Source organism: Diadema antillarum, unplaced genomic scaffold, assembly GCF_040938485.1.
Source record: "Diadema antillarum isolate AM-2024a unplaced genomic scaffold, OU_Dant_1.0 seq00001773_RagTag, whole genome shotgun sequence".
Lineage (NCBI taxonomy): Eukaryota > Metazoa > Echinodermata > Echinoidea > Diadematoida > Diadematidae > Diadema > Diadema antillarum.
The window spans coordinates 123,520-241,570 of record NW_027272454.1 but is presented as its reverse complement, the minus strand read 5'-3'; the positions used below and the strand labels follow the sequence as shown (position 1 = coordinate 241,570).

The following is a 118,051-nucleotide window of genomic DNA, read 5'->3' as shown; positions in this document are numbered from 1 at the left end:
TTTTTACACTACTTTAATGATAATAATGATAATAATAATAATAATAATGTCTTATTTACCCAGGGTGGCCTCTTCAGTGTCCCACTGCTCTACCAGAGGGCCCTGCCATCATTATTACACCTGGATCGAGAGGGACATGGTGGGTAAAAATATCTTGTCCAAGGACGTAAGCACTTGGCGGGATTCGAACTCTGGTCCTCTGATCGGGAGTCGGGAGTCTTATCCACTATGTCACAGCGCCCCCACTTTCGATGCCCAATGTGAGAAAGAATAACACACTAGCGTGAATATTGACACGCATTCACGAAAATAAGAGACGATGACACAAAACTGCGATGACGAAATCGTGCTTCAACTATTGTATCTCAATTATTTGGTTTTAACCTTTGTTACGACTCCCGTAGATAAATTATTCGTGAAAGGATAAGGTTTTACTACATAGGGTCTACGGTGGCTTTTGGTACGAAACATGAGATGCGACACCACGATACACTTTCAAAATTTAACCCGTTGTTGTTACTCATTCATTCAGAATTACACAAACTTGAAAAAATTGCAGCTTGTACATCTCTTATCGTTGAAAGGAAATTCTTTAAACCGAGTAATGAAGAATGATTATTCATATTGTAATCGAAATTCCTCTTGTATTGAATTCGACAGGCATGTTGCAGGGTCGGAAAATTAAATGGTCAAACTTAGATTATTCGTGAACACTACACAGCGGCAGGATGCAAGTTGAGAAATATGTGCACCATAATTTGCCGTTGTACAAGCCTCAAGGATTATGTTTTATAGAGACAGCCCAAAGATTATTTTTGCAAAAAGCCTCACACCTAGTTAAAATTCTCCCTTCCATCAAAATTGCATGTCTTGATTATCACAGCCAAGCTATGATATTTCACGCCTTTGAACACTCAGACTGAATGCTAAAAGGCATTTTAAATACCCTCAATTATTATTATCATTATATTATTATTATTATTACTACTACTACTATTGTTACTGAAATCATTATTATTGTTATTGTTACTGTATCATTATCATCATCTGACGCACTCATGTCGTCTGACAGGCTTGATTAACCTTCTATCAAGTCTTGACAACATGAAAAGACTTAGACCTTCCAGGAAGAAATACTGCGATAAGCCACGATATTGGCAAACAAAAAACGTTATGCAAGTAATCAGCAGATTCCCTATCAGCGCTAGATTCCACATGAGAACTGAAAATCAATATTTCCCACTCTCATGCCCCCACAAAAGTACTATCATTCAAGTATAGGACTTACTAGACTAGGATCTAATAGGATCTCGCTCTTGTTGACAGGTCTATTTCGCGGGCCCTGCATAACTATGACTATGCGAACCACGTTACTTTTGTCTCCAGGACCGTATTAATGGAAGCACAATTCCCTGTCAGTTACAAGTAGTACCAGGACTACCGGTGACTAGAACGAAACAGGTCTATATCTTATACCCTGTCGTTTTGGCGCTTGGAAATTTTTGACAGCCTAGTAAGCTGTGGCGTCAGTTCTGGACTTTGGAGATATGTTTTAGTGCTGCCACTATTTAAAGTGACAAATATTTATGCATGCAATACTATTATACGAAAAAAAATAAAGGCAAAGTACTTCAGTTCTTAGTTCTGGAGTTCATCTTAATATCATATCCAAATGAATGTCTTGCAAAATGTAAAAGTCGCGGTATTAAGGGTCTGCAATACGAATATAATAGGAGGAAAAATTAGTGGCAATAATATACAGCCTGCCCCTATAAGTGCATTCATTGGTAATCATACAGAAGTTTAAGCATTATGACACCGTCTATACTTACGTTATTCTTAGCAACACGTTAATATTCTTTGTTATACCTATTAATCATCTTGCCTTTGCAATAATTAATGATTAAACCTGTTATACTGCTTTCATGTGTATAATAGGCTATGGATCGAAGTTACGATAAACGTTCAAAGCGTATATTGCCTCGTGGAAAGGCTGCTGGCTTGCATTATATCCAGCATATATATCATGCGTTGAGGTATTGTGATGTCATAGTATAAAATATGTTCATTATATAGACGTATTCATAATCTTATGAAAGCGAAGTCCTCTGCGTTACTAAGCAGACTTTGAATCGGTGATAATCGATTTGAACGGCAGTCGACACTGGGGTATGTGATTTGTGTGGTTGCTAACGTTACCTGCTTTGTATGTACGTGGAGTGGCAATCACTCAAAGATGTATTTTTATATAAGTGAAGCAGATATTATATCGTTAAAATGATATATGATTTAATAGATAACCACTACTGTTTTATAAAAGCAGGATTTAAGTAACGCAATCATACTTTGTGTATTATCAATCTTACGTCTACTGAGACTATATTTGTATCAAATGTAAATGAAAACTATTCACGTATATATTTTGCATTCTGCAATTGGTTTTGGGCATTCGTGTCTTCAAGAATGTCATTTCTAGATGATGTACAGAGATTGGGAATGTTTATTCTCTCACGGTAAGTGCGCGATTGTATATTATGTTGCACATTCCGATTTCGGAGTGTAGTCGGCTACAGCAAAATTTATAAAGAAGTATTAAACTGCACAATAAATGTAATTTTTGCATTGTATTGTATTGTATTGTATTGTATTGTATTGTATTGTATTGTACTGTATTGTACTGTATTGTATCGCATTGTATTGTATTGTATTTATTTTCCGTCATTAAAAAGATATACAAAGATATATTACATAAAATAGACCTTCAACGGAGGGATGACCCTACTCAGCACTGTTATCGCAACAGCGCTGTTTTACAAAGGGGCCCCGTACATGAAAAATATAAACAAACAGTATAGTTACATAAAAATAAAACACAAACATCCGGAGAAATATTTCAGTTGAGAATTATATACAATTATAAACTTCGATGATTGAAAATATACACACAAAAAACAGACATCTACGTATATTCAACAGAGGTAGAAACTGAATGAGGAATATACATCTACACGTTACATAAACAATAGTGACATGAAATCAGAAATACAATTTTCTAATCCCTTTAAGAATATATCTGGACTTGAGGTCAATTTCAAGGTATAAGGCAGTGTATTGTATTGCATCGATCCCCTATAATGTGTTGTTCTTTTACAATAATCAGTACGAGGCTTTGGGAGAAGAATGTTACCTGCGTTACGAAGAGAATATGAATAACAGGAAGGCTGGAATATATCATTCATGGATGAGGATAACCTGATTTAAATACAAACATGTTCAAATGCTTCCTACGTCTAGATTCAAGAGAAGACCAATTTAAAACAGAATGAATTTGTAAATTAGACACATGTTCATAAGGATTTGTTTTCATGATGATCCGCCCAGTGCGATTTTGAAGAATTTGCAATTGCTTGATATACTTTTTATGACTTGAATCAAATATAATATCAGCGTAATCAAAAAGTGGCAAGATAATGGACTGATAAATCAACTTCAGATTAGATTCATTGATAAAAATGACGATGTCTGCCTAAATTCTTCACTAATTTCCCTGTTTTTTAACATAAATTCTCGATATGAACATCCCATTTCAATTTGTCATCAACAATAAAACCGAGGTATTTAACATGATCCACTTGTTGTATTGGTATGCCTTTCATAAAAACATCTAATCTATTACATCTATTCAACATATGCCTTTATCCAATGAGTAAAGATAAAGTCTTTTCAAAATTGATAGTCAGTTTATTTGCACACATCCATCTAACACAAACCAAATCATTATTAAGATTCATATGTACGCTATCAATATTACTATCAGAAAAATACAATACAGTATCATCGGCATATAATTGGATTTTTAGCAGTTAGGTATATCTGCACAAATCATTAATAACTAGAAATGTCGCTATGGCGACTGATGCCTCCGCCATAATGCATGATTCTCCCAATAGGTGTATAGTACAATGTCTACACAATGTGTGATGACAGTTTCACATAACTGGCAAAATATTGATATGACAGGTTTGTCAGAAATGTCTTGAATGTTCACTTTCCTCAAACTGGGTCTGCTATAATTGTCTAAGAGTGCACGTACATATATTTGAAGAATTGAGGATTTTTACTTGACTTCTGACCGACCCTCATAAGTTTATGCATTGAGTGATTTTCAAGGTATGAAGAAAGAGTGTAATTACAGTACAAAATAGATTTTTTTTTCATTTAAACCTGACCTTTCATCCTTAACCTTTGACTTTTGACCTTTAACCTTCTGGCTGGAAATTTCCCAGAGAATCTCCATTAGGTAATACATGTATATATTAAGTTTTAAAACTAATAAAGCAAGCATTGCATATACTAGTATATGAGGGAAACAGTAAAATTTTGAGGAGTTGACCTTGACCTTTGACCCCTGACTATTGATCCATGACCCCTAAATTCCCTAGATAATCCCTGCCAGTCAGTACATGCATATGTACCAAGTTCCATGAAGATATATTGAACCATTTGCGAGAAAAGTGAAATTGCAACATTTTCACCTAACCTTTGACCTTATGACATGAAACTCTCTCTGGAGAATCTTCGCACAGTAGTACATGCCTACACTAAGTTTCAATAAAATACCTTCGGGCATTGCATAGATATGGGGGAAATAGCAACATTTTTAGCATTTGACCTTGACCCTTTGACCTTTGACCTCTTGCCAATGTCACTAAAATCTCAACTAATTGCCTCATCATACATCATCCTTGGACCAAGTTTGGTGAAAGCTGCTTTATCCAGTTTTGCGTTATCACATAAACAGATAAATTTTAGGATTTGACCTTGATCTTTGACCTTTGACCTCTGCCCGATTTCACTAAAAAACTAATCATGTAATTGTCCCATCATACATCATCCTCGGACAATGTCTGGTGAAATTTGCTCAATCCAGTCTTGAGTTATTGCGTAAACGGATACAATTTCATGATTTGACCTCGACCTTTGACCTTTGACCTTTGGCCGATTTCACCCAAAATCTAGTCAAGTAATAGCCACATCATACTTTATACTTGGACCAAGTTTGGTAAAATTCCAGTCAATATTTCTCAAGTTATCGCGTAAACGAACGCGGACGGACGTACGGACGGACGGACGGACGGACAACCCGAAAACATAATGCCTCCGGCACCACTTCGTGGCGGAGGCATAAAAACGATAAATATAAAGGGGCCAAGAATCGATCCCTGTGGGACTCCATAACATATGGGTAATGGAGTTGAAAGATGTGAATGGAGTGACGTACAAAATAAATGGATCGCCCCTTCAGGTAATCAATGAACCATGGCAGACACTCATCTGATACCCTAATATTGCGTAATTTGGTTAAAAGCAAATTCGCTTCTGCATAAGGAGGAAGAGACAGCAAACATCTCTACGCTTTGGTATAAATATTGTTCCCTGTGATTTTTTTTCAATGTCCATGACTCAAGATTCAAGAATGTTCATCGTCTCTTTAAAAACACAAATTCGTCTTCCACCAGTAAATAGATAGATAGATAGATAGATAGATAGATAGATACAATGTAGATAGATAGATGGAGTGATAGATAGATTGATTGATTGATTGATTCATTGATTGATTCATTGATCGATCGATTGATTGATTGATTCATTCATTCATTCATTCATTCATTCATTCATTCATTGATTGATTGATTGATTCATTCATTCATTCATTCATTCATTCATTGATTGATTGATTGATTGATAGACAGATAGACTGACAGACAGACAGATAAGGATACAGAGAATATATAGTCAACACCTACTACCCATGCACACCGTACGAGAGCCGGGTCTACTTATTATATCAATTAGGAACCACAAAGGGTTAAGACGAAACCATTATTGCTCTAATTAGGAAAGGTTAAAAAATCGAGTCATCCACATTCAATAAATGTATAGAGTCTACGCGCGAGTCTACGAGCGTGTAGTCCACTGTATGCACACGTGTTTATTCCTCAAAAATGAATCGGCAACAAGATTATTTAAGTACAATTGTACATGCACAACAATGTAGATTTGTGTAGGATATGAGTGTGTTTGTGTGTGTGTGTGCGTCTGTGTATGCGCGCTTGTTCTTCGCTATGTTTTGATGATTTGCAGAAGTTTTTGAAGGAGATCAACATTTCTTGGAAAATAAACTGACCAACGGTCGTTACATCGGATACACGTTACACAGCAAAGATGACACGGTAAAAGGTAAGAAGATGAACTTTGTTTAAAATCATTGCTTTATTGATAATTGTAAATCATTCGAGTTGCAGCAAAGAAATACCAAATAGAATGTCTCTTCAGGCAGAGTCAATGGAAATTCACTTCCAGTAGATCATTTCATCTATCCCAAAGTTAATCCCTCACATGACTATACATAATGACGTAACTCTGTACGACAAAAGAAAAAAAAGTACACAATTCCTCAATTTTCACGGGCAACTAGAAACGACCCTTCCGCTTTCCTTAATCTGACCGACGTAGTACTGAAATAGGATCCGTTGTGACCAAATGACAGCTAACCCCGCACAATTCAAAACGTTGGACAAGCCGCAGAAAAAAATAATAATAACAATTATACCCAAATTATGTATAAGCAAGTTTTAATTCTAATGGATAATCCGAAAGATTTTCCCCCAGCCCTTTTGGACTTGACCTAGACGAGGCTGGCTGCACCATCAAAATTCCAGTCGAAATGCTTGCTCCACACTTTTCGTAGAGGAGTGGACAGGAGATACGACCTTATTCTTCCCACCTGCCCATCTTGACGCAACTCTTATCAATATCCCTAAAAACGCCTGAGGAAAGACTAAACTTCTGCAGCGCTTGAAAGTGTTCAAACAGCATGGCACAATGAAACTCCTTGCAAAAATGTTACATTTAAAGTGTGTTATACAGTGAAAACTCAGTACAACGAGATCATTGGGACCAAGACAATTTGTTCTTTATATCAGATATTTTGTTATATCAGTAGTCAATAAACAATACAAAACAAAGGAAATAAATTCATTGAGACTGGAAAAATTAGTTTGTTATATCAGGTTATTTGATTTATCAGATATCTTTGTACTGATTTTCCACTGCATTAGGGTTTGCAAAAACACCGACGTATACAGAAATGTCAAACTTCAGGACCTATATAATTCTACTTCATTGTAACAAGACTTTGCTCAGTCACTGTAGTTAGCATGGAGAGTCTATGGTAGTTTTCAAAGGGTTGGTGTGCAAATATACCAAGATCGACTACTAACAATGTCACTGATCCTGGAAGATAAATATCTATTTAATAAGCATGCGACAGATACAACAAAATTACACCTTTTGGGTCTTAAACAATATTACACACAACCTTTGCAGATTTGACATAATCATTCAATTGAAATCAATTCATGCTTAGCTTTGTTGTCATATATGAATATGATATTTGAAATCAGGAAGGACACAAAAAAATGAGTGCAGCTCTTTCTGAGAGTGTTTTGTTATATCAGGAATGAAAAATTAATACACAGCGTTTGATCGCAGAATGGGTAAAGCGCTATTTAATTTAAGTCGATCTGATAGAGCAAAATCAGATATTTCAACTGATACCTCACTTGTTGCACAACAAGGAATATTCTTGAAGCTATGATAGAATTATCTCATATTTTCTCATTATTTTCTGTTTTTGGCAGGTTTAATCACAAATCTCAAACTGACATGAATGGAGTTAATTCCTTTTGCGATGAAACTCTTAATATACATGGAATGGGACCTCCAAAATTACCATTATATCAGGTAAAAAGATGTACAGTGCACTCCCATTATAACAAACATTGTTATAACGAAATTCCAGTTTGCTTATATAACAAAGTAAAAAGTCAGATTATCCGCTCTATGTTTTTTATTATCTATATGTTTGGTTACGAAATTTTCATATAACTAAATAAAACTGTCGTTCCTGAGGACTTCATTATAACGGGAGTCCACTGTACTTGTATCTTGTTGCATCTGACCTCGGCTCGTTTTAACATGGTTCCACTGAAATGTTTGAAACAGGTTACTTCAATATAGCAGGAGGTAGGTCTGTATAACTTTTCAAGTAAACTTCCCCAAAGAGGCATAAATACCTGTACGATTGTAACACTCACAATGTAAATGTAACATTCCTTGTATCATGCGGAAGAATTCATGTTAATACATGCATCACATGAAAACATGCAAATAAATATTTGTAGGATTTCAAATATTTGTATCTGAACATGACATTGGATACGTCCCTGCCTGCTGAAAAAAAAAAAGGAAAGTACCTTAAAATATGAATATTAATCACTGAAGCTTGGATCTACTTTTGGTGACACGAATTCAGATGGCAATAAGAAATTTGTAAAAACTGCTTTAACCGTTCGATTACACCTCATATTCTGGATGGGAAACCCTGTTTTCAGTTACAGAACTCTGCAGAAGATTAAACACTGGTCAAGGTCACTAGTGCATGTATAGATTAAATATATGCTTGACAGAAAGTACAAGTCCAACTGGCTTTTGGAGGGGATTCCTTTTACGGTGATAGCAAATGGCATTTTCCAGTATAACTCAAGTGGCTTCAGATCCAAGAGATTGCTGACTAGTTGCCTTTTGTTTGAGCAAAGCTTAAAGTTCACCACCACACACAAGGTTTTTCAATGTGCCCAAGTGTGTTGTAGAAATGATTTAATTCCTTCATGGTGTAAATGTGCAGTACTGGATAATATGGGTGATTCTAAAACTGTGTTCAAACTTGTTCTTTCTTTTACCATTTGCATTCTTCATCACCAGAAGAGCAAGATTGGCCCGACTATGAGACAAGAATTTGGGAGAAACAGGTCAAAGGCTATTCTGTTTGAATATCCACTACATCCGTCTTCTTTTTTTGACAAAACACCCAGGCACAGATGTCTGTTCTTTTACCTCACACAGCATCCAAAGCAGAACCAAAGACTTAAAAAAAAAAAAAAAAAAAAAAAAAAAATTGGCATGATAACTGTCTATCATTTCGGGGCATCTCAAGCTTTGACAACCATGAAGTGGGGCAAGGTTCCGTATTGTACTGAATTGCCTATAATCTCAACTACACAAAAGAAAGAAAACTGAAGGTTATCTTGAATTGCACAGTGCGGACGCTTTGTAAAATTTTCAAACATTCCACAGAACTATGGATCTTTGTATGCCAATGACTGAGCTATGATGCGACTAGCTTGTTCATTTAGCATGTGACTGTTCTCTTACAAATATGACCTCTTTGTATTAAGTAGCTTAACAGCAATCTCCACGAGCAGCTCTCTCACTCACAATAATCATCAAGATAAAAGAAGAATTAGTAGAATTTGAATCACTTCCACTCATCCAAAGCTCTTTTCAGGATTCCTGCGAAAACTGGTGGACAAGGACGCCAGAGGAGAGGGTAAAAGACCAATGACACATTGGAACGGATTAGGACTGAAGCTCGCATGCGACATTTTCATTTGGCAAATGATTTTTGTGAGGTTGTACAAGCTGCACACATGATGTTACAGGAAGTGGCAAGGGGGGGGGGGGGGGGAGGAACTACTGATAAAGTGCACCAAATGTCACCTGCTGTGGGAAGTGACCAGTTTCAATCTTGAGATACCACCTGTTTGAACATACCCGTTTTTTCTTCAAGCAGTAATGACCTTGTGCCGCTGCCACCAAACAAGACATGAAGTGATCTTCAACTCCCAAAGTACAACTCCCTTTCAAGTAAGGCCATCTTCATCAAAAACATCTCAAGTCCACATAGATTTCTTTTGAGGTAAATTTTGTTTCCAGAGTGTAACAGATTTCAATTCATCTGGTATATTACACAAAGGATTCTTGCGATCCATCCCCATGAAGATCTGATACATCCGTTGAACATCAAATTTGTGACTGGAACAACTTTTAAATGCTCATACTTCTACACTTTCCAGTGACAAATGATTTGTCTCACCTTTGTGGTACTTTTAAACAAGTTATCACAAAATATGGTAGCATATTTGGCAACAATTTAAACACAGGTTTGACCACATTGGTTATGAAGTTTGATGCAGTTGCAGTTTGTCAGAGAAAAGGCAAACTAACACAATAGGTCTGTTCAACACACCTACGTAAAATGCTTCATGAAAAACAAAAAAGGAAGGTTTTGAAATTCAGAACGTTCACAGACTTTTTGAGGTTTTGACAGGAGGTAGTTATGAGATGAATCTTGCAATTTTTCAGGAAATATCAACATTTGCTTCAAGCACATTCACTATTTTGTGCAAGTCTTTAACTTCTGAGGCCTGCGGTTCTATCAAAAAAAAAATGTAAGCTTGTTTTCTGTTTTTCGTTAATGATTATCTTCACAAAGCCCCATGATTTAAATACAATTTTCTCATAATATGAAAATCATAGCACATGATCTTTAGTCAATCAATGAGTAGTAGCTACTTTTCTGAGTTACTATCATATCAGAAGCTAATTGCACACACCATATACTTTGTGAGCATAATATATCGGGGGACAATTTCGTAGGTGGTTAAACTTGCTATCAAGAGCCATACTGATGGACTGTAAAACAGATGTTATTATTTCTTTACGGCAATTATGCAACCATGCAAAGTTTGCGATATTCCACCTCTGAGTCAATATACATGTATATTGCATTTGTGCGGCAGGGGGCAATATTTGGATATGTTGTCGCTTTTGCGAATACCAGTCGACTTGAAAATATGAAGCCGTCGTAAAGTACTTGGCCTATACGGCATGAAGGAACCATTTCCCTCTCTTTCTCCCCCCAATGGTGTCTGGTCACACCTAGGATCAAAGTGTGACAAAGAGCTGAGAAGATGCTAAACATTAGGCCAAAAGAGAAAAAAAAAAATGCATTAGCGTAACGTGACCATCCCTAAAAATGTCCCAAACTCTAGAGATTTCAAAAAACAAATCTTCATTATCGGCATCAATGATAGCACAATATTTCGATATCGATAGTGCAATTGTTATTGCTTTGGCGCAGACGCCATCTTTTTCCGGATTTCACTGGTTCTCCTATAAGTTTCACAACTTCCATCTTTTTCTTTTTTTTACGATTTATCCTCTTGTTTTTATTTAATCCACATGTGTAGTAGCATGATTTTTTTTTTAAACAAGTTGGTTGTTTTCACAAGCTTTTTTATTTTTGTTTTGTACTTCAGTATATGGAGTTGTCCAGTGTTTGCTTCATTGCAAAGAGTGGCGGTAAAATATTGCGCTATGTCATTCACCTAAAAAAATTAATCTACGTACCCTATTTTCATATGGCCCATTACGCCAAAACATTTTTTTTTTTTGCCTTACTTCCGCTTCCAGATGTACTCTCTAATTCTAATTGCATTTTTCATGATAACACTCTATGATAGATCTCTTGCATTTCTGTTGTGGTTTTCTATTCTTATCTTTTTTCTTGGAACTTAAAGTACGGGGGATGATGTCATCCAAGTATATCGATCTCTTCTTCGTCCGATGCCTCTTCCTTTATACTCTGTGATAGTGAGAGAACCTGGAAAATGGGAGCGAATGAATAAGGTAATTAGTTGAGTTCAGAGAGCATCCTGACATAAACTGTAAGACAGGTAATTTGTGACGCTTACACGAGATACTGGCCGTGTATAAAACCAGAAATGTTTGTATGTATTTTAATTATGCAAATTTTGCAAGAGCCAAGATTCACAAAATTCAAATGGACGTAAAAGTTCTAGTCTACACTATGATGCATTAGATGCCGGTGGCATTTCGCAAAAATTTCACGCCATGAAAAGGCCGCGGGCTCCGGTTTGCAAGAATTTGTGCAGTGAATATTTCTTGCTTTACACCATGCGGAAGTCAATTCTGGTCACTGCTAAGTACACAAAGTCAAAAATAAAATGGCATACAAATGATAGCAGCCAAAAGAAAATTTGAGTACTAAACCATACACTTTCATGTGTATAAAACTTTTGCAAACTTCCTCCGGAGCCAAGATTTGCAAATGTCAGATGCACATGAAACACAAAAGCTTTTGTCAACACAATGCACTGAATGCCAGAAATAACGTATGCGATCATGGTTGGCAATCCAGTAAGCTTCATGCCACAGAATAAGTTGTCTGCTCCAATTTGAAAAAAGTTTCACACAGCAAATGTCTATTGTCTCCCATGGCAATATCTACAGGCACAGGTAAAAAGTGAACAACAAAGACCTGTAATCTTTTCAAGACAATTCAAACAAGGAAAAGTAGAAATTACGCGGTGCGTAATATACGTCCCCGCCGGAAGTAGCATTTTGTAGCAAAATGCGCAATATAGGTAAAAAATCAAGGTCAAAGAAGTCAAAGGTCAAAATTCTGTGTAAAAGTTTTGAAGCCCTCACCTAGTGCCATCACATAAAGCAAACGGAATCGAAATCGGGTTAGAAATGGCGAAGGAGTAGCATTTTATAGCCTATGTACAATACAGGTCAAAAATCAAGGTCAAAGGTCAAAGAAGGCAAAGGTCAAAATTCTGTGTAAAGTTTTGAAGCCCTCACCTAGTGCCATCACATAAAGCAAACGGAATCGAAATCGGGTTAGAAATGGCGAAGGAGTAGCATTTTGTAGCCAATGTACAATACAGGTCAAAAATCAAGGTCAAAGGTCAAAGAAGGCAAAGGTCAAAATTCTGTGTAGAAGTTTTGAAGCCCTCACCTAGTGCCATCACATAAAGCAAACGGAATCGAAATCGGGTTAGAAATGGCGAAGGAGTAGCATTTTGTAGCAAAATGTACAATATAGGTCAAAAATCAAGGTCAAATGTCAAAGAAGTCAAAGGTCAAAATTCTGTGTAGAAGTTTTGAAGCCCTCACCTAGTGCCATCACATAAAGCAAACGGAATCGAAATCAGGTTAGAAATGGCGAAGGAGTAGCATTTTGTAGCAAAATGTACAATATAGGTCAAAAATCAAGGTCAAAGGTCAAAGAAGGCAAAGGTCAAAATTCTGTGTAGAAGTTTTGAAGCCCTCACCTAGTGCCATCACATAAAGCAAACGGAATCGAAATCGGGTTCGAAATGGCGAAGGAGTAGCATTTTGTAGCAAAATGTACAATATAGGTCAAAAATCAAGGTCAAAGGTCAAAGAAGTCAAAGGTCAAAATTCTGTGTACAAGTTTTGAAGCCCTCACCTAGTGCCATCATATAAAGCAAACGGAATCGAAATCGGGTTAGAAATGGCGAAGGAGTAGCATTTTGTAGCAAAATGTACAATATAGGTCAAAGGTCAAGGTCAAAGGTCACGACTGAAATTCTGTGTAGAAGTTTCAAAGCTCCCATGTAGTGCTATCATATAAAGCAAACAGAATCAAAATTGGCTCATAAATGACAGAGAAGTAGCAAATTGAAGATTTTGATCACACACGGACGCACACACGGACACACGGACGGACGCACGACCTTACGGTGATATACTTGTGTGTCTACCCCTTTGTTCTCCCTTTTGTTAAAATAGACACACAAGCAAAAATTTTAGCCACACAAGCCTGACGGAATAAAGGCCATCTATTGTGCACTATTGTTCTCCTAGCCACACAAGCATACTCTCGTTAGCACGGACACACGGACGGACGGACACACGTACGGACGGACGGACACACGGACACACACACGTACGGAGCCCGTTTCATAGTCCCCTGCTCGAACTCGTTCGGCGGGGACAAAAATACTGACCTCTCTTGTTTCCCCAACTGACAATTCTACAGCAATTATCGGTCATGAAGACTCACGCACTTACAGAAAGAAATTACACATTTGGCAACTTATGAAGAATAAAGGTAAATATCTAACATAAATGGGAAAGAGAATGAAAATTGTGAGGATTTTTAGTCTACCTCTTCCTTGTGAAATAATCCACTCCTTCTCTCCTTCGACGCTTGGCGGTAGTCTTTTCTGGATCTCCTGCGCCACGCCCTTAGTGATTTTTGTCGCTTTGATTTCTGAAAAGGACAAGAAAATTGCAGACATAGTAAGTAGAGATGGATCACTGTCAAAGCAGAGAAGGAGACACAAATCGGACTACAACAGTCCATGACTTCACTGCAGGACGGTAAAAAGAAAATAGAAAAACTAGAGAAGCACTCAGACAGCGCAGACCTCCGCCAAGCAGTTCATTTCCAAAACTGATCTTGTTCTTCCATAGAGATCAGTGATTTCCATCCATGCGAATGCGTGCTGAAGTTGCCTGATTTCCCAATAAAGAAGCTTTTGTTGCGTCATCAACTTCAAGCTGTGCGATGCGCCTCGCCTTAGCAGAAACTAGAGCATGCACTGAAATGCATATAAAAATGTGCAGCTTGAACTCATAAGTTCATTGACCCTACCTGCCAAAGGTGTAGGTATCATACCCCTGTATTTCTCTCCCAACAAGTCAAAGGTGCACAAATTTCACACGTGTTCCGTATTCTCCATCCTTAAGGTCACACAAATTTTCCCTGAATAGAAGTAATAAACTCAGGGCACGGCCTAAACGCCAGCACAACCAAATTACGGCATGTTCAACCTAGCAAATAAGCTGCTGAACCAATGCACGCGTAATCATGCAAGGGACTATGCAATGTGCCAATGAGTAACTCGATGTGATACAATGAATCAGTCAATCTTAAATGAACAAAGCTTTTTTCTGCAATTAATGAATTACAACTTGTTTTCTTTTTTGTTATCATCTACCAACCGCTGTTGCTTCCGCGCCTTTGTTTGGGAGCGTACGCGCAGCGCCAACAAGTTGCTTTGCCGAGCCGTCCAGACCACTGCACAACATGTCCTGGATTGTACAGCAAACTGTGTGAATGAAAACACAAACGTGCACACACTTTCTCATAAATACAAGTTTCATTCCGTTGTTTAACACATGAACATCCCGAACATGCACTCAATATTCCTTCACATCGAGGGACATGGAGTTTGCGTCATTCAGTGTTAGAGGGACTGTACAGTACTGGTTGAGGTGAGGATTCAGCTTGTAACATTTTGCGAGATACTTAGAAACCACTCTATGAAATGTTAAAGACCATACAATTCTAAGAGGAATCGAAAGTTTATTTGATGACAATCGGTTTTGAAATGACTGAGATATCTAAAAATGAGGAAAAACAAAGAGATCCAAAGAAAAGTCGGGGCTTGTCAATTTTATTAGGATCGCTTTTTTGGATATCTCAGCAATTTGAAGGTCAATTTTCATCAAATAAACATTGAATCCTTCTTGAAATTACACTCTCTTTCATATTTCATGAGAGGTTTCTCTTTATCTCACCAAAAAAAGTTATAAACCTGAATCCTCACCTCAAACAGTACTGTACAGTCACTCTAACACACACACACATGCACACACACAAAAGAACTCGCAAGCATGCAAAATCAGGCAGAAATGCAAACAGAATTTGTTGTCAAAACTTACAAAAAGAAGGGTGAAAGTTTCGAAAGGAAAAAACTTTTTTTTTCTTCTTTATGTCGCCAAAGTCGGGATGCGGCTTATGCGGAGGTGCGGCCTTTTCGCCTGAGAATACAGTCCCTAAGAACAGGAAATTACTGTGGCATGCAGAGAATTAAAAACGAAGACAAGACTCACAATCTTTTCCAACTTTATCATCGTAGGGACTTTCACGTGCTGCAAACTCACCATTTTGCCGCCTATCGATGACGACGAGGAGCCCTCGTCATAGCTCCCTCTGTGTTGAGGGGAGGCGGGAAGGCTGGCGCACTTTCTCCGCCGCCCGTTGCTGCCGCATCCCCGCTTCCTCTCCGGTCGGGCCAGGACGAGCTCCGAATCACTTGCCTCCCCCTTCGCCTCGTTCTCCTCTAGGAAAGTCTCGAGCCGTGCCAGCATCGACTCACTCAGCATGTGGGCCTCTGTGTGCAATAATGAGCAAGTGTTTCAGTATACAGTGGAATCATATCTTAAAGAGGTTAAATACAGGCAACTCACATTACAACAAAGTCCTATGGACCAGTGTGCAGTAGTTTTCTTTGGTCATGTCAAAATTTTGTCTTAGCTAAACAGTCAAGTACATAGAAATATATACGTCACAATTGTAGGACCTGAATTTTTACTTTGTTGGAACAAGACTTTCCTTACAGTGAAAGTATTTGTTATAACTATAGAGCACTGTAAAGCCCTCTCAACATGATTTTGCAGGCTTATCTCTGTATTTTTCTTCGGTTTTCATGCCCTGATATAGTGAAAAAACCGATTAACATATTGTAATGGTTTTTAAGTCGTCATTATCATGAGGTTCGCCTGTATTGCACTGTATGATGCTGTATGGAATACTTTACACCCTTTAGATTTCAAGAGTCTCAATATACTACATACTGAGACTAACAACAATTTTGCCATTCATGATCAAGTACTGTACTAGCATGACAGAAAGACACCTAAGTACCAGTAGATAAATATTCCATGCCTTGAATATGGCCACTATATACACAGATGAGTCCATGTATTGTATTGGAGCACTTCTATTCTTTTTTTTTAATTTGTCTTTCAGGAAGACTTGACACAATAAATGTGCTGTTTAACATGTTGGTAGCTCATCTTTAAAATCATCTAAATTCACTGATTTAGCTGTATATCACTGGACAAATATAGGAAGAAAACTCAAGCTCACAGACGTTTTTGCTAGGATATCTATGAACACATATCACCATGCTTGAAGGCTTTTTTGACATGATTTATTGTAACACAACAGCTCATGACAAAAACTGAATACTGTTAATCAAGCTCAACACATTTTCATTGATTTGAAGAATTTAACAATTGTTTAAATTGTCCTTCTTCACAGCTTCATTTTTACGCAATATCAGGACAGTTGTATCTTGCATGACCTAACAGCTGAGATTTATCAATAACAGTTCTACAGAGCAGGACGTACCGATGACGAAATCGTTGTCGCTGAGTTTCGACCGTTTCTCTGGAGACATCATCGACATCACCTCCATCCGCTCACGAGGACCGAGCAGCGCGCGGAGGACGGCAGACAGGTGCTCGGCCACATCTTCCTGCTCCTCCACAGTCATCTCATTCCTGTTTATTGAGATGAGAAGTGATACCAGTCAACTATCTTCACCCTTTGAGTCCCAAGGCACTCATGAGCTACATGTGTAGGTATAAAGCAGCTCTTGATTTGGTTTGACGCGAAAAGTCACCAATTTTCATTTGTCTCTCAAGAAAATGTTTCTTCACACCTAAGGCCCGTTTCATAAACTTGTCATCAGTGACAACTGCCACATTTCTATGACAAATTTGCTCTCAGCCAATCAGATGCAAGGATTTCAGTAGCTTGTCAAATCTATGACAACTTGTCACTGATGACAAGTTTTATGAAACAGGCCCCTGATTACGATAAGACCAATACATTTTTGCACATCCTCCTCCGCGGATAAGTTCTGTCTGTTTCTAGATATTTCAGAAAAATTGAAAATTTGTGAAATCTTGAATACAAAACAAATGGAAAGTTGTTCAACACCTACATCACACAGAGTCGCCACTCTATCTTTAATACTCGCTAAACTCTGATAGATATAACTTTTGTGGGTAGGTCTGACTTTTTCTAAAAATTTCACTGATCTAACTCACTGATTTTTCTATTCTACTTTTTTTTGACATGAAGCTGTGTAATGTCTGGTAACATGGCAGCAGCCAACAAAATCAGGAACAACAAGCAAAGTTCATCTAGCTTGACTCTGATGTAGAGTAGCAATGTGCCTCAGACCACAGGAAGGTCATAGTTACACAATGAGGATTAGGGGGATTAGGTAATCTCTGTTCATTGGCATTGACAAGTTTCTAAACATCTCTTCTAATCAGCGAACACTGCACTCCATCGTGTGTGACAACTGGCGACAAAGCACTGTACGGGTTAAACATGAGGCAAGCAGTCCTCACCATCTCTTATCCTCTGTCCTCTTCTTCTTCTGTCTTCTCCTCTGCTGGGAAGTCGACCTTTGACCTGTGGCCTTTGACCTACTAATGTCAGATTCAGTCACCTCGATGCTGCTGCCCTCATTGACGCACAGGTCTAAGTCAGCGTCTGGTGAGTCAAGAAGGTCAAGGGTCACGGTATCTGGATGTGAGATGGGGAAAGATGGATGATAGCTCCATATGACTTGATTACAGTGCTTATTGGGTAAAGGGTGATTTTATTTTTTTTAAAAAGTCTGAAAAGAGACTGGTCTATAATGAAAGCACATGGCAAATGTAGACAAATCTTTCACAAGTCACAAAACAAAGAATAAAGTGCATGGTGACCTCAGTATGAATGTTACAATGGGCACAATCAGACACACATCTGATAACTGAGAACAAACAAGCAGTTAATTTTACAGCATATTATAAAACCAGAAATATTCACATGCATTTTAATTTGGCAACTTTCGTGACAGCCAAGTTTTGCAAACTTTAAATGCATGGAAAGTTCTTGTTTACACTAGTATATGTGACCCTGCATCACAAAACCAACAAAAAGTCGCCAGACATAGATTTTTAGCTGAGAGCAGATTCTGAAAGAGCAGACTCTAAGCTTTAAAATGATGTATAACTCAATTCAAATGGACTCTCCTAACATATCTAAATATTGGAGAGAAAGGACACACTCTGGAAAGTGTGAACTGAGAAAACAGGCTCTGAAGTACAGGGTGTATTCAAGCGCTTAATCTTTACCAAGCCATGCTAGCTTAGGGATGAATGGAACAAAAAACAAGATGTAGATCACCGAAGCAACAACAATAAAGGGATTATCAGATTAAGCTGAAATAAAACACGCTTTATTAACACATTCTGTAGATGATTATTGCCAACTTTCCATGCAGTAGCATTATTCTCTTTAAAGTTATTGGAGTTGAAAATGGAGAGTAAGGACAGGGTTTTTAAGAAATGAGAAGAGGGTTCTATGAGAAACACCTAATCACATTATTCCACCAAAAAGTGTTCGAGAAAAACTGCTGAAAACACAAGTTCCTGTTTGTTTTATGATCCCAAAATTTTATTTAATATAGAAAAAGAGTTGCTCTTTCAGAAAATATGAAAAACTCAAGATTGGTTAGGTTGGCCCATTGCACATATTTTCAGTCCACACACAAAACCACCATGTGCGACTTTTTGTTCGTTTTGTGATGCACGGTCACATATATTGAAGGTGGTAATTCGCAAAACTTCATGCCACCAAAAAATGCCACCGGTTCCAATTTGCAAAAATTTCATGCCATAAAAATGTCTTGCATTACAGTAAAACTTTCGCAATTGTAAAAGACTGCAAAAAGTTTTTCATTTGTCTCAAGACTGGCATATTGTTACATTCATGAGATCTTTAAGATTTACCCATTGGTAATACAATAAAGCTCACAGTCAGGATAGAGAAAAATCATTTCTATTTCTACTTTCCTCTGGGAAATACATTTATACTCATCTGGGAAATACATTATACTCATCATACATTCACAAGTATAATTTGTGGATGGAAACTTGACAAGACAATTTCACGAGAGTTTGTGGAACAGCAGTGATGGAATACAAAAGAAGTATCATCACTTCCCCCTCCCCCCCCCCCCCCCCAAAAAAAAAGAAGATCAGCAATTTCCGACTTGTACATAAACCCCGCATTTCAGTTATGGGAGGCAATATTTTAGCAAATTAATGAATATCACTTGACTCAGGAATTCACAATTTACTACAAATGAAACAAAACATACTGAATACAAAGTATTAGCAAAGTAAAGAATTACAATAATAACACACAGAGAGAAGAGGGTAGAACACACTCTTACACCACAAGAAAAAATAATATTATGTATTAATTATACTACTCATCATGAATGGCGTTCATCTTTACAATAAAGTATTCATTCAACTCTGGTCCTCACATCTGGTACCCCAGACATAAGGCAAAAAACAAACAAACAAACAAACTAAGACACAAATTAAAAAATTATTCACACAATCCTCTACCTGCAAAACTGGCATCTTGGAGAGAACTTAGATAACCGCTATTCAAGTAAGCTCCACTGATACTAGCAAAGAATCCCTCCGAATCCGCCTCGTCGTCCACCCCTCCTCCAGAAATGGGGCAGTCCTGCGTGCCGGCATGGCATGTCTTGATATCATCAGGTGTTGCCCTCTGGTCGTCGTCGAAGTCGATTGGTTCCGAGTACTGGATGCTGGCTGAGATGGAACTCACGTCATCGTCATCCAAGAGATGGGGAAGTTCGTTGAGTAACCTGGAAACAATAGATAATTTTTTCAGAGCTAAGGAATTGCTTTCATACATATCTATGATGATAATCATCATCATCATAGAGGTGTGAATGTCCTTTACCACTCAGTCTGAGAGCTCAAAAGGCATGAAAAATCTCTCACACAGCATAAAAGAGAGAAAGAAATGGAGGAAAGAAAGAAAATATTCAGAAATTGCATCATTGACCAATCATATGCTAAAAGAAATGTTTAGCGAGTCTTTTTCATGAATCAAGACTTCGAGACAATTTTGCAAGTGGTTGGAGACCACCCGGCGTACAGTAAAGTCAAAGTGGGAAGTGTGAAGAGTAAACCTACTTACTACAAAGCAAAGGAAGCAATGTTGATTCACTGTGATGTAATTCGCTACTTCTTTTTATTTGTAAAAAAAAAAATAGGCATGCAATTGTCCTCTTTTCTCTGCAGCACGAGACTTCAAACACAACTTAGATATAAATTCAAACATTCCACAAGAATCTGTAGAATATCAGCAAATTCATTTTCTTGGAATGTCTGTAGATTATGGCAACTACATTACTTGTCTGTTTTTGTGATTGAAATGCCACATGATTTGTTTACATGCCTCACTCTTTCAAAATGTTGTTTTTCATACAAGATCAAGGTTTTTGTTCACAAAAGATGGAATAAAAATGCAATGTCCCTCAGTGACAAAATTCATTGTAAAATTTGTAATTACTGTCAGTTGCAAAAATTGGACTTCACTAAACTGTAGGAACCAAAAAGCAATCAATCACTTCTGAGTATTTACATCATGTTTCATGGTACCAAGTAAATGATACATTTTGTAATGAATTGATTGTGAATTTCTTCATGAATAAAACTTAACACTAAGATGCCTCTGAGATGATGCAAGATAATTCATCAAAACCTATTGACTTCTAACTTTGTTTCCCTGCTTTGCATTCTAAATCTGGATGTCAAGTATCAAGGTATGTATTGCCTACAAAAAAAAAAGAATAGACTGTAAAGCAATCTCTTTCTACAGGAGTCTTTGGTTATGTTCATACACAACAAAAACTGTTAAAAAAATAAGAAAAGATTTATCATAAACACAATGTTTCACAGACCCCAAAAACAATTTTAGAAATAGGATTTAGATTGTGACTTCTGAAAAACAACTGGCCATGTAGGCTCAGTCATGTACAAAATAGCTCATTAGCCCCCCCCCCCCCCCCCCCCATTTTCAAAGAGAAGTTAATTAACTCTTTATGTGCCTTGTTCACACGCCCAACTCGGTCGATGGCATGCCAACTTTGCATATTCTGCTCAAACGTACAAAGCTGCTTAAACTAAACTGATAAATTGCCAAATATCACAAAACAATGAAAGCGTTTCTCAATCTTGTGATTCCATTCCTGTTACATGTAGCTTGCATTTTATGTGGTCATTGGCTACATATGAAGCTCAGTGTTTCCTACTGGATTTCCCAACAGTAAATTCTGAGTCCCTGGAACTATTTTGTGTGCAAAATTCATGCCTCTACAATAATGTAGCTACTGGTCAATTGAAAGAAGAAAAAAAAAAATGATCATAGATTTGTGATACAGTTTTGCTCATTACATGTCAAGGGTAACAAAAATCTATTTAACTTACATATTTTTGAAAAACAGAATGATTCCTCAAAGAATGATGATGTTGCTTTCTCAGAATAATGTGGCACACAGGAGGTTTAAACCATGGCACATAAAGAGTTAATACAAATGTAAGTGTAGCGATACCCCTGCCACATTATTTTGCTCAAACCTAGATTCATTCAAAAGTTATGCAATCTTATCAAAGGGGGGGGGGGGGGGGGTTAGTTTGTGTGTGTGCGTGTGTGTGTGTGTGTGTATGTTAATGTGTGCGTGTGTGGTACAGACTTTAGTGTACATTGTTGTACAGTGTAGGTCTACACCTTATGGTGCCCACCTTGTGTTCTCAACCAATGGGAGCTCGGCGTCCTCTTCGTAGTGCCCCGGAATCAGCAGGTCATCATCAAAGTGCCGGTGGAAGAGGGGGCTTTGTTGGGAAAGAATAACAAATCAATGACAAATACACTCAGACTGCAGGATATCTTCTTCTTCTTCCGTATGAGTGACCGCAATCAACTTGCTGATTATTCTGTCACTTTCGGGGAGGTCTAAGCTATGCAAGTCTTCAAAGAGTTCATCAAGAGATATTGTAGTGTCTCTACCACAGTTTTACATAAAGCATGAATCATGCCTCTTTTGATGTGTGAAACAACATTTCCTCTGATATAAATTTATCGGGCTATCCCATTTAGGTCACCACAAAATGAAACACTTAAATATAAGTAGTTGGCATGGCTTTGAATTAAACTTGTGGCACGAGCCACCTGTAATGCACCACGGAAATAAGGTTAGTCTTGCCTCCTCATTTCTTTCACAATTCTTTGTGGGGTTTTTTAAGTCGAGCAGTTTCTGTTGCCCATTGAATGTACACAAAGGAGCACATACATTTGTAGGCTGAATAAATTTTGTACAGCTGCAGGTGAAGTGCAGACACTCTGTCTGTCTGGAAAGAAATATATTCATAACAATCATCTCGAACTCTGAAGTTCAAATCCAAAAGTTGGAGTAAAACAAAAAAGACAACATGTATGGTAAAGAACAGGTTTTTAATTTCATAATCATATCAGGTCCCACCCATAATTTCAACAAATTTCAATATCTGGTCCCACCCAGCAAAACTCTCCATCACATCAGTGAATTACCAAAATTCCTTCCTACCAATTATGTAGAACCATTGCATTCATTGGGCATTGATCATTGTCCATGTCCATTGAGATCAGTCCGGGAAACCCGCTCATGAGGACCGCTCCCGCGTACGAGGACTGCCCCGCCTCATGAGGCTCGAGGGGAACGCCTCATGAGGCCCCCCTATTCATTTCTATTCATCTCACATCTGACGTATAAATTGTCGCAACTTTGCATGGTGATTTTTTATTACACACACATGTCCACTGTCCATGATGAAAAGAAGAAAAAATCCTGTTTTAATCAACCGATGCAGAGCGCCCATTAAAACACGTAACAGATAGGATTTTTTCTTCTTTTCATCATGGACAGTGGACATGTGTGTGTAACAAAAAATCACCATGCAAAGTTGCGACAATTTATACGTCAGATGTGAGATGAATAGAATGAATAGGGGGGCCTCATGAGGCGTTCCCAGGCCTCATGAGGCATGGGGGCGGTCCTCATGAGGCGGGGCAGTCCTCGTACGCGGGAGCGGTCCTCATGAGCGGGTTTCCCGGACTGAGATTACAAAGCACAACAGTGAACACTGATTTGCCCGTTGTCAAGGCAAATCAATAGGATTTACAGATAAATTTACAGTACAGTAGAAAGAAGCAATCGTTCACATGGTTCATATCATACAATTCATATTGGCATATACGGGAGAGATTACTCTGTTACTCAGTCACATGCGTGACTCATTAATTGATGGTGTCTCACGTCTAGGCTAACGTCTGTGGACAGACAGGTGGACACGGTTGCAACGGACCCAATGCAATGCATGGTATCAATGGTATCTGTGTGTCTTGTACACAGCCCTGTCGGTGTACACAACGGCGTCTGGTCGGGCTACTTAGAAAAATATCACCATCGACCGACCATGCACCATCCATCACCGTAAACGCACATGACTTTAGAATCATGAAATCTTCACACGAAGTTCAACGTGTGGGACCGATTGCTCAATCGGATGATATTTCCCAGCTTGTTGGACAGATTAGTGGCATAAATATGACAAACGTACCTCTGCACCGGTGAGAAATTGTAGTCTACAGCGACTGGGTAGTCAGCCAACATTTCGTCAACCGAATGTGGTCCGAACAACGACAGAAACCTCCTATTACACTGCTGTATAATGTATTTCAACACGGAACCATTTCGGAGAACGGATGCATAATGAATAACAATGGTATGCATGCAACACGTCATGTGAAGATGTGGCAACTGCGTAGCTTCTATACGGACTGTATTCATTGGATATATCTCTGGCCCGCCTACCTTACTAACCAATCAAAGTAAAGCTTTCATAAAGGCGGCGCGCTTAATATCTCTTTATGCACGTGGGAAAGATTGGGTTTTAAACTCTGTAGCGCGGGAAAGTACAGGTTGTACTATGTAGGACCAGGGCCTAGGAGGTGTTGCAGAGATGGAGTGGCAAGTACTACTAAGTAGCAGTATGTTTGGGTTCAAGGCGTTACAATGGGATGCATTCCACTACGCTTTGAAGTCATGCTCGGCACCGCACTAGTTGCAAGACGAAGTTCGGAGACGAAGAGCGCATTTCACCTTTCGTTGAATTACAAGCTTTATTTCACTGTAAAATTTTATATGAAATACTCGAATTGATTTAGTATAGTTTAAGAAAGAATTCAATATCATAAACATGTATTTAGTTTCTTCGTAATGCACAAATCGAAATGAAATGAAAATTAGGCCCTGTTAAAAACGTGACATTTTTCTGTAATGCCCACATTTCCGCATGTTAGTTTTCTATCTTTTAATCTGGTATATTTTGATCTTTCAAATAAAGTACTCCACTAAAGCGTGTTCCAGCGTGCTTTTAAACTATTTGCTGTTCAAATTGTCAGTTTTACACTGCATTTTGATTCGCTGTTCCAGTTCAAGGTACACAAATTCATTGTTGCCATCACATTGAAAGAGAGAGCGAATTGCAGTAGGGGGCATTTAAGTATTTCTAGATGTGAGAGCGCTAGTCGCGATTATTGATGCTCTCTTTTGTCAAAGCACATGGGTAACACCTGTAGTTGAACGCATAACTTCTCGGCGGTACCGCGCATGACTTCAAACGAGAGCAGGTTGTCTCTCCTTCTCTAGCACCTCCCCGGTAGGACCAAGGAGGTTTAAGAGTTGGAGTTCCAACTGGCTGTGATTATTCAAACAGCTGTCAGATTTCTATTGATGTACAAAACAATTTCACAGGTGCATTTGTGCCTTTGATGATCGATGTTCGAAGCCGCCGTCTTGCTGAGCAATAGATTCATTTTGAACGTTAACTTTATATTGGCCATATTTTGCTTATTTATTTATTAAATGAAATAAAATGATAAAGCGTGTAAAACAAAAGTCAAGCAGAAATTTATGGAAAAGTGTAAATCAGAGGTGTATCATGTAAAAATGTTTAAAACTGTCCCAACCTGGAAAGCCGTTTTTATCACTTTTCCACTTAATTCCGACAAAGAAAACTAACATGGAATAATCTTCAAGTATGATTCTTTATTGATAGAGAATTATATATCAGATTAGTGCCCGGGTATGACCAGTAGAGTAATTTTCATCTTTATTTCAGCATTTATTTATTTATTTTTTTTTTTTGCGCAATTACTATTCGCACGTCCTCGTGTCTGTACCACCAACCTGAAGAAGGGATAGCGAAAAGTAATTACCATCACAAAGACATATCTTCCTTAGAAAGTGGCTGGTGGTTATGCAATGAGACATGATAGAGTCAATTGTCTCAGGGACTATCTGCGTGGCAGATCTTGTTTGGCACATGCTACAAATATTTTGAGCGGCGGCATCGAACATCTAGGAAGGGAAATAAGACGGTTGTGACTCCATTCTCTTGAACTTCCTTGCCCTATACCTCACAAGGTCCTGATTAATACTGTCGTTGTGATCGTAGCTACAAAGAGGATAGCCTTGTCATATCACCTTCTTGCCGGTGATATAATAATGATGATTAAATAGGATTAACAGGTATACATTGCTCTCATATTGGAGCAAGCGGACTGCAGCCTGGCGCCGATCCTCCGGCGATCCTCCAGTTCCTTCTCATCTCCCACTGGAAAAATAGACTCTTTCCCAGGGGTTAATTCTGTCCTTCCTTCTTTTTTCCATCCTTCCTTCCATCATTTCCGGCCTCCTCCTTTAGACATTTTCTTTCCTTGCTTCCCTTCTGTCTATCTATCTATATTGATTTATTGCAATTTTTTTTTATTTTTCTTCCACGCACACATGTACATGTATACAGGACTATACTTTATATACAACTTGTGCACTTTTTAAAGGATGGTATAGTCAGTGATATTTTCCATTGACAGCTGAACTCATCTAATTGATTGAATTCTCAAAACGCCACTCAGCTAAAAACTATATATATATATATATATATATAAACAAAAAAAAACTTGATAATACTGAGGGATAATTCCTTTACTTTCGAAGCTTAGTACCATCGCTTTTATTCTACTTAATATACGGAATTGTTGGAAGGGTCTTTTTCTTTCTCATGATTTTAAATATTGCTTTATACGACAGTTCTGTAAAGTTTTGGAGCATTTAAAGGGATGGTATGGTGAAGATGAATATTGAACTTTGAACCTTTTGCGAAAATACCAAGAAACCACTTATAAAATGTTGTACAGTGTTATGTCCCAAAAAGAATTACAATCAGATTTTCGCATTGATAACACCCAATATGATTAGATTGTCTAAATGTTACTTCAGGGTCTGAAATTATAACATCTTAGCTCTATTTTCCAGAAAACCCCATTCAGCGGTCACAGAGAAATGTGGATTGTTGTATAGCATGTCATGAGTTTGATTCTTCCAAGTTTAGCACTTGGATGCTCTTGTGTGTGAACGAAATAGACAGAACTTGGAGGGAAGAGATTCCTGACATGCTCTACAAAATTCCTCATTTTTCTTTGACGACTGAAGCAAATCGAACGAGATTTTCTGTATTAAGACGTGGGCAATGAAATAGTTTCGTACCCTGAAAAAGTTGGATTGATTCACGGTTTTTAAAGTTATCATTGCGGAAGGTCCCATTGTATTTTTTCGGGGGGTGGGGACATACCGTAAAGTATACTATTTTATGAAGAATTCAAAGTTTATTAAACAAGTTATGATGAAAATCGGTTTTGGTATGGCCGAGATATCAAAAAAACAAAGTAAAACAAAGCGATCCTAAGAAAATGATAATAATAAAAGGTGGGTCCATGCATGCACCTTTTATTAGAATGGCTCTGTTTTGGAAATCTCAGCCATTTCAGAACCAATTTTCATCAAGTAGGCCCTAAACGTTGAAAAACTCTCCTGGAATTACATGCTCAATGTTTCATAAAATGTTAGAAACCTGAAGTTAGACGTCTCAACCAAAACTATGCGGCGATCCCTTTGTACCTTCAAGCTGGATCACCATGTTGTTGTTTTTAATACTGTAGGCCTATAGCCTATGAGGCCCTATGTATTGTGATATTGGGGCCTGTCTATCCATACTTGAAAAGTATTTAAAACATTAATGGAGAAAGAGAAAGAATACAAAGACAGAAAAAAATATATTCTTCAGACTGAATTTCGATAGGCCCAACACTTTCTTTTTAGTGAGACCCTACAGGCCCTACACAGTAGGCCTACGTGCCTACCGGTATGTTAATCTTCTTCTTCTTCTTCTTCTTCTTCTCCTCCTCCTCCTCCTCCTCCTCCTCCTCCTCCTCCTCCTTCTTCCTCTTCTTCTTCGTCTTCGATCTCCTACTTCTTCTGGCTCCTCCTCCTTATCTACAAGCTTATCATATTCCTTGTCATTTTTGCTTTTCTTTTCTTTCTTTTTTTGTACGTGAGTTACCCACGAGTAGAATATCTTCCATCAATTCGTCAAGTGCCACTACATGTATTTGGCATAATTCCCTTTCTTTGTCTGTTGCACTGTATGATCTTCCCCAAAGAGAAGAAGAGTTCTGTAACTCGGGATCACGCGTACTATCTGCAGAATTGGTTTAGCGGTTCCACCGTGTATAGGGCCTACAGGTAAAATCATACGACGTCAATCATAAGGGCAGAGGTTACCGAAATGTCCCCGTCGCCGCACCGCGGCGGCGTGATCAGATCCAGAGCCTTTTTTTGCGACCGCGAACTGCTTCCATTTAATCACGGGCCACCGCTCGCTACAACGTCCGAAAATAATTTCTGGCAATTTGGAAGCCCAGAATCGCATAGTTTGTTATCAGTTCTCTCGTAAAGACTTGATACTTTCTCATAAACATGGCTGTTGCAGCGAATAAATCTGTCCTGTTTGTGTGTTTAGGTGAGTAAATGCAGAAAGTTGCAGAAACGTGAAATGCTGGAACTAGTCCCATACCTGGATTTTTATGTTGGTCGTAAAACGTAATTTGGCAGCCCGTATTTTTTGTAGGATAGGGCCTACACAATTCTCAAAACAGATGTGCAGAGTTTCTAAAGCATGTTAGGGCCTGCTTCATGTCCTGTGTAGTAAACTTATACCGGTACTGTAGAGCTGTCTAGATGTCTTTCGGTCATCTTATTCTTAATCTTAATGCTGCACAAAATCGTTAGATTTTTAAATTTGGAAATTATTTTTCAATTTAGAAGACTTTGTCTTTGTTCTCTATAATCTAGACTTTGTAGGAGAGTCTAACGTTAGATTCTATGGATCTGATTGGAGCTTGCATTCAGAATCATCCATATGATCAGATGATGATAAAGGTATCCATGGCTTTATGCCATTACTACTAGAGTCTAGTTCAGTTCGGGAAACCCACTCACAAGGGGGGGGGGGGGGGGGGGGCCTCATAAGTAACCCGTCCCCCTTATAAGTAACCCCGTCCCCCTTATAAGTAACCCCCAGGGCACCCCTTATAAGGAGTCTCCACGCTTTTTTGCAATGCAACGCGAAAATGAAAGGACTGCGGCAATTCGCTTGATTATGTCCATAAAGCTTCATAAGTTTCCTAGTTACTCACCAAATTTGAGCAAAATCGGTTCGAGGCATCATATCTAAAATCATGGCTAAACCACCTGAATGAACGAAAGTCTCCGTACTCAGTCGCCACGTCTGCACTCAAGCATTGCTGCGCCGCCGCGCCTGGCGACACTCGCGCCAGTAATCGCTCGCATTTCAGCATTCGCATGGGTCGTTTGACATCGCATTTAAATCCATGATTTTAGATATGATGCCTCAAACCGATTTTGCTCAAATTTCGTGAGTAACTAGGAAACTTGTGAAGCTTTATGGACATAATCAAGTGAATTGCCGCAGTCCTTTCATTTTCGCGTTGCATTGCAAAAAAGCGTGGAGACTCCTTATAAGGGGTGCCCCGGGGGTTAATAAAGGGGGACGGGGTTACTTATAAGGGGGACGGGTTACTTATAAGGAGGGGCCCCCCTTGTGAGTGGGTTTCCCGAACTGAGTTAGGTAGGTAGGTAATGACAATGCCTTGCCCAGTTTGCAACCCAGGTTGAGGATGTGGCTAAAATTGGAATGGGCGTGGTTGTTTTGGCCTCTAATTATACCCCTTTTCCAAGTTTTATGCTAAGCAAAAGGGGGTCCTGAGCTGAGAAGCTTCCTATAGCAGCCTCAAACAGCCTTTCCGCGCAGTATACACAGACAGAATTCTGAAAGGGAGATCCAGCTAACATTGCCAGCTAACATTGAATAAACCAGCCAGCTTTCATGACTAATCGCCGCTGATAAACGCAATGCCACACAACGTGCACACTTTCGCACTCGATCACATTTGTGGCTATGTAAGACATAAAAAAAAAAAAAAAAAAAAAAAAAAAAAAAAAAAACCTGCACCATGTATCAGAGGGAAACTTGCATGGTATATACGATTATTGTGGGAATTGATTCAGGCCTGCTAGACTCTAGAGTGAAACCAGCCAGCGCGGTATAGACAAGAGACCACAACTGTTTTTACAAGTGGGCTGTTGAAACTAATCAGTGGGGGTCTGAAACCTGCAGGCAGTATTTTAAACAGGGTGAAAGTTTTACTATATTCTGTGAAACACAGGGAGGTAGAATTCTTTTCCAGTACCGGTAGGCTATCTGCAAGGCCTGCTGCCTAGTCTTTGTGACTTTTCCACCGTCAACAACTTGAATCCCAATCAAATTATTTCTTTGAATTAAATAGAATTTTAACAAAAGAACCGATTTGAATTTTTTTTTTTTTTTTTTTGCATTGCAATACATGTAGCACACAGATTTCTCCCTGAAAGCTCTTTAGGATCCTTCTGTCTCTGATTTGAGTGTATCTATGTCAATGTATCTATGCCCTGTATCTATTGATTGTTCTAGTATACTACCCAACTATTGAATACTGTTTTATTTCTCTCTTAGAGGCAGGAAATGCTACAATTAAATAATTAAAAATTTAAGATAATTGAAATTTGCAGCCAACTAGCCATATATGTGATATTATGAACAGTTTCCAAATGATTTCAATGCCCATGTGTTCCATTCTAAAGAGATAACAGTCATCTGCTAAGCCCTGATGGTTGCTTGCATTTGTTAGCCTGTGGAATTCCCAGGGTGGCAGTACTAAATTAACATGGAATAAACTGTTAGTTTGGGGTGGTTTTTTTTTTCCTCATTCAATGTACCATACTTACATTGAATCACAAGTTCCTTGGATTCATCAATCACAGTCTGAATGGTTAGTCCTCGTTTTGTTCTTTCTACAGGGAATATATGCAGATCAGTTACGGCAGAGGCACTGTTCCAGGAGATGGCGGAAGAGAAGGGCTTTGCCTCGGACTGGAGGATCGACAGTGCTGCCACCTCAACGTACGAGATCGGCAGCTTGCCGGACAGTCGCACCAACGATACGCTGGAGAAGAATCAGCGGAAACGAAGCAAGCACATCGCCCGACAGGTAAAGATCATTGTTCTGCCTGATGATCACTCATAATTTATGGGAATCTTTAAATTAACTCTGCAGCATGGGGAAAAATAAGTTGTATGGCCCTGAAACGATTTGAGTTTGTTGTTTTCCCTCTCTCTTCCTTGAAATACAATATCTTTGAGACACTTTAAAAGCTGTTATTTTGATGGACAGACATTTTCGAAAAAAAGTTAGGAAAGACAATCTAGTTCTGTGCATTGCATTTTTGTTCTTTCTTTCTTTTGTGTTTGAAAAGCTCTTATGAAAATATGAATTGATGTGCATTTCAATGTAGCAAGTATGATAGTAATTGCACCACAAATTCTTTCAACAGAAGACTTGAATTTTACATTTATAGTTGATTTCCTGATTACTTGTCCTTTATTAAGATTTTTTTTATTGCTATGTTGTACTCTTCCCCCCCCCCCCCCCCACTGAGAAAAAAAATGAAAATAAAGAATAAAAGTGTGTACAATTCTTGTCACTGTATCCCTAAAAATGTGTGTATTCAAAGTACTGTGTCATGCACTGAGAGTCAGACAGTTACAGGTAAACATTTAAACTTGCATACCAGCCTGCCCGATTGATCACTTGTGTAATGTGTTCATGACTTCTTGCAAAACTGTGATTTCATACACATGATTTTTGTATCATATGTTTGTTATCAGACAAACAAAATTATTTGTTTTAAGAATTCTGGAGCCCAGTGTGGTTTGCATTTCACCAATGTATACTTCTCCCATGTATAGCATTTCACCAATGTATACTTCTCCCATGTATACTTCACCCTTTACCATTCTCTTTTCAGATCACCAAGAAGGATTTTACTGATTTTCACTACATCTTTGGCTTCGACAGTAGTAACATCAGGTAAGGGTCAAAGTTGTTCAAAGGTCCTTTCACTTGGCTATGTGTTTACATACCACAAACTGACTGGGGCCCTCTTGCAGAAGACAGACATGGATCATCGTATGACTTTTATTCCCAACCAAGCTTGACATAGGGCCATAGATTGAAGGCAATGCATCATTGTATTCTCCTAATTCTTGCAAATACTGGTTTTGTTAAATATATACGGGGGTATTCATATCTAGCCTCTTTCTTTCATTTTCTACATGATTCTTCTCTCTCTGACTAATGGCACGAGTGCAGCATGCACCATGTGCAGGATTACTAGAACAGGATAAAAAACAGATACGGGAGGTTAAATGTATTGGTTGTAGACCTATGCAGGAATGTAGAATTGGAAAGGCCAGTGGAATCATAACAGAACTAATTTTTTCTCGTTTATAATAATTTACGGTGGTTTCAGTTTAAAGTACTTAATAGAATTTTATATACAAATAAAATGTTGAATAGAATTGGACTGATTGATAGAAAAGAATGTTTGTTTTGTAATACGTATAATGTTGAAACTTTAATACATTTTTTTTTTTTGAGTGAGTGTCAATATGTTGATAGATTGTGGGTTGAAGTAACAGAATGGATTTATGTTAATCCTGGGTTAGAAATATCATTTACATTGGAAGATAAATCATTTGGTTTGAGGTATTAACAATTCAGCATTGAATTGTATCACTGTGCTTGTGAGATATGAAATGTATGTTTGTAAAATAAAAGTACTAAGTAATTCCTCCTTTAGGGAATATTATGAAAAGGAAAAATTTGTTGCAAGAAATAATCGTAAGCTACAAGGCTTGGTGTTGCAGAAAAAATGGTGTCTGTTTTGAGAGACACGTGTTCTCTTGATATTTATGATATGATGGTTTGAATCATGACAATATGTGACCCACTACAACAAAATGGTCCTAAAGTCGTGCACGGTCGAAGCCGTGAAAATCGAGTTTGAAGTTAGAGCATCAAAATTGGTCAAAACTTACGATTTTCTGAATTTGACATATTATTAGAGTCTGACATGTCTTCTATCATCTGTCGAAATTTTGAAGAAAAATGATGAAAGGAAAGACCACAAAATAGCGTTTTTCTGGGCCATGTTTTTTTGGCGTTTCAACGAAGCAGAAACTGGTTCGAACATTTGGATTGAGCGCCACACATAGGCTCCGCCCCTAACAACAACCAGAGTGATCTCATTGGTCAGTTTGCTGCTTGCCGCTAACCGAAGCGTGAAGCTCGCACACTGCCCAGTCGACTGGTGCGTGCGGGCGGGTTGCGCTATGCCTAGCCGCTTCTCCTGACATCCTGGTCACTGATTGGTCGGTGAGGAGACCGCCGACGCTGTGTTTGAATGAGCATTTCGGGGGTTGCTAGGGCTTAACTTCTATTGTCCGGAGGTGAATACTGACTTGCGTGTCTCTTGATTGTGATTGCGTCGCAAGGAGAACTTTTAGGGCGCTTTTCTCGAAACAGTGATTTCCCAGATGTCTTGACATGCTCTCTTTTAAACATCGATATCTCCGCAGCGGATTATTTTTATAAGACGTGTTATATATCAATTGAAAGCAGAAAGATTAGGGAATTGTGTCATGCAATTTTCAAATAATCGACCTCGCCCGACTTGAGGATCATTTTGTTGTAGCGGGTCACATATTTCATTGCCTGTTTTATGTATTACTTTGTTTGAAATATTATGATGTATTATGTGTTTTGATGACTGCATGTTTGATGTAGAATACTGTATACGCTAAATATTTCGCGAGGTTTTTACTTTGGCGAATTTTGCGAGTCAGGTGCTATTCGCAAAATTGAAGAGGCGCGAAAATATGGACTCTGATCCCGATGTGAATGTAACGTATACATACATCTACACTTCTCTGTTCAGTACAGGACTCCATGATCGCGAATTTAACCACTCGCGATGTCGTCGGGAATTCCGAATTCGCGAAAGTTTAGACTCGCGAAATATATGGCGTATACAGTAATAAATAACCCAGTGGGGAAAAAAATTATTCCTCTTTTCCTTCCTTCTAATTCTGTTTACTCACCTCTTTAGCAATATCAACCGAGTGAAGCCAAGCTCCAGTAAGTCTGAGGTGCTGCTCATGGGGAAGTACGGCAAGAATGGAAATGAGATCGTGCAAGACCCGTATTATGTAAGTTATCAGCCTTTAGGGGAAAACATTTAGTCTTGTCTCCAGTGTTTTGTCTCTTAGATTTTGATATTCTTTTCTTTTACTTATTTTCATTTTCATGTGTAGTATTCTTTCCAGTCTTTTGCAGATTCCACCAGCAATATGTGACTTTTTTTTTCGCATAGATTTAGGCAGCCATGATTATCTTGTGTGTGTGTGTGTGTGTGTGTGTGTGTGTGTGTGTGTGTGTGTGTGTGTGTGTGTATTGGATCTCTTTCATAAACATTTGGTGTATGTGTGCAGTGCACATGTCTATTGTTTTTGTTGCTTTTGTGTTTGTTGGTTGGGGGAGTGGGGTCGGTGGTAGAGACTTGTAAATTGTGGGGAGTTGAGACTAGTGCATTCTGATTCTTCCTTTGTCATCTACAGTCTATCTCTCTCTCTCTCTCTCTCTCTGTCTCTTTCTTCTTACCCTTGTCTTTCTTCCTCCTGTAATAGTTCACTTTGTGTCCCCCCCCCCAAAAAAAAAAAAAAAAAATCACATCTCACTTGATCTCCCCACCTTCCCTTGTACATCTCTTATATTGAGCTTGTATGTGCTGCAGTTCATAGTGATGCAAGAAAAGCTTTAATTGTAACACTTTGGGGGCTTTCTGGTATATATAGTGAGATATATTAATCAAAACTGCATAAATCAGGGGGAGGGGGAATAGTCGCCAATTTGAAGGATTAACAATGAATTTGGAGGTTGTGAGTAACCCAAATAGTAATAGTGCAACCCAGATGAACAATGGAATAAGCAAAGATGAGGCTTAAATCAAAGAAGTTTTCAATTCTCTCTCATAGAATACTGTAAAATTACGATAAAACAGATACAGCATCAAATCCAAAGATGAGTGATTTCTGTTGATTTGACTGGTCAATGGCTAAGCGTTCATCTCTGAGGAAGTAGACAAAATAAGAATGAATCTGAATGAAGAATTTTTTTCTCTGTTTTCATTCACATTTGGCAGTACGATCAAGCGGCCTTCGACACAATGTACGAGCAGTGTGAGAGGATGGTGAAGGCTTTCATCGCTGAAGTCGAGCCAGGAAAGTAAATCCCTGCAAAAGACTATCAAACGTGATATTGCCAAATTGGCAACATTGGTAGAGTTTGTGCATGCGGAAATGCTACCAGCTGCCTGTTGATGGTAGCATGGACTTGACTGATTGTAATCCTCTTGGAGAGTAGTGTAAGATTGTGCTAGACTCGAGTTTACCTGCCTGATAATGCTAAAAATCTTGAGTCATCCAATTATAAATCACCCTGCATCGTCTTCTGTGGAACCATTCATAACCTCAGCAACCAAGATATGCCAGGCAGATGGTCCTAAATCTATCCAGAATCAACCGAAATGCCACTGGACCACCTCCTGCAGAGCCATCCTAACCAACACCAATTAACCCATTGACGACGGACTGATTTTGCTACAACACGCATTTCCCATAGACACTTGCCCGAGTATACTCAGGACTCGTCTTCAACGGGTTAATGCAAAGCAGTTACATTTTCCAGAATCAAAGCCGGAATTAGTGATGAGATGAGAACTCTACCTACCCATCATCAATCAACCAGTTACTGTACCAGCCTATAGACAGGAGAAATCACCCAGAGTGTGGAATTACCAACCAGTGTAACTAAGCTTGCCAATACAATACAGCCAGGTGTATTGTGAGCTAACAAGTTGCAGAGAATATTGTCATCAGCCTTAGTATTATGTGTATGTATATTGAGGTACCGGTTCGACTGTGGAATATCTAGAAGTATTATCTACAGTAGGCGTTTTCACATCAGCCCTATGTTTCGAAATAGCGCACTATTTTACTGACTATTTTCTGCGAAAATATCTCGAGCTTGGATTTTTATCGGGCTGATGTGAAAACGCCTAGTGTGTATCAAACTGGAAGCTAAAGTTACTGGCTAATTTGATCTGATCTCCAGTATTTTGATCATGGTTTCAATATAGACCTGTATGTGTGCCAGAATTGTAATGGTTAGCAAGTTATTTTATGACGATCATTTGCACATCTGCGATGTTATATACTGTAGACCCGAGTTTCTCAACATTTTTTAACCTGATGTCAACTTTAGCTCCTTCAAAGTTTTTTTGAAGCTCAGTTACATGTGTATGGACAAAATACAAAAATCTTTTTGTCATTTTCACTTTAGGAAGACATAGCAGCCTACTGGTTGAGAAGCACTGCCGTAGACCGTGGTGGTGCGGTCGTTTACAGGTGAATCTATTGTGAGCTTGATTTAATTCCCATGTGGAGCAATTATTTCAGAGCAAGTTTTTTTCATTCATGCTGTTCCTAATACAATGTATAATTTCAATTTTCAATTCTATTTTCCGTAAATTCTGTTATTAAAAAGATAAAAACTAGAGAAGCACTCTGAGAGCGCAGACCTCCACCAAGCATGCAGCTCATTTCCATCACTGATCTTGTTCTTCCATAGAGACATTGGTGATTTCCCCCCATACACACTTATAGCGTGCTGAAAGTGTTTTTAATGTGCTGAAAGTCGCCCGATTTCCCAATATAGAAGCCTTTGTTACGTCATAAACCCTCAGCTGCAAGGCGTGCCTCGCCCTAGCAGAAACTAGAGCACACATGCAAACCTCAAATATGCGCAGCCTGAACTCCCAAGTTTATTGACCCTATCTGCCAAATATCATAAATCCTTCATAAATTCCCCCAAAATTCTCGGATCACTACAAAAGTTAATCGTTTGTTACTTGTTTCATTCTCAACCTTTCCTGCAAGTTTCATCCCAATCCGCTAACTACTTTTTGAGTTATTTTGCACACGGACAAACTAACTAACGAACAAACAAACAAACCACTGGTAACAAAAACATAACCTCCTCCCTTGGCGGAGAAAATAAAATGAATATTCATACCAGAAAATGCTGGGGTAAAGATGATAGTAGAAGCATCTGTTGAAGTAGTGTTTACACTGGAGAGGCTACCCTTGTTTAAGTAAAACTCTCTTCGTTATGTTGTTTGCAGACTTAAGGCAGTATTTAATTTCAGATAGATTTCCCTGCCAGATATCAATGACTAGTAACTAAAAAAATGTGTTTGTTTGTCACTTGATTCAAAATCAAAATCTATGTTTAAATGTATTTTATAACATACTCAATCCACAGTCAGATAAGCAAACTGTTTTTTCTTTCGTTTCTTTTTCTCTTGAAGGGATCTTTTATTATTGCATTGTTGTTTTATTCTTCTATTTGTATGAATTAAACAAGTGTGTTCTTGGTTTATGCATGCAATTGAACTAAGTGTATGAAAAAGATGTGTGTTTTGGGCAGAAAAGTATCAGTACACCAAATGGAGACTGATTTTTTTTTTCTTTTTTGCTACAGTGGAGGAAAAGTAACAGATCAATGATAATTTGAACAAAATTGATAATGTAGCAACCATTTAAATGTCAGTTAATCATTGGACATGCTCAGTCAGCATTTAAATAATAAACAACAACAACCTGAAGTTGCTTGGCCTATCTTGGTAGGCCTACAGGTCCTGGCCTGGTCTTTAGCCTCTTTTCATTAGAGTGTGAAAGAAACATATCATTGTGTGCAGTATTTTTAGCTTATTTTTTGTTGAAGGTTACAATATATATTGAAATCACTATTTTCACATGAGATTGTGTGAATTGTCTATTAGTGAGCACAATGCCTCAAACAAAAATTTTAAAAATGTATGACATGAAGCTTGAATTGTGTGAATAAACTGGAAGTAGATAATGGCACAAATGGCTGATAAAGGGTCTATATAAATGATCACACAGACAATAAACATTTTATTATGGTCAAAGAGAAAAATACACTGACTGATTATGTTTTTTGAGTGTTTCCAATTATGGGTTTATTTGTTTGTGTTTGTTTTGGGTTCTTGTTTTTTTAATGTTGGTATACACAGTCAACCTTGACCTCGCATATTAGGCTAAAGTCGAATAGTTGCATAAGGCATAGGTCTTTTCAATTCAATTCAATTAAAATTCAAAATGATTTTATTTCCATATATAGTAATACAATATAATATACATAAGTCCCTTTTCTTTGTATTCTTTTGATTTTAACCCCTCAGAAGCCAAATTTTCTCTAAGTTGAAGCTATTTCTTCAGGCCAAATAGATTCGACTGAGGCAAGGTTGACTGTTCTTCTAAAAAATGTACAAGATGTACTTTCAAATAATTCAATATTTCATCAGGAAATGAATGAGTGAAAGCAGTTGAAACTTCAAAATTACATGTAGATGAAAGAATGTTCTTTCCTCCCAAAATATACATGCAGACTTTCGTTGTCTGGAATGCATCGAGCAAAATCAGACCATGCTAAAACACCAACACACAGTCACTGTGACAGAGAAAGCACCAAGTATGATCAATAGTCTGTCAAACCATCAGTAGTCTTAAGTTTTTATTATTACACAAGTCTCTCAATTCCAAGATAATCATGATTGCAAAAAGAAACAACAAAATGATCCCTCCAAACCCAACATTAATCATTTCCAGTATGGCAAAATAGAAATTACAAAATGAAAAGAAGAGAGAGATACACACACACACACACACACACACACAAAGACCAGATTCGAATTGCCGTATGGCTGTTGCCAACATAATGGACAAGGATTATTGTACACTCTGTTCGTAATTAACCAGTCAAACATTTCCAGAGACATTTTTAGCGGAAGATTTCCCGCATAACATTTGAGCTCTAATTTCTCCTGCTCTACCTGTGTTTCTCCCACTTAAAGGGATGGATAATTTTGATTTAGATGGAGATTCAGGTTTCCAACCTTACTGTGAGATAATGAGAAACCTCTTGTGAAATATGAAAGAGCACGTAATTCTAAGAAGTATTTGAAGTCTATTTGATGAGAATCAGTACCAGTATTGAAATGGCTGAAATAGCACAAGAGCAAAATAAAATACACTTCAAAGTCCTCATAAAATTCTATGTTTTTTGATATTTCATAAGTGCTTCTTTATTATCTCACAAAAAAGTTGGAAACGTGAAGCCCCCTCTCAACCAAATGTATACCATCCCTTTAAGATGTAAATGTTTCTTTTGCTTAGAATGTAGCTTTCTCCTTGTTTCTCCTTTCTGGATGGGAGAATCTCCCGTTTCGGAATATGCTCTGAGTTGGAGTCTCTGCAGTTTGATCACTGGATCAGACATACCAGCCTTTAAAGATGCATAGTGACACCAGGATAATCAAAAGTACTGTATTAAAGCTGTTATTTTCATGAGGGTTTAATTTCCACAAATTTCACAAATCACTATCAGACCCCGAATTCAGCAACGCGCAAAAATGTCACCTTAATGTTGGGTATTAGCACATGTGCGAGTACACAAGCCTCGGTGTCTAATTGCGAAAACAACATCTCGTAAAAATGTCTGTGACCTCATTTGCGAAAATATACGCACACGAAAATAACAGCTTATACAGCAATAGTGCAGAATTAACTTTCAGTGAGCTTTCACTACCCATTATGTATGTGGGCCTACAGAGCTATCTTACAATCGATGACAATTTTTTTTTGCTGTGTAATGCAACAACATCACAATAAGGCAAAATCTCCAAAGCTGCAATGGCTTATGCTCACAAAAGTGGGCCACGGTCGCCTTGAAGACATAAACGAAAACTGCAAATTTCATTCACAGGTTTTTCTACGGATACATGAATACATCTTCATTAAATGACGAAGAGTTCAAATATTTTCACACACACAATCTCTTTCTCTCTCTTTTCCTCTTTCTCTCTCTCTGTTAATCTCTTTCAATCTTTTACCTCTAATCCACCCAAATTCAAATTTTCCCACTATCACCTTAAAAAATATCCATCAAATGTCTTCTGGAGTGTTTCTACACAAACATGGTTAAAATTACACTTCCATGTTTCGACCCCAATACTGTCAGACATCATTTTACAGAATACACAATAATATATAACCCCAAGAAAGGGAGTGCACTGAGCATTACCACACTAGAACTTTAGCTCATGCATAGAGCAGATATGTCAGATTATGTCTTCCTAAAATCAAATACAAGTCTTATTAAATCAAGTGAACATTTACTTTTACATACTTAGAATGTTCATTGTTTCACACCAGAAGTTACAACACAATCAAGTTTCAAATTTTAAACTTATGTCGACCAACATTTCTTTCACGCACAGGAAGCCAGCACATCAATGCATGAAATTTTTGCATGACTTCACACATATTATAAGAACCATTCTTCCACAATAAGGATGCCAGAAGAAGCTGATTGTTCATTGGTGAAACTTTGCACAACATAAAGTTTCTAGTCGAGTTTCTGATCTATAAGAATTGGGAGGTTACAATTCAACTGGATGAATAGTAATCTACATCAGTTTTTTTTTTTCAAACAAAGTTTAAAATGAAAAATAGAAACATAACCTTATAATATTTCCAATACCCTGTGGAGAGCAGTAAGGGGTCAAAGGTGATAAGAACTAGTACACTTAGCACAAAATTCCCACTTAGCACAAAATTCCCTTTTGGAAATAAATATTCTCACTAGAAGGGGGGTTATGAAGTTTCAACCTCTGGGTCTGAAGAAGAAATAAAATAGCTTACTAAGGTGGCTATCAAACAACAATATTACAGATGTTTGTGCTGTGTGTGCAGATACTATGTATACAATGAATACAGTGTCACCTGACAATGCTTCTGTTCTGGGTTTAATATTACATCTGAAATACCATTACTACACAAGAAAACGTGTGACACACAATGTGTCAATCTAAGCCTCTGAAATGAAAGAAAAACAACTTGGATTTTCTGGAGATTTTGCATTCAGCAGTAGACTATTCTCACCATGGACCTTCTTGGTACTTGTAGGTCCATGCTTTAGTGAAGAAATTCTATTAAACAAGTAATAGCACATTACTCAGTAGCTAGGCTTCAGTAAAATTGTACACCAGACACAGCTTTGAAATGGCCCAAAATACTTTCAGCTTTGTGTTGTGTGTTTCTGGGAGTTCCAAAGTTACTATCAGGTGGAAAATTCTACTAATGCCCCTTGTAATGTGCATTTACTTGTGTAGCATTGACTTCTTGAAAGACAATAAAAGAAAAATGCATTTAACTTTTGACTTTTTCTGTGACCAAGCTTCTCAATCAAAGCCATTGACTTTGGGTTACAAGATGCCTTTGTGTTTAAGGCATTTACTTAAGAGGCAAAGGGTTAAATACTTATTTTGGTCAAATAAACCATGTCATTATTTTTTTTTCTTTTTTTGGCTTTATTTTATTCCAGTTGTCTTTTTTAGGGCTACTTATATAGTCTTCCATCCAAGTATGAAAGTGTGAAAAGTGGTATACCTGTAGACAGGAGGGAAGTAGCAGATATAAATAAATCTCAGCCATACCTTAAGCAATAGCCTCTTACCCTGCACGAAATCACTGACCACATGTTGCAATAATGGTACATGAGAAATAAATAGGTGAAAATGTTTCATCTTACAACTTGGGGTGTATACAATTTACACATCAGAAACACACTATCATGATACCCAACACTCTTAGTGAATTAAGTTTACACAACTTCAGACTGAACTTCAGACTTCCAGATTTTTTCCGTCTCTGAGGGATTTTTACAGATAGTCATCCTTTGCCAACCTCCAACAATCGATGCTTAAGCTGGGTGTGATGGCAATGAGTATCATTCTTTGCCCCAATAAGTGTGAATGACCAGGGGCCCGTTTCATAGAACTTGTCATCAGTGACAACTGTCACATTTCTATGACAAATTTGCTCTCAGCCAATCAGATGCAAGGATTTCAGTAGCTTGTCACATCTATGACAACTTGTCACTGATGACAAGTATTATGAAACGGGCCCCAGGTTGCTGGATGAACAGAGTGAGAGAGGATAGAATGGAAGAGAGTGCTTGCTTGGTTTCAAATGGTGGGAAGGAGGGGGGGGGGGGATTAAAAAAAGAAAAGTGAAGAGGACAAGATGGATAAGCTCTTCATAGGAAGAAGGGTGTATATTTAGGATCGTTGGACAAACCACGCCCTCAACACCATAGAAGGAAGAATGATATGTGGTGCTGGATGGACAAAAGATGTGTGTTTTGGTTTATTTGTTTGTTTGTTTGTTGGTTGGTTGGTTGGTTGGTTTTTGGAGGGTAGAGTGAGAGGAGATAGAATGGAAGGGAGTGTCAGCTTGGTTTCAAATGGTGGAAAGTAGGAGGGGTGTTCAAAAAAGAGAAGTGAAGGGGTCAAGGAGGATGAGCTCTTCATATGACTCCAAGCTGCTTGCCGACATCAATGAAGGCCTCGGCGCACTGGTCAATCTCTTCCTCAGTGTGGGCAGCTGAAATCTGCACCCTGATTCTGGCAAGACCTGATGGACAAATGAACAAGAAAAATTAAAATAAATGAATAAATCCAGGAGCAGATATCAACCATATACAAGCTCAACAGCTATGTTTATGACATTTTGATGCAAAAATTCATACAAAAGATCAAAAATTCATACAAAAGATAAAAAATTGCAATGTTACTATCGCCAGTTCATGCATTCTGAAGAAAGATTACAGAAAAAAAAAATGCAACTCAGCTTCAAGAGATGCCTCAGTTTTCAAACAGACATAATCATATCACCTTCAACTTTGACAAAATATCAAAAAATGGAGAAAAAAATCACCATAAAGTAGCCACATCAGTTCTCATCTTCCCCCCCCCCCCCCCACCCCCCTTATGGAGGAGGGGGAGGAAAGGGGTGAATAAACACTGGACTGTCTTCTCAATTGGCACAGGATAGAGTAACAGGCAACAAAGACTTGAAGAAGAACCAGAAAGATCCCGATTCAAGATGAACTTAGTCCCACAGTTGTCAACCCAAGGGCATGTCGAGATCCAGTGCTGCTGATCTAGTCATATGTCAGCAGTTTCATTTTGTTTGATCACCTGTCTATACTTATACAGTGATTAGCAAAGGGGATCTGTTACAATGGTTATGGATGATGAAAAATAAAAGAATCCCCAAGGTGAAGAGCAGAGTGGCATACCTTTTGGGACGACGGGGTAGCTGAAGCCGATGACGTAGATCCCCCTGGCCAGCATCTCCTCAGCAAACTTCCCAGCCAGACTGGCCTCCCCCAGCATGATGGGACAAATGGGATGGGTCTTGCCCTGGTGGTATTATTAGAAAGTTTAGAGAAATTAGAAAGTCTGTTTGGTTCACACCCCTAACTGTATGATGCAGACACTATATTTGATGACATGAGATCAACCGTGAACAACTGTCTTGCATTACGCACAGAATTGTTGTTTTCCCTGATAGGTATGTCCTCGGATTTACATGAAATGAATCAAAGCTAACTATTGTATCAAGCAGTGGTGCCAACTTCTACAGACCAAAAAATATACAGGCTCAGAGCACAAAAATAAAAATTTTAACGGAAAAAGTTTGGATAAAATGGAAATAAAAATAACAGCGAGGGATGCTCAGACGAAATATGTTTAATCTCATATATTACAAAATAATGAAAATAAATTAAAAAGCATTCTGCATTTCAAATAACAGGAATCTTCTTTTTTTCTTCTTTTTTTTTTGAAGAAGGGAAATTATATTAAGTTTGATAAATAAACATACTTGTTTCTGCTTAAAACAAGCTGTGGCTTATGACAATGCACACTGCTCCCACATTGATAAAAGATAACTGACACATAACTATACATTATAACCATTGACTGGTCACTGAGTAGGCCCATTCTATAGAACAACTTTATTTGAATTCTTCTTTTTTTAATCTTGTTACTATGGCAACCCTTTACTATCCATACATTGCAACATTAACAAAATACATCTTGGAATGCACAATCTATATCATTGCAGACACATATAAGGTAAGTCAATTGCCAAAAATTTGAAAAAGTACTTTGATACACAAAATTTGCAACAGACCCAACTAAATGACTGCCTTAACACACTGATTTCTATACCTCTTTCAGACTTCAATTGGTGAGGGTATACAAATCATAAAAGAGGGGGGAATAAAGTGAATAGTGAAGAGTCCAATGGTTGGCTTTTAACCAAACACAACCCGCATCGGACTGGTACAATTCCATACAAAAAGAAAAAAAAATAGATAAGTAAAAATAGATTAAAAATCAATCTCACTATAGAGCACAGAACTGGTTGAAAAACTGTTATAAATCATGGAAATCTATTGTCACTGTCGATGTGGTGACTGCACATACAGTGCACTCATCAATAATACACTTTTTTTTTCCGTTTTCAAAAGTTACCCCTCCTCACCCACCAAATAAAAAACACACACATTCACAATTGTGTTTACAGACTGCTTCACAGACAAAACCTTTCTTGTAAATGTGATCGCTATCCAAAAAGGTTATTTCAATGCTGCCTATAGAGGGCGAGCTAAATAATATTATCACAAAGACTAGATTTCGCTGCTCCTTCGATCCATTGCTGCTCATATGCTCCCAATGAGCCATGTCTGCAATGAGGAGTGAGCTTAAACGTTCGCTATCGTTTGCATGTGATTTTCTTTGTCCACGAATTTTCCTGTTTGGATCTGCATCATATCTCTAGGTCTCTTTCTTGCATATTGTCAGTGGTAAATCGTGCGTGCAACGAACCTTTAGCACAATTCTTCTATGATCAGAAGCGAATCAATCCGGCCTCAAATACCTGACATCAGGGACCTGTTTTGAACTGCACATGAGCATTTCGAATTAGCCACTTTGTCTATACAGCACTTTGTGTCCATGGTATTCAGTACAATGGCATACAGACTGAATACATGTATTTTGGTTGTAGTCTGCTTCCTGGGGGCATGTACCAGTACTGCAAGTACTAAAAAGCAAGGAATACAACTCATAAAACTTGCAACAGACAAGAAAGACCACAAAATATGTGATGTGGCAAATCTGAGAGCCAACTTGAGTCTTCCTGGCAATGAGAGCTTGAGCATCCACTTATTTCGCTGGTCTGTACTCTGCGAAGGATCAGAAATCAGACTGGTAAAAAATACGTACTGTGATGTTCACGTGGATAAATGCGGCATGTGCAAACACCTAAGCGTCACAATGACAGAAACCCCGTCATGGGGCGAAATCATGATATCCCAGAGGGAGTTGCAAAAAAATCACCAAACAACCTGGAAACTGGAAGTCTTGTCAGAGGACGGTCAGATCACCATAGAGGACACCATCGACATCAGTGTGGTAAGTAAGATCAAGACAACATTGAAGTCGAGATGTGTCATATAAGCAAGTGCACCGCATGTACGCAGAATTATACAGTGTGAACTGCAGGTCGGATATATATACAGCCAACCTTGCATGTCAACATCGCATAATTTGACAACTCCCCTCAATCAATACAGCAGAAAAGTACTGATTTTCATCTTTGTTACTAAAATCTCTTCTTGGTTGATATTCATTAGTCAACATTTAAATGATTCTTTCAGAAAAATCAGACAATCCACTCAAAATTAATACTTAAAAGTTTAGGTGATGAGAGAGCTGGATCAGAAGACTACCATAAATCATGACATCATATGTGACTGTGCACCTCAAAACGAACATAAAGTCACACACACTGATTTTGCGTGAGGACTGAAAATAAGTGAAATGGGTCAACCTAGTCGAAATTTACTTTTTTATATTTTCTGAAAGAGCGGGTCTTATTTTACATTATGCTAAAATTTGGTATCATAAAACGGGCAGGAAAGTGTGTTTTTTTAGCAGTTTATCTCGAACATTTTTGGTAGAATAGCGTGATTAGGTGTGTCTTTAAAATCCGTTTTTCATTTCTGAAAAACCTTGTCCACACTCTTCACTTTCAACTCTAATAACTTTTGAAAGGATAGTGCTACTGCTTTGAAGGTAGACATTAATTATGGACAGAATGTGTTAATGAGGCATGCTTAATTTCAATTTAATCTGATAATCCCTTCATTGTTGTTACTCTGGTGGTTTACTTCCTGTTTTTTTGTCCCATTCATTGCACAGCCAGCACGGTTTGGTAAAGATTAAGCGTTTGAATAGACACTGTACTTTTGAGCCTCTTTTCTCAGTTCACACTTTTCCTGAGTTTGTGCTTTCTTTCCATTATTTAGATAGGTTAGGAGAGTCCATTTGATTTGAGTTATACATTATTTTAAAGCTTAAAATCTGCTCTTTCAGACTATGGTCTTAACTAAAAATTCATGTCTGGTGACTTTTTGTTTGTTTTGAGGTGCAGGGTCACATATGCACTTCAATATAAAGAAAATTCCACAAAATATCAATCATTTCAAATATGAAAAGTACACAGTCATTCCCTAGACTTATCACTGACATGTCTGTCAAGGATAGTATCATCCCCCAATCCTGCTTCATGAAAAACTAGAAATGTCGCTATGGCGACTGATGCCTCCGCCATAATGCATGATTCTCCCAATAGGCGTATAGTACAATGTCTTCACAATGTGTGACCCATGACAGTTTCACGTAACTGGCAAAGTATTGAAATGACAGGTTTGTCAGAAATGTCTTGAACTGGGTTTGCTTTAATTTTCTAAGAGTGCAGGTACACATATTTGGGGAATTGAGAATTTTTACTTGAATTCTGACAGACCTTTTTATAAGTTTATGCATTGAGTAATTTCCAAGGTATGAAGAAAGAGTGTAATGACGGTACAAAATTGATTTTTGGTTTTTTTTGTTTTTTTTGGGGGGGGGACATTGAAACCTGGCCTTTGACCCTTAACCTTTGACCTTTGACCTTCTGGTTGGAAATTTCCAAGAGAATCTCCATTAGGTAATGCATGTAATAAGTTTTGAAACTAATAATGCAAGCATTGCATATACTAGTATATGAGGGAAATAGTAAAATTTTGAGGAGTTGACCTTGACCTTTGACCCCTGACTATTAACCCATGACCCCTAAATTCCCTAGATAATCCCTGCCAGTCAGTACATGCGTATGTACCAAGTTCCACGAAGATACATTAAAACCATTTGCAAGAAAAGTGATATTGCAACATTTTCACCTAATCTTTGACCTTTTGACCTTTGACCTTATGATATGAAACTCTCTCTGGAGAATCTTTACGCAGTAGTACATGTCCACACCAAGTTTCAAGAAAATACCTTTGGGCATTGCATAGATATGGGGGGAATTGCAACATTTGTAGCATTTGATCTTGACCTTTTGACCTTTGACCTCTTGCCAATGTCACTAAAATCATATCAACTAATTGTCCCATCATACATCATCCTTGGACCAAGTTTGGTGAAAGCTGATTCATCCAGTTTTGAGTTATCACGTAAACAGATAAATTTTAGGATTTGACCTTGATCTTTGACCTTTGACCTCTGTCCGATTTCACTGAAAAACTAATCAAGTAATTGTCCCATCATACATCATCCTCCAACAAAGTTTGGTGAAATTTACTCCATCCAGTCTCGAGTTATCGCGTAAACGGATACAATTTCATGATTTGACCTTGACCTTTGACCTTTGACCTTTTGCCGATTTCACCCAAAATCTAATCAAATAATTGCCTCATCATACTTCATACTTGGACCAAGTTTGGTAAAATTCCAGTGAATATTACTCAAGTTATCGCGTAAACGAAAGCGGACGGACGGACGTACGGACGTACAGACGTACAGACGTACGGACGTACGTACGGACGTACGGACGGACGGACAACCCGAAAACATAATGCCTCCGGCACCACTTCGTGGCAAAGGCATAAAAAGGTTAGTCTAGTGTTTTTTCACTATGCTAGGAAAGTGATGATATGTTGAAGTTTCTTTATATTTTCTTTTTATACAACACCTAAAAAGAATGTTCAGTTTTAATATAGCTATCCAATTGGTCCCTTGCCCATCACATGGCATTCAGTATCAAAGTATAATGCCTACAGAGATCATTGTCATTTGATTGGTTGTTTGACATTGATCATTTTGCCCATTTTACTATGACGTCATCATCCGTGCAACTGTGGCTCCATTTACCGTGGAATTTTGGAACCCATATGATTTGCTCTATTGCACGCACACTGACAACCCTGCACACTACACATGTAAAACAATTGCGTTTGCAGTGTGTAAGGTTATGCGATAGCGCGATAGCGTAAAGCACTCAGTGAGTGAGCACTCTCTCTATCTCAAATTCTCTCTTGTTTCTACAGTAATAAGGCATCAAATGACAAGGATCTATTCTAGGTGTTATATAAAACAAATTATAAATGTTTTTCATTCATGCAATGGACAGAATATTTAATTCGGTGAACATTTGCTCCATCCTGAGGAATGATTTCGACGAGGCTGCTTGTATAGTATTTGATGATGATTTTATCATTTTATCATAAAAATGTAATTTTAATTGGCTTTTTGTTTTCTGTGACTATTTGCATTCACAGTCAGACAGTACAACAGTGGATGGGAGTAAGACTACATCAGATTTGGTGGACTGTACTGGAAAGGAAGAAAAAGAAGAGGCTAAAGAAAAGGTGAAAAGGGTGAAAAAATGATGTTAACAAGGCAACGCATTGTTCAACAATGATGAAAGTTTGCACATCTACAGTGTATGTACTATAGCAGTCACATACATGTGCCAAATTTCAAAGCCAAATATAATGCTCAAACTGAATCCACAGTATTTTTGTATGATTTTCTTTCAAAATATACTGTTACCATGGCAAAGCATTGTTCAACAATGATGAAAGATTAAGTTTGTTCTATATATCTACAAAATATAGCGGTCACATGTGCAAAATTTCAAAAGAATCAGACAGTCTGTTCGAAAGTTAAGAATTTTTTAAATTTCGGTGCAGCCATTGCTGGATTTGTAAAACGATAGCAGCACTGGACTTCAAAAATTAATAATTTTGAACAGATTGTCCGATTTTCCTCAAACTTTCACTGATATGTTCTACTAATACTGTTGCATTCACTCAATCTACATTTACATGCAACAAATATTTATGCCTCTTCTCATTCACTCAGTTGGTAATCATGATTATTCGTTATTCACAAACATACAAATTCAGTATATACCTCAAAGTTTTTCATTTTTTCACACTAATGAACATTAGGAATAACAAAATCAATATCATTTTTTTGGATAAATGAACCTTTCTAGGAGTGACACTCATCTTATTTTTGCATCAACAATCCTTCATAATAATGAACTACTGCACAACCGTCTTTACAACTTTTTCAACATTTTGTGAAGCTAATAGCGATTTGGCAGTTCATTATACCTATGGCAATAGCATGTTACAATGTCTTCTCCTAGCAATTTTATCAATGGTTTTTCCTTTGCTATCAACTCTGAGATTAAAAATGACAAAGTTACACAGTGTACCTGCTGTCACCTCAAGTGAATTTTCAGTAAGACCTGCAAAATGTTGTTATTAATGAGTGCCACAGGCACAATTGTTTTGATTTCCTTTTTGAGGCTGTACAACCTGTAGTACATGCTGAAGAGTGCACTGCACCTAAAATGACACTCAGATAATCCCATTCCCTTGGACAAATTCATTTTGTAGAGAGGTAAAGTTGTATTGCGTTATATCAGGGATAACGGAATTATAAATATGTCCAATATTACAATGTTAAAAGAAGGATTGTTCATCAAAGACCAGCTGCTCAGTCCTGTTATGAAAATAATAAAAATAAAAATAGATAGATTACATTTCCTTTAGAATGACCCAATAGTGCTGTTCTTACACTCTCCCTGAAGTCAACTGAATAGGAGAAGCATAATTAGTCAAATCCTTCAGAGTAGGTGCAAAGAAAACTATTGACAACAAAAGTGCACATTTATAGGTTACCCATATGTCAAAAGGAGATTTTCCCATTCAAAATGCATGTAACATCCCATACATAGGGCATTTGTCCCACACATAAGCAAATTAAGTTTCAATTAATTAAGTTTCAACATCTAGTTTTGCTAATCAGGAGTTAAAACAAATAAATTAGAACTTCCTAAAGTATCTGGTCAATGTTAGAAATCTTCAGAAACACACTTAAAAACATACTCAAGTCCTTATGTCAGAGCTACCAAGTCTCACGCATTCTGAGTGAGACTCAAGCATTTAGGGGTCGTCTCACGATCTCACGCATGGCATCCATTTTTCTCACGCATCGGGCAAAGTCTACAATTTGGGCCCATGATAAGGAGCACAGCTCAAAGGATTAAAGTGATAGTTACAATTGAAGGTATATTTTCCTTTTGATTGTCTTTCAAAATAAGTAAAAAATACTCACTTTAGTATGCACCTGATCGCACCATTAAGAGCTAAAAATTTGACAAAAAAAGCTCCCTACCATGGGGGGGGGGCTCCCACACCCTTGCTTGCGCGCACATTCGCTCGCTGAGATGCCGAGTCATGAAAATCTCACTCATAAAAAAATTTTGAACTTGGCATCCCTGTTATGTATGGGACACTTCATTCTGGGAAAATGCATAATTTGCATAATTAATTTGCTGACCTTGTCTTACCAATTGAAAATTACACTACCTCATACAGGGGTCATGTCCATAAAGGAACTAATAGGTCAAGAACAAATTCAACTGATTTTAGATGAATATCTTTATTTGCCCCATGCATAGGGTTTGAATAAAGGCAGTCTTTCTTATATAAATTTGTATAATTCAATATTTTCTCTGCCAGAAATATACAATTTAATTCTTTGGCTACAACGTGATAGCAATAATCCTTTAATTATTAAAATCAAGATGAATTTGAGCATCTGAGGGACATTATCTTGGACTTGACCTATAACAAATAGGGCCTACGAATATGTCTGCAAAACACACAGTGCTTAAATCAAATATTAGTGTGCTACTCCCTGTACAAGACTGATGTTCAATCAATTATGTACAATCCACTTTACTCCACAGTTTATTATTTCATGTTAACCTCCACATCCAAATATTCTATCCATGTATTTCTTGATCATGCCATGTCTGTGCACAGACAATAATGCTTTTTAATAATAAGGAGACCAAAATTCATGTCAAAACTAACAAGTGACAACAAAATCCAGCTGGCATCCTACAACATCCCTTTAAACTTCATTTGTCATTAATACAAAGTATACAGTACATTCCACAAAACAAATGTATTTTGTCCAATGTCACATGAAGTATCAAACATTGCTAGCCAAATGTACAGTTGAGATGTCTTATAACTATTTCATTTTAGATTGGAGAAAGTTTACATGGTATTGGCGAAATACGTTACATCTGCACAAAATATATTATTCAGAAAGATATCCCCTCCCCCCACCGAAGAAAAAAACAATAAATAAATAAATCCAAAAAAAAAAAAACACTTGAGGGAGAGGAGCAAAGAAAAGTTCACTCTTCTAAATATGTGATTCAAATTTATACGTTAGAAATTCGGGATTAAGAGGATTTGAGAATACTGTAACTTAAACAGCAATTCTTATGAACTCAAAATTCTAATCTACATTGGGCACTCTTGTCCATCAGAATTGTAATGAAGTATTATTAGAAACATAACAGATGCCTTTATTCTTAATGTTATCGAAATTCTGCACTGTCTTTCTCATTTCATTGACTGGTGTGATCACATGTAGCACTAAAGGGATCCTATAGTTTTGGTTGAGACCTATCTTCAAGCTTCTAACATTTTTTTGGTGAGATAATGAGAGGCCTTTTATGAAATATGAAAGAACAATCCATCCTAATAAAAGGCAGGACCCACCTTTTATTACGATCGCTTTGTTTCACTTTGTTTTTGGATGTCTCAGTCATTCTACAACCAATTTTCATCAAATAAATGTTGAATTCCTTTTGGAATACATGTTGTATGGTCTGTACTATTTCATAAGTGGTTTCTTTAAATCTTGCAAAGAGTTTAAAGCCCAATTCTCAACTCCACCAATACTATACAATCCCTTTAAGCAAAGCCTTTACACATGGATTCCTTTTGTTTTATTTTCTACAATTTTTTTTATTTGGTGCCTTAGATACCGGTTACCTCGCCGCGGACAACAACAAAGGAGATGCCTTCTAAAGAGCCAGAGAACCCACACAGTACTCCACCACACATACGTATACCACCTGCATTGTTAATATCAAGTCTAATAGGGTGTGTGATATTCGGTGCAGCCAGTACAGTCGTAATCCAGATTGCTGTCAAAAGGTGTGCAAAGAAGGATGGTCGCCAAACACATGCAAAAGATACGGAAAGAGACGAGGCTGACAATAGCGAAAATCTACCAATGTTCACTATTGCATACGGTACCCCTGGTAAAGTAACTTTTGATAATGATGGGCACATCTAAGTAGCACAAGACAAACACCCTTAACATGAAATCAAGTCGGTGTTGGGAGGTTAACCTAAAAATTATGACATATTTCCAGTTGCTGGTGCTGGGCTTGGTGTAGAATGTTGTCTGCTGAACCAAGCTCCACTGTTTGTGTTGGAAATTTGTGTGATTTTTTCCCCAATGACCAATACTAGCCCACGGGGACTATCATTTTCTTCATTTCAAGTTCAGTGCTGGTGTTAGTGTTCTGTGCGAGACCTACATTCACGTAATGAAATGGTCGCCCACACAATGTACACTAACGCTCTAAACATGGCTACGCACATGAATCTGAGCCTGGAAGCAAAATTAAGATCATTGTATTGGTGAATGGATGAAATATCTGGCATTTCAATCTGTCTTCCTCATTATGAGTCTAAAACTAAATGTAAGCAGTCATGGCTACGTCGTCTAATATTTGAATGTAATCAAGCGCCATCAGTTTTTCTTTGGCACAATTCCCGTGGACTTTGCGGTGGTTTGATGTGAACACCAATTAAGTGTTGGGATCTATATTTGTGATTGGTATCCTCGCGTAATCTGACTGTCGGCGTTGGAGCTCAATTTAGGGGAGTTGTTTGGGAGATAGCACTCAATCATTGTATCTATGATGGCATTTTTACACCAGAAGTAATTGCACGTTATGCAATCAATTTGAGGTGCTTGAGAAACAAGCCTGTGCTATCTGTGTCATAGGGCACAATGTATTTTTAATGTCCCAATGTCCATCTTGCAGTCTCTTATGACTTGTCCAGGACCTTGAATGTTACATTTTGTATTACATGTAATTCTGATTATGTACAATGTAGCTCATGTGTGCAGTTTATCTTCATTTAACTTTTTATCTTCATTTAACTCTTTATGTGCCATGGTGAAAAACCCCTGCGTTGCCACTATTATTCTAAAATACCAACACAGTCATACTTCGAGAAAACACTGTTTTTGTAATACAAAATTGTGAACAGTTCAATGCATGTGAATTGCCAAAAAAGTTTGAAAAATTGGTTTTTGGAAGAAATAGGATTAAATTCTCTCATCCCTGATATGAAAAGTGCACTTAACCCCGCTGTATGTGAACAGCGCCACCCGGTGCTACATTGTGGTCAGTATTATGGAAGAAACAGTTGCACATAACATATCATATTGTATCTCTACCATCGAGCAAGAGATATGTATTTTTAATCGAATGAGACAAATTAATAAGCATTTTGATACCAAAGCCAGTTGCGGAAGGTGATGATATCAATGTTAATTGACATTTCAAATTACTATTTGTAAAGCACACACACACATGTAATGTTTCATATCATGTATTACCATCAATCTCATAATGTAATAAGTAGGGTAGGTAATGTACAATGTAGATGAGTAGTGTGATCTGTTCCATTCCTGGGGAAATTCTTAGAAATTTATAATGAGCTCCAACAACCATTCGAGCGACCTTCTTGTTCGTGATGTATGATATACTCCCTTAAATGTAATGTTTCATATCATGTATTACCGTTAATCTCATAATGTAATAAGTAGGGTAGGTAATGTACAATGTAAGTGAGTAGTGTAATCTGTTCCATTCCTGAGGGAATTCTTAGAAATTTATAATGAGCTCCAACAACTATTCGAGCGACCTTCTTGTTTGTAATGTATGGTATACTCCCCTTATAAAAAACAGCTATAAAATAATGAAAATCATTACAACAAAATAAAATTCAGGTACCAAAATTATCATCAGCATGTCATCTTTATAAATACATACAGTAGATCCTTTTTCAACTTTCACAAAATGTCCTATAAACAAGAGAAAACTGCTGGTCCCCAGGACTTTGTCATAATGGGAGTTCGCTGTACTGAAAAAAAAAAACATGCCAGAAAAGAGATGGCTTTCTGGTTCTGCCCACTCACACTTTATTGTCTATCGCCTTATTAGACAAGTGGCCTTTTTATATCGGCTGTGCTTCCAGTCATGTACGCGGTATATATGTACATGGATATCACCAAATAAATTTGAATTGTAATGGCACCATCAGCATGGAAATGTGTGTTCTTTGTGAGTGTACAATTGCATAAAGTTGCCTGAATGTGTTGATTAAACCATTAAAGTCCCAGAAGCTATCCTGGACATGTACTATGCAACTTTCAAGTTTTCAAATCTTGACAGTATGTTTCATAAAATTTTGCAGTGGAGTTTAGACCAATCAACTGACTGACCACATCCACTATGCTGATTTCTATGTTCCACTTTCAAACTTTGCTTGACAGGGTCACAACAAAACCAAGAAAAAAAAAAGCGGGGCATTTGGGTGCACACGGTGACCTCTCCACAGTCACAGGATGGGTTTTACGAAGCAATAAAGGTGCCAGCATCAGGCTGGTATACCCCCCCCCCCCCCAAACGTAATATGTATATGTGCGTATGAGGGTGTGTGTATGTGTGTGTGTGTGTGTGTATATATATATATACATGTGTATATATATAATATATGTATATAGAGAGATATACAGACAGATATAGATAGATTAGATAGATATATATGCCTCCCTGACGAAGGGGGAGGCAAAGAAAATGTGGATTTTTTGTAAATTTCATTTAGCTTTAAATGCCTTCCTCTATCGTGAAATTCCTTCTATATAACTAGTGTAAAAGCATCTATAGGGGGAATATACATCTGAAAACAAGGTACCTTGGTATCTAAAGGGGAATCATATCCAACAAAGGGGAAATTTTTGATTCCCCATAAGTTTTTGACAATGTTATATCATTGATCTGGGACCTCAGGACTACACCACAGTAGGGCACAGATGGCATAGTGTGTATAGATTGAGGAACAATTTATCTTCAGGCATTGCATAGATATGGTGGAAATAGTGAAATGTTATGTATTTGACCTTGACCTTTTGACCTTTGACCTTGAGTATGTGCACCCATAAGTTGATAGGCACAACTTCACCCCCTAATACACATACATGCCAAGTTTCATTAGGATACTTCAAAAGGTTTAAGGTATGCTGTCCACAAAATTCATTTTTTCAAAAAAAAAAAACATTTTTGCATTTTTTATGAATATTATTATGCTTCAGGGAATAATTTTCCGGGTATCACATAGCGATTAGCTAAGTAAAGCATTTTGGTGTGACTGCTATACAAAATGTTGTTTGTGTAGCAATTTTATAACATAGACATGTACACCTAGTTTTTTCAAAATCTACACCCATCGACTAAAATTGCTATTCAATTTTGAGAAGGTAAATTCCTCCCTGTGCTTTCCATCAAAATTCCCCCTAACTTTCCCCTTATCAAACAGCTGGAAATAGTGTTATACACACACACACACACACACACACACACACACACACACACACACACACATAGTCCGACGGTCAAAGACCGGTAAAAGTCACTGTCGGACCGGTAACTTTTCAGGAAATCCACAAGTTACCGGTCCGACATGACCAGTAAAAAAACAGCATTGGCGGGGTCGGTAGAAAGAAAAAAAGCAGCCCCGATCAGGGAGAAACAGAATGCAAGATATCGCACTGTTCAACAAGTTTTACGGAAGTTTTCGTTTATGTCTACCGGTGCTATTTGTACAGTAAACATCTAGTTTTGAGCACGAGCAGTCGACCAGTTATTCACGCTCGCTTACGCATTGGCGCTGCTCACGCACTACCATGCAATGCAATACAGGCAAAGCATGTACAGTGTACCGGGTACATGCTTTCGATTGCTTGTGATCGGCAGTCGTGCCAGACAAGAAGCATTTATTTGATAGAAGCGCACGCATTTCTGCATCATTTTACTCATGATTTTTTTAACACAAGGTTGATCTGATCCCAGCTTCGCAGCAGCATGGCAGTTGACATGTTAGAACTAATTTACTTGTGTCAATTTTAAAAAAAGTAAAAACATATTTGATATTCAGCGATACAGTAAATGGATCTGATTGCGTTTATTCTAATTTTACACACTCATTTCACAAATGAATATTTTCATTCGTTCAGAATGGTCTCATAATGAAGATAGGCTCAAAAAAGATCATGAAATCGGCCCTTCCGTGTACTTTTTAAGAACGCATGCACAAAATGTGAAGAGATAATACTAGGGAGAACAAAAAATCATGAAATCATCGCAGTCCGCTTACATATTTGAGGTAGAAATCGTCACTAAAAGGATCATGAATTCGGCCGGCCGCGTCATACACCTTTCAAAAGCTGTACAAAATGCGAAGAGATTATAGAGGAGAGAAAAAAAATAAAGGACACATTTGGTGAGTGCATCATAAAAGATTACAGCCGAACAACAATTCATGAAATCAACGAAATGCCGTTGAAATTTGTGGAAATAATGTTAATAGGCGCAAAAAGGATCTTGAATTCAGTCCTGCATGCCGTGTTGGTTATCAAAAATGCATGCACAAATGTGACAAGATTATCGGGAGAAAAACAAAAAACACATTTTTCCCCTTCTAAAGCGTGCATTACAAAAGATTACAAGTAATTCGTGAAATCGCCACAATCCCGCTGATATTTGAGGTAGAAATAGGTGCACAAAAGATTGTGAATTTGGCCGTGTCGTATACCTTTTAAGAACGCATGTACAAAATGGGAAGAGATTAGCGGGAGAAAAATAAAGGACACATTTTCACCCCTTTTGGCCCTTGCATCATATAGATTACAGCCGAATAGTAATTCATGAAAATTTCGAAATCCCATTGAAATTTCAGCTAACAAAAACAGGCGCAAAAAGAATCTCGAATTCAGCCCTGCATACAGTGTATGATTTTGAAAACGCATGCACAAATGTGAAGAGATTATCTGATATCAGGAGAAAAATAATTTAATGCATTTTCAACCCTTCTGGTGCATGTATCACAAAAGATTACAGCCGAAATAATTAATGACATATCGCAATCCCGCTGATATTTGATGTAGAAATAGGTGCTTAAAGGATCGTGAATTCAGCCATGTCGTATACGCATGTACGAAATGCGAAGAGATTATTGGGTTAAAAATACAGGACGCATTTTCAACCATTCTAGCTGGTGCGTGCATTACAAAAGATTACATCCGAAGTAATTCATGAAATCGCCACAATTTGGCTGATATTTGAGGTAGAAATAGGCGCTAAAAGGATCGTGAATTCGGCCGTGTCATATACGCATATGTACGAAATGCGAAGAGATTATTGGGACAAAAATACAGGACACATTTTCAACCCCTTTTGGCCTGTGCATCATAAAGATTACAGCTGAATAATAAAATTTTCATAAAATCATCGCAATCCTGTTGAAGTTTGAGGAAACAATAGGCGTGAAAAGAATCATGATAACTGATTACAGCCGAAGTAATTCATGACATTGTCACAATCCCGCTGATATTTGAGGTAGATATAGGCGCAAAAAGTATCATGAATTCGGCCGTGTGGTACATCTTTTAAGAACGCACTTGCAAAATTCGAAGAGTATATCAGGAAAAAATAAAGGACACACTTTCAACCCCTTTTGGTGCATGCATCATAAAATATTACAGCCAAAGTAATTTATGAAATCATCACAATCCCGCTAATATTTGAGGTGGAAATGGGCGCAAAAAGGATTGCGATTTCGGCCCTGCATGTCGTGTACCTTTCAAGAACGCATGCACAAAGCGGAAGAGATTATCGGGAGAAAAATATAGAACGCCTGGTAGCGCATGCATCAGAAAATATATATTCATTAAATTGTCGCAATCTTACAGACCACCAAAAGCAGGTTACGCAGCAAGTTCGTGCGCCGATGTTTAGATAAAGTCACAAATGCATTTGATACAATCTGGATTTCGTTTATTATCATTTTACACTGTAATTCACAAACAAACATTCTATTTTTCTTTCCTATCTCTTTTTTTTCTTGTGCAATAAATAATGCAAGTTTTTCTTTTTAGGTGATCCGAGTGTCCTCTCGGATCACCTTCTGTATCTGTACGGATTCTTTGTTGGTTCTTCTTATTTCTGGACAAAAGTTGTGTATCTACTTACTCAAAAAGTTCTCAGAGTATCAATTTTAAACTCATACCATATATGTATCATGTCCCAAAGACGACAAATCTAATGTATCATTGTGATCAGTCGACCGTGACGTCACTATGACGTCATTATATGAAAACACATTTTCATTCATATCTCATTAATAGAATGGAATTTTTCAATGAAATTTACGTCACATACACTTCAATTTATGCGCATTCTATTCATATTCTCAAAATTCATATTTTCTCTTAAAACGTGCGCGTACGCGCGCGTTGAAATATTTGTATGCTCAAATCGAGCTCAATTTTTTTTTGCACACGTTTCAGACCATTTGGAGCATTTTTTGAAAAATTGAAAAAATTGGACGGACGCGTACGCGCGCGCGCATACACGCACGCACAGCCCATATGCAATAGAAATTTCCCGTTTTTTCACATTTATCGGCTGCCTAAAATGTCAAGGAATATTTCTACCAAGTTTTAAGTCAATCCCACTCAATATGACGTCATACGGGCCCGTCAAAGTTGAAATTCCGCGCGCGCGTCAATGACGATATACAGTGCAACAATGCCAAAAAACCGCCAATTTTAAATCTCATTTTACTCGTCAGGATGGACGGTGACCCCCAATTTTCTTTACATATTCTGAAAGCTGATGAGTTGTACATGTCATTTCATGGGTTGGCAATGCTGGAAAAATGATTAAAATATATCAAATTTCTTAATAAAGTTAAAAAAGTAAATTTTCAAAATGACGTCATCAAATTTCAAGTTCATTCAAGCATATCTCACTTATTCTTTAGTTGATTTTCGTCCAAATTTCAATATGTTGTAGCTTATTAAATGGTCTTTCAGATATATAATAACAACAATTTGATTAGATGACGGCATCACCTCGTAAAAAGGGATTTAAAGTAACATTGTTAAATTTGACCAGTTTACGTGTTATCTCTATGGGAGTGCAGTTTTTCTGGAAATGAAAACTGACATGACTATCTTTATCGAGTACTAGCTCACTTATGCTTCGGTGAATTTCTCCCATATTTTAGTATGTTGTAGCTGAGACTTTGGGCTATCGTAAGTGTGCCCTTCGTTTTTTCATACGGAGTCGGCATCATGCCCAAAAACTTGGTTGAAATTAAAGCTTATCTTCCATGTATTTTCATATTCCTTTCTTTCTGCAACTTTCTTTGCAATAACTCAAGAAAAACAAGCTCTATCAGCCCAATATTTTGCACATGTTTAGTTTATGTCACGTACATTATTTCATAAAATAACAACTACTTGATCGGGCACCTTCTTGGGTATGTAAATTAGGGTCAAAGGTCAAAAATGTTTCATCCTGTATCTTGGTGAATACATGTCTTATCTTTCCCATATTTTGCATACGTAAAGACCATGTTACAAGAATCATTTCACAAAATAACCACTTTTTGCTCAGACGCCATCTTGTCTGTGCAAAGTAGGGTCAAAGGTCATATGTACTTCTTTCTTTATCTTCATTATGACGTGTTATCTCTATGGGAGGGAATTTTTCTAGATGTGAAAATTGACATGATTGTCTTTATCGACGACTAGCTCAATTACCCTTCGGTGAATTTCTTCCAGATTTTAGTATGTTGTAGCCAATGTAATACTCTTTAAGTTTTGTGAATCAAAGTTTTAATCGGATGATGTCTTCACCACTTGAAAATGGATATAATGTAACCTTGTCAAATTTAACCAGTTTACGTGTTATCTCTATGGGAGGGTATTTTTCTGGAAATGAAAATTGACATGACGGTCTTTATCGAGCACTACCTCACTTACTCTTCTGTAAATTTCTCCCAGATTTTAATATGTTGTAGCTGAGACTTTGGGCTATCATCAGTGATTCTCCATTTTTTCATACGACGCCGAGATCACGTCAAAAAAACTTGGTTGACATCAAACTTATCTTCGATGTATTGAGATATTTCTTTCTCTCTGCAACTTTCTTTGCAATAACTCAAGAAAAACAGCCCCTATCATCATCATATTTTGCACATGTTTAGTTCATGTCACGTACATTATTTCATAAAATAACAACTACTTGATCAGACACCATCTTGGGTATGTAAATTAGGGTCAAAGGTCATAAATGTTTTAACCTGTATCTTGGTGAATACATGTCCTATCTTTCCCATATTTTGCACACGCAAAGGCCATGTTACAAGAATCATTTCACAAAATAACCACTTTTTGCTCAGATGCCATCTTGGCTGTGCAAAGTTGGGTCAATGGTCAAATATACTTCATTCTGTATCTTCGTTATAGTGTATACCGAATTTGGTAACAAAGATAGCAGACCTGACTCTCTTTTCTAAATGAGAATCCAAATATCACACGTCCAATGTCTCTAAACACAGATGAAACCTATATGGTCATGCCTATTGCGATCAGGACTCGAATAATTGATTTAAAAAAAATCGGATCACCTAATTTGTCAGTCTTGACAAATTCCAAGTCTAGTTAAATATTAACCTGTAAAATGTATATTGGAGGGGGGGTACGTCTATAAAAAACAAGAGACTAAGTTTGCAAGTCATTTAATGTTTTTTTAGGTTGTCGTTGCTGTCCAGTAAATTTTCTGTTCGGACCAGTAAAAAATGGTAAAATGGGTAAAAAGGTCCGACATAGACAGGTCGGACTGGCAGAAAAAATGGGTTAGTGTGCAGCCCTGATATATATACCATATATATATATATATATATATATATATATATATATATATATATATATATATATATATATATATATATATATAATATATATATATATATATATATATATATATAAATTATATATATACTCTTTTTCATAATATATTACATAATGAGTATGCTAATTTTCTCCAGATTTTCCAGAACACTGAGTATACCCCTACCTCAGGTGAGCTCTCATTTCATCCCAGTATGTCATGACAGACACCCTCATCTCAGCTGTAATTGTATGTTGTCACTACAATACCTCAGGAGAGATTTTTGTATCATTTTATAAGGAATAAAAATTCCTTTCTTCAAATGAATTCTCTGGGCGATTAAGTCACATATTGAGATCCTATTTTCATCAATTATTGCACCAGATTTCATTGACCAAAAGTATCCCTTTTCTTGAAATTCAGGAAATACGTATATCGTCGCTGGGGTGACAAGACCTCATAACTACAAAATGTAAATTGTTCAGGAGAGCAAAAAAAAACCATAGCTGCCAAAGCACTCATATGGGAGAAATTTCCTTTGGTATGCCGTGGTGGCTTCATTTTTTTTTTTTTTTTTTTTTTTTTTGGGGGGGGAGGGGGTAAGACAGCTAGGATTTGGACAGGACACAACTTTAAAACTGACTATCTGACTATTAATCAATAAAAATCATTTTCACCAAAAATTGAGATACAAGGTCTTGTCACCCGATCAACGATATGGTACCTCCAACCCTGGAGTGGGGAGGGGGTGATGAGGGTGGGGGTAGGATACAAGGTACAATTATAAAGGAGCTCACTAGAGCAGAGAAGGGGGAACAATTCATCAAACACTTCGACAGATTTTTTTTTTGACAGATCTCACAAATTTGCTCTCATTATATTGATCAAATTGCAAGGATTTTAGCAGCTCACAAAAATTTGTTGGAAAAAAAAATATCTGACAAAATGCTTGAAGAAATGCCCTCCAGGTTGCTTTGAAGACTCATATGCTACACGGTTTATTGTCATTTTTATGGTGCTCTCATGCAACAATTACCTCAAAGAACGACAAACTGCCAATTCATCTCTGGTTCTCACTCCCAAACTTGAATTGAAGGCAATAAACTGAATAACTATTCTGCCATCCAAAATTGAACAATTTCTTTCATTTATAGTCTGCCTCCAGAGTATCACACAATGAAGAGTTATCGTATGTGATATACTTTTTTATCCTTTTCTTTTTATGTTGAATGCGGAAAAAACCCACTCCTGTACGCAGCATGCCATAGACATAGTGGCACATAATGCACAGATGGCTCCCCATACCCTCTATGAAACACACATGACAACACGCCACATGCACCTTGTGAACACTTTGTGTAGTGATTCTTGCGGCCGTATTTTCATTTCTATGAATGATAAATTGTGTTCTTTGACAGAATTTAACTGAGACCTATCGTCTACATCAAATTGATCATCTAAGTCCGGTAAGAAGAGACGCCATTTAGCATCCAGTGTGCAGGAAAAACCGGACGTTCAAGCCAAAGCACACGTGTCGAAACAGAGCGGACAAAAGCGCTCACGAATTCAGTGTGGAGAACAAAGGTGACGTGCAGGCAAAAGCACGTGTGTTTAAAACAAAGCGGAAAACAGTTCGCACGACTTCGGGACTTGATCACAATGGAGACAGGCTTTCTGATTTTCTCTCATATTTTCTTCACAGTGACATGTCTTACATGCATGGCTGGTTCAGCTGAAATCCAGCCAGATATCACGCTGATAAACGTCACAAAGGATCAAACCACCTACACAGTAGGTGAAACTTCAGTCGTCGACATCCGCTTCTCCATCCCTGATGGACAAACAATGCAGGACTACATATTCACGTTGGAGGTCCTCTGTGAGGGCCAGAGCAGAGTCGTCATAAATGATGACAATTGTGACTTGGTGGCCTGTAGCCTCATAAACTGCACAAAAATTCACATCCACATTACCCGAGGACTAATCCGGATCACCCAAAGAGACTTGCAACAGGGAGACCAAAGAGAGTGGACACTGAAAGTTATAAAAGGGGATGACACGGTCATCACTCGTACCTTCACCTTACTAGTGGTAAGCATATTACTGAAAAATCTAGTCACATACCAGGGGCGGATCCAGGAATTCCGTAAAGAGGGGTCGCGTTTACAAAATTAAATGGGGGGCGCACACACCCCTCCCCCATTTTTTTCTTTTTATTTCTTTTGTTTCAACAAAAAATAAAGGGGGGAGCGTGCGCCGGTTGCCGTCCTCCCTGGATCCGCCCCTGCATACAGTACACAAAGACAAGAATACTAAAGTTGATACCGTAATAGCCCAGGTAAACTGGACAAATACTGAAAAAAAAATATCGCTGTTTGAGTAGGACTTGATTTAGTTTTAATGATTCCTGCATACACTTGTAGCATATATATGCTATGACCTAGATAAACAAATTATACAAAAATTTCAGTATGTTTATACCTTAAAGGACAAGTTCACCTTCATAAACATAAGGATTGAGAGAATGTAGCAATATTAGTAGAACACATCAGTGAAAGTTTGAGGAAAATCAGACAATCCGTTCAAAAGTTATGAATTTTTAAAGTTTTTGTGCAGTAACCGCTGGATGAGAAGACTACTGCAGTGTATGTATAACTTAGATGTCACATGCGTACAACAATATAAGGAAAATATACAGAGAATTTCACAAAATTCCATCTTTTGAAAAAAGTACACATTCCCCTGACTCGTTACCAACATATGTTATGGGTAATATTATTCCCCCCGCCTTTACAAAGAGGCAAGTCAAGTGCTCTTTTATTATGCGAAAAAAGTGAAAATATGTTGAATTTCTTTTACATTTTCTTTATACTGTTGTACGCATATGACTCACAAGCTGTAGTAGTCTCCTCATCCAGCGGTTCCAACACAAAAATTTTAAAAATTCATAACTTTTGCATCAATTGTCCAATTTTCCTCAAACTTTCACTGATGTGTTCTACTATTATTGCTGCATTCTCTCAATCCTTATGTTTATGAAGGTGAACTTGTCCTTTAAAATGAGAAATTCTGTGCATGGCCAGAATTCCCAAATTCTGTATGAAGATTCTAAACTCATGCTCTGGACTTTGTGCCATGCGCATGAAGAGTCCTAGCCCTCTTAATAAGCCCGCCACACACTATACGATCAGACCGGTCGTATGACCCTAAAACCGGAAGTATGACGTCACCAGCCTTGCCAGTTTCCAGTCGTACGACTGGGTCTTAGCACTAGTAGTCAAGATTTGACATGTGGAATTTCCATCAATGGTCGTGGGCTTTCAGCCAATCATGATACAGTATTACGCAGAGTATAGTAGTGCACACAATGCCTGCTGCATGCACTTCCATAAACTCAATGGTAAAATGTATGTGTCATGCTAACTGTGATCTTATAGGCAGTATCATCCAACAGCGCCCTCACACCCGCCGGGTCTATGCGCCTTTAATGACAACTTAACAATGCATTTTCCTTATATTTTTTAATTGACTTTTGTTTTGTACATTAGATGCCAGTCACTACGACGCATGGGGTGCTGGACGGAGTTCAACCGCCCACCCTCGGACAGAACGTTACAACTAATGGCACACAGGTAAATGTGGGTAAAGATTGTACATACAATATATACCCACAATAATGGGATATCGATTCAGACCTTTCAAAGATGAGGCAGTTAGATCTTGACAACCACAAACTCTTAATATTAGTAAAATAGCCTCTTGCTTTAATCCTAGACAATAGTTTCCATGGAAACTGAAGTGAAAGTGATGATTGCTAAAAAGTCATCAAGGTTTATGAATTAATAAATGTGACAGTCTGTGAAAGGGCCATGCTAAACTGCTTTCACTTGTACTATTTTCAAAAATATTGTTTCCACTTTCAATATGTCTTTCAGAAATAATGCAAAACAAATACATGTATGAAACAAATCTAACAAACTGAACTAAGACTTCCATCTATGGAATCAAAATTGTGGACACTTTAAATTGTCATCTAAATTGTCAGTAGATTCCCCAAGTAAGGATGCTAAGTAACTATACCTGGATTCATTACACAAGGTAGAAACATTTGATGTTTGTTTCAAGTTTTGTGCAAGTACCATTTACTATGGAAAAGGGGATTATCTTTCCTGGATTTTGAGTCTCATGCTCATCACAGCAATCCTTGTATTCGAATGAAGAGTTTCAATGCAGAGCGGATATGGTTTAATTTCCATGATAATCTTTTCATTTTAAACTGATATTATTTGTTGTGTTTTTAATGCAGTATCATTATCAAAAGATTGAATTTTTTATATTCGATAATGACATCACTTTACAAAATGAGAAAATGGCGGATGTCTGGTTTAATTGCAATCAACTCTTGTAGATGTATATATCATAGACCCCGTTTACAGTGCGGGGCTGGGCCGAGCAGCGGCCGAATGTGGCCGAGCCCCGCAATTTTGTCCGTTTCCAACGCCAGGCTCGGCCGCGCTTTTAATTCAAACTTTTCGATATTTTGTGGCGCTATGCTTGTAAACAAACACAATTTGGTGACGAAGTCACCGTTCGGGCGGCAAAGGCCTTTGCCGAAGGAAAAATCCTTTGCAGGACAAAACCACCTTAAATTATACTAGTTTTCAACGTAGAGGGGGTTTATATCCTGAATAGCGAAATAGTACGGGCAGAGGGTTCGGAAGCCAGACTAAAATTGGCCCAGTTTGTGTTTACACTAAGAAACGGCCGCGCTTGACCGCAGCCGAGACCACCTCCAGAGCATGCCAATTATGCGAGGCCAATTTTGGCCCCGCATTTGGCCTTATGTGCATTTACACTGAAATGAAGGTGGGCACGGCCGCGGCCGAGCCAAGCCTCGCACTGTAAACGGGGTCATAAAGCATCAAAATGAAATACTTGGTACATTCATTGTATCACTGCATGCTATCAAATGTACGGGTGCCACAGAACGCTTCTTAGTGTGAATGGGGATCACGAGTCACCCATATTATTGATAGATTATTTTGTTCTTTTCTGAATTTTTTGTCTTCGGAACTTTAGGTTCTGGTCGTCACATCAACAACACAACCTACAGTCCCAGCCAAGATGGCAATCACTATGGCAGGGTACACCCAGAATGGCCATCTACCGACATGGGCAATTATACTCATTTGTATCTTCGTTATAGCAACTATACTAATCAGTATCTTGGCTGCAATACCGGCTGCAAGGATGCATGTATTCCGACTTGTGACTGTTTTATATAGTCACATGAGGGGTCAAAAAAGTATTGAGGATGCTATCGAAAGAGGTACCCAAGGTGTGGGAACAGATACAGCTGGCCACGAAATGCAGCAACTCCAACCTGAAGAAACTCAGCCCCTCCAACCGGAAGAAACACAGCCTCTCCGAACTGAAGAAACTCAGCCCCTCCGACCAGTAGAAACTCAGCCCCTCCGACCGGAAGAAAATCAGCCCCTACGACTGGAAGAAACTCAGCCCCTCCAACCTGAAGAAACTCAGCCCCTCCGACCAGAAGAAACTCAGCCCCTCCGACCGCAAGAAACTCAGCCCCTCCGACCGGAAGAAACTCAGCCCCTCCGACCGGAAGAAACTAACCCCCTTCGACCGGAAGAAACTCAGCCCCTCCGACCGGAAGAAAATCAGCCCCTCCGTCCGGAAGAAACTCAGCCCCTCCGACCGGAAGAAACTCAGCCCCTCCGTCCGGAAGAAACTCAGCCCCTCCGACCGGAAGAAACTCAGCCCCTCCGACCGGAAGAAAATCAGCCCCTCCGACCGGTAGAAACTCAGCCCCTCCGTCCGGAAGAAACTCAGCCCCTCCGACCGGAAGAAACTCAGCCCCTCCGACCGGAAGAAACTCAGCCCCTCCGACCGGAAGAAACTCAGCCCCTCCGACCGGAAGAAACTCAGCCCCTCCGACCGGAAGAAACTCAGCCCCTCCGACCGGAAGAAACTCAGCCCCTCCGACCGGAAGAAACTCAGCCCCTCCGTCCGGAAGAAACTCAGCCCCTCCGACCGGAAGAAACTCAGCCCCTCCGACCGGAAGAAAATCAGCCCCTCCGACCGGTAGAAACTCAGCCCCTCCGACCGGAAGAAACTCAGCCCCTCCGACCGGAAGAAACTCAGCCCCTCCGTCCGGAAGAAACTCAGCCCCTCCGACCGGAAGAAACTCAGCCCCTCCGACCGGAAGAAACTCAGCCCCTCCGACCGGAAGAAACTCAGCCCCTCCGTCCGGAAGAAACTCAGCCCCTCCGACCGGAAGAAACTCAGCCCCTCCGACCGGAAGAAACTCAGCCCCTCCGACCGGAAGAAACTCAGCCCCTCCGTCCGGAAGAAACTCAGCCCCTCCGACCGGAAGAAACTCAGCCCCTCCGACCGGAAGAAACTCAGCCCCTCCGACCGGAAGAAACTCAGCCCCTCCGTCCGGAAGAAACTCAGCCCCTCCGACCGGAAGAAACTCAGCCCCTCCGACCGGAAGAAAATCAGCCCCTCCGACCGGTAGAAACTCAGCCCCTGCGACCGGTAGAAACTCAGCCCCTCCGACCGGAAGAAACTCAGCCCCTCCGTCCGAAAGAAACTCAGCCCCTCCGACCAGAAGAAACTCAGCCCATCCGACCGGAAGAAACTCAGCCCCTCCGACCAGAAGAAACTCAGCCCCTCCGACCGGAAGAAACTCAGCCCCTCCGTCCGGAAGAAACTCAGCCCCTCCGACCGGAAGAAACTCAGCCCCTCCGACCGGAAGAAACTCAGCCCCTCCGACCGGAAGAAAATCAGCCCCTCCGACCGGAAGAAACTCAGCCCCTCCGACCGGAAGAAACTCAGCCCCTCCGACCGGAAGAAACTCACCAACTCAGACATGACGAAACTACATGTACTGTAGAATACAATATTTTCGCAGCATGAAATTTTCATGAGTTGCCTGGAGCTATTAACATTCAGTGCATATAGTGTCGACAAGAACTTTTCACTACATGCATGTTAATTTTGTAAATCTTGGCTCTCTCAAAATCTTGAAATTAAAATGCATGAGAACATTCCTTGTTTTACAGTATAGAAAATGGGGGCCACATCCAGTAGGGCCCTAATACACCACAAACCCTTCTTAGTACTAATAGGACATTGTGCCATTCCACTGGAGGTTCATACTCTGTAAAGGGGGTATCTCACTGATCTGCAAACGTTTGCGAACGTAGCGAATTCGGGATTTTGCCAGGGTTTGTAAAGGGTTCGTTAACAGTTGCAAGAAAGTTCGCAAACGGTTTTTATGGTCGCAAGCAGTTTTTCTTGTCGCAGAGAAATTTTGAACACGTTCAAATTTTCTTTGCGAATTTGTATTTTCGCTAACAGTTGTAAACATTCGCAAAACACTTGTAAGAATTCCCAAACGGTCGTAATACGGTGTCGCTAACATTTTTATTTGATTCGCCACTGCTAGCAAACAAGTAACCATATGGTTCCCATATAAAAGCTCCTGATACTGTAAACGTGGAAATTTTCGCGGTACATTAATTTTCGTTACGGCTAGCGCGTTAGCAACGTTAGCAAAAAAAAGGTCTTCAGAGAAAACACATAAGCTTACCACCGCCATACTTCAAGATCTCTATCTATTTCTATTTTAGTGCCACTTACGTACTTCCAGGTTGAAAAAAGTGTGGGAGCCCAAAGTGATGACACCTTATGTATTCCTTTGTATGGTGCACAAAAAGTGTGGGGGCTCGAGCCCCCACGGCCCCCACGGCTGCGCCGCCCCTGTAAATGACTACAAATATGGTGAGAGTGATGGTAATGTCTATAGAAAGTTATCAAAATAGGAGTTAATTGGGTAAAATACCCTTATTTGTATAGAGAACCACTATGCAAAGAATTATATTTGTGAGATATTGTGTCAAATTTATCTGCAAAGAAACAAGGAAACCTAGCTAATTCAGTACAGGTTTGTGCATGTGCAGTACACTTGCGCATGTACACAGTACTCTCCAGTGATTGAAACTTTAGGTCAGTTTTATATGTTAGTCTGCACAAAAAGCAAGTGTTAACTGTTTGTATATTCTTGTAGAAAAATAGTGTGAGGAAATAAGTTTGAATTAAGCCATACATGTGTAAATGGATTATGTAACTTGTGTAAAATCATCAGTGTCATGGCTGTTTGGTGTTACCTTTGAAAGAAGGAGATATTTCTTTATGATATGACAGGGGTGCAAGAGTATTTGGAGAAAAAAAAATCTGACAAAAAAAATTGAAACTTGCGAAAGAAAATGTGTGAAGTGCATTGAAATGCGAACATTTCAATGCATGTGAATTGCCAAAAAGTTTGAAAACTTTCTTTTTGGAAGAGATAGGATTAAACTCAGAATTCTCTCATCCCAATGAAAAGTGCACATAATCCCGCTGTATGTGAACAGCGCCACCCAGTGCTACATTTTGGTCAGTATTATGGAAGAAACAGTTGCACACAACATATCATTATTACAATTGTATCTCTACCACCGAGCGAGAGGTCAGTATTTCTATTAAAATGAGACAAATTAATATGCATTTTAACACAAAAGCCAGTTGAGGAAGTTGATGGCATTATTGTTAATGGACATTTCATATCATGTAAAGCACGCAAAAAAAAAATGTAATAGGCACTACATTAATGTTTCATAATGTAGTAAGTCGGTAGGTAAGGTAGGTAAGTAGTGTAATCTGTTCCATTCCTGAGAAAATTCTGAGAAATTGTACTGAGCTGAGCCAGCAACCGTTCCAAACACCTTCTTGTTCGTGATGTACGGTGCACTCCCATTATAATGAACACGGCTATAATGAGAATCTCATTACAACAACAATAATCAGGTACCAAAATCATCATCAGTATATTTTTGATACGTACTTCATTGTTCCACTATCACAAAATATCATTAAAACAAAAGAAAACTGTTGCTCCCTACAACTTTGTTATAATGGGAGATGGCTGTACTAAAATACACGGCAGAACAAGATGCCTTTCTGGTACTGCCTACTCACACTTTGTCATCTATCACCTTATCACAGAAGTGGCTATTGTATATAAGCTGTGCTTCCATTCATGCATGCTGTGGATACATCTTTACACATGGATGTCATCAAATAAATTTGAATTGTAATTGTACCATCAGCATGGAAATGTGTGACCGTTCTTTGTGCATGTACAATCGTATACAGGTGCCTGAATGTGTTGATTAAACCACAAAGTCCCAGAAGCTATCCTGGACGTGTACTCTATGCAACTTTCAAGTTTTCAAATCTTGATAGTGCGATCCATAAATTCTGCCATTGTGTCAGACTAATCAACTGACTGACCACATTCTGATTCCTATGTACCACTTGCAAACTCTGTTTGACAAGGGTATAACAAAACCGAAAAAAAGGGACATTTGAGCGCACACGTTGAGCTCTTCACAGTCACAGGATGGGTTTTACAAACCAATATACATGTAGGTTCCAGCATCAGACTGGTACATCCCCTCCCCAAGTAATATATACACTGTATGAAATGTGTGTGTGTGTGTGTGTGTGTGTGTGTGTGTGTGTACTGCATGCATATCATTATAGAGATATAGACAGATATAGATAGATGATATACAGGCATCCCTGACAAAAGGCACCAAATATTTGGATATTTAATAAATTTCACTTGGCATTAAATGCATTCCTCTATAGTGACATTCCTTCTATATATTATGCAACATATGCATATATATATATATACATGGTCGGGATCCCTTCTCGCATTCTATATAATTATATATATATATATATATATATATATATATATATATATATATAATTATAGAACCCGCTACAACAAAAGGATCCGAAAGTCGGGAAAGGACAATTTTCTGAAAATGACATGACATTATTCCCTTACTCTTCCACTTTAATGTCATATATAACAGGACTCTTAAAAGTATTCAATTGCAGAGATATCAATGATTTTATTAGCGCATGTGGAGTGGTTTAGGAAATCAGCGTTTCGAGAAAAACATCCCAGTATGTCATGAGAGACACCCTCATCTCAGCGATAGCTGTCACTACAATACCTCAGGAGAGATTTTTGTATTATTACCTCCGCCAAGGGGAGGAGGTAATGTTTTTCATTACTGTTGGTTTTTTTTTGTTTCGTTTTTTTTTTTTTTTTTTTTTTTTTTTTTTTTTTTTTTTTTTTGTTAGTTAGTTTGTTTGTCCCGGTGCAAAATAACTCAAAAAGTCGTTAACGGATTTGGATGAAACCCGAAGAAAGGTTGAGAATGACACAAGTAACAGATGACTAAATTTTGGTAGTGATCCAAGATTTTTTTTTTTTTTGGATTTATGAAGGTTTTTTGATATTTTGGCAGGTCGGGTCAATGAACTTGGGAGTTCAAGCTGCACATTTTAGAGGTTGTCATACGCACACAAGAGTGCATGCTCCACTTTCTGCTAGGGCGAGGCGTGCCGCGTAGCTGAGGGTTTATGACATAACAAATGCTTCTATATTCTTTGGAAATCGGGCATTTTTTTTTTTCAGAATGTATATTATGGGTGGAAATCACTGATCTCTAAGGAAGAGCCCAAAGAACTTTTCCCCAGTGGTGCAGAAGAGAAAAATCTCTTTGGGAAGAGCAAGATCATCACTGGAAAGTAGCTGCTTGGGGGAGGTCTGCGCTCTTAGATTGCTTTTCCAATTTTATATGGAATAAAAATTCTTTCTTCAAAAGAAATATCTGGGTGATAAGTGAAATACTCCAGATCATTTTTTTTTTTTTTTTAATTCTTGTGCCGGATTTTGTTGCACCAAAAACATCCCTTTACCGGGGGATATTTAGGGAATATATATTCATGTGGTACCTCTGACCCTGGGGTAGGGGGATTGGGGGGGGGCAATTCATCAAACATTTCGACAGATCTTTTCTGACAAATTTGCTCTTATCAAATCAAACTAAAAAGATATTAGCAGCTCGTAAAAAGTTGTTGGACAAAAAAATATCTGACAAAATGCTTGATGAAATGCCCTCCAGGTTGTTTTGAAGACTGTTGTGAAACATCACTGAGTTTATTGTCACTTTTATGGTGCTCTCATGCAACAATTACCTCAAAGAATGACAAACTGCCCATTCATTTCTGGTTCTCACTCCCTAACTTGAATTGAAGGCAATAAGTGAATAACAATATCCTGCCATTGAACAAAAAAAGTGCATGCATAAATAACTTACAGACCATGACTTAAATATATTAAAGAACTCTCTTCATAATCCTATTGACCGATTCTGTGACGCGCTATGTGTATTTTTGGCATGGGCAGCGCCATTACTCGGTGTCTCAGCCGACCCCCCCCCCCTTCCCACTACCCACCCCTTTCCCTACATTAGCACGCGCACAGAATGAAAAACTGATGCATGGTTGCTTTAGCCAATGGGCGTCTCGTACTGAGTGCGCGAATGCTTGCTTAGTGCGCGAACCTTTGTTACAAGTGGGCGATAAACATGTTACCCGGGGTGGGGGAGAGAAGGGGGGGGTCGGCTGAGACACCGCAATTTGAGCTCATGGCTGCGCCAGTGTCGTAACGAACTCGAATCGGTCAATAGACAGCAAATTCCTACTTCTGCAACATTGTCACATTTCATTTAATGCAAATAATCCAGAGAATAAATAGAAACAAAGTCTTTATTTACAGTTTGCTTGCAGTCACATTTTGAGCCAGAGCATCATGCGAAATGTAGAGATTTTTTTCTCTCTCTTTCTCTCTCTCTCTCTCTCTCTCGAAGGTACACACTGTAACAGAAAAAAAAACACTACACTAGGAACACATTTTTATAGAGATTGTATGGGGCACTTCATAAGCAGTTGCAAAAGGGCACTTTTGCGCTAGCGACCCTTAGTCTACTGTACGAATGCGCACGCAAGTGACAATCGAATATACCAGAATGACTGTACAGCACCTGCTGCATAATTTCTACAGGTACAATGTACATTCATGTGTTAGCGATTTGTACCGGTACACTGTTTTTAACTCTGGCTTGTATTTCCCATTTTTACAAGGGTTAGTGATAAACTTTTCTGTAGCACAGAACTTCATCAGAATTTTGACAGCTCTCTAAGAGAGGTATACATATATTTGGATCGGTCACACACAAGCTTTTATGAAAGCTTGAAAAAAGGGACTCTGTTCAACGTTCAACGAGAGAGACTGTGTTTGTGTGCTTGAAAGACTCGCTGCACATACTGAGGGAAGGCATCACTGACTGCAGTGTGCTGCACTTGTCGCCTACCACGAGACCCAAACCAACAGCAGTATACCTACAGGGGCATTACTCACTATGCAGAAGAAGCAGATTTTCTCTCTTTTCGCCATCATCCTGCTATCTGTCATGGCCGGGGCATCAGCAAACACAATTCAGCAATGTATTGGGCCCAGTACTTGCAAAAATTGTACCATTGAACAAGACAGAAAGAAGTACACAGAGGGTGACGATATGAGAATTAGCATCAAGTTCCCTGTCCGGCCAGAAGACAACACAACGGCAGATCATCACTTCATCTGGTACACAAACTGTGGCCAGCCACATACACCCTTAATCAATGACACCACTTGTAATGTTGACTTGGACACCTGCAACCTATGTGCACGTATCAACGTTACAAGAGGACACGGAGAAATCAACTTTATGCAGAAGAATCTAACAAAGGAGGATCAGAGAGAATGGGATCTAAAGACTATGGAAGGAACCCAGAAAATGCGGTGTATCTTTCAAGTCAAAGTCAATGAGGTATGATCACTGAAAATCTAGCCATGTACGTATAGAGCCTGAAAGTGTCTGATACGTGGTACAAGAATACTCAAGTTTATAATATCTGAGGAAGGACAGAAAATCACTGAATCTGTTTGAGTGGGTGCAGATACACCTTGATTTGGTTTAAAGGGTGTGTACAGTTCTGGTTGAGGTGAGGATTTAGCTTTTAACGTTTTGCAAGATATTCAGAAACCACTCTATGAGATGTTAAAGAGCATGCAATTCTAAGGGGTAACAAAAGTTTATATGATGAAAATTGGTTTTGGAATGGCTGAGATACCCAAAAACAGGGTGAAACAAAGAGATCCTAATGAAAGGCATGGCCTGTCCCCTTTTATTATTGTTACTTTTTTGGATATCTTGGCCATTTGAAAACCAACTGTCATCAAATAAATGTTGAATCCTTCTTAAAATTACATGCCTTTTCATATTTCATAAGAGGTTTCTTATTATCTCACTTAGTAATGTTATAAACCTGAATCCTCACCTCAACCAGTACTGTACAGTCCCTTTAATTACTGCATAGTCATACATTCATACTTTGAATAGATCAATTTACAAAAATAAAAAAATAAATAACTTCAGAATCTATACTGTAAAAGTAGAAATTTTGTAGGTGTGAGCTTTGGCAAATTTCACAACACACGATTTGTGAAAGTAAAATGCACACATAAGTATTACAGATCTCCCCAGTCTGGTAGGGGGAATATTCAGTGCACCGAATATTCCCCCTACCAGACTGGGGAGATCTATATTTTTTCACTAAAATTCACTAATCTGGTACACATTTGGGGGGCAATATTTCGAAATATTTTGATCAAAAAGAAGAAAAATTAATATTCAGAGACATTGTGAATGGCTGGTATAGTTTGTTTGATAGATACTTTATTTTCTGCAAATCAATATACATAAGTTACATAATCATGAAAATGCAGGAAATATACAAAGTAAATTCAACGCAAAGTCGTTTGACTTGCATAAACCACGATACACATTAAGTATATAATCATGAACATGTAGGACATATGTAAAGTAAATTTAACACAGTCTTTTGACTTGCATAAACAACGATATGAAAGAAATTTAATATACAGTATGCATGTCTATGCAGCAGTGATAAGAATAACATTTATAGTTAAGAAACGATTATGCAGAGGGCCGCCATTATAAGCATTGCTTGAAAAGATGGCCGGCCCGAGGAAAAGATAAGGACGTACTAAATTCGTAACAATATAAATTCTGCTGTGAAGGTAGCAGGGGAAAATAAACTCTGGTGTGTGATGGTGGTGGTGGTGAATGTGTGTGCAGGTGCTTGAGGGTGCACAATGGCAGATAGGCTGGAATTTAGAATAGTGAAATTGGTTTACTGAAAGAGGGGACGATATGCGCTGTTGCTATCAAGAGACCAACATTAGTTATATAATTTATTTGTTTTTAGTTCATACTTGAAATATACTGTAATAAAATGTACTTCTTTAAGTTTGCTTTAAATGAAAACAAGGAGGCACACTGTTTCAACTCCTCAGGAAGAGTGTTCCATGTATCCGGACCTTGATGTCTAATCGACTTTTGAGCAAGTGGTATATAATAGTGGTATATAATAGTGGTATATAATCTCTCACCACTTTTTCCATGTGTATGTTTTCATTGTGTACTATATAGGTTTATGGAGCCAGAAGAAAGGGAGGGTGTGAAGGGGAAATGGTAACACGGGGATGTGAGGGAGGGGGTAGCCCCTTCCCACATATTAAATGAAGCTTCTGCCTCTGTAGAAGTGAAATTCAACAATCTATTTTTGAGGGGAGGTGAGGAATATTATCAATCTGATGCACTTTTTTAAGGAAATGTTTTGAGAATTTTCTGTCATTAAGAATTTAAAAAAAAATTACTGCATTAACACATGAATGGCAAAACAATCGCATGTAGATACAGCAGTACATTGGTTTGCAAGGGTCATGACCTATAAGAGATGTTGAGCAAAAGCAAGTATATCACTGCTTATATCTGTTTTGCCCACACAATATTAACATTTTTCAAAAACAGGATGAATTCTGATTTCTATTTTTTTTTTCTAAAGTTAGATTACACTATAACATTGTAATATCAAAAAATGTGAGTAAATCAATTTTCCAAAATTTTGACAAACATTGTTTTGTCATCTCACAGCCATTGTGCTTTGAGCCATGTCGGTTAAAGGGCAAGTCCACCTTCATATACATGTGGATTGAGTGAACGCAACAATATTAGTAGAACACATTGGTGAAAGTTTTGGGAAAATCCGACAATCCGTTCAGAAGTTATGAACTTTTAAAGTATCTGCGTAGTCACTGCTGGATGAGGAGACTACTACAGTGTATGATGTCACATGCATCCAAGGATTCAAGGAAATTAAAAAGAGAATTCCACAAATCTTTACTTTTTGAATAAAGTGCACATTTCTTCTACTCGTTACTGACTAACGCATGTTAAGGGAAATATTATTCCATTTGCCTTCTGAAAGAGAGAAGTCGAGTGTTCTTTTGTTATGCAAGAAAAGTGAAAATATGTTGAATTTTCTTTATACTTTCTTTATATTGTTGTACTCATGTGACATCCCAAGCTATAGTAGTCTTCTCATCCAGCCGTGACTGAGCAGAAACTTCAAAAATTCATAAAATTTGAACAGATTGTCCAATTTTCCTCAAACTCTAACTGATGTGCTCTACTAATATTGCTGCATACACTCAACCCACATGTCTATGAAGGTGAACTTGTCCTTTAAGGATTCAAGACATGTATCAAAGATTAACACAACTTCCAGGGGTTGGGCTGTGTTTTGGGAAACTCTACAATGTACATGACATAATAGGAAAAAGTCAATCCGATACTAGTATTGTGTGCACAAATATGATTGTGCAGAAAAACAGGAAAGACAGCGATATCAGCAAAATCAACTCTGTTGTTAAAACATAAACTTTATTCTACAATAAACAGTTGTTTCACTGTACATAGAAAATCTAGTTGCAGTGAAAAGTTTGTCAGCAGCTATCATGAAAATGCATCAGAAATAGTATAGCAAATTTTTATAGCATCCACACTGGCATGTGCAGGGTTAGCATCAATGATTAATATGCACACTGTAAATCCTGTGCCTATCACCTTTTGCAAATTATGCAAGAAGAAAAGGAGGGGGATAATACGGAAAAATGTGTATAATGCACATCGTATGGCATGCATACAGTCATGATACACTGTACTTGTACAAAATCTTGTGCAACACAAACAAGATTTCGGTAGAGCTTTTTTTATTGTTTGTATCATAATGTTTCCAGCATCAGCTGGTCTTCCATGAGGTCTAGTTGGATGTGAGGTGGGACCAATAGACCGGTTTACTAATATGTATGCACAGATCTTTAATTTTGCACACAACCGCAACCTCGGGCAAACAAAGGATACGAGCCTGTAATGTTGGCTCCTGCAGCCATCACCGACACGTCCCCACATGTAGACTTACGTGTATGTTGTGTACAGGTGTGCGATGCATCAACTTCGACTTTACCTCCTGGCATTTCGTGTGGCTCTAAGTCAATTCCCAACCTTAGATGAGGGAGAATTCTGCTGTGATCAAACGCAATTTGGACTATAATTTCGATTTTGTCTTCAGTAGTTCTCAAATTGGATGGAAAACACTGCTGCTACGGAACATGCAACAGTATGACCGCCTCACTTCATACTTCTGAATGATTTTAAGCATTATGATTGATTGTAAAATTTAAACCTCTCAGAACTTTTTTTGGGGGGGGAGTGTAGACAACGAATCTCTCATAATCGATATGTTTCAAAGGATTTTTTTAAGTATGACTCAGACTGATTAGACTTAATGAAATAGAATGAAGATTTTGACCCATTTTTCTATTAGCAAACAACAGTTAGGGGCCTAGCCCTAGATAGACTAGATATAGAGTAGATCTAGACGTAGGATAGACCTTAAAACAAAAACAATTAATAGACCTACCCTCCCTGACATTCGCCGTAGGCAACATTTATTTCCCCCGTTGACTTATTCATCACGACCAAGGTCTGGTACGTTGGTTTGTTGAGGTATGTCCGGTCGGCCTAACCTCACCAAGGAAAACACAAACAGGGCTTGTGTCGCAAAAAGACGGTAGTCCTCAAATGACTTGTATTCCTTTATAGCTTTTTCCGGTCATAGTCAGCCCGATTAATGATGAGGTAGTTGAACAAAATCTAGAATACTCTCAAAGTTGGATGCAAGCCCAGCGAGCTTGGTAGGATCGGAGAACGAGCAGCCTACCCGAGTGAGCTTCTCCTGCAGTGACCGGCCGGTGTCCGCCCGGGAGAGGTCGGGATCGATGGGCAAATCCAAATCGGCTACAGCAATTGCAAGTTTGATGAGTTTCTCTTTGTTGTAGCCGCTTGTGCTCAAACCTCTATATCCCTCAAATACTCAGTTTAATTCCTTAACTGTCCAAACCTTCCATGGCTTGCTCGAACTTTGGCTAGATCTTGAAGCTGACGCCATCACAAAGCAAGATTATAGCAAACAAAAGTTGTCGATTATCCGCAGCGAATAATGATCATAGACAATACACGCGTGAATGCAAAAACAATGTGGCGTCCTCGCTTTTGCTTGCCCGACATAGTTACAATCATGAGGGTCCCGTGGGGTTGACGTCATTATGCATATCATTAGTAGACCGGTCTATTCACTGGGTTAAACACCCTGCTCTTTGCGATGAATAAATGAAGTGGGAACTTTTACATGGATGAGTTTTGGCTCTCACATGCAGGACTTCCACTTCATATTTATGTCGTGAAGTGGGTCGACTTCACGGGGTATATGGACGGTTGAGGTCCACGGGGTTCACACCAATGAGGATGTCGGGAGACTTCAGTTAACCCGTTGAGGACTGTTTGATTTTGCTACAACACGCATTTCCCATAGACACCTGCCGAGTATACTCGGGACTCGTCCTCAACGGGTTAAAGGAACTCGGGCCTTTAATGTTTCTAAATGACTCAGAGAATCAAAACAAAAAATCCAAAAGAAACAAGAGACCCGCGGGTCTAGCGCTCACCTGAGTATCGCAAGTTCACCTTTTACGCAGTCACTAATCTAAATTATTCACAGCTCTACCAAAATTTGACGAGGCATTCTCAAGTGGAAGATGAAAATGTACAATAAGGGCCCAATTTTTTCAAGATTCCTTAATTTGGGGGAATTGGGGCCCCCTGGGGCCCTCTGGGTGGGGCATGGTGCCCAGTTTGATAACTTGAGATCCTGACCACCTAGGGATGCTACCTGCCAAGTTTGACAAAAATCCATCATGAGGTTTTCAGGAAGAAGATGAAAATGTACAATTCAGGCCCCCATTTGGACCCTTCCAACCACCCCCCCCCCCCTACCCCCAAGAGGGGCACCCCTGGATCTCCTATGAACAAACTTAAAACTACAGTCATTAATGTACTCACTCATAGTATTATCTCAGCTCTATAACTTCTGATTCTAGAGAAGATTTTTAAAGATTCCTTCATTTGGGGGGTTTGGGCCCCCTGGGGGCCCCCTGGGCGGGGCATGGTGCCCATTTTAACAAATTGAGATCCTGACCCCCTAGGGATGCTACCTGCCAACTTTGGTGAAAATGGGTCATGGGGTTCTCAAGAAGAAGATAAAAATGTACAATTTAGGCCCCATTAGGACCCCTCCTCACCCCCCCCCCCCCCCCCCTGGGTCCCAAGGGGGGCACCCCTGATTCTGCCATGAACAAACTTGAAACTACAGTCATCAATGTGCTAACTCATAGTATTAACCTAGCTCTATCACTTCTGGTTTTAGAGAAGAAGATTTTTGCGGATTCCTTAATTTTGGGGGGTTTGGGCCCCCTGGGGGCCCCCTGGGTGGGTCATGGTGCCCATTTTAACAAATGGAGTTCCTAACCCCCTAGGGATGCTACCTGCCAAGTTTGGTGAAAATGGGTCATGGAGTTCTCAAGAAGAAGATGAAAATGTACAATTTAGGCCCCATTAGAACCCTTCCCACCCCCCTCCCCTGGGTCCCAAGGGGGGCACCCCTGATTCTGCCATGAACAAACTTGAAACTACAGTCATCAATGTACTAACTCATAGTATTAACTTAGCTCTATCACTTCTGATTCTAGAGAAGAAGATTTTTACAGATTCCTTAATTTTGGGGGGTTTGGGCCCCCCTGGGGGCCCCCTGGGTGGGGCATGGTGCCCATTTTAACAAATTGAGTTCCTAACCCCCTAGGGATGCTACCTGCCAAGTTTGATGAAAATCGGTCATGGGGTTTTCAAGAAGAAGATGAAAATGTAAAAAGTTTACGCACGACGCACGACGGACGACGGACGACGGACGACGGACGACGGACGACGCACGACGCACGACGCACGACGGACGCCGGACGAAGGGCGATCGCAATAGCTCACTTGAGCCTTTGGCTCAGGTGAGCTAAAAACCCCTGCAAAGCAGAGAAAAAACAACAAAACAATAATCAATACATATACTGAACCACGCAATATACTACTAGCATAGTTATATACTAATACGACAACAACAACGAGCATAGGTTGATATAAATCAAACTAACACATTTCTTCGCTTAAGAAACTTAAAGTTACCTGACCAAAATTTAACTGTGGATTAGCTTTCGTTCTAAATAAAATCCTCTCGTTTCCTATATTGTCCGAAATACGTAAACCAAACAAAATCTGCAAACCATAACCCTTCGCATGTGTCTGTTCATCACGATGCAACAAATTGTTTTGATATTCTAAATTGTCTATCGATTGATAATTGATAATCCTTCAATTAATTTCTTTTGTTTCAACATGCGTCAAAAAGCCAATAAATTGATACAATAATTCTTTATTAACTGATACTTCAAAATCCGATACCATCTATCAATGTTGCATAAAATATTTAAAGCGCTTGACTATGCAAATGAATCTACTATAGCTTACTATGACACGGCTATTTACATGTATCTCATATACCGATAATCTTCTACCTCAATGTACGCTTCTCAACTGGCGATTCAAAATCCTATACGAGTATGATGTGCAAGCGGAATGATAATCATACTACGCACCAGCATTATAATAATATTTACAAGGGATGATCATACGATCAAATCAGCCATCAACGGCGACGCTACCGTTAACCATTACCGAATCCCCCCCCCCTCTTGGGTTCTTGTCACCTTTAGTAACCATAAATCACTTACATCAAATATATTCTTTAATCTGAACAAGAATCATGCACAATCGATCCATCTTCCCGTCATGCGAACTATACCCAATATATAATCAATAATAACTTGTACTTATTTAAACCAATCCAGAAACCCATGTATGACTAATCAAAATGATGCAGAGGAGGAATCACATCTCCCTTTAATCGCGTAAACAACTTATTTAATTCAAACTAATTCTTTTCACAACACAAATCATCTATGCATTACTCATACCTGAATCCAACACAGGAATCTCTGTTGTGTTACGAGTTCCCGTTTGTCAGAACACGTTGTACAAACCCGCTGCAATATACAACGAAAACACAAATCAGTCATCTTACAATACAACACGATGCATCAAAATTATAACCACTACGTCAAATATAAATGTGAACAAGCCGCCAAAGCAGCGAAACAACCGTGTCCCTCACTGTACGGAGAGTGTCTTTTGTTTCTCTTTGTTCCTCTAAAACTCCTCAACTACAGCTCGCCGAGGCATTTTTATCGGCAAAATGAACGAGCTACAATTTGTTGACTAAATACCGACCAAAACTGTACTTTTGCCTGTCTAAGGTCACTCGCTTGAGCGAGGCAAATCCCTTGTGGATAACCGGACATAAAACATGAATCAACTCTTGCGACCGTTGCCACGCGACCTAACTTTTTCTTTACTTACTTCGACATACCACCTCCGATAAGGCTGGTGTAAACTTCTCTTTCCCTTTCTCCCTCCATCTCTCTTCTCCTCTCGCTCGCTCCCTCCTTCTCTTCTTTCTCCCTCTCCCATTGACCGAAAGCGACTCGATAAAGTACACAGAGCATGAGTCGTAACTAAGATGGTAGTCGCTCACTCCTAGCACCCATTATCGTTAACGGAAACTTTCTAACACCAGTATTACTTCGTAACACGAAATTACAAACACAATATCAACGCATACGGTCGACAACTTAAAACGACTTCATTCTAATTAATTTCTGTCTTCCCTACAGTATGTGGAATTCACACAAAGGAGGAAAGTGGTATCATATACGAGACTAATGTCCAGCGAAAACGCAACTATTTCACGGTGGACCACTATCACTAACAACGTCATAATTCTCCCTAAAGAAAATTCTCTAAAACAACGTGCAGAGATACAATTCATAATTGGACGTTCCTCTATCCATTTATAAATTGAAATGTTGAATTTACTTACGATTTTCTCCAAAATCGGGATGATTGTCCAAAACTTTGACTTTTCCTCCGACGCAAAACGTGTCCTCTTCCTCTGGCCGTTCTTAGAGCGAATGAAACTCACGCGGTCTCTCCGAGCTGACCAGAGGAAGATTTCTGACCCAATCACTCTTTTCTTCCAAATTATTATTCTTACTCTAAAATAATCTTGGTTTTCCACAAAGCGAAATAACCATGAATATACCTTTCGAGAATCACAATACCAGAAACTACTTATATCTGAAATTACCATAGCCGATGTTTTTATTCTATAATTTTCTCCAGGAGAATTACTTGCTTGCTCGCGGATGACCACATGATGTCATCGCAAGTCAAGCTGTTTTCTACGAAATACACCCCGATTGAAGCTATTCTCTGGCTCTTTTGAGGCAAAAACAGCAATACGAATGAATTAAACTGTATTCAAAACCCTTTTCAATCCCGTTTATGTGCTGTAGGGAAGTGTTCTATTTCAAGCATCTTAATCAGCCATAATGATTACCATATCATTGAATTTATTTGCATGAACTAACAAATTAATATCGTCAATTTTCCATTTTCCGACATCTATGAATATCAGATGAAGATCTTTTCATAAATATTATGATTTTCATCAACTCTAGATGTTGGTGTATGCTTCATACACTGAACTTTGCAGTAATTATACAGCATAACATTCAATATCCACTTCATTATTTTTCTAAACATTTTTCTTCTGTTTTTCACTGACTTTTGTCTTGTACATTAGCTGCCAGCGACAACACCGGATGGGAAGCTGGGTAAGGGGCAGTCTTCAACCTCTGGTCCTACCAAGGTCACCAAGGCCGCCAACACTCCGCCAGTCGACACAAACAATGATGCACTGCCTGTGTGGGCAATTGCTTTAGTTGCAGTAATACTATGTGTATGGCTGATATTCCTTGCAATAGCTTGTTGCCGTGAGGGGCCGTCAAGATAGAAAAGCCCAAACAGGTACACGAGGCTACGGAAGTACTGCAATGGAGAACCTACGACTACGAGTACCCAAGAAGGGAGAGTATACAGTCAAGTACCTTCTGAACTACCATAAGTCTCCATATGAGCCCCCCCCCCCCCCCCCCCCACGTTTCACGCTATCATGAAAAGTTATCGCCGTGACGTTTCATGACTTTTTTCTTTGGAGTCTCCCACATCTTTTGACACCAAATGTGCAATGCCCAAGCATGCGGTTCTGAAGTTTGACACAAATAGTATGTGCATGTCAGACCAAAAGTTGCTCAAAAATGTGAATTTGTGTACAATTTCAATGCAAACTGTGTTACTTGCAAATTTCATAAAAGCATGATTATTTTTGGGTTTTAACGCTGAAAATCAATTAATAACATATTTTCTTGTTCAAAACAATGTCGCGGACAAATTTCATTGCAAAAACAATGAAACAAATAAAATAAAAAATAAGGAAATACATAAGAAATTCAAAAAACAATTAAATACTTAAAGGACAAGTTCACCTTCATAAGCATAAGGATTGAGAGAATGTAGCAATATTAGTAGACCACATCATTGAACGTTTGAGGAAAATCGGACAATCCGTTCAAAAGTTATGAATTTTTGAAGTTTTTGTGCAGTAACCGCTGGATGAGAAGACTATTGCAGTCTGTGAATAACTTAGATGTCACATGCGTACAACAATATAAGGAAAATATAAAGAGAATTTCACAAAATGTCATGTTTTGAAAAAAGTACACATTCCCCCGACTCGTTACCGACAAATGTTATGGGTAATGTTATTCCCCCTGCCTTTAGAAAGAGGCAAGTCAAGTGCTCTTTTATTATGCGAAAAAAGTGAAAATATGTTGAATTTTCTTTACATTTTCTTTATACTGTTGTACGCATATGACTCACAAGCTGTAGTAGTCTCCTCATCCAGCAGTTCCAACACAAAAATTTTAAAAATTCATAACTTTCGCATCGATTGTCCAATTTTCCTCAAACTTTCACTGATGTGTTCTACTAATATTGTTGCATTCGCTCAATCCTTATGTTTATGAAGGTGAACTTGTCCTTTAAGAAATTTTTTCTGATCGCACAATTTTTTTCTCTTACATTTGCTAAGGACACTAAAAAGAACATTTACACAAAAATGTGCCTGTTTTGTGCTTTATTTTGTCTGATTTCATGCATCATTATGCATAAATTAGCATAATTTAGCATAACCGATAATTTATTTATGAATTAACTTCAAGGTACTTTAGATTACGTCATAGGAAATGTGTGTGCCAATTTTTGTTGCGATTGCCAGTCGACGGCCGAGATCTCGAGGAGGGGCCTGGCGGGAGATCTCCCGTCGAAAGCGGGAGAGTTGGAGTCTCTGACTCTCTAGTTGTTGTTTTATGGCTTCCTACTTTAACTCAGTATCTCCTCTATCTTTCTTTTTTTTATTTCATCTTTCATGCTGATATAATGTAACATTTCATCTGAACTCTTTCAAATCTGTCTTCTTAATATTTTCTTCCCTTTTTCTATGATCCATTTATGTCAAATTGTTGTCGAATTCTTATTGAAAAAGGGCAGTGCATGAAGTTAGCAAATTGTAAAAATTGACATTTGGGCATTAACTGTCTGATTTCATAGTATTTTGTTTGTTTGTTTGTTTGTTTGTTTGCTTTTATTTACTGAATGGATGTACAATGTACATTATGTTAGAGGAAAATGTAGCTTTAAAGAGTACATACATGTACTATACTTCCATCAATGAGTCAGCAACCACTGTGACAGTTGTGCCTTGTAGGAAGCTGAAATAAAATCATATCTTTTGTATCATCACTATTCTTTGAAGAATGATAACTTATAATGTGATGAGAATTTGGAGGGCATGGGGTCTGCATTTGTCATATATGTTATTATGTGTTGAATCATGATATTCCTTACAGTACAAAAGAGGTATCAACACTCTGTCCCTCGGATAGGACATAAAAAGGAGGTCCCATGCATGAAAGATTCACAACACATGCGCGTAAAAAATCTTGCTTAATTTATTGTCCACAGAGCAGGGTACTGTAAAACATGATATATTCGCGGCATGAAATTTTCGCGAATTGGAGCTGACAGCCTTTTTTGCGGCATGAAATTTTCGCGAATTGCCACTGGCGTTCAATGCATGTAGTGTAGACAAAAACTTTCGCGTGCATTTTAATTTCGCGAATTTTGGCGCTCGCGAAATTCGCGAAATTAAAATGCACGCGAAAATTTCTCGTTTTACAGTACATAGCCTAGGTTCTCACAACTGGACCCCACAAACATGGTCACACCATGTTTTTTAAGTGGGGGCCCAGTTTATGTTGCCACTTCTGGGTAGGTTTTTTCAGCTGACAAGAAAAAAAATAATAATTAAAAAAAGGTCCTCAGTGCAACTTTCTGCTTCCACTTCAGCTTTCTAAGGAATTGGCAAATGCCTAACCACATTCTGTTTTTGCTTTTGTTTTGTTTTTTATTTCTGGTGCTTCTTCCAGGGTGACAAAAGAAAAAAAAAGTGGGAAGGGCCTAAACTGGTTACATGCTACACTGTATGTATTCCTATGTATTGTGCAAAAAAAAAATAATAATAATAATAATAATAAGTGGGGGGAGGGGCTGGGGTGAGGCAAACCCCTCCGGTCCCCCAGTTCCACTGGCCCTGATGAACATGGGCCATCCAGTTTTCTTGTCACATGAAATATGAAAACAAACAAATGAAATAAATGCCTCTTTTTAGGCACAAACCCATGGGACAATTGAGGGTTGATGTCATCATTACCTCTCTATGGATGAATGATCATAGTGACAAAATAAAACAAACAAAAAACTGTGCTAGGAAAGTTGCTAGTGCTAGCTATGTTTGTTTGTTTGTTTTTTTGTGTTTTTAAAGGTGAGCAGGCTTTCCAAGTGCCTCCTAGAAATTATGATTTTTAATTTAATGTCATTATCAGTTCTTTTGAATCCTGTACTTCCCACCACCACCACACTGTCAGACTTCCCGTGTAAATCTCATTTATGTCATAATCAGCTTCTCTCTGCCGTATTTTGAACACTGCTCGTATGTCCTAATGCAAAGTTGAGTACATTCCTATAGAAACTGCGCATTATAATTGTACAATTATTTCTTGTCATCGTTTATCATTATCATTATTATTACTGTCATTATTATCATCATAATGATCATTATCATTATCATTACTAATATCATAGTTTCAGAGAAATGTGTGAAACTTTCAAATGGGCTTCCATCTTTTTTATTGCTATCAGAAGTGCCTATTAGAAGAGCTGTTTTCAAAAAGAATAAAATATATAAAATGCTTTCTTTGACTGATATTGATAAAACTGGATGTAATCACCTCAAAATGACCAAAAAGACAATTCATGTGCCATGTAATTAGATACAGTAATTATGTCTATCTACCTAGAAATATACTTATGACTTGTGCATGATCTCATGTTTTGTTTTGTTTGTTTGTTTGTTTGTTTGTTTGTTTGTTTGTTTGTTTGTTTGTTTGTTTAAGAATATGTAGCCTATACATGTATGCAATTCAGTTTAGATAGAACAGTGTAGAATTAGTTTGTACATGTAGGCTGGTTTATTGAGTATTCAGGCTGATTCATTGTGTATTCAGGCTAATTCTTGTGTATTCAGGCTAATTCATTGTGTACACTAAATTTAAGTGGTGCATCCTTGAACCTACATCATTCTTTACATACAAGGATTCATCAGGGGGTGAATCTGGACAAGTTTCCAGAGAAAGTCTGAAAGGAAGGGTTAATTCAACAAAGCAACACTTCAAATTCATGAAATTCTTCCGTCAAGTTTCCATTTCAACCAACTGACTGATCTACGTCGATGTAAGGCAATTTGTCAATCAGTTGCAACAGCAACACTGTCATGTCTAACTGTATGTGAATACACTAATTGCTGTATTAAATCTACTATAATCTTGTACATGTTGTATGCATATTGTTTTGCAAGTCGATCTGGCAAGACTTGTATCACAAAGTTTTCTATCACCTCCCTCTCTTTTTCTTTCTTTCTCTCCTTATCCCCCTTTCTCACAAGCAGCATGTTGCACCCCCATATTGAGATCCTATTTTTATCATTTGTTCTTACCAGATTTCATTGAACGAAAGTATCCCTTTTCTTGAAATTCAGGGAATACTGTAAAAGTGGTTTCTTTTGCGTACAGATACTTTCGCGGTTTCTATCGGTGCCGACTTTTTTGAGTGTGTTTAAATTGCGGTCGCCAAAATCTGTGAATTCACAGTCGGCAAAAACTGTTTTATTTTGCACATGAAAACCCAAACTATAATCCAATTATTATTTTATTTATTAAATAGAAATTAAAATTAAATGCAGGATTACCTGAAATCCTGTGAATGGCTACATTGAATTGCGCGGTATGCTGTATCGCTGTGTGTGTGTTGACCATCAATACACTCAATGCGCGGAATTGTGTGTGCATGTGCGCAATGGCGTTGTAACAAGCGGCGAGTTCAAAACATTTTCGCGTGATGTTGAATTCGCAGTTCAACTTCAAAGTGTGAAAAGCGCGAAAATAAAACCACCGCGAAAGAAACCACTTTTAGAGTATATGCATATCGTCACTTGGGTGACAAGACCTCGTAATACAAAATGTCAAAATGTTCAGGAGAGCAAAAAAAACCAGGGCAGCCAAAGCACTATTAAATATCAAATGGGAGAAACTTTCCTTTGATATGCCGTGGTGACTTCATTTTGGGGGGGTAAGACAGCTAGGATTTGGACAGGACACAACTTTAAAACTGACTATCTGACTATTAATCAATAAAAGTCATTTTCACCAAAAATTGAGATACAAGGTCTTGTCACCCCATCAACGATATGGTACCTCCAACCCCGGAGTGGGGGGGGGGGGGGGGGGGGGGGGGGGGGTCGATGAGGATGGGGGCAGGATACAACGTACAATATAAAGGAGCTCACTAGGGCAGAGAACGGGGGGGGGGGGGGGGCAATGCATCAAACACTTTGACAGATTTTTTTTTTTTTTTTTGACAGATTTCACAAATTTGCTCTCATCGTATCGATCAAATTGCAAGGATTTTAGCAGCTCATGAAAATTTCTTGAAAAAAAAAAATACCTGACAAAATGCTTGATGAAATGCCCCCCAGGTTGCTTTGAAGACTCATATATCACACGGTTTACTGTCATTTTTATAGTGCTCTCATGCAACAAATATCTCAAAGAACTGCAGACTGACTGCCAATTCATCTCTGGTTCTCACTCCAAAAATTGAATTGAAGGCAATAAAACGAATAACTATATTCTGCCATTCAAAAATAAAAATAGTGCACATAAATAGCTCAGAGACCACTTCTTATATATTGAACAATTCTCTTCATAATCCGACAAGCGGTAAATTCCTACTTCTGCGACATTGTCACATTTCACATAATGCAAATAATCCAGCCCTGAACTGCATACAATGTAGTTATCACATGACCCCTGCAGAAGGTCACGTGACCAGTCAATCAGAGCTCCATGACTCTTGAGCTCCCAAATCTTCTTGCACAAAAGCAATATTTTGGTATCCCAAGGTAGAGTGCTAAAAAGATGAAAAGAAATAACAATTCAACAAAATGGTGAATTTCTGTTTTGTACCCTAGGATACCAGAAATTGTTAGGGTCAGAAAATGCACAAATTAGCCTTTACTCGAGAAGAAGAGGTTGCAGAAGTATGGACAATAGCTGCATCTCACCTACATGTACTCTCTCATGGTTCACTTCTATGGCCCACTTTTTACGACTTACCCCTCAGTCTTTCTACTTGATTTACTCTTTCATGTGGCTATCAAAAAGACGGCACATTCCACCTAAATTCTTTCCATACACATGTCTTCTTGATATGTGGCTGAGAGCCATGAAACAATGTTCCTTCAATTTCTTTGAACTCAGGTGTTTTGATCCGATCTATGTCTCTCTATTCTTTCATGTCAGATTGATGTTGAGTTCCTTTTGAAAGAGGGTGGTGAATGAAGTAGGCAAAATGAAGAAATTCATGACGTTTGCGTATGAACTGTCTGATTTTACATGAGACTCAACTGAGTGTTTCCCTAGGTTTTTACATTCACTGAATCCATGTACTTGTTGGAGGGAAATTTCGCTTTGAGTGCATACAAATTGTACATGAAGTACATGTTTTGTGCTTCCATCCTACACCACAATAAGACAGGAAACATGGCTGTGCCTTATAGAAAGTTGAAATGAAATAATTTTTGTACCATCATTAATCTTGGAAAAGAATGACTTTTAATAGCAATGACGACTTTGTAGGGTTACAGATTTGCATTTGCTGATTATCACAACTACTTGATGTTATTGTGTGTAATCATGCCGTCCCCTCTATAAAGAGGTAAAACACTCTGTCCTCGCATGGACATCTAAATGGAGGTCCCGTGTGTGCAAGAGTCACAACTCATGCACGTAAAAGATCGTTCATTCATCGCAAAAAGCAGAATGCATAGTGAAGTTAAGTAGTCTGACCCAAGTTCTCATAGTTGGAAACCATGGAGGACCAGCTAATGCTCCTAAATATCAGCTGTCCACCCATCTTGTTAGATGGGAAATGAAAATAGACAAACAAAACAAATAAACACCTCTTTTAAAAATAGGGGATGGTATGATAATGCATACAGAACATAACATAGTTTGGATTCACTTTATGTCATTATTAGTTCTTTCGAATCCTGTTCTTCCCACCACCACCACCACATTGTGAAATTTCCAGTGTAAATCTCATTTATGTTATCTATAAATATGTTGTACTCAGCTACTCCCTGACTTGTTTTGAGTATATTCCCATAAAAAACTGCGCAACAGAAATTTACAATTATGTTTTATCACTGTTATTATCAATATTACTATTAGTATCACCATTATCATTATTGTCATCATCACAATCATGTATTATCATCATTATCATTACTGATATCATGGTTTCATACAAATGTGTGAAACTGTGGAATTAGCTTCCATCTTTCTTATTGTCACCAAAACTATACCACAAAAGTGCTTTCTAATAATACACCATAGAAGAGCTATTTTCAGGAGGGAAATTATATAATATAAATGCTTTCTGTGACCGATGTTGATAACACTGTATGCCATCACATTGTACATGCAATCATCATGAAGGGACCAAAAAGACATGTGACATGTAGATAAACAGGTGTATTTATATAGTCTATACCTGCCTAGAAATTTGACATAAGCATGATCTCAAGTTTTTTTTTTTTACGAAAATAGTGCATTTAGCCCATGAGCAATTTATATTAGATAGAACAGTGTAGATTTACAGTTTGTACATGCAGGCTATGCAGGCTAGTTTATAGTGTATGATAGTCTCAATTGGTGAATCCCTGATTGCATGTACCAAAAAAATAAATAAAAAAAAATATATGAAATTATATTTTTTTTTAAAGTATAAAATCATACATATATTTCTACTATAAAAGTATATATGGTTTACATGTATTATCCCTGGATGAATCATTTCAAAATAATTTCAAAATAATGAACAGTCAGTTTATATATTCGGAATTGAGACTGGGGCATGTGTAAAATGGATTTTGTGACTTGTGTACAATGTTCACTTTTATGTTATCAGTCTCATGACTGAATGGCCTTAGCTTTTGAAGGATGTTGTGGAGTTTGATATTCAATAAGCAGTGCATATATCCAAGGGATACCAACCTTGTAAACAGCACTGAATTATTTTGAGGGCTGAAATCAAAAGCATATTTTCTATGGAGTAACAGTAATTTTACCTCACCTGCAACAGACATGTGTAGTAATGCAATTCATTAGGGGAAAACAGTATTTTCCATGAAAGCTCTTGTGTTGTTCACAAGAAACAGTGCTACACTTGTACAGTGTATTTATTGCAAATTAACTTTAAAGAACAAATTCATCCAAATTTATGTGTGGATTGAGTGAATGCAGCAATATTGGTAGAACACATCAGTGAAAGTTTGACGAAAATTGGACAATTCGATGCTATGTTCTACCAATAGTGCTGCATTCACTCAATGCACACATATTTGAGTGAACTTGCCTGGTATAAGAAGAGTTGGCATTACTTGTAGCCCCACCATGTGGCACATTGTGGTCAGTATCATAATGGAATATAAGTTGTACTGTAAAACCGGTAATATTTGGGGCATAAAATTTTCACAAACTGGAGCTTTTTTGACACATCAAGTATTTACAAAGTACTCATAAGATTCAAAGCATATAATGTTTAAAACATGAAGTTTTGCATGCATTTTCAATTTCACAAATCTTGGTTTAAAAAAAAAAACTCACCAAATTGAAATGCACAACAAAAAAAAAAAAAAAAAATCTGGTTTTACAGAAAAAAAAACACACAGATTACCTCTGGCTAATATCAGCTACAGGTGTGTACAATAAGTGAGAAGAATTGTGCATGTGATGTTGTCATGCAAAAGCCAGTTCAGGGTGCTAGCAATATGCTAAATTATTGTCCATTCAGCATTATTTATTGCAAAGCACTTGAAAACAATATGCACAGGACAAATGTTTCATACTATGTACTTTGCTCAATAATGGCTTGTAAGAAGTACTGTTTATTCATGATGGAATTTTTATCAATTGTACTGAGCTCTAAAATCATTTTATTGTAAGACCATTTTCTTGTGCATGACATACAAGAAAAGAAAGAAGAACAGAGTTTTCTTTATGCTTCTTCGCCTCTTACACTCGTTTCCTATTCACATCAACCACCTTGTAAAGCCTCAGGACAATTTCATGTTATTCATGACAGAAATTAATAAAAGTGTTCTATAATTGCAACAACTCATACATATGTACATCTAAAAGTCAATTTTTGTATGATCAACTATTTGCTCACAGACAAGTCAGTCTGTTTCTATTTGTCAAACCTGTGTCCCATATCAACCTGTTGAAGACTTGTACTTGGTATACGGGTACTCAACGCAGGTGTCTGCGGGAAATGCCTGTTTATACAGCAAAGTCAACTCGTCCTCAACGGGTTAAGGTTTATTCATCACTTTTTTACCTATTTGTATTGAGACACGTGATATTTTCTAATCTTTGTACTACAATATACATGTTATTTCTTCAGTTCTTATTTTGATTTTTTTTTTTTACACAATGTATTTTCCATGTTACAACTACATGTAATTTGTATGATTTTTAATACAGTCCAATCTCTCTTATCTGGACATGTCAGGACCAGCACTCACCTGCGTAAAAGGGATTTGGCTGGATATGGGAGACTCAATATTTATTAATGCACGCAGCTGCCTCCCGGATGGTAGCAACAGTTGTATTCATGTAACCTATTGCAGGTAGTGAACACTGCGATGATTTGGAATGCAGGTAGTGAATGTCTGAATGCATGTTAAAGGTTTTATGTAGCATACCTTTTTGAGAACAGTGATTAAAAACATTTTCAAGATATGACATTAAATGCATAGCTATACATGTTGGTCTGTTATACCACAAACATGATATCATGTAAAATTTTTGTAACAAAGCCTAAAATATAAGGAGATATCTGTATTTTTCTCAATAAACTGTACCTGTAGACGGTTTAGTCTGGAAATTTTTATCATAACTATAGTTCAAATATGTACATTTAACAATACTTAACATCAATTTTACCCATTCAAATTTTTACAATGGTTGTTTGTATCCTTAACTCACATTTTAGAACTATTTTGATGCACTACTGGGTTTTTGTTTCATGTTGCATATGGTAGATTATGCCTTTAATAAGAATGAAAATTTGATGTGAATGTATGTTAATTATGGATGTTGGGAATAATATGTAATTCATGTGAGTTTGTGTTTGAATTTTGTTTGATTTTAAAATCCCCCTTTTCCCTGAAAATATGAGACTGGAAAAAAAAAATCATGGCAAGACTGCATCCAGATTATTGAGAGATTCAGATAAACGTGTATGCCCGTTTAGAGAGGTCGGGCTGTATTCTCATTTGTAGTAACTTTGTTTATGCAAATACTCACTTTGTCATGAATGTTCATGGCCTGGCTGAAAACCAGCTCATAACTGAAAGTAGGCTTTTTTATGCTTTGTTTAAGTAAGAACAAGCAAGCATGATGCAAGTGGAGATACGCCACACTTCCAGTCACTGTGTGCTGCATATGGGCATTTGCATAATAAACTCAACGGCTTTGTCATCAAACTTATCAGCATGAGTGGATGTGCGTTCTTTGTATGTGTGCATACATACAGTTGCCAGAATGTTTTGTTACCATTACAGCCCCAGAAACATGGGAAAACATAAGGTGGTCTCAGTAGAATTCGCTGTGCCCACGGGGGGCATTCGAAAACCACAAATAGCACCCATCAGCGAATATATGCATCAAAGATGATATTCTGATACTGTGTGTGTACTTGCACAGAGATCTGTGATGAAGCTGTACAAAATTTGGTATGTACAGCCTGGATTCTCAAATACACTTGTATACCCAAACCAGGCCAGCCTTCCAACTCCATATGGTAGCCCCGCACAACTGGATCTTAAGTGTACATACAGCACATTTTGCACACCTACCATATATATCACATTTTGCACAGATCACTTTCAATGTACTTAGTAACAGCCTACATGTACCTCATCAATTCTCTCACCTATGGTTAACAAAAAACACAAACAAAAGAAAACAAACCAAGAAGTGCAGTTTGTTTAATGTGAAATAGCATATTTTTTTTTTCAAAGAAAGCTGCAACACACTGCAGAGAAAGGTGAAAGAAAGGTCAATTACAAATTTGGATTTTAAACAAATTTACAGATGTTAACCTGTTGAAGACATGTCCTGAGTATACTCAGGCAAGTGTCCATGGGAAATGCGTGTTATAGCAAAATCTGCTCGTCCTCAATGGGTTTCAATAATCACATTATTCCAAGAATTTAACCATAATGTGCCTACTGAGATTTCAGCAGCGTGCATCTGTAATCCAGCTGCCTGGGAGGCAAGGGTGGGGAATAAGGCTCAGTGGGTAGCGCATCTACTACCTTCGCATCCATGAGCGGGTTCAAATCCAGAGTCTCAACGAGCAATGTTGTGTGTAAGCATTCCATCCCCTCTAGTAAGAGGCTAAACACTCTCTCCCTCCGATAGGACATTAATGAAGGTCCCATTTATGTGTTAGCCACGACACACGGTGGATGGATGGATTGATGGGTGGATAGATGAATTAATTAATTGCTTACTTAATTAATTAATTAATTAATGATTGATTGAATGAATGAATAAATGGATAGATGGATAGACAGATGGATGGATGAATGAATGAATGAATGAGTGAATGAATGAATGAACAAATGGATGGATGGATGAATGAATTAACAAACAAATGGATGGATGGATGGATGGATGGATGAATGAATGGAGGGAGGGATGGATGGATGAATGAATGGTGAATGAATAAATGAATGGATGAATGAATGAACGAATGAATGAATGAGTGAAAGAATGAATGAATGGATGAATGTATGGAAGATGGATGAGTGAATGAATGAATGGATGGATGAATGAATGAATGGATGAATGAATGAATGTGTGGAAGATGGATGAGTGAATGAATGAATGAATGAATGAATGAATGAATGGATGAATGAATGAATGAATGAATGAATGAATGAATGAATGAATGAATGAATGAATGAATGGATGAATGAATGAATGAATGAATGAATGAATGAATGAATGAATGAATGAATGAATGGATGGATGGATGAATGAATGAATGAATTAATGAATGGATGGATAAATGAATGAATGGATGGATGGATAAATGAATGAATGAATGAATGAATGAATGAATGAATGAATGAATGAATGGATGAATGAATGAATGAATGAATGAATGAATGAATGAATGGATGGATAGATGGATGAATGAAAGAACTACCAACACACAGCTCAGCATGTCACGTCACTCGGTGGAAGATCATACTCACCCAAACAGTGAAGCCAGCGCTGGTCATGTGATCTCGAAACCTCTTGGTGTTGCTCGCAACCTTTGACACCAGGGAGTTGTCCCTCATGATGATGTCAAACACCTGGTGGGTTTTAAAATGATACAAAGAAACAACAGTAGGAAACACATTATTTGAAAGTTTCCATGGTGATGTAAATGAGGAAGAGAAGTCACTCAGTAAAGTTCAATTCTACCCCACATTGGAGTTTATTTCAATAAAGTTTCTATTATTGTATGAGCAAAATTGTCAGAATTTCTTTCATGTCAGAGTTCACACCAAGGTATTGTCCTTCATGACAATGTCAAACACCTGGTGGGTTTCAAAATGATACAAAGAAGCAACAACATCAATCACAGTGTAGTGAACCTCATCATAAAGAGGTCAGATTGTCAGCTGAGGAAGACATAAGGTAATACTAACCTTATGGCGTTAACACCCTTATCTTTCTGAACCAACAATACATAATAAACAAAACTTAAAACAAGATTCTTTTGCAGGTCAAATCTCTTTACATTTCTTTGTTTTTGTATCTATATAGAGAGAAAATTTATAAAACAAAATGATTGTCACAATGGCATATCGCTGCACCATAATGGGTTTATCATTCAACCTACATCTAGGTCAAATTCAGATGGATTACTAAATGCTGATGAAAAAGCACGACAAGTTGAGCTAAGTGACCTGCAAGTGCAAAGAGATTTTTCTCACAACCAATAAAGGGCGAACTAAACAATGGCATAGATCTGTAATTTCACAGTGCTGTACATGTTACCCACTTAGAAATGGCAGGCTTCACACTCAAGTACCGGTAAGTCACACACAGTGTGTATTAGAACTTCTGAACTTGACCAAGAATAAACAATTTGTGATTTGGCTGCTCCTTAGTTGCTCGTATGCTAGCATGCTAGCATGTGGGTGAGCCTACTGCTTCATATCTCCCCATGTAATCACAAAGCAATTGTACAGGGCATATGAATAGTTCGCACTCAAGTACCTGTTTGCACTAAAGCTCTTTAGTAACTGGACATAAATCATTAAAGAGCACAATTGATACTAAGACCATCTGGGATATTTTTTGCACCAAGTCGTACAAGAGATGTAAAGATGCCATCTTCCTTTTATTGCAACAGTGTTGGCAGCAGACTTTGAGATGTAATTAATGAATTACCAAAAGAGTTGCAAACCAAGTTACAACATTACCAGGTGCTGTTCATTTCCTGCTTTTCTTCAACTATTTTGTTTGTGTCTGTATATCAATCTGTATTTCTGCCTGCCTGTCTGTCACTCTGTCTGTCACTCTGTCTGTTGGTGTAGAAACACAAAATATCCATGAAGTAGTACTACTGCATATGTGGTACTAGGAGATTTTAGAGAGCTCTGCATCATCCTGTCGCCATGGTTACCAGCCACAAGAATGCATCTTCTAACATACCTTGGAAGCACTGGCCACCACTGGTGGGGGTAGTGAGTTAGAGAAGAGGTATGGGCGGGACTTCTGCCTCAGCATGTCGATGAGACCCTGGGGCCCTGAGGTGTAGCCACCTGGAATAGAAATTAAAATACATGAGCTTTTATCATACAGTAGTAATGATAATAATAACAATGAAATCAAACAAAACTACAGAAATAATATTGTCTCTTTGCTGCACTTAACTCCAACACCAACCACACCTGAAATCAAATACATACCCACATTAGCCAGGCAGCCTTTATCATAATCCTACCCCACCCCCCTCCCCCCCCCCCCCCGCCTTACAAGCCCTGTGTTTACATATACGTACATATTTCCTTGCATCCCTTTCAACCAAACAAAACCACATCTTACATCAAACATGTACCATATTCGTTAAACAGCCACCACTTGATTTATTCATTTACTTATTTATGCCATCATATTTAAGATTCTCAACTGCTTTCCAAGGGAGCCCTGTGTACAAATACATGATATAACATTGGAGTACAATAGACTTCATAAAAATCACATACAGTTATATACAAAACAATACATGCTTGAAAAGAAACAAGACTGACCCACGACATTTCAGCTAGTCCCACCCAGCCATCCCCACCCCCCCTTTCAGTCCTTGTCTATGGCCCGAATTAACGAAGGTGGTACAAATTAAACCATGGACAAAAACCATGGACAACTAGATATATCGCTACGGCTACTGATATGCCTCCGCCATAATGCATGGTTCTCCTAATAGGTCTATAGTACAATGTCTTGACAATGTGTGATGACAGTTTCACACAATTGGCAAAATATTAAAATGACAGGTTTGACACAAATGTGCTGAATGTTCACTTTCCTAGAACTAGGTTCAATTGGATGAATGATTAAAATGTCAGAGTGCAGGTATTTGGGAAATTGATGATTTTTACTTGACTTTTGACCCTTTTATAAGTTTATGCATTGAGTAATTTTCAAGGTATTGAGAAAAAGTATAATTTCAGTATCAAATGGGAAAATAGCATTATCTAAACCTGGCCTTTGACCTTTGACCTCACAGTTCCAAAGAGAATCACTGTTAGGTTGAACATGCATAAATATGTAAGTTTCATGATGATACCTTGAGTTACTTTCGAGCTATGGAGGAAAAAGTGCAATTTAGCACTTTCACTTGACCTTTTACCTTTTGACCTTTGACCTTTTGGCAAGAAACTTCCCCAAAAATATATATTGGGTAATACATGCCATACATCAAGTTTAAAAAAAAAAAAAAAAAACCTTCAGCCTATTGCATTTTAAGGAAAGTAGTGATATTTTGAGGAGTTGACCTTGACCTTTGACCCCTGACCTTTGACCCATGACCCCCAACTTCCCTAGATAATCACTGCCCATCGGTACAAGCATATATACTAAGTTCCATGAAGATACCTTGAACCATTTGCGAGATATGGAGAAAAACATGAAATTTCAATTTTTTTTCACAAAATAAACCTGTGACCTTTGACCTTTGACCCTGTGACCCTAAAATCCACACAAAGTATTATCCCCCAAGGATATACCCTCATACCAAGTTTAATGTAAAACCACCACACGGTTCTTGAGATATCGACAAAAACAAAACGGGACGGACGGACGTACGGACGTACGGACGTACGGACGGACGGACGGACAGACAGACGGACGGACGGACGGACGGACGGACGGACGACCCGAAAACATAATGCCTCCGGCCACTTCGTTGCGGAGGCATAAAAACCATGGAGCACCAAGTGTTGTACGGAATAATTCATTGCGAAATCAGTCATTTCGTCTATGTAATGATTATTTTGTAACAAAATGACAACATTTTGTAACAAAATGAACATTTCCTCCACGAAATGATAATTTCATTAACAAAACGGTCATTTTGTTGATGAAACGGTAATTTTTTTGACGAAATGACCCATTTCGTAACGAAATATTCCATGCGACACTTGGCACTCCATAATTTTAAAAAATGGTTTCATTTGTACCACCTTCGTGAATTTGGGCCATAGGGTGTACCTTGACCCATTCCCTATGGGAATCTGTGCCTTATGCATGAAGTCTACAGAAATTTCAGAATTCAGTAAAGAATGGGTTAACATTTCTTCCAACCAACTAAACCTCATCCAGTACCAAACACGTACCACCAATAGTTAAACAGCCCCTATCTTATCGTAACCACACCCAATCTCCATCTACTTCCACCCTCTCCTAACCCAACCAGCTTTCTCCTGCCTCATACAGCATCCTGGCATCTCTTGCAATGAAACAAACTTGAATTTGGGAATCAAAAATGTTATCCAAAATAATTAAAGAGTCTCCATCCTAACCCCACACCCATCTTACTCTCATCCCCTCCTCTATCCCCTCCCCCATTTGCCCACTTTACCACACATATCCTCTCAATTTCTTCCAACTAAACCACATTGACATCTAATATTAAACATGTACCATATTAATCAAACTGCCTCTATCCTAACCGTATCACACCCCAATCACTCCTACCTATCTCCCCACCTGTCATTTACACTTTTCCACACATAAATATTCTTTCATTCCTTCTTACCAGTTTGTCATCTGATATCAACCATATACCCACATTACTCTCAACCCCCAACCCCTAACCCCCCCCCCCCTCCACCTACATTAGCCATCTTTACCACACATATCCTTACAATTTCTTGCAGTCAACAAAACCATATCTAACATCAAACATGTACAAATCTGTACCATATTTGTCAAACAGCCTACATGCTAGCCCCGCCAATACCATCTACTCCAATCCACCTTCCTCCTCCCCCTTCCTCCCCCTCCCTCCTCCTACTAGTTCTTGCCTCCTTCACAAATCATCCTAGCATCTCTTCCAACCCACCTGCTGCCCCACCCAGGGCTTTCCCCAGGGTGGAGTTGATGATGTGGCACCGCCCATCGATACCGAGGTGCTCCTCCGTGCCACGCCCCGTCTCCCCGAGGAATCCCGTGGCGTGACACTCGTCAATGAAGACCAGGGAGTTGTACTTGTCTGCCAGGTCACATATCTCCCTGGAAAAAGAGAATGAACCTATGACTGTTACTTAGCAATCTAACTGCTATCACAGTGTCTTTAATAACTGCAATTGTACATTTGATGCAATTGCTATAATCCAAAACACAGCTTTTGAACAGACTGTCCGACTTTCGTCAAAGGTCACTGGTGTGTTCTACTAATGTTGTTGTATAACATGTATTAATTATGGCCACATACGATAATTGGAGTATATCTCCCTCGAATTCATAAAATTTTGATTGTGAGTCTGAATCATTAAGTTCCCCAAACCACATTTTTGCAGTTTGATGATAGATTTTTCTGCAAATGATCTTTATCATTCATTGCTCATATTTCTTAAGGTAGAATGCACTATTCCTTAATATTTATGACATATTTTTAGTGAAGTATTGTTGTTTATTTCATATATAGAATTATCCCCAGCCTAAAAATTGCTTAATTTGCTTAATTTTGTTATATCGGGAGTGCACTGTAGTCACATCAGAGGACATATCTCCTTCATGGAAACCTACCCTTAGAAAGTTTTCAGCGTGAGTCTTTTAAAAGGGTACCCCTTCCTCTCTCTTCTGGTTTTATTGCCCGAGGCGAGGAATTTTGTTCTCTGGATGTTCTCCCAACATTGTTGGGATAAGGTCCATTAAAGCAGGGCTGAAGATGGGTTAATGAAGGTGAAAACCATTTCGCACTTACCTGAGAGGAGCAATGTCGCCATCCATGCTAAAAACACCGTCGCTGACGATGAGACGCATTCGACAATTTTTTGATTCCTCCAGCTTAGCCTCCAAGTCTACAGGGATCACAAAGAAAGGTGACCTGTCACATTCTTACCACACAAACATAATACTAATGAACAAGAGACTTTGCATTTGAGTCTGTTTATGGTGACTGTGCATGTTGGATGAATTTAGTGGCAAGTCTGCAGCAAACCCAACTAGACAGAGCTACAAATTTCACTTGCTTTCATTTTGTAAACACATTTTACAGACCATTTGATTGTGTGTGGAGATTAGTTTGTAGCATAGGTGTATACAGGCGCAATATGATGCCTGAAAAAATAGATTTTTACAGACGCATAGACGCACACACACACTAAAGGAGAGGCTCCCAACCGTGAACCGAGTGTCAAGAGGGGCTACCAGGGGAAATTGGGGGCCAAAGGGTTACAAACAAGTCAAACGAAATAGTTTACAACCAACTCTTTGACAATTAAAGGGTGGTAGGTTGTGAGTGTGGTGCCAGATGAACTAGGGATAAAGAAAATCAGATTTTAATTGATGTTTTACTGAATATTGCTACTTTGGTTGTAAACCACAAAATGAGAACAAGGTGCATTCTTACAAACCTTCAGAGGAACGGATTGTAAACCGTCCACTAACCTTCCATGTTCATGTGTTTGTAACGCATGCGCTGCGCCTTGCACAGTCTGATGCCGTCGATGATGGAGGCGTGGTTTAGCTCGTCCGAGATGACCGCATCGTCCGGTGTGAGGAGGGCCTCGAAGATTCCAGCATTGGCGTCAAAGCAACTCGCATAGAGGATGGTGTCATCACGACCATGAAAACGGGAAATCTTGTCCTCCAATTCCTTGTGAATGTCCTAAAAAACAAGAGTCAAAATTAGGATCATAGCTTACATGGCTTTTACTCGGTGATCTGGCATTACAGAGGATCATTTTCTATGCTCAGTATTTGGTAGTCCAGGGGGGGGGGGGCGTTTCATAAAGGATTCAAAATAATAAATAAAGTTAAGATCTACTTTAATTACGGTATGCTATTGGTTTCCATCTTCAGTTCTATTCAACATTAAGAATCAACTTCAAATAATTAGCAAAATTTACACAAAATGTCCCTCGTCTCTAACTTCAGTGCTGCATGAAAAGTCTCCAAAATGTTCATATTCATTTGGAAGTCAGTATCTTATCATTTGAACTTGATCAACATTAATTCCAAGATTGGCTTAAATTCTCTTGTGAAACACCCTAACAAAAATAACATAGAACTTTGGTGCTCTTTCTCATCAAAACTCTGAAAAAACACCAAAAAAATAAAAACTACGGCAACCTGCATAGATCCCTCCAGAACTCAAGCAAAAGAAGGAATACCAGCAAAGCTGGTCAGAACAATGATAGGGTCCTACATGTTAGATGACAACCAGTAATCGCAACAACTTGAATTGAGATAGCTTCATGCATGGGAATCTATGGATATGGCAGGAGAGAGAGATGAAATGAACGGGAAAATATTTTTGTTCAAAAGTAGTGGTGGAAAACAAGAAGATGTAGAAGAAGAAGTAGAAGAAGAAGAAGAAGAAGAAGAAGAAGAAGAAGAAGAAGAAGAAGAAGAAGAAGAAGAAGAGGAGGAAGAAGAAGAAGAAGAAGATGATGATGATGATGATGATAAGTACGAGGAAGCAGAAGATGAGGAAGGAAGAGAAAAAAAAAACCAAGCACAAGAAGAAGAGGAGGGAGAAGAATTATTTCCAGAGACTCCAACTCTCCCGTTTTCGACGGGAGATCTCCCGCCGAAAGCCCATTTTTGCAAAATCTCCCATTCTCCCGCTTGAGATTTAATTTCTCCCGCCCTGGCTCTGTGTCTCCCGCTTGAAATGATTTCTTACTTAATGTCTTAATATCATTGTATGTTGAAAAATAAGCCTTAGATAGCATGAGAGAGCATCTAGAACCCTAGAGCTTCCAGGGTCCTTAAGCGGACCCCGGCCGCAAGGAACTTTGCGCACATCAAATTGGAGTCTCCCGTTTGCTAAGGGTTTCAGGTGGGAGAATCTCCCGATCAGAAGGTGCTTTGGGTTGGAGTCTCTGTATTTCTGAGAAGAAAGGACAAGAATGCAGTGGAAAGACAGAGCAACTGAGATAGAGGTAAAAGAAAGAGAGATCATGGAGGAAGAGGTGACTAAAGAAAAGGTACGAAAGAAAGAGGCGGAAAAGAAAAAGAGCATCATAGATAAAAGGTCTGTAAGTTACTATACAAATGATGCACAGGATAGAGTGCGTTAGTGGAGATGTAGCGCATTCGAGGGTATTTACAATTGTGAAACATGCACTACATTGTAAATACCCGAGAGTGAGCTGCATCTCCACTAACGCGACGAAATAATCCTGGGCATCATTTGTTTTATAAAATGGGTCGAAAACTAACAGCATTTTTCACGTACCTTTGTGGGTCAATACCAGTTAGCTACATGTACCACTCGCTCGAGAGAGTCAAGCACGTCGCACTCGGAAATTCCTGCACATAATTACTGTACCTATAAGAGTACTGTATACGTACGCCACATAATATGTTATGCACACAAGAAAGGCCGGCCGGCAGCCCGAACTAGAAGTTGTTTACAGGATTTACAGCGTGTATAGTAGCGCGCGACGCACTTGGAACAACTGATTGAGTGCGCACTGGTACTGCAGTGCAATGGTACTAAAGTAAACAATGCCCACGTGACTCATTTCAGCGCTTCCTATTGGCTACATTCTTGAACCCATTTTATAAATATTATTATTCACCTGTGTGCCACAAATGAACCTGACTGAACTAAGCCCTGCACCATAGTCATCTAGCGCCTTCTTGGCAGCATCCACAACTTCTGGGTGACTCTGGAAAGAAACACAAGGACACAACATACAGTGAAAACAACAAAGAAATAACCACAGAACAAATCATGTTCCAAAAAAGATAATGTCAAAATTTAAGCTACTCAACTAACCCTAAAGATATAGAAACAGTGATGCTGCATCTTTTGATTATAATTTTTTTACTAATCAGTGATAGTATTTCATAAGGTAGATCAATAACAAAAACTTTCATTTCAGCACTATATTGGTCAAATGCAACCAATGCTACTTTTTTCACTTGCAAAAGTGCTTCAGTAGGTAGAACTATCCCCCCCCCCCCACCAAAAAAAAAAAAGTAAATGAATTAAAAATCTCTTTCACTTAAACCCTCTACATACCTTATTCTTCTTCAGCCACATAACATTTGACTTTAAGCCTCGAAAATGTTAGATAATTTACAAAGTGATTTTTAGACTGGCCACTAATTTCTGATGATTAAAGATCCTGTGTCTCTCCTAAATTGGCAACTTTTCTATCACTACAATCTCTTTCTAATTTGTGCAGATTTGATGAATTAAGCACTAAGTTCCATCTATAATCTCCATCCAATATATGACAGAGACAGAATTAAGAACTGCCAATTTGATGACAAGATAATGATTAATTTTGGTAGGAAAGTTCCTGCAGGAGTTGGTGGCTTATATGGCATAATTTCAGATGGGATAAGACTTCAGCTTTCTAACATTTTTGGAAGATTTTTTTTTAAGATAATGGGAGACATTTTATGAAATAGGAAAGAGCATATATAACTGTAAGTGGAATTCAAAGCTTATTTGATAAAAATTGGCTTTGAAATGGCTGAGATATCAACAAAAAAAAAGTGATCCTAATAAAAGTTGGGACCCATCTTCTACTACGATCGTTCTGTTTTACTTTGTTTGTGGATATCTCAGTCATTTCAAAACTGATTTTCATCAAATAACATTTGAATTCCTCATAGAATTCTATGCTCTTTTAACCCGTTGAGGACGGTTTGATTTTGCTACAACACGCATTTCCCATAGACGCTTGCCCGAGTATACTCGGGACTCGTCCTCAACGAGTTAAAACATGTCATAAAGTGGTTTCTAAGTATCTTGCAAAAAAAAAAGTAATAAATGAATAACTGATGAATAGTCATCACAACCAATACTATAGGGCAAGTCCAAGATATCGCGCACCTTACGTATGGGACATTCAGAGATTTCAAACCTCTGAAAAGTAATGAAGGAGGACTTGGATTTTACTGTTTATCATCAGAATGAATGGTATCCCTGAGAAGAACATTGTGTTTAAGTTTGATGTCATTTGACCTTGGGTTAATTATTTTATTAAGAAAAATATGGCAACTTACGTATGGGACCAGAGAAAAACTGGATTTTTCAAAATAAAGTTTGAATTGAAAATTCTCTGAAAGTACCTTATTGATCAAGTTCTGTTTAGAAGTGAAGAAAGGTACAATACTGAAGTATCTTTCAGCAAAGTTTCATTGCAAAAGAATAAAGCATTTTTTCATGAAGTTGGTTTAATTAACAAAAGTACACCTTACGTATGGGACATGGCTCAACTTACGTATGGGACATTTGTCTTTAGTGCACAAGTGTATTCATGGGAATGACTTTGAATTTTCCCAGTGTCATATTCAGTTCCACAAATCATACCACAACATTTAACAAATGAAATAGACTGCTAAGTGGGTGCTTTCCCGGTTCAGGTACCTAACAAAAGCTAAAATAAGACAAATAAAAGTAATTACCAATTTACAATTAAATATCTTAGTTTGGATTCCGTCATGCATTAACACTGTCCTCATGATGTCTAACATACAGATACAGTATATACTGACACTCTATTTCTAGCCCATATGTAATACTCTGGTCAATATTTTTATCATAATATCAATTGAAAAAAAAATGTGCGAATTCTAGCTTGTGACCTTGATGTAGCATACATGCACATGTACAACACTTGTACCATGACTAATTTGTAGTCTTGATTTATTTCAACTGTAAAATCAAATGTCATGTACAGTGTAATTTGCAAATAAAGTTTGAAGTGGGTACTTTCAGTAGTTCTAGGCTTACCTTGCAAGTTGTCTAAGTTTTTATAGAGCTTTATAATTGTTTGAAATGCAGCACAAAACACAACAACAAGAGTAATTCATTTTGCTCTGTAATCATCATGTTTTGCCATGTGCATTTTAGCTTGGAACTGCAAAATCAATCAAATTTCAATGAAACTTTTAGACTTTAAAAGCCGTGGTAGAACAAAGAGACAGAAGAATGTATTTGTATGTACAGTGTACCTATGCTGGCTTTTTTTCTCAAATTGCATGGCTTCAAGTCTATGAAACCAAAGACCACAAAATTTGTGTTGATACTTTGTACATACATAAATGCTTGTGTAGTAAAACAGGAAAGATTATCATTTGTATTCAAATCTTAAGAGAAAATGTAATTCTAGATTTGAAACACTTAAGTAACTCACTGATCTGAAACTTACAATTGTGATAAATTCTAATAACCTCATTTGATCATACACTACCAGATTGCAATGTATGTTGATAATTGTGTAGCTGTGGGGTACAAAGTAAGTATGAGTTGATGAAGGTGTCTCAGAGCACATCTGTCTCCTCAAACACAAAATAGAAAAAAAAAATTGAATTCCCTATTTTTTGTGTAATTTGTGTTTTTAGCACTCCAACCAGAGAACCAGTATTGATATTGTGGTTCATGGTAAATGTGAACTATAGTCTTCATTTTACCGGATTTTCAGAAATCATGTTCATGACCTTGATAAAGTCATGACATATTCTGAGGGTGTGCAGTTGAAATATTAAACATCATATCAAAATAAAAAGTATTCTCTTAGGGTTTTTCCTTTGCTATCAACTCTAGTAATGACAAAGTTACCTGCTGTCACCTCAAGTGATTTTTCTATTCAGTAAGACCTATAATGTTGTCATTGATGAGCTCCACAAGCACAATTGTTTTGATTTCCCTTTTGAGGCTGTACAGCCTGTAGTACATGCTGAACAATGTACTGCACCTAAAATGACACTCAGAGAATCCCATTCTCTTGGACAAAGTCATTTTGTAGAGAGGTAAAGTTGAAAATGATAACTGAATTAAGAAAATATCCAATATCAAAATGTTAAAGGGAGGAATGCTAATTGAAGACCAGCTGCACAGCCTGTAATGAAAATAAGAAAATAAATGGATATTCTTTATTTTCCTTTCTTAATCATAGATTGACTCAATAATGCTGTTCTTACACTCTCCCTGAGGTCAACTGAGTAGGAGAGGCAGATATATAGACATATCCTTCAGTGTAGGTGCAAAGATAACCATAAACCAAACAAATGTAAGGACATATAGCATCCATGTCAAAAGGTGATTTTCCCATTCACTTTGCATGTAATGTCCCATACGTAAGGCATTTGTCCCATACGTAAGGCATTTGTCCCATACGTAAGCAAACTTTAATTAGTTATAAGACGAAGGACTAATTAAATTTCCACATTTAGTTTTGCTAATCTGGAGTTAAAATGAATAAATTAGAACTTCCTGAAGTATGATTGGTCAATGTTAGAAATCTTCAGAGAAAACTTAAAAAAACATACTCAAATCCTTACGTATGGGACACTTCGTTCTGGGAAAGTGCATAATTTGCATAATCAATGTGCTGACCTTGTCTTACCGATTGGAAATTATACTAGCTCATACAGGGGTCATGTCCATAAAGGAACTAGGTCAAGGACAAATTCGACTGATTTTATATGAATATTTTTAATTTGTCCCATACCCTGGTACGTAAGGTTTGTTTTTACTTTATGCAAATTAACGTCATATTTCTTGCATAAATTTGCATAATTCAATATTTTCTTTGCTGGAAATATGTAATTTAAGTCTTTGGCTACAACATGATATCAATAACTTTTCGATTAAATCAAGATGAATTTTGAGCATCTGAGGGGACATTATCTTGGACTTGCCCTATACCATCCCTTTCAACATATGACCCACAGAATTATTCATTTTAAATCTCTGTGTCCTAGCTCCACCACACTCACTGATAATCCAAGATAATTATTGGCGCAGAAGTTCAGGATCTTCCCGGAGGAGCCCTCCACGCGGATGTCAGCTGCTTGTCTTGTGGTTATGACACGCTCCGGCTTGTACGTGCCAGCCTCATGGATTGCCTCCATTACCTCATTCATGGCATTGCCAAGGACGGCCACTGGGGCGGTGCTCTGATGGCGGGCGGCTGTTCGGCTGATGAGGAGCCCGCCTTGCAGAAATCTGGACATTCTCTGGGCTGGTGGCATGATTTGAGGAAGAACAAAGAATGTGATACTTAAATCGATTATCAATTTGACATTAAGAACAACTAGACACCACACTTAATACCATGAGTAGGGAATTGACATTCATTTTATACATTACAAAATAAAAGTACCAGTAATAACAAAAATATGGTTCATTTTGCAGGGTACAGAGGGTTAAAAAATAGAGCAAAATCTGTACCCCAACTTGAAAAATTAATCTTAAATTTCATGAAACTGATTGAGGCTTTAAATCACTTCTAACAAAATTGTACATTTTTCACCTATCATCATTCATATCAACGTCAGTGTTATATATCTGATACATGTACATAGTTTTTGATCAAAAGTGGGAAATGTTTTTAGTTTTAACACCTAGTATATGTACCTTATAATTGGTATTATTAGTTAGATCGACCAGACACGATGCTCAGTTCTGAACATCTGTAAAAAACGGGTGCCTCTAAAACACAAACACCTGCACCAATGTCCAAGGTTTGACGTAGCCATTCCAAAATTCGACAACCAAGAAGAATTTAAGGTTTCACATGTAGGGGTCCTCGCCCGACCATACCCCATGCAGAAAGTGACTGGGCTAGCACTAGCTGTGTACCGGTATAGTTAAATAAGGGGTCCGAAGACTCCTACATTTGTCTAGTGGTGGTAGACTTCTAGCAGGCAGATTTTGAACAGCAATATAGTTGTGGTTTTTGAGCAGCTTGCTTTACAGCGACTGGGCTGTCTACGGGTACATGCATATATATTAGTAGGCACTGATCTAAGTTTTCTGATCACTACAGTGCACTCCCGTTATAACGAAATGCTCGGGACCGGCAGTTTTCTTTCGTTATAACGAAATTTCGTTATAACCGAACAAATGCAATATACAATTGTACGTGTATAACGAAACAAGGAGGCCACGCATTATATTCTGTTTGTTGAATACTCGTCATACACTGGAAAGCTTTGTGAACAATAAAACAAATAGTTAATCAATTTCAGATTATTGTATGACAATAACGCAAGTTCCCCTCGGAAACTCTGCGTGACACATCAAACGGATAGATGTGACGCGTTCGCCTATGCAGAAACGCTGCAAATGCCTTGTTCCACTACGTATTTTCGAAAGCGATCTGCATTTCGTTACAACGGAGCACATTTCTTTTGTCTTTCTTTGTCAGTGGTGCTCCGAAAAGACTTCATTAAAACGAAAATTTCGCTATAACCGTGTTCGTTATAAACAAATTTTGTACCATAGACTTTGATGGCGATAATTTTGGGACCAGAAGTTTTACTTCCTTACAACGAAATTTCGTTATAACCGTGTTCGTTGTAACGGGAGTGCACTGTATGTATCTCGCCTTAGTGCCGAATCAGAATGCAAACAAAGGAAAAAAATGTGTTAATATCACATTAATGATTAGTGAACAGTGAGTTAGCTGGAAATTTATTATTACTTCATACATAAGAAAGTGTTTGATATCATAATACGGTTTTATTCACCCACCACAGTTGTTGCTTTTGTGTCGACTTGTTTATGCTTCAAAACGTATGTACTGTTTACCAAGTAATTTAGCCTTCTTTCATTGTCTTTTTAGACCTTGTCGTTCATGATTATGGCAGCCATGATTATTACTATACTAGTATAGTAACAGTAGGCCTACTGCTATGCTACGCGTGACGGCTGCATGCTAGACGTACACTTTCAGTGGACCAGTCTAACCATACGTACACAGCACAGCAGCAGCTGCAGTGGCCCTGCACTCCTGTCGTTGGTGCTGCGTGTACGCACGGGGTATGGCAGCACAGCATCCCATTGCATAAAACTTTTTTCGCAACCTTAAAAATTCAGGTTGGTATTTGCCCAACCTGAATTTTTTAAGGTTGCTAACCTAAGAAGGTAAAATCCTATGCATAAAAACTCTGGTTGGAGCTTCCAACCGGAATTTTGTGATTTCACCCGGAAAAAAAATCCGGTTGGATTGGAGTTTTATGCAACGGGCCCCGGTCGAGCTAGAGTAGAAGTAGAAGTGTAACGTTAGTCATGTGGTACAGGTACCTAGATTCTATATTCTGTGCATGTTCAGTGTGCTAGATGCACACGGAACACCATGCGACACAAACTGGACAGGGTCTCCGCGTTTATTCAAACCAAATATCTATTAAGTTATCGCAAACTTTCTTGTCCTAACGGCAGAATTGCATTTGGTCACGTTGGAAAAAGTTTAGACGGCGCACTTACTCAACATTTTGGCCAATCAAGACTCCAATAACAGACAAGCCTCCTAAATGCCTCCAATCTTTACCTTACGAAATTTGATGTTTGCTGCCCTCTAGTGCTGATGTCTAGTAGTGTACGCGAATTCGCGGTCATGCCTGTGAGGGATTTTCTAAATTTTATACATGCATATTGTGTACAAAGCAAGAAAAACAAAACAAAAGAAGAATGTGCAATAATTTACATCACTTCAAGTTCTTGTCATGACTAGAAATATTGTTTATTAACAAAAAATAACGCAAAATAAACACTTTTAGAAAAAAATCGGTCGGGTGTGCAATGGAAGATAGAGAATCCCGACAAAGTGGAAACATGGTGGAGAAAAGAAAAGTTTGCGTATAATAAATTATTATTATTTTATGGTCCTATTGCAAAACAAGTTGATTTAAGCTGCTAAAGACAATGAAAGTGTTGGATATGTTTCATCATAGCTTCAATAATCTTCCTTGTATATTTAACAAGTGAGGTTTCATTGGCAAGATATTATTTTGCTCTACATTGTAATTATTTTGATAATGAAGTTTATGTATTTTAAAAACAATTTCAATTCAGTTAATTCATTATGTGATCAATCTCTTATTATGAAGAGGGTGTTTTGGTTTTTTTTTGCAATATGAGCAAAGCGCCATCTTTTTTACATTTCAAAGTTAGTCCATTTATCAGATGGAGCAAAATTAAACTTTTTCCATTAGGAAGTAATACCTCACTAACCTTGTGACATAACAAGAAATATTCTAGAAGTTATGATTAACAAGATCCTGTATTTCTTCTTATTTTCCTTGTTTTTGGCAGCTTTAATCACAAATATCTCAATTGAACAAGAATGGGCCAGGAGTTAGCTTGTTTCGCAATAAAGCCCTTCATTATTTAATACTTATAGAATCGAAATATATGAATATTGTTATAACGTCCTCATAATAATATTTGTTGCTTGACCTCACTCCAAAAGGATTAAAATGGTTAATGACGCAATGCAGTCTGGGGCTTGTTTTATAAAGAGTTGCGATTGATCTTACGCTCGATCTATTTAATTATTGACATATAACGTTCAGAAGATTGAGCCCTCTTGCGATCAATCGCAAAGTTTTTTTTATGAAACGCAATGTGTGCATCTTTATGAAACAGGCCCCTGGAAACGTATGACTAAGACAATCCGTCCCAGGTTACTTTTTGATTTACCTGAAGCCTATCTCTCTAAAAAAGAAGAGTGAAAGTATTCACTCTTGAAGGAGTGAATAACAGAAAAGATCGAGTGAGTTTCGAGTGAAACTAGAGTGAAAAATAATGTTCATTTTCACTCATTTTGGAGTGACCTCAGGGATCACTTCAAAATCTTCGAGTGATCCCTGAGCGAGGTCACTCCCAAATGAGTGAAAATGAACATTTTCACTCAAATTCACTCCAATTTCACTCGAAACTCAGTCTTTTCTGTTATTCACTCCTTCAAGAGTGAATATTTTCACTCTTCTTTTTTTAGAGAAAATAAACACTTTGACACGTCGACTTCGATCTCACAAGTCTAGAGACATATCGGCCGCGAGGCGTAGGCCTATTAATAGGCCCAAGATATGAAGAGTTTCATCCCAAAATGGGCTGAGCGCCATTTTAACATAGGGACTATGTACTGTCACAGTCCATCATTAGATAGAGCAAAAGAAATTCTTCTCAAAATATACCTCACTTTGTGTAACATTAGGAATATTCTTGAATTTATAATGAGAAATATCTTGTATTTTCTTATTTTTGTTGTTTTAGCAGCTTTAATCGCAAATATAGGCCTATCTCAACTCGACGAGAATGGAGCTGATTCGTTTTTGCCCTAAAACTCGCGTATTAATGAATGAGAAACCCAAGTGTTTGGCGAACATTCATCGGACCCCGTTACACAGAGAGTGAACTCACACGCTGTGCAAGAAGACGAAAGCGATCATGTTACACAGGAAATTTCTGTCAGGCAAAAAGACTGGAAAAGAGTGTCTTATTGAATATTTCAAATAATATTATTGTCTTATCAAGCTGAGGTTGCTTGTGAATACAACAAAATAATTATGAAGAATAAGATCATTATGATACATGATGATGGTGATGATGACGATGATGATGACGACGATGATGATTTATATATGAAGAGTTTGTTTGCAAAAACAATAAGTCCATATTTGCCAAATGGAGATATTTGCGATTAAAGGTTAAGAAAAACAACGAGAATAATAAAAAAATTTGCTTCTTTTGACCATAACTTCAAAAATGTACCTTATAGTGACAAACATTTAAAAGGTATTATTTTGTACTTTATGACAGACACCGTACTTCAAAATCTTCAAAATTGGACTCATCGGTTTTTGCGAACAAACCCTTCATTTCATCATTATGCCGTTGACTATATGCAGTGTCGTTGACTATCATGATCTTTATCACTATTATAATTATAGACAGTTTCATCATCCGATCGTCATTGCTATAGCGGACCGCTGATAACAGTAATTTGGCCTAAACACTCCATAGCGCAACAACAGCACTCCAAAAAGATGCCTTGCTCATGTTGCTTTGTCAATTTAGAAACCCATTAAGGAGATTAAAAGCACATAGTAGAGAGAAGAGACAGCATGTGAAATTATAAAGTTATTTTACATCATAGAAAGACTGAGTATGGCATGGATTATTACAAAAGATGCGTTGTTATAATATTGGGACTGTTCGACTCCACTGATGGGGATTTGGACTGATGTATGGTGACAGGAAAATCATTCCAGGGGCCTATTTGGGGTATTACTTTCATATATTATACATAACATTATGATCCACTGTTTTATAAGTTTTATGACAACTTGTCATCATTAACCATCTATCATCATTGAATTATGATAGAATGAATAATGCATGTATACCCACCCACCATCCAATAATACGCTTTCCGTCAATAAACCTATCTAGTATTCAAACTATCATAATATTTATTTTGTATAGGTCCTCAGGAAAAAAAAAACACAACAAATCAGTGAATGCGTAGATTTATATATGTGAGAAAAGTAGCCTTCTGTTCTATTTTCATCTCCCCTTTGGGATCTTTACGAGATTACCATAGGAACTTGGTCATCAGTTGACAGCGGCTGCCTGCGTGAATCCATGGCCCACGACCCGCCAGTGAAGGACCTACAACCGACGTCGGCAATCACCGCGGCCGGAATGTCCCTGGCCCTGCGTGGTGATCAGGAATGCTGCCATTTACGGTCACTGTGTGATGAACGTCGTCTGCTTGAGCTGTTTTCCGCCACAATAGCAGAGACTCCAACTCTCCCGTTTTCGACGGGAGATCTCCCGCCGAAAACCCATTTTTGCAAAATCTCCCGTTCTCCCGTTTGAGATTTAATTTCTCCTGCCCTGGCTCAATGTCTCCTGTCGGAAAGGATTTCTTACTTATTGCTATCGTATGTTGCAAAAATAAGCCTTAGATAGCACCAGAGAGCATTTATAACCCTAGGAACTTCGCGTTTCGCACACATAAACTTGGAGTCTCCCGTTTGCTAGGGGTTTCAGGCGGGAGAATCTCCAGATCAGAAGGTGCTTCGGGTTGGAGTCTCTGCAATAGTTTTTTGTTTGTTTGTCTGTTTTGGGGTGGATTTACTCTCTTTTTCTTTTTTTTTTCTTTTGTTATCAATTTGAACTTCTTGTGTTTGTTTCTGTTCGTTTTGTCTTTTATTATTATGTTAGTTTGTTTGGGCTTTTTTGGTCCATTTGTTTTGTCTGGATTGCTTTTGTATTTACATGTAGTTGTTTTCTTTTCTTCTTTTTTTCAGTACAATCATGCAATACACACATGAACAAAAGCAGGATACATTAGCATACATGATTTTGAAACACACACTTTTTAACAAGCAGCTGCTGGAACAGACACATTTCTACAATCAAATACAAACGAATGAAATACAGTTCTAATCAGTGACATAGATGGAAAGTTCTTCATCTGTGTTTTTGTTTGCTCTCTCTTTTTCTTGCTTACTTTGTTTCATCCTGTTTCAAGTTGAACATACAATGATAGCGAAATGATATACGGTTTTCACACTCAAAGTTCTAGATAATAATCGGAAAAAAAAATGATACCAAGTACCGGTATACTAGTAGCTGAAATATGAAATGAGGAAGATTTGCCCGTGCCTTGCCCTTGGCCTGAGATTGTACGGTGTGCGGGCATGCGCGAAATGTGGCTCACTGTGCGCAGCGCGGACGAGCATCCGCTACAAACTGTATTGTATTGGTGTGGTCTTCGACGTCTCGATACTTGTTGTACACATACAGACCGTCAGCGCTCGCATTGCGCAATAGTATAGTACATTGTGTGTGTTCTGAGATTATGATCATCGCATCTCGAGCGAGTGGTACGTGCGTGTGGATCCATTTTCGTAAGTAGGTCCGTGATGGTTTCCTCACTATCTCGTGACAACGCGATCCCCCTTGGCGAGTTTTGATAGAATTTAGACATTCGTGAGTCAGTCAATTGTAGAGTTTGACGTTGCAGTGATAGGAATTCATTGCTTGGTGCTTTGGGCTACTTGCATCCCTCACCTCAACAGCTCGACCTCTCCCTCGTAGCTGGGAACGGAGCCTTGATATTCACAGCTGCTAGCTGCTGGCTGTTTGAGGAGACAACCTCTCAAGGCTGGCCGCATAGGCTTTCACTGAAGGTAAGACGGCGGGCTGCATCCCCGTGTTCAAACGGGTAGCTCCGCGAGCATACCCGTGCTACTTTAGCATTATCATGGAGATGGTGTGATAACCGTTCAAAGAAGTGTCCTTTTAGTGTTTGCTATCAATCCGAATTTAATAGCATTATATCCCCCGCCCCGTTAATTCTACACGGCTAAAAATTATATTTTCATGCTTATGAATTATATTTTCATGCTTATATGTTGCATGCTTATGAATTTATAGACAAGTATTGTAACATGGCATGGTAGACATTGCCATTGGTAATGCCATGGTACATTTGTACAGATGTTGCTTGTTTGTTGCTTGTTTAAAATTAAAGTTGAAAAGTAAATTTGATTGGGTCTGTGTTGAGCTGGATTCTGGAGTCCTCCTTGGCTTGGCCTAACATTAACAATGTAACACCATGGACCTACGACTTGGTAACACTGTTAACAGTGGAGATTGGGTTTTATAGGAATATATATTAATGTTATTAGGATGTGGGTATGGTTTGGGTAGTGGGGTTGAGTTGATATTTCCTTGATAGTTTGATAGTTTTCCTATTTTAACTTGGCCCCATCAAAACATTATCGAAACATTGTTAAAGTGTCTGTCACCCTCTTTCACTCGGTCTCAGCCTCAGGTTCAGAATTTGAATTAGAAAATAGAGATAAGAAAAGTAATGGCAGGTAGATCTGTAGCAACTGAAACTGCTTGTAAACAATTACTCTTTTTGTCAGATTGAGTGAACAGTGTTACAGTGCGCTGCCGTGTTGACATGGGTGCTGACATGGATGTCTTCTGTATGCAGTGCCCTCGCAGGATACAACATAAACGCACCCCCCCCCCCCCCCCCCTCCCCTTGAAAAAAGCCGGTGACAACCCTGGGAGTACGTGAGGGCAGCAATATCATAAGAACACATGAGCACATCAGTGAAAGTTTTAGGAAAATCAGACAATCCGTTCAAAACTTATGAATTTTTCAAATTTTGGTGACGAGACTGCTGGATCAGAAGACTACTACAGATCATCAATTAATGCACTAGTTATAAAGAAAATATAAAGAAAATTCCATGACGTATCATTTCTTATCAACAGTACACATTCCCTGGCCTTCTTACTGACTAGAGATGCTTTCTGAAAGAGGTAAATATTGTGCTCTTTCATTATGCTACATTATACAAAGTGAAAATATGTTGAATTTCCTGTATATAAGTATTTTCTTTTATACTGAAAAAAGTAGTGTGCGACTAATTTTTCGCATTCAGCTGGTGAAGAAGAGTTCCACATGTTAAATTCTGCTGAATCGAGACATCAATTACTGGAACGTATGGCAAGCAAAGTGCTTTTCTTTCGCGCTAGCTTCTGGTTGCGCGAAATGCGCGCAAATTACTTCTCTGCAAAAATTTCCACTTTTACAGTACATGGTAGTGCATCTTTATGTGATGTCATGATCTGTAGTAGTCTTCTCCTCAAACTTTCACTGATCAATGTATTTGACTAAAATTGTTGCATTCACTCAATCAACATGTATTTCTGGGTTTCATTCCCCTTTAATTCTAACCATGACCTTCTGTGTATGGTGGATTGTTGTGCAGAAGATATGTAGCAGTATATACTGTAGATCGTTTTTGCCAGTTGGCTGCCAACACATCCTTCCCGACATTTATAGGATTGGATTAAATTTTATCCTGCTTTAAAATTTCATTGTCGTAGAGGAGGGTATTAAACCAGTTGTCCACATCGTGGCCGAAAATGTTTTTTTGATGCTTTTCCATCAAATATTTTATTCACCTACGAATGGCGCACTCCCTTGTGGACACATTTTTTCACTTCCCCAACTGGGTGACTTTACTCATGATTTATTCCCCCCCCCCCCCCAAAAAAAAAGGAGAGAAATTTAGGTAGGGATAATCTGTGTGTACATCTATCCGTGTGTGTGTCTGTTCAGTAGCTGTGTGCACATTGTCTGCACAGGAATAACTAGGGAAGAATGAGGGAAGCAAAGTTAGATTCCTGAGAGTGGCAGAGACTCCAACTCTCCCATTTTCGACGGGAGATCTCCCGCCGAAAGCCCATTTTTGCAAAATCTCCCGTTCTCCCGTTTGAGATTTGATTTCTCCCGCCCTGGCTATGTGTCTCCCGGTGGAAAGGATTTCTTACTTATTACCATTGTATGTTGAAAAAATAAGCCTTAGATAGCACCAGAGAACACCTACAACCCTATAGGAACTTCGCGCTTCGCACACATCAACTTGGAGTCTCCCGTTTGCTAAGGGTTTTGGGCGGGAGAATCTCCAGATCAGAAGGTGCTTGGGGTTGGAGTCTCTGGAGTGGACTGGGAGACCAGCAGAAATGAGAAATTTATGAAGTCTGCAAAATGCAGACTATTTAATTGCGTGCAGCAGCTGACATGATACAATATATTGTGCATTATTTGAATGGAGTGACATTCTCTCTCTCTCTCTCTCTCTCTCTCTCTCTCTTTTCTTTTTTGTTTGTGTTTTTGTTTGGGGATGTTGCGTGTGTCTGTGTTTGTTTGTTTGGTTTTTTTTGGAGGGAGTGGGGGTCGCTTTTTTATTACTTTTTTACTTTTTAAAACTTTTTCTGCAAAGGAGAACAGGTGTTTTGTTAATCAAGGTAGAAAAATGGAACAGCAACTGTTGACATTAGGGGCAAAGGGGGAAGAAACAAAATCAAAGTGCAAACAGTTGTGCTATTGTCTGCCAGTGGCTGGCAGGATGATGGAGTTCAGTGCTATAGTATAAGGTAGTGTGACTGTAACAGGGTTTGTCAGCTACATTCCAACAGAGTGAGCAAAGGGGTTTTGTACAACTGAAACTTGTTGAGTACAACTTGTTGTAGGTACAACTTGTTGTAGGTACAGTAGAAAACATCATGCAGAAATGGCTTGAGGGTATGCAGACACACAAGAAGTATGATAAAGGAATGGTATACATTGTAGTTTTGGTTAAAGTGAAGGATTCAGATTTGAACTTTTTGTGAGATACACTTTAGAAGCCACTTAAATGAAATATTAAAGAGCATAAAAATGTACAATTCTGATCAGTACTCAAAGTGTATTTGATGAAATTGGTTTTGAAATGGCTGAGATAACCAAAAAGAAAGTAAAACAAAGTGGTCCAAATTAAAGGTCGGTCTTTATGAACTCTTCGTTTCTGGATATA

The 118,051-nt window shown here is 38.3% G+C and overlaps 3 protein-coding genes across 3 annotated transcripts; 1 reads left to right on the top strand and 2 right to left on the bottom strand.

Moving 5' to 3' along the window:
* Positions 1 to 11,497: 11,497 nt before the first annotated feature.
* On the bottom strand, positions 11,498 to 24,212 carry LOC139712200 (uncharacterized). Its single transcript, XM_071624040.1, has 8 exons — positions 24,079 to 24,212; positions 22,225 to 22,314; positions 20,011 to 20,279; positions 17,953 to 18,130; positions 16,940 to 17,091; positions 15,688 to 15,917; positions 13,904 to 14,008; positions 11,498 to 11,566 (listed from the first exon to the last, which is right to left on the bottom strand). The coding sequence occupies exons 1-8, from the start codon at positions 24,129 to 24,131 to the stop codon at positions 11,498 to 11,500; spliced, it is 1,146 nt and encodes a 381-aa protein (XP_071480141.1). The 5' UTR covers positions 24,132 to 24,212.
* Positions 24,213 to 28,330: 4,118 nt separating this feature from the next.
* Positions 28,331 to 35,203, top strand: LOC139712198 (low molecular weight phosphotyrosine protein phosphatase-like). The gene is made up of 5 exons (XM_071624038.1): positions 28,331 to 28,380; positions 30,777 to 30,967; positions 31,785 to 31,846; positions 33,927 to 34,026; positions 35,019 to 35,203. Exons 1-5 carry the CDS (start codon positions 28,338 to 28,340, stop codon positions 35,103 to 35,105), a joined length of 483 nt encoding a protein of 160 aa, XP_071480139.1. The 5' UTR covers positions 28,331 to 28,337; the 3' UTR covers positions 35,106 to 35,203.
* Positions 35,204 to 42,328: 7,125 nt separating this feature from the next.
* LOC139712215 (2-amino-3-ketobutyrate coenzyme A ligase, mitochondrial-like) lies at positions 42,329 to 107,874 on the bottom strand. The gene is made up of 10 exons (XM_071624053.1): positions 107,648 to 107,874; positions 103,489 to 103,578; positions 101,348 to 101,567; positions 100,662 to 100,758; positions 99,798 to 99,967; positions 96,884 to 96,993; positions 95,431 to 95,532; positions 63,859 to 63,864; positions 43,103 to 43,226; positions 42,329 to 42,435 (listed from the first exon to the last, which is right to left on the bottom strand). The coding sequence occupies exons 1-10, from the start codon at positions 107,792 to 107,794 to the stop codon at positions 42,329 to 42,331; spliced, it is 1,173 nt and encodes a 390-aa protein (XP_071480154.1). The 5' UTR covers positions 107,795 to 107,874.
* Positions 107,875 to 118,051: the final 10,177 nt, after the last annotated feature.

Bases quoted from the DNA above. Each gene is read 5' to 3' on its own strand.
- LOC139712198 (XM_071624038.1), top strand. From the start codon at position 28,338: ATGGCTGTTGCAGCGAATAAATCTGTCCTGTTTGTGTGTTTAG. The intron at 28,381-30,776 runs GTGAGTAAATGC...TTCTTTCTACAG, and splicing joins TGTCCTGTTTGTGTGTTTAG to GGAATATATGCAGATCAGTT. The intron at 31,847-33,926 runs GTAAGGGTCAAA...TCACCTCTTTAG, and splicing joins TTCGACAGTAGTAACATCAG to CAATATCAACCGAGTGAAGC.
- LOC139712200 (XM_071624040.1), bottom strand. From the start codon at position 24,131: ATGTTGGCTGACTACCCAGTCGCTGTAGACTACAATTTCTCACCGGTG. The intron at 18,131-20,010 runs GTAGAGGATTGT...TCTCACATCCAG, and splicing joins CCAAGATGCCAGTTTTGCAG to ATACCGTGACCCTTGACCTT. The intron at 14,009-15,687 runs GTGAGTTTGCAG...TGTCCTTTTCAG, and splicing joins CATCGATAGGCGGCAAAATG to AAATCAAAGCGACAAAAATC.
- LOC139712215 (XM_071624053.1), bottom strand. From the start codon at position 107,794: ATGAATGAGGTAATGGAGGCAATCCATGAGGCTGGCACGTACAAGCCG. The intron at 99,968-100,661 runs GTAAGTGCGAAA...CTCTTTTTCCAG, and splicing joins GGCGACATTGCTCCTCTCAG to GGAGATATGTGACCTGGCAG. The intron at 96,994-99,797 runs GTGGGTTGGAAG...TTTCTATTCCAG, and splicing joins AGCCCTGGGTGGGGCAGCAG to GTGGCTACACCTCAGGGCCC.